The 144,179-nt window shown below is 46.8% G+C and overlaps 2 protein-coding genes across 2 annotated transcripts; one reads left to right on the top strand and one right to left on the bottom strand.

Annotated features, from left to right (window-relative positions):
- Window positions 1-19,477: 19,477 nt before the first annotated feature.
- On the top strand, window positions 19,478-53,125 carry TNFRSF13B (TNF receptor superfamily member 13B). Its single transcript, XM_035724686.1, has 6 exons — window positions 19,478-19,667; window positions 39,658-39,794; window positions 42,179-42,424; window positions 51,089-51,265; window positions 51,832-52,092; window positions 52,359-53,125. Exons 2-5 carry the CDS (start codon window positions 39,680-39,682, stop codon window positions 52,080-52,082), a joined length of 789 nt encoding a protein of 262 aa, XP_035580579.1. The 5' UTR covers window positions 19,478-19,667; window positions 39,658-39,679; the 3' UTR covers window positions 52,083-52,092; window positions 52,359-53,125.
- A 12,680-nt stretch (window positions 53,126-65,805) lies between these two features.
- Window positions 65,806-109,044, bottom strand: USP22 (ubiquitin specific peptidase 22). Its single transcript, XM_027624800.2, is given in 14 exon segments — window positions 65,806-68,955; window positions 69,733-69,882; window positions 70,508-70,570; window positions 71,276-71,367; window positions 72,198-72,324; window positions 76,472-76,521; window positions 76,523-76,631; window positions 78,174-78,279; window positions 81,355-81,502; window positions 82,426-82,595; window positions 82,887-82,988; window positions 85,350-85,463; window positions 91,235-91,367; window positions 108,626-109,044. Coding segments are annotated over 14 exon segments (1,578 nt in total). The 5' UTR covers window positions 108,797-109,044; the 3' UTR covers window positions 65,806-68,912.
- Window positions 109,045-144,179: the final 35,135 nt, after the last annotated feature.

Consider the following 144,179-nt stretch of genomic DNA (forward strand, 5'->3'; position numbering starts at 1 on the left):
TAGGGCAAGGAATCCCGGGTCCAGCTCAGGCCCCTGCCTCGTGAGCTGTGACTTTGTACCTGTCTTTTCATCCGCCAGGGTCAGTGGCCGCTCAGTTGGAGCCCCGCTTTGCCAAGCCCGCAGAGAGAACTGGTGGGCGGTGGGGGCCGGGTCGGCGCTGGGCCCTGGGGTGTGGTTGGCAGTTCTTTTCTGCACAAAGAACAAAAGTGCCCGCCTTTCTCTCACTTCCTTTTTGGGGCCTGGGAGGGTTGGCGTATGAGTGGCTAGCTGCTATTTATGGGCCTTGGCTGTTCTGTGTGAAACCCCAGTCCCTCCCGAGAGGAAAGAGTGCAGGAAGGAGGGGGTGCCAGGTGACCTTGCCCTTGGTCTGCGGTGTGATAGGCCCAGGTGTGGCGGTTAGAGTCTCGAGTAGAACCTACCCCAGGAGGTCAGGATGGTTCTGGCGTGGCAGGTTTCCTAGCAGATAAGCACTATCCCGCTGTATTTATAGAAGCTCAGAATAGAGTGGGCTGCATGTTGGAGGATGGCATCCACTCTCCCTGCTTTTGACAGAGGGGAAACTGAGGCCCAGGATGTTGAGTGCCAAGTCTGGGGTCCCCACTGAGCTTGGGACATCAGCAGGACTAGAACCCAGTGTCTGGACTCCGTCCTCACGAAGCGGCTGGATTGCCTATTTGGAGCAGAAATGAGATGAGATTTGAGGGCCGCGGAGCGTCTTCCCCTGCCCCAGCCCCTCCTGGGGGCCTGGGCCTCCTCGTATTGTCCAGAGTCCGGGGTGGCTGGGCAAGGCTGAGGTGGGGGGAGGGAAAGCAGAGAGAATCCTCTACACACCTGGGGTCTCCACACCTGCATCCCTCCCTCTCCTACCCCCGTTCGTGATTCATGTCGGCCTTCTATAATCTTTCTTTCTGCACCGTTGGGTTGCTCTTTGGCATTCACTGTAACCCGATTTCACTGGAATGACAATGGCTGTGTGGTATTCCTTCCCTCATTCCTTCTCCCTCCCTTTCTTCCCTGCTTCCCTCCTTCCCTCTCTCCTTCTCTTTCTTGTACTTGTTGAGCATGTACTATGTCCTGGATACCCTTCCTGACATGGCCAGGGCTGTCCTCATTGACAGGGCAAGATTTGAGCATAGATTAATAGGAAGTGATGGGCTACCCTAGCAGCAATCTGGGCAAAGAACGTTCCAGGCAGAGGGAACAGCAAGTGCAAAGGCCCTGCGGCAGGACCGTGACTGACATGCTTGAAGCCCAGAGGAGAAGTCCCCTGTATGAGGTGGTATAGTAGGGGGAGAGCGGCAGACAGCTCAGAGAGAGAGAGCAAGGGCCGGGTTCAGTGACTGAGTCTGTTGTAAAGATTCCGGCTGGCACTCAGAGTAAGCTGGGAGCCGGCAGAGCTCTAAGCTCCTCTTGGGCATAACAGGTCCCACGGGTCCTGGATGGGGATCACGCTGAGGAGGGCCATGGGCAGAAGGAGGGAGGCCAGGGAAGAGGCCGCCTGGCCAGCCCAGGGAGTGACAAAGTAGGGAGCAGGGAGGCGGTGAGAAGCGGTCGCCTGAGACTCTTTCTGAAGGCGTCGCCTGCATGATGTGCTGGTGGCCTGGATGGGAATGGGGTGTGTGGGGAAACGTGGCGTCCAAGCCCACGACCCTGTGCCGTGCAGGGGCCCAGACTGAGCGGGCTTCGGTGTGGGCTCTGCCGGCAGCCAGCCGTGTGACTGCCCTGGTCGGGCCCCCCGCCCACATTTCCGCCCCACCCCCATCCCCCGTGCTCCAGGGCAACCGCGGCAGGGTCCGCTCAGCCACCAGCTCGCTGCGGTGCTCAGGAAGCACCAGCCCTGGTGCTGACGGTCCCGGGACGAGCCACACGCCACCACCTCCCCCACATCTCCCCGCAGCTGCCGCTAGTCTTCTTTGCGACGCGCAAGCAGCCTCTGGACGACCATTTATGGGGCTCCTAGTCCCCCGTACCTGGGACACATCGGTGAACTGACCATGTCGCTGCCCTGGTGCTGCGTTCGCCCGAGGAGACGGACAGTTGCACCTCAGTGGCGGACACGTGCGGTCATTGTAAGCTGCGACGAAGACCAGCGAAGCCTGGGAGGTGGGGGTGAGTGAGCACAGTGCACTCTACCAATGGTGGCCGGAGAGGCCTCACCAGGGGGGACGCTAGAACTGAGGCATAAAGGCCCAGAGAGCATCGGGCAGCTGGAGGATGGCAGGGAAGAGTTTTTCCAGCAGAAGGAACAGCATGTGCAAGGACTCTGAGCCGGGATAAGGTGTGGTATGTGTGAGGAAGGAAAAGAAGGGTGTTCGTTACTGTTGGATAAAGGCACCCAAAGGAGTGTGGGTAGGCAGACAGGTGCTGCCTGGCGGGGGGGCCGGTGCGTGTGGCACAGGCATGGGAGTGTGACATGGGTGTGAGTGCTGGTGGGCACACGGGTGTGGGAGGTGGTGGGCACACGGGTGTGGGAGGTGTAGGTGGTGGTGGTAATAAAGCCTGAGTAGTGGTGGGGACACAGGTGTGAGTGGTGGTGGGGACACGGGTGTGGGAAGTGGTGGGGACACAGGTGTGGGAGGTGGTGCTGACACAGGTGTGGGAGGTGGTGGTAACACAGGTGAGTTGGTGGGGGTGGACACAGTGGTCCCTGCTTCTGGGGAAGCCCTCATCGTAGGGGAGGAGCTTGAGCTCTGGGGAATTTAGAGCCATCTTGATCCCAGAGGTGCGTTGTTTCTGGAAGCAAAGATCCGGGGCTTATCCTCCAGGGGCAGATAAGAACTGGCACCTCATGTCCCTCTCAAGGCCTTCCCACTGGGCCAGGAAGGCGTCTTCCCGTTAATTCTGAGGACGGGAGAATCGTGTCCCTCACAGTCACGCGCACTGGGTGAAGAGCCTAACGTGCTTCATCCCGCCCAGTCCTCGCCACAGTCCGCTGCGGTAAGGAGCGCCATCATTCCCTTTCACAGCTGAGAATACTGAGGCTCGGAGAAGGTTTGTGGTTTGCCCACAGTGTCATAGCTCCTGGCTGGCAGAGTGGGACTTGAGCTGGGTCTGCGACACGGCCTGAGCTGCCGTTGGACTCTCACGCACAGCTGGTGGGAGGCTGAGGGGTACCAGCACTTTGGAAAGTGGCGACACGACTCGGCAGAACTCGCTAAACGACACGTCCCGCCTCCCGTGGGCCAGCCGTCTCACTCCGGGGGGCTGCAGGATCCCCGGCAATCTTCACAGCAGCCCGAGAAGTCGGTGCCCTCAGGGATCCCGTTTTACAGACGGGAAAACCAGAACTCGTGCTCTGGGGACCCCGGCGGGCAGGTGCCAGGGCCTAGCTGCTCTGTCTCAAGCCAGACTTTAAAGAGATTCGTGAAAATGTACAACAGTGCTGCTCTTGTCACCAATTTCCTTCCAATACATAGTGACTTTCTCGTAACCCTATGCCACTTATCTTAACGGGTCATGGATGGAGCTAGAGAGAATCATGCTAAGCGAAATAAGTCAGAGAAAGACAAATGCCATATGATTTCCCTCATATGTAGAATTTAAGCAACACAACAAACAAGCAAAGGGAAAAAAATACCAGAGTGAGGGGACAACGCAAGAAACGGACTGTTAATTATAGAGAACAATCCAATGGTGACCAGAGGGGAGAGGGTGGGGGGATGGGGATTAAGGCGTGTACTTGTGAGGAGCACAGGGTGATGTGTGCAGGTGTCAAGTCACTATATTATGCACCTGAAACTAATATAACACTGTACTGGAACTAAAAACTTAAATTAAAAAAAAGAAATCAATAGAGAGGTCTTTAACTTCTCAGTTTTAATTTTCAGTGCAGTCACTATTGATAGGTGTGCCCACAAAGCCCAGCTCTCTGGGCTCCTGCACTGCAGTCAGGACCAGGCAGGGGTCCCCGGGGATGCCGCAAGTGCTGGGAGGCTGGTGGGGGTGCACCCAGCTGGGGGGGCCAGGGGCAGGGCCGTGCAGCCATACCCTTTGTTGGGGTGTGCCCAGCCAGGCTCCGAGACCCTTCCTGCCGGTATCATCCGTGGTGCTCCTCGTGAGAAACAAGGGAAGATGGAAGCTGTCGTGGGCTGGAGGAGACGGAGGAGGCAGTACGCGGCATGTGGGGGGGCCAGACGGGACCCCGGAGCCCATACAGGACGGGAGGGATCAAAGGGAGAACTCGAACCAGGGTGGCAGCTTGTGTTATCATTATTGTTCTGTGAATAACACTAGTTAATAGCCACCTGGATTATTAGCTAATAGCACTGCACCAGTGTTGATGTCTTAGTCCTGACCAGGGGTCATGGTTCTGCGAAGTGTTAATATTAGGGAAGGCTGGATGGAGAGTATTCAGGAATGTTGTAGGACGTTTTCAATTTTTCTGTAACTCTAAAATCATTCTGAAACGGAGGCACTTCCTTTTCCATTTATGTCCCGTCCAGCACCAGGCAGGCCTAAGGTTTGGAAGTCAGAACAGTGGTCGTCCTAGGGGAGGGCAGAGCCCGGGAGGGGCTGGGCACGGTCTGTTCCTTGATCTGGGGGCTGGGGTCTGTGACAGTCTTTCATGCTGCCCACTTACAACGTCTATATCATACCGTATTGGATTTTCACAATTTTCAGTAACAACAACTCTAGGGCAGGGGTAGTTTGTTTGGGCTATGGGGCCTCAGAGCTTGATCCAGGTGAGCCTTGGCCTGGAGCTGCCCATGGCTCTCCTGGGGTCCCAGTAGCAGAGGGACGTGACCTGACAGTGTTCACAGCACGCCTCCCTCCCAGCTTCCAGGCTGGGAGCAGCTATGCATTGGGGGTAGGAAGTAGCGAGCGGGGAAACCAGGACTTGGGTAGGAATTCAATTGGCATGATCTAGGGGAGAGATGCGTGCTTTGAGGCAGGCATGAGCCGATAAGATGACGTCGGATGATTCTGGTCATATTGTGAAGGCAAAACCAACAGGGTTGGCCGCTGGGTTGGTTGCAGGGAGTGAGACATAGAGAAAGAGAAAGAAGGTTGGAACTACCAGCTACCAGGACAGGGATGACAAGGTGGGACAGGGCGCGGAGGTAGGGTCGGAGCTCCCTGTGGCTGCCATAAGTCTGAGATGACTATTCAGAAGCCAGGTGTGGGACCAGAGGCCAACGGGGACCCGAGTCTGGAGTCTGGAGGAGAAGCTTGGCTGCAGATGTGGATCTGTGTGCAGTCACTACTATTACACACCTAGCACAGGCCAAGTGTATTAGTCAGAGTTCCCCCAGAAGAAGAGAACGGATACATAGATTGATTTTAAGGAATTAGCGCATGCAGTTGTGGGGGCTGGCAAGTCTCAGATCTGCAGGACAGGCTGACAGGCTAGAGACCTAGTGAAGCTAGATGTTCCAGTTTCAAGTCTGAAGGCAGTCCAGAGGCAGAATTCCTTCTCCCGGGAAACTCAGTCTTTCACTTTTAAGGCCTTCAACTGATTGGGTGAGGCCCACCCACACTGTGCTTTACTCAAAGTCTACAGATTTCACTGTAGTCTCATCAAGAAATACCTTCACAGCGATATCTGGTATTTGACCAAATACCCGGGTACTGTGGCTCAGCTGAGTTGACACGTAAAATTAACCATCACAACAGGGAGATGGCGGGGCAGAGATGTTGGAGATCCCAGTATGGTCCTTAGGAACAGCCCCGTCTTTCTTTTGGTTTCTTCCTAGGCTTGTCAGGGTCTCAATAGGGGGTTCAGGTGCCCTGAAACCTAACAAGGGCCTCTCACACAATAAGGTCCTGAACAGTGGACCAAGCAGAGCCCTTGGAAACACAGCACTGTAAGATTACACAGAGAAATAAATGGGTTTACCCCCTCCTGCCTCAGACACCCCAGTGTGAGCTCCCCCAACCAGGAGCTGAATTTAATCCTTGGCCCTTGCGTTGTTGTACTTAAGCCTTTATACAACTCTATGCAGAGTGATGTCTTGTCCTCTCCACCAGGCACTGGACACTCGGAGGACCGAGACCACAATTTCCTCTACAGTAGCAGTGACAGGGAGCTCACTACTCAGCAGAGGCAGCCTTTGAATAGTGCTGACGGAAGGAGTTCTCCTCAAAGTTGCACTGAGCTCTGTCTTCCCTGGTCCTTCTCACCCCATGGAGTCTACACAGGATGACCCCCAGGATGGAACCCAGGGTGTGTGAGGACTGTCACGGAGTCTTGTCTTCATGGGATACACAGTCTTGCTCCCCATGAGGGACAGGCTCCAGGCTGCTGGCTACCCTCCTCTGATTATATTCCTGTTCTGGAAAGCCCCTTCCCGTCCTCCATGAGGCCTGGCCTACGGCAGACTCTCAAAAATTGTCTTTAATAACATAGTGATCCCATTCAAAGAGCAACGTCCTAATCTCGGCACATAGTTCTAAAAGTTCACTTATTAAATAAATATTGATTGATTTCCTACCATGTGGCAGGCCCCATGATAGGGGCTGGGAATAAAATGGTGCCCCAAACAAACATGATCCTATCAGGGCCCCGGTGCCCACCATGGTAGCTGGCATAATAACATCCTTTATTGGCTGCTTTTCCTTCCTTGTACAACTTCCTGAACAACTTGTACTTAATCTACTTCTCAGGGTCTGCTCATGAGGAGTGCAAACCAAGACAGCCCCGGCCCTCGTGGGACTTCCAGCCAGTGGGAAGATGGATAATAAACAAGTAATAACCAATCAATATATGATTCAAAATTATGATAACGAGTGTGAAAGGGAAGAACAGAGTATACATGAGAGGCTAGGTAGTGAGGAGTGCGAAGGTACAGCTTGACTGTGTTCGAATGAAAGGTCAGGAAAGACCTCTCAGAGGAAGTGACGTTTAAGCAGAGACCTGGAGGATGAGGTAAAGGAAATAACATTCTAGACAGAGGAGAGCATGTGCAAAGCTCCTGGGGCACAAAGGAGTTTGGCATAGTTGGGTTACCAGAAAAAGCCCAACATCTCACTACAGTGTAGTGAGCAAGCGAGAGAGTGGTATGACAGGAAATCGGAGGGCTAGACTATCTAAATCATGTGTTGCCTGGTGGGCAAAACAAGAAGTTTTTACTTTTCTCTCAAGATAATGGAGGAGCTTACAGCAATGGAAAACCAGATTATTTCAGACCATTCCCTCTGCTGAGAATACTAGAAAAGGGGGACAAAATTAAAAAGGAAAACACATCTATTTGAAGGTGCCAGATAACTCTCAAGGTGGTGAGAAATTATGGGAATTACAGGGCCAAGATCTGGGACAGCACAGATGCCCAGAGAATGAGGCTGGCAGTGGATTCCACTTTTCCCCTCAAGGGGATTACTGACTTGAAAGCAACATCTGAGAGGCTGAGAAGATGAGCAGAGTGTTTTTCAGACTCATGGAGTTTAGGAGTTTAGACCCTGTCAAGGAGGAGACATGTATTAAACATCCAAAGCGTTGGGTTGGGATCCTTAAGGGCTGCATGTTAAGAATAAAGGTGAAAAAAAAAAAAATAGACAAGCCCTCATAGGAATTGAATCCCAACTTTAAGGCATACCAATTCCTCTCTTGACTAAGGTGATCTGGGACTGCCCAGCTAAGGTGATCTCAGCTGAGCTTCCTGCCCAAAGCAAAACTAAGGAGGAAGATGACATCAAGTTATTTCTATAATTTTTCATACTCAATGTCCAGGCTGACAATAGTACAAGACTTGCCCCCCAGATAGAGGAACACACACACACACACACACACACACACACACACACACACACACACAAACAAATAATAAAAAGTGACCCAAGAGGAGCCAGATATTGGAGTTACAGCATGGACTTTGAAACAACTACAATTAAGTGTTCAGTGAATTATAAGACAAGATGAGAATTCTGGCAGTGAATGGGACTCTATCAAAGAGGATCATAAAACAAAACATACCCTTACCATATGATCCAGCCATTGCAATCTTTGGTATTTACCCAAATGAACTGGAAACTTATATGAACATTAAAAACCTCCACATGGATGTTTATGGCAACTTTATTCATAATGGCCAAACTTGGAAGCAACCTTCAGAGGTGAATGGATAAATAAACTGCAGTATATCCAGACAATGGAATACTATTCAGCACTAAAAAGAAATAAGTTATTTTGCCACAAAAAGATATGGAGGAACCTTAAATGCATATTTATAACTAGAGGAAGCCAATCTGAAAACGCTATGTACTGTAGGATACAACTATATGACATTCTGGGAAAGGCAAAACTATGGAGACAGTACAAAGATCAGTGGTTGCCAGGAGTTTGCGGTGGGGGGGCGGGGGGAGGCATGAATAGGCAGAGCACAGAGGATTTTCAGGCAGTGAAACTATTCTGTGTGATACTATAGTGGATACATGCCATTATACATTTTTCAAATCCCATAGACTATACATCATCAAGAGTGAACCCTAATGTAAACTATGGACTTTGGGTGATAATGATGTTTCAATGTAAGTTTGTGATTGTAACAAATGTCCCACTTCGATGTGGGATGTTGATGGTGGGGGAGACTATGTGTGCATGGGAGGTGGAGTAAGGGCATATGTGAACCTTCTGTGCTTTCTGCTCAATTTTGTTGTGAACCTAAATGTGGCTCTAAAACATAAAATGTATTATTTTTAAAAGACTGGAAGAAAATCAACCAAAGGGAAGGAAGGAAGGAAGGAAGGAAGGAAGGAAGGAAGGAAGGAAAGGAAAGGAAAGGAAAAGAATCAAAGGGAAATTGTGGACCTGAAAAATTCAGTCACTGAAATTAAGAACTCAAAAGATAAGTTCAGTAGCTGATTAAATACAGCTGAAGAGAAATATAAGGAATTGGAAGGTAGGTCACAGGAAAATATCCAGATTGAAGAAACAAAACAGCCTAAGAGAAATATGGGACATGGTATAAAAGACCTAACATACATGTAATTGGAGTTACAGAAGAAGAGGAGAGAGGGGTGCCTGGGTGGCTCAGTTGCTTAAGTGTCTGACTCTTGATTTCAGCTTAGATCATGATCTCAGGGTTGTGAGAGTGAGCCCTATATCGGGCTCCACACTCGGCACGGAGTCTGCTTGGGATTCTCTCTCTCCCTCTACCCCTCCCCCTGCTTGTGCTCTAAATCAATCAATCAATAATAAATAAATAAATAAATAAATAAATAAATAAATAAATAAATAAATAAGTAAATAAAAAGAGGAGAAAGAAAGTACTAGACAGCGGTAGTAGTTTACGACATAATGACTAAGAGTATTTTTAGACAAATGAAAAGACATTGAGCCATGGATTTGAAAAGGACTATGAACCCTTAGGAGGATAAATACAAAGAAAACCACACTTAGGTACAGCACAATAACGTTACCAGGAATCTAAGACAAGAAGAAAAATCTTCGGAGTAGACAGAAGAAAAAAGTTAGAGAGTCTTCAGTGAGGGACTGATATGACATCTGGTGTATGTTTTGATTTTTGTTTCTTTGTTTAGTAAGCTCTACGCCTTGGGTGGAGCTTGAATTCACAACCCTGAGATCAAGAATTGTGTGCCCTACTGACTGACGCCCCTGATTTATGTTTTGAAAAGTTCATTTGCAAGTGCTGGAGGTGAATGGGTGGTAGATCAGTTAGTGGCTCAGCAGAAAGGTGATGTGGGTACAGTGAGAGTGGTGGTGGTGGGGAGGGGAGGGAAATGGCCACACTGAGGATGTTCTGTATTGCGGAGATGGAATAGACCACTTGGTGATGGATAAGAGATGGGAGCGAGGGAAGGAAAGGATCGAGGGTCATCCCCAGATTTCTGGTTTGAGTCATTCAGTACACAGTGGTATCATTTACTGAAATGGGCAAGAGCGGCGGAGGGAGTGCTTTGGCTATGTTAGGTTTAGTGGGTGATTTGCTGTCTTTGAGCTTCATTATCCTCATCTCCAAAGTGGGGTCAGACCTGTACCTACCTCAAAGCATTATTAGCTACGGGGCGCCTGGGTGGCTCAGTTGGTTAAGCAACTGCCTTCGGCTCAGGTCATGATCCTGGAGTCCCCGGATCGAGTCCCACGTCGGGCTCCCTGCTCAGCAGGGAGTCTGCTTCTCCCTCTGACCCAACCCCCTCTCGTGTGCTCTCTCTCTCTCATTCTCGCTCTCTCAAATAAATAAATAAAATCTTTAACAAAAAAAAAAAAAAGCATTATTAGCTACTATTATGACAGTCCAAGGTGAAATGTCAGGGCGACAGTTCAAGGCAGGCAGCTGGAAGCAGGGTCTCACCATTTTTACCCTGGGGTCCCTATGTCCTTAGCCACTTTAGATCCAGAGCTGCAACAAGTAGGCCAGCCCAGCCGTGTGGCTGAGGGGCCCCAGACCTGGTGTAGCCAACCTGTACCAGAGCCAACTTACCAGGAAAAAGGAGAAAAATCCATTAGCCTTCAATAGTAGCAGGAGATTAAACTCAAATCCTGCAAGACAAAGGGTCTTAAGATTTTTTTTTCCTCCTTTACCCAAAACTTTTAAATTCTGCTTCTGCAACCTCATGGTTGCTAATCTGCCTTCTATCATCGGTGTGTATTGTCTTGGTTTGCTAACCACTGGGAGATTGATACTCACCCTCATTCTTTCTGGAGGGAATTTTCCTGTGAGGTGGGCTCCACCAGAAACTGGTTTCTTGTTTTGTTCCAAGCGTTGATCTGATTCAGTTCAATTCAGTTCAACTGAATTCCGATATTTCTGGGGGACCTTCTCCGTGCCAGGTGCTGCGGGAGCTCACGTTATTTCGATCTTTCCTTCGTTTGCTAAACATCTTTCTCTTTTCTTTCTCACATCCACCCCCACAGGCCTTTTTCTCTATTACACTCATATGCCAAGTTCACTCACTCATAACTGTACCAATTGTCTGAACTGCCCTTCACCTAGACCTTTGCAAGCTGCCTATCCACTGTTCTGGGTAGCCCTGTCCTGCCACCTCTCCCCCCGCCAACACACACAGACCCTGGGCGCTCCAGAGCCTCCCGCTCCCCTGTACCCTAGCACCCCCTGTACACCAGCTTCTGAGTTCCTGTCATCTCCTTATGTTGGCATCTCTCCACCTCCGTCGCCTGAGCTCCATGGGAATTTGATTTATACACTGCCATGTCCGGAGCACCCCTGCACACAGTAGGTGCTCCGTTAATGCTTGTGGCCTCAGTCAGTAAACCACTCTGCTTCTGGTCCCGCATGTCCTCCCTGAGAGGGTCAGGGATCCCAGGGCAGAAGAATATCAGGGTCTGGCAGGAGCTCGGGCTCCTATTTGGAGCTTTATGACAATTTATAACAACCCCAGCTGTTCCAGCACCCACTGGGAAGATCGTGGGCCCTGGGGTCAGATACTGGTGGGAGAAAATCTTGGCTCTACCACATCCTTGGCTATGACAAAATGCTCCGTCTCTCTCGGCCTCAACTCCCTTACCTATAAAATGGGGGGCTTGGTGGCATCCGCCTTTTTGTGAGGGTGAAACAATTTAAAATAAAGCTTGTGCCTGGCACTTAGTAGTAGTAGTTCAACTAACTGCGGTCACTTATTATTCCCCTAATGTCCCCTGACCCCCCACGCCCCACCACACACACCATCACCTTCACTGTGGGGCCCAAATCCCTTTTCCAGCTTGTCTCCTACTATTTACAGATAAGGGATACCAGAAACCTCAGTCCAGAAGTCAGTAGCTCGCCCTGTTTGCTTTCTCAGTCATGCAGCTTCTGTCTTTTGGGTGCCTTTCACGTGCCAGGCACAGCTCTGGGGACCTGCTGGTGTCAAGATAGACCAGCAGGACCGGCTGATGTCAAGATGGAGCTCTGGCCTGCTGGAGCTTACATTCTAGAGGGGGAGCAGATGAGCTGCCAGTAAGCCCACCAACAAGCTAGCTCATTCTAAGCAGGTGTCAGTGCTCAGAAGGAAATCAACCAGATCCAAGTGGTGGGGTTGAGAAGTCTGGCTAGGGTGGTCAGGAGTGCCCCTCTGAGGAGCTGAGGCTCAGTCCCATGAAGAGCCACGGCTGAGCGTTCCAGAAGGGAGAACTGGCAGGGGCAAAGGCCCCTCAGGTGCGAATGAATGGGTCTGGTGGGGCTCTTGGCGGGAGCGGGGAGAGAGGTGGGAAAGGAGAGGAGGGAGGTGGTGGAGCGAGGTAGCATGGGGCCTTGTGCAGATTCTGTTCCTGGCCTTGTACTTGCAGCCTCAGTCCCAGGTCTGTGAATCAGTGGGCTGTGAACGTGAGTGCTAGCTGAGTCACCACCACCTCCCCGCAGGGCCTGGCCTCGTCTTCTCACGAAGGACCTGGTTCACCGATTTTCCTTCCTTAAATTGGTCACCGCCCAGCAAAACCCAAAGGAACCAAAATCTTGTTTGTTTTGAATTTCCAACCTTCTCGTTCATTCGTGTATTCACTCAACAGATATTTGTGAAAGGTATATTGTAGGCTGAATACTTCGCTGGGCTCTGAGGACAAGTCACATACCTTGGCGCCCTCAAGCTGCCCAGAGCCTAGAGATTTCACTGCCTCGGCTTTCGCATCTATAAAATGGGCAGCTGGAACTGGTGTCTCTTCTAGAGTCCGGATGACAGTGGAGAAGTCTGTAAATATCTCTGCCCAACATCGCATGTACAACAGAGGGCTTGGAGAGAGAGATTCTTTTTGCTCCCAAAATTAAGATATAAAAGTTCTCCCATTGTTGAGCCTCGTAGCTCCATTCCCCACCCACCCTGACTCCAACCAATCCAAAAGTGATAAAAAAACGAAGAGACCACTGACTCACCTCTCCTTCCTAAGCTGCAGTGAGAAAAAAGTACTTTAAGCTGCCTTCTCTGTCTCCTGATCCAGAACCTGGGTCAGTGGGCTGGGAGCTATTTGCAAGGCTGCACTTTTTGGCGAACAAAAAATTTCTCTGTTCACAGCCAAGGGGAGGGGCAGGGCAACCAGAACCCTTCTTCTCTCAGTAAGAAGTCATCTTTTATTCTCTCTGGGAGCTATCTGGGCATGTGGGAGGAGTATGGGGAGGCTCCTGGGCTTAGGGTGAGCTTCAGGGGCATGAGACATCTCTAGGAGAGTGAGTGTTTGCTAGCAGCTCAGAGGCTCAGAGCAATGCACGGCCTTCCCCGCCACGCCTCTCATTGTCATGTCCTTCCCAGTGAGTGACTGCAAGCCTTCAGGTAGGTTGCAGCTCCTTTTCCGGGGGGCCAGTAAGCATCTGTGCGCAGCCTCACAAGTAATCAGGAAATGCAAATTAAAGCAACAAGACACCAACTCTCACCTATTAGGTTGCCAAAATATCTGATACTAGATGAAACAGTCTGATACTCCCCTGTGTAGATAAAGAGATGGGGGCCTGGGGATAGTCATCCGCTGCCAGAGGAAATGATTCTTAGTGTGGCCAGTTTGGTGATATCTACTAAAGTTGGGAAAGTGCACACCCCACAGTTCAGAGGTCCTGTTTGAGAACAACACCCCTAGAGAGACTTTCACGTTTACACAAAGAAGCATGCACACGTCTGCCCGGGACGGCCCTGCTCCTAACAGCAAGGAGTCAGAAACAACCTAAATATTCCTCAACACAGGAGGGACAGAAGTGGAATGTGGACTACCAGACAGCCGTTAAAAGGGATGAACTAGCTATGTACAAATTAATATGAGTCGATCTCAACAACGTTGGGTGAAATGCGTCATGATAGATACAGAATACCATGTATATAAAACAGTTTTAAATCACTCACACAAAATAGTGATACATACTGCGTTGTTCGTAGATAAACGCATCCTTACAAAGGTATAAAGATAAGCCTGGAAGATGGATCCATACTCATGATGGTGGTTCCAACCATCTGGTGAGGGTTGAAGTAGGGGCGAGGGGGCGGTGCGGGGGCGGTCAGAGCTGTCATGCTTTCTTTCTTAAAAGAAAAATTTGAGGGTGAATATGCCAACCTGTTAACGCGGTGAAAATATGGTGGTGAAAATATGGGTTTTGTTATCTCATGCACAGTTATATTCTGTATATTTTTTAACAAGGGAAATAAAAAGAGAATCCATCAGAGAAAACACTGACTAAGAAATTAGAGGGAATGATAGGGTTAGAAAGTCACCATTTTCCAAGTGTTACAGTTATTTCAGACAAGGACTGTCAGTGAATGGTGGCCGGGGAGCAGGATGTGCAAGGCGCCAAGCAGCACCCGCAGGTGACACTCGTGAGGGCGCAGGGCACCTTTACGTGGAGACATCTGGTGTCACCACCCGAACAGGCGATCCAACTGGGCATCACCTTGTGGAGGATAGTTGACACCAGGCACCCCTTGAGGGGAATCAATAGGAAGTACAGCCCATCACCTGGGATGTCTTCTCCACCAAGATGGGGAACCCAAATCCAAGCGAGTGTGCAGACCTACCGTGCCCCTCCCAGGAACTCATGCGGGATAGAAGAACATGCTGAAGCACAGAGGAGGAAACCATCAGAGAAAAATGAGTACCTACCATTTGCATTGACGTGGATGGAACTGGAGGGGATTATGCTAAGTGAAATAAGTCAAGCAGAGAAAGGCAATTATCATATGGTTTCACTCATATGTGGAACATATGAAATAGCACAGAGAATCACAGGGGATGGGAGGGAAAACTGAGTGGGAAGAAATCAGATTGGGAGACGAACCATGAGACACTCTTGACTCCGAGGAAACAAACTGAGGGTTGCTGGAGGGGAGGTGGGTGGGGGGATGGGGTAACTGGGTGATGGGCATCAGGAGGGTATGTGATGTGATGAGCACTGGGTGTTTATAAGCACCTAATGAATCAATGAACACTACATCAAAAACTAATGATGTACTATATGTTGGCTAATTGAATTTAAATAAAAAAAGAGAGAGAGAGAGAGAAGAGCGAAAGGGAGGGGACAATTAGAGACGAAAAAAAAAATGACTAGAGAGACATAACAACCACAAGCCACATGTGACCCTCGGCTGGGTTCTTTTTTTTTTTTTTAAGATACTTACTTATTTGACAGAGAGAGCGAGAGAGCACAAGGAGGGGGAGCAGCAGAGGGAGAGGGAGAAGCAGACTCCCCGCTGAGCATAGGCTCCATCCCAGGACCCCAGGATCATGACTTGAGGGCATAGGCTTAACCGACTGAGCTACCCAGGCGCCCCCCTCCGCTGGGTTCTGATCGAAAAGAGGCAGCCAAGAAAACCTTCAGACAACAGCTGGGGAAGGAAATCTGAATATGGACTAGATATTAGATGGTGTTTCTAATTCTTATTGATTTTCTTAGGTGTGGAAATGCTAAATCTATGGAAAAGAATGTCCGTGTCGTAGGAGATGTCCGCTGGAGGGCTGAGGAGTGAATGTCAGTCTGCAAACGGCTTTCAGGCATCTCAGTGGGAAAGTAGATGGTAGACAGACACCAATCTGAACACTTGTGAAACCTCGCTGGAGGGTCCTTGGGTATTCATTCTATGCTACTTTTAACCTTTCTCTGAATTTTGAATTTTTCATAATAAAAGTTTTGAGGGGAAAATTTTTTTAAATGGAAAGAGAAACTAGGTCTTCCCACAAAAGTTTGCGGCTCTTGCTATGGAAATTGCTGTTTGCTTCTTTGAAACAGGTTCTGCTAAAAGTATTTAGCATTTCTGAAAAATTAGCACAAATCGAGGGACCAGGTACATTAGCAACATAGGAAATTCACATCTGAGTCGTATATGTAAATTGCAATCATGAAAATCAGAGCTTTCACTGCATTTCTAAGAAATGTCCTTTTTTGGATACTCTTGCTTTTGTCTTACCTCTAGGACTCTCTCAGAGAAGGTTCCACAGCATGGCCTCATAGGGACTGGGGGAGGGGGGGCTGGCAGATGGCAAGGCTTGGTTGAGAAATATACCCACTGCCTCACAGAGAGACCATGACACCCAGCTTGGGCAGAGGTTCTCAGGGCCAAAATATCACCACCGCGCTTGTGTAGAGTGGAACAGTCTCATTGGAAAATATTGATCAACGTGACAATGTTTCCTCTGACCAAGTAATCCACTTAGGGAATTCAAGCCATTTGATGAGACACAGAGATAAAATATATATGAAGTGAACATATAAGGGGTTTAGAATAGTGTCTGGAACATGGTAAGTGCTACATAAATGCTTACTATTGTTATTATCTCTAATGAGCATTTAAAGAACTTTAAAGAGGCAAGGCTTGACTGATAGGATATATTGAGTGAAGAAAGGTCGTATGTTTATAGTGCGTTGAATCCGTATAAACAAGCAATTTCGTAAAAAAAAATATGTATGGGGTGGCAGGGGGTAGAGGCAAAAATCTATCCTCTGTTGACATGTACAGGCATGTAAATGCTAGGGTTTTGCTTGGAAGCGTGTGTGAACCAGATCTGGCCACAGTTGCCGCCTTTGAGCAGGGAAAGGGGCCGTTGAGAGTATCTAGATGGGAGGGAAATTTCTTTTTTGCTATATTCCCTTTCACACTGTTTGAATTTTTCTTTACCATGTGCTCATTTTAACTGTTTAGGTACGCATATTTGAATGCATCAGCTCCAAAACCTGGAGGTATACAAGGTATCTGTACTCTAGATTCCAGACTCTTCTGTCCCCTTTAAGTGTAGGGCTTAAAATTAGAATCCTGAGTCCCCCACTTCCCCCGGGGAGACAGCTCCGAGAGAGGGCTGGTTTCAGAATGAGGTTCAGAAACCTCCAGCACCTGTTCTGAGGGAGCCCAAGGAGGAAGGGATTCTATTTGCATGGGTCATGAAATTCGAGTTTAGTAACAGTAATAATAAAATTCCTTGTAATCGTGCAGCCCTGGTGAGCTTCACGCTCATCCATTTGATCAGGAGAAAAGGAGGCCCACAGAGGTTAAACAACTCCCCCCAGTAATGTCCCACAGCTTTGCTCTGTCTGGTTTAATAAAATCTAATATCAGCAGAAAGAAGCCAGAAGAAAGAAGTGGATGATCTCATCTGTATGTTCCTATTTATACAGTCAGGAACAAGAGAAATGAATCCATGGGGATAGAGGTCACGTTGGTGGCAATTCTGGGGTGGTGGGGGTGCCTGGAAGGGGCAGGGAGGGAGCCGCCTGGGGGGGGGGGGGTCCAAATGTTCTAAGTCTTGATCTGGGTGGCGTTACCTGGGTATGGACATACGTGAACTATTCATTGATCTGCACACTTAAAACTCGTGCATTTCACTGCATGTAAATTACACTTGTAATTAAAGAAAATAGAAAGCAAATAAAATCCATTATCTGCAAAGGGTGTTTGAGCAAAAGCATTAACAAGCTGTGATCAGCAGTGAGACATTAGGAAACACTACCATCCCATTCTTGACCACCCCAAAAGTCAGATTGGATCTTGTTGGACTTCCATTTCACGCCTAACTTATGCTGGCTTTAAAACTCCAAAGTGGGATCTCATTGAGCAGGGCAATGTGTGTGGCTTCAGAGAGCCGCAATCAGTCCAGCAGGTCTGTTTCTGGAAGGCACGGTCCGCTCAATAGACAGAGACAGCTTTCTAACGGTCAGAACTAACCCCCTGGGAGCTAGCTGCTCTGTGAGGTGGGGAGAGCCCCAGCCCTGGGTAGGAAGGTAAGCAGGAGGTGTACTGGGGGCACCCGACAGTGACTCTGGGCTTGCCCCGATTCAACAGGCAGGAAGTTCCTGAGGACACAATCGACGACCACCTCTGGCTCACAAATCTAGCCCCCCACCAGCCTACTACTTTTCATTGGCACAAGTAATACATAAGTATCTTCTCTGTGTAAACATGAAAACCTTACAAATAGGGCTAAAGTCCCCTTTGGACCATCACCCCAAACCTGGTCCCCTCTTGTCGTACCCAGAGGCAACCATCATTACCACATATATCCCACAAGACTTGTCTGCATCCCATTCATATGCATGGGGCCACGGAGAAGGGCCATTTGTGATTTTGTTTTACTACAGGGTGTCTTACTGTAGGCATCATGATTTGTCTGGACAATCGTCTAGCTCCTTCCGTGTAACCTTTGCATAACGTTCCTGGTTATGACCTGTGCATCTCATTCAGCCATCCTCCATTGGATGGACATGTATGTGGTTTCCAGATGCCCCCTAGTATTAACTATGCCTCTGCGAACATCCTCGTGCACCTGCGACATGTGGAGAATTATGTCCAGGTTGTGGACATAGGCGTATGTTGTACAGTTTAATGGACCCTGGCAGGTTGCCCTCCAAAATGGTGGTACCAACTCCCTCCCTCCAGCAGGGCGCAAGATCGCATTTCCCTGGGTCACTTCCAGCCCTCCTATTATCGACCTTGAGGATTTTGCCATGCTGGTGGGTGAAAATTAGTTTTTCATTGCTTAAGTTGTGTTTCTCTGATCACTGAGATTGAGCAGTTCTTAAGTTGACCAACCCTGATTCCTCTCCTGTTGTGGCTGTTGTCATTCAAGTCAGCCTTTTGTTTTCCTCCCTCCCGCCACTCTCCTGCCTTAATCCTACTTCCCTTCCACCTGCCCAATTCCTCCCCATCCCTCAGAGTTTCCTTCCTAAGTGCCGTGGGCTTCTAAATCTGTCTCAATCCCGTCTTTTTTTTTTTTAATTTTTTATTGTTATGTCAATCACCATACATTACATCATTAGTTTTTGATGTAGCGATCCACGATTCATTGTTTGTGCATAACACCCAGTGCTCCACGCAGAACGTGCCCTCTTTAATACCCATCACCGGGCTAACCCATCCCCCCACCCCCCTGTCTCAATCCAGTCTTAATCCCATGGAGGTTTCAGGGGAGTTTCAAAGGCGTGGACAACGAGTTACAAGAGTGTGATGGGGGCTATGGTGCTAATCCTCCATATCATTTATTGAGAACTTACTAGGTGCCAAGAACTTGCCCTAAGACTTTAACTGTGGCAACTCCTTTCATTCTCCTAACAAGCTATGAGCTGGGTACGGTTATCAAACCCACTCACGAGAAGAGAAAATGGAGGCACAGAGAAGTTAAGTGAATTGCCCCAAAAGCTTCCTGCTGGTAAGTGGCCAAGCTGAGATTCAAAGCCAGGCCGTCAGCCTCTTGAGTGCTTTGATAGGGCTTAGGAAGCACCGAGAATGGGCATTTAACCAGGCCTGGGACACTCAGGGATGGCTTCCCGGAGGAGTTGGCCCCTCAGTTGAGCCTGAAGGCAGAACAAGAAGAGACCACCGAGCAATGAAATAGGAAATGGGTGTCAGGGAAGAGGGAAGGGGCTGAGCAATGTTTGGAGGCTGGAGAGCGGGTTCACCCTGGCTGCAGCCAGGAACGTGTGCCATGGGGCAGGAAACCAGGCCCAAGTGGTGGGTCAGCGCCGGCTTGCGGTCATACCAGTTCGTACCTCACCCCAAGGCGAGGCCAGTCCTGCCCTTCCCCTGCCCTGTGGGCGCTGGCGGACAGGGTGCAGGGGAGCTCCACAGACGGCACTGGTGGGGGACTCCGGAGTAGTCCCAGGCCACCCACCTCAGCTCCTAACACGCAGGTGCAGGGCGGGAGGGGGTGCCGCTGATTTACATCCTACAGGTTGGGGGGGGGAAAACCCAGGAAGTGCAGCTCAGGCACTAATCAAATCTCAGGCTAATAATAAACCTCCTGAGTAATGAGCGGCTTGGGCCGGAGCAGGCGAGGTGGCTGGAGCGGGCGGCCCAGGGAGAGTGGCGTGAGTAGCCAGGTAGGCGGCCGGATTGGGGGGAAGTGGGGGTGAGGAGGGCTTGGCCAGGGGCACCCCGCATGGGTTCGGAGGGATTTGGTGGGCACAGCACCCACAGCAGACGGGCAAGCTCGGGTAGTCTGGGGGGTCGGCCCATGCCTCTGCACGTGGAGAGCCCCAATTTTGGGGGCTTTGCGGGTCCGCACCTTGCATTCCAGGAGAGGAGCCGGGAGGTTGGCGGGTCAGCACATAGGCAGGAATTCCGTCTGAGACACCTCCGAACCCAAGCTGGCCAGGGCACCTGAGCCAGGTTGGCCAGGACGTTTAAAAAGTATTTTATTTGAAGCCAAAGTGGAGAGGAGAGTTTAAGGCACTTTCAGCATACATCCGCAGCTTTGACAATTAGCCAATATGGCCCACCTTACATCCTCCGTGCCTGCCATGTTCCCCCACCAGCCCCACTGGATCATTTTAAAGCTAATAGCAAATAGCAAACATTGTATTGTTTGATTTGTGGATACCTCAGCACTGATCTCTAAAAGCCTCTTTAAAAACCAAAAACCGAAAAATTAACCATCATGCCCTGACCAACTCAAAAATGAATGACACCCCTCCCCCGCCCAGGGGCAGCCTGGGTGGCTCAATCGGTTAAGCGTCTGCCTTCGGCTCAGGTCATGATCCCAAGCTCCCGGGACTGAGCCCCACATCGGGCTCCGCCTGCTTCTCCCTCTCCCCCTGCCTGCTGCTCTACTTACCTGTGATCCTTCTCTCCCTCTCTCTGTCAAACAAATAAATAAAATCTTAAAAAAAAAAAAAAAGAAGAAGAATGACCCCCCGCCCCCGCCAGTATTACTAAATAGCCTGTCAGTGTTGAGATTTTCCAACTGTCTTATCAACGTCTTTTCCAGTTGATTTGTTCAAATCAGGATCTGACATGGCCCATGTTATGCCTTTGATTACATGTTTTAATCTAGAACAGTTCCCATCTGGTCTCCTTCCCCCCGCCCCCCTGCTATTTATTTATTGAAGAAGCTGGATAGCTTACCCTGTAGAATTTTTATCAGGGTTTTAAAGGTTCGTTCGAAGGCACAAACCAGGAAGCATACGTTGCTGGAGCAGATGGGTCCAAGTCCGTCACTGTGCAGAGGGGACCCCAAGGCTGGATTTGAGGGGCTGTCAGGGCCTTGGGTGGCCCGGCCTGGGTTCACGCACGGCTGGCTACCGCTCTGTCCGGCTCACATCAGTCAGGGAGTATATCTTTTCTCTGATTCCTTTTTAAATCCAGTGACTATGTCCCCAGACATGTCCCCAGCTTAGGGCTCAAACGTATAAAATTTCTGAGAGACTCGGACCAGGCAAGGACCAGAGGCCACGTTGATTCTGGGTGAAACTGCCCGGGCCGCCAGGATCACGGGCTGGCGACCGGTCAGAACTGTGACGGGGCGCCGAGTGTGGCTGCCTGGTGCAGCCGAATCCGCCCTGGCCTGGAGTCAGGGGTTCTCACTCCAGGTGTTCACGGACTCACTGTGTGACCTTGGATGAGCCCTTCCCCTCTCCAGGCTCTGTTTCTTCAGCTGTACCATGAAGAAGGGTCTCTGCCCCACCAGATGTCCCTCGAAACTTCAAAAGGTCTTTGAACTTGCCAGAACCCCTCTTGAGGAGTCCCAAGCAAAGACTCGGAGAAGGGCTGCAGCTAAAAAAGCTTTGCCTTTCTTTAATCTGGCATTTTTCAAACTAATTTGACCACAGAGGTCTTTCTTGGTACGGCACCTCTTAAGCCAAGCACACGAGGAACCACAGGCAGAGGGCTCCAACCATCAGCCCTCCTGGTGCTCTCAGGTCTCAGGGTGCAGGAGGCTGGGGGTGTGAGCCTGGTCCACAAAACCAGGCGTGCAAGAGGAGTTCTTCCCGCCTTCCCTCTATGTCAACAGAACTTTCTCAAGCTTCTATTCTGCCTGGCCAGTGTCAATCTTGGGGTTTTCCCAGTCCCTCTTTGGGGCTAGATGATGGTTCTGGGATTTTATGTAGGTCCAGATGGTGGTGGAGGAGTGGGGAGCAGGTGGCCAGCTAGGTCCTACGTCCCCATCAGGTCCCACAGCTTGGTGGCCTCCAGACCATGAATATGTCTTGGAAGCTCTCTAGGGCTGCCCTGTCCAATCTAACCCACGGGCCACCCTGCCATCACTTCACAGGGGGCTGGGGTGGGTGGCAGCACCCTCTCTCTCCTCTCCCCAAGTGAGGGAAGGGTCAGAGTTCTCTTTAATTTTGTCTGATCCTTTTGTATTTTCAATTTGTTTTTTGAGTAGATAGTGGTCACACATTGGAAGCACAGAAAGTATAAAAAGGTATACAATATGAAGTCTTCCTTCCAACTCCGTCCTTCATCTATCCAGTCCCTGCTTCCCCTGGAAGAAACAGCTTTCCTGACATATCATTTACATGTCATAAAGTTTACCCTGTTAAAGTGTACGAGCCAATGTTATTTAGTGTACTTGCAGAGTGGCGCAATCATCACTATAATCTAATTTTAGATCATTTTCATCACCCCACAATCTCCATTCTTCCCCACCCCAGGCCTTAGGTTACCACTAATCTGCTTTCCGTATCTACAGATCTCTGCCTGTTTTATTTTTATTTTTATTTTTTAAAGATTTTATTTATTTATTTGACAAAGAGAGACACAGAATGAGAGGGAACACAAGCAGGGGGAGTGGGAGAGGCGAAGCAGGCTTCCTGCCGAGCAGGAAGCCTGATGTGGGGCTCGATCCAGGACCCTGGGACCATGACCCGAGCCGAAGGCAGATGCTTAACGACTGAGCCACCCAGGCGCCCCTTGCCCTGGTTTTTTTTTTTTTTTTAAGATTTATTTATTTATTTGAGGGGGGAGGGGCAGAGGAAGAGGGAGAGTGAGAATCTCAAGCAGACTCCCCACTAAGCACGGAGTCAGATGCAGGGCTCGATCCCATGACCCTGAGACCACCGCCTGAGCTGAAATCAAAAGTCGGCCGCTTGACCAACTGAGCCACCCAGGAGCCCCTAGTTGCCTGTTTTGAACAATTTTATAAAAATTGAATGTGGTGTTTAGCAAACTGCCTTCTTCCTCTTAGCATGATGTTTTAAGGTTCATTCATGTTGTAGAATGTATCAACACTTTGTTCTTTTTATGGCCCAATAATATTCCATTTAATGGATATACCACATTTTATTTACCCATTCATTGGCTGATGGACATTTGGGTTGTTTCTACTTTTTGACTATTATGAATAATGCTGCCATGAACATCTGTGTTCAAGTATTTGGGTGGACATGTTTTCATTTCTCTTGGGAGTGGAATTGCTGGGTCTTGTGGTAATTCTATGCTTAACATTTTGAGGAACCACCAAACTGTTTTGCACAGTAGCTGTACCATTTGATAATCTTGCTTCATGTATGAGGGGTTCCAATTTCTCCACATCCTCATGAACACTTGTCATTATCCCTTTTTTCATTATAGCCATTTTAAGTAGGTATGTCAGTGTGGTTTTGATTTGCATTTCCCTAATGACAAATGATGTTGAACATCTTTCATGTGCTTATTAGCCATTCACATATCTTTTGGAGAAATGTCTAACTCCTTAACCTATTTTTAAGTTGGGTTGTTTTTCATTATTCAGTTATAAGCATTCTTTATATATTCTGATCCCTTAACATATATATGGCTTGCAAATATTTCCTCCCAGTCTGTGGATTGTCCTTTTATTTTCTTGATAGTATTCTGTGAAACACAAACGTGTTTAATTTTGATGAAATCCAATCTCTCAATCTTCTCTTTAGTCATTTATGCATTGGTGTCATTGCCTAACCCCAAGTCATGAAGATTCACTCTTGTTTTCTTCTAAATTTGTCATTTTAGCTCTTTCATTTAGATCTATGATAACTGTGAGTTAATTTTTTATTTGCGTATGGTGTGAGGTAGGAGTCCAAAATTTTTTTTTTTTTTTTTTTTTTTTTACACATGGCTATCCTGTTGTCTCAGCACTATTTGTTGAAAAGACTCTCCTTCTCCCATTGAGTTGTCTTGGTACCCTTATGGAATATCAATTGACCATAAAGGTTAGACTTTATTTGTGGACCCTCATTTCTATTCCATTGGTCTATGGTTATCTTTATGCTAGTACCACACTATCTTATTTATATTGCTTTGTAGTAAGTTTTGAAGTTGAAAAAGTGTGCGTCTTCCAACTATGTTTTTCTTTTTTGAGATTGTTTCGGCCCTTCTGGGTCTCTTGCATTTCCATATGACTTTAGATCAGCTTGTCAAATTCTGCAGAAAAGCCAGCTAGGATTTTTTCATTAGGATTGCATTAATTCCATAGAAGAATTTGGGGAATATTGCCATCTTAACAATATTAAGTCTTTCAATCCATGAACATGGGATGTCTCTCCATTTATTTAGGTCTTTTTAAGACTTCTGTCAACAATGTTTTGTAGTTTTTCCATGTACATGTTTTGCACTCTTTTGTTAAATTTATTCCTAAGATTTTTACTTAAAACACCATTTTTTGTTTCTTAAGTTTCTTTATAGTGTTTCTTTGTGTATTTGCCAACACTTATAGATTTGAACTTTCCCCCTTTTGCAAAAGGAAGAAAGGTTGGAAGGAAGGAAAGAAGGGAGGGAGGGAGGGAGGGAGGGAGGGAAGGGAGGGAAGGAGGAAGGGAGGAACCCTATGAGCTATGCTGTTATGTACCCTGTTTATTTTTATTTTTGTTTTCCACAAATATATCTTGGAGTTCTTTCCATAGCAATATATAAACAGCTTCCTAATTCTTTTTTTAGAGATGCACAATAGTCCTGTATATAAGCATGCTGTAATTTACTCATTCAGTCCTCTACTGATGGGCATTTGGGTTTTTCCAATCTTTGCTGATACAAACATTGCTACAATGAATTTATTATTTCACACTCTGGGATAAACCCCAGAGTTTAATCACTATATGACTGTATACGCATCAGTAATTTTGAAAAATGTTGCCAAATTACCCTCCACGGGGGTTATCCCTATCCCCCTGCCTTCCATAGTGAATAAGAGTGCCAGTTTCCTCCTCAGGACTTAGCCAAATCCAGATGCTTCTGGATTTAGAGGGAAGTCTATTAGAGGGAAGATAGTATCAGCATAGTTTGGATTCACCTATCACTTAGGAATGAGACCAGACATGTTTATGATGTTTTTCCCTTCTGTGAACTGTCTGTTCACCGTGTTGCCCAATTTTCCATTGGGTAGCTGGCCTTTCCTCTTCTGTTTATAGATTTGAACTGCAATGATTTGTTTCCATTTTTCATTTGCCTTTAGAGTTTTCTAAAGATATTTTTGGCCATGTTTGGGTTTTTTGTTGTTGTTGTTGTTGTTTTTTGTTTTGTCTCCTTGTTCTGTGTAGTCTATTTTATCAGGACTTTTTTTTTTTTTTTTTTTTACAGATTTTGGATAGGGGTCATAGTTAGAAAGGCCTTTCCTACTCCAAGGTTACAAAGAAATATTAGATCATTTTTTCTCCAGAACTTTTTGTAATTTTATTCTTTTTCACACTAAATCTTTGGCTGGGCATCTGTTTTTTTCTTGTTGTTGTTTTGGTTTTTTGCTTTGTTTTGTTTTGTTTTGATATAGGGGAAATTATTTTCTGTGCTGGTTTCTGGCCCGGTGTTACTTTGTCTCTGCCAAGAATCCCTCTCCCCTAAGTTTTAAAATCAAAAGCCTAGATTTCTGCTTTCCCCTGTCTCCACACCAGGACATCTCTGTCCTGAGTCTTACTTGAATGGAGGAAATGCAGGCAGGGAGAGAGGACAGAGGTAAAACCTAAATATTGTCCCAGTCCAGCTATCTGTAACACAGTGCAAAAATGGAGACTGCTTTTCATTCCACAAGTCTTTACTGAGGACAATGATGTCCAAGGTCATTTATAAGCATTTATCAAGGACCTACTATTCCTGGTGTTATGGGAAGCACCGGATTCAGAGAGGAATGAGACAGTGTAAGGAGGCAGAATGGCTACACCCTCAAATGTAAATTACAAAACAAGAACTATCACCAGGTGGACATGCTCAGGCCACATGGTCATCCAGGAAGACACATGTGAGACAGCTCAGAGGAGAAGCAAGGGGACAAGGCAGCTATGGGGACAAGTGTTTTTAGAAAATTATTTTTGCTTAAGCCTTAAGTTGAGATTGTGGGAGTCAGTTCCCAGGCCTGGAGGACTAATTAGATGATACTATCGTAATTATTAATAATAATATTCTATCATTATAAATGATTCTATGGTTTTATATTACCATAAAATGATTATAATTGTGACTATAATTAATCCATTATATTTTATAACCACGTATATCAGACAAGTAACTACCACTTGGCAGCTGTGTCTCAGGCATGTCACGTACACGTCCTTGAGAGAAGTGTACCTTCCATTTTGCAAATAAGGTGCCCTTTTGCAAGGTGATTCAGTGGGGACCCAGAGCTGTGCTTTCCCACCACACGCAATTTAGTTCTCTCACACTTGTTCTGCCACTGAAGTGTGGCAAATCATTTTCAAAAAGAGCTAACAGGAGGCAAAAATTATAATGGGTAGAAATGGTCATCCCCTTCTTATAAACCAAAACTGAGAAAGTGACTTGACTAGGATTCCCAGGACCTAGTTTAGTTCTGACTTAGATCCTGCATGGGGATGGTGGGCTCACCACCCTGAGAATCTCTGAAAGGTAGTGTGGGGTGGGGGCTGGCAGGGGTCAGCCTCTGACTTGTGTTCAGTATTTCAGAAGAGCCTGGTAGGAAATCACACACAGTTAACTGAAATGAAAAACCACCTTCTCATTTCCTTCTTTGTCTCCTCCCCTCCCCTTGTCCTTTTACTTCTCCCACCACCCACCCCAACCCCTCTACCTCCTCTTCCTCCTTCTTTATGTGAATAAAAGCAAGGTCGTAAGTGGTCATTGCCAGTTTTCCTGTGGGTGCCCCAGGTGTCCGGCTCTGACCTCCTCCAGGGCACACACCCCGTCTCTTCACGTTGGAATCGCCTCCTGACCCCACCCCACCAGTGACAGCTTAGCTCAAAGCGCCCCCCCGCCGCCCAGTTCATGCTGTGTTTACTCAAAGATTGGACGAGAAATTCCTCCTGTCTTGAAGCCTTTATTGTCCTTTCTTTTCAAGTCACACTGACAGATTTTCTTGGCAAAATTGTAAAGAGTAAGAAGGAGGAGCTGAGATCTACACCCATCCTGCTCCTTTCTCATGAGGACGGGACCCTCTCCCCACCATGGAGAGAGATACGGAGTTGTCTTAGGCCCTTGGGGCAGGAATTGGCCCTTTTAGTCTTCCCTTGACCCAGGTCCAGGCCTTGGCCAGTACAGTACTCAATATTGCAAGGAATGGCAGTGTTAAGGAGGGCAATAGCTCAGAGGGTTAACCTTTTACTAATAGCGTAGTACCATGCCAGGCAAAGCACTTGCGATGAATGTAATACTCACAATGGCTTATGAAGTAAGCAATAACACCCTTATTTTACAGATGAGGATACTGGGTTTCCAGGAGGTGAAGTTCTGCCCAAGGTCACACAGCTAGGAAAACGCTGGGCCTAGGACATACAGGCAGTGGTTCCCAGCCATTGCTACCTCATAGCTTCACTGGGCTCACTCTTGAATAGTCTCAGAATATAATAGGCATACACAGCTAGTTGTTGACTTTTCAATTTTATACATTATGGATTAACTTCCTACTTTCTAAGATAAGAACTCAACTCTTACATCACCCTCTGTGTACACACAACCTCTCCCTCCACCCAATCTCCCAGAGCGCTGTGTTTAGTTAGTGGAGACTGTGAGCAAGTCTGGTACAGACAGTGGGGCTGACCCCATGGTGGATAAGGCAGGACCAGCAGTGTACTCAGACGGTCTGGCACATTTGCCCACTCTGATGCCCTCAGGGTTTCCAGAGAATCCATCAACAATGGCAATTCTTTTGGATCCCTTTAGCCAACCCAGGTGTTCAAGGATAGACTGCCCTCTTGGCTGCCAGCTAATCAGTTTGCCCCCAAATGTAAAACCCTCTACAGTTTTGTTCTTCCTTTTCTTCGTCCTCTCTTATAAGTTCTGGTATTGCCTTTGTTCATTGACAGTGGTCTGATGGCTGTCTCCACTCACGCAAATGAGTAAACTATTTTATAGCAGACATAATTCAAAGTCTCCGAGTTATTCATTGACAGTTGCTCACACATTTATGATGATGTGGATTTTGTTCACAGCTGAGCCATACATGTACTATGATTTCCCTGGGCTTGAGAGTGCCTCAGTTTTCTCTGCACGTATCAGTAATTTATCCTCAGCTCTGTGACAAACTCAGCCTGTCAGTTTGCCAAACATACTCACTTGTCTATTGTTGCAATGTTTTCATTGGAGACCTTCCTTTCCTCTTTTCTCTTATTTTAGCCTGGATAGGATTCCCTCTAGGCCTACAGGCAGCTGTCCCCAGAGACCCCCTTCACCAACATTCTGAGAATTTCTACCTTCACCTCTCAGCTGAGATGCATCCTGTGTTTCTCCCCCACTCCCCACTGGTTTGTTTACTCCTTGCCTTTGATGGAGCATATCTCCCAGTTACTTACCAAGAAATGGTGCATGATGGAAGATAAAAGTTTTGAGACTTTGTATGTCTCATAACATCTTTATTTGACCCCACACTTAATTAATAACATGTGGTGTTTTAGACTGAAAACATTTCTATCATAAATTTGGGGCATTATGCCACTATCTTATTCCTTCTGGTTTGTAAAATATACAGAATAAAGTTAACCATTTTAGTCATTTTTAAGTGTGCAATTCAGTGGCATTAAGTACATGCACAGTGTTTTGCAACCATCACCACTATCTATACCCAAAACTTTCATCCTCCCAGTTTCCCCTTCCCCTAGTGCCTGGTAACCTCTAGTCTGCTTTCTGCCTCTATGAACTTGCCTATTCTGGGTATCTCATGCAAGTGGAATCATACAATGTTTGTCCTTTTGTGGCTGGCTTATTTCACTTAGAATAAGGTCTAGAAAGTTATTCCATGTTGCCGCACGTGTCAGTAATTCACCCATTTTATTTTATTTTTTTTAAAAGATTTTATTTATTTATTCATGAGAGAGAGAGAGGCAGAGGCAGAGGGAGAAGCAGGCTCCCCGCCCAGCAGGGAGCCCGATGCGGGACTCGATCCCAGGACCCTGGGATCATGACCTGAGCCGAAGGCAGACGCTTAACTGACTGAGCCAACCAGGCGTCCCAGTAATTCACTCATTTTAATAACTGGATAATATTCCAGTATAGATAGCACTTTTTACTTATCCTTTCGTCTAGTGATGAACAATTGGGTTTTCCACCTTTTGGCTATTGTGAATAATGCTGCTGTGAACGTTGGTGTACAAGGATCTGTTTGAATCTCTGCTTTCAGTTCCTTTGGATATATTCCTAGGAGTGGAATTGCTGCACCAAATGGTAGCTCTGTATTTAACTTTTTGAGGAACTGCCAAATTGTTTTCTATAGTGGTCGCAGCCTTTTGCATTCCTATAATCAATACATGAGAGCTCCAATTTCTTCACGTTCTTGCCAACACTTGTTATTTTTCCCTTTTTTGAAAATAGCCATTCTAATGAGCATGAGGTGGTATCTCATTGTAGTTTTGATTTGAATTTCTCTAATGACTAATGATGGTGACTGTTTTTATATGCTTATAGGCCATTTGGATGTCTTCTTTGGGGGAAATGTCAATTCAAGTCTTTTGTCCAGTTTTGACTTGATTGGTTTCATTTTTGGTTCTTAAGTCTTAGTACTTCTTTATATCTTCTGCATATTAATTTGTTATCAGAAATCTTTGCTCCCATACTGTGAGCTCCCCTTTTTCACTCTTTTGATGCACAGAAGTTTTAAATTTTGATGCAATCCAATTTATTTAGGTGTTGTATCAAAAGTGTCATTGCCAGATTCAACGCATGAAGACTTCCCATGTTTTCTTCTAAAAGTTTTATAGTTGTAGCCTTAAGTGTAAGTTTTGATGCATTTTAAGTTAATTTTTGTATATATTGTAAGGTAAGGGTTCAACTTCATTCTTTCACATGTGGCTATCCAGTTTTCTCAGCACCATTTATTGAAGATTGTCCTTTCCCCATGGAAATATTTTGGACCCCTGTTGAAAATCAATTGACTATTTATGTGCGAATTTATTTCTGGTCCATTTCTGGACCATTCCACTGGTCTGTGTGTCTCTCTTTATTCCGGTATTACCCTACTTAACTGTTTACTTTAGCTTTGGCTTTGCAATAAGTTTTGAAATCAGGAAGTGTTGGTCCTCCAACTGTTCTTATTCTTCAAAGTTGTTTTGGCTTATTCAGGGTCCCTTGCAATTCCATATGAAGTTCTAGGATGAATTTTTGTATTTGTGTAAAAAAGTTATTGGGATTTTGTCAGGATTACATTGAATCTGTAGATCACTTGGGGTAGTGTTGCCATCTTAAGTCTTCCAGTCCATGAACATACGATGCCCTTTATTTAGGTCTTTAATTTCAACAATGTTTTGTAGTTTTTCAGTGTATACTTTTTGCCATCTTGGTTAAGTTTATTCCTAAGCATTTTATCCTTTTTTTATGGCTTTGTAGATGGAATTGTTTTCTTAATTTCCTTTTAGAATTGTTTGTTGCAAATACATATACTTGTGTTTCGATTTTGTATCCTACAACTTAACATTAGTTCCAATGTGTGTGTGTGTGTGTGTGTGTGTGTGTGTGTGTGTGTGTGTAACTTTTAGGGACTTTACATATAAGATCATGTCATCTGTGAACAGAGATAATTTTACTTCCTTCTTTCCAATTTGCATGTCTTATTTCTTTTCCTTGTCTGATTGCTCTAGCTAGAACTTTCAGTACTATGTTCAATTGATGCAGTAAAAGTGGGCATTCTTGTCTTGTTGCTGATCTTAGGAAAGAAGCTTTCAGTCTTTCACCATTGAGTGGGTCAGCTGTGAGTTTTTCGTATATGGTTTTTATCATATTGAGGGAATTTTCTTCTATTATTACTTTACTGTTTTCTTTTTTTAATCATGGAAAGGTGTTGAATTTTGTCAAATCCTTTTTCAGCACCAATTGCAATGAATGTATAGTTTTTCTTTTCACTCTTTTAATATGGTATATTACACTGATTGATTTTTGTGTAATGGATCATAGTTGCATTCCAGGAAACGAAAATCCCACTTTTTTGTGGTGTAGAACCCTTTTAATAAAGCTGTTGGAATTTATTTGCTAATATCTTGTTGAGAATTTTTACATCTATATTCATAAGGCATATTGGTTTGTAATTTTCTTTTCCTTTTTTTTTTAAAGATTTTATTTATTTATTTGAGAGAGAGAGAATGAGAGATAGAGAGCACGAGAGGGAAGAGGGTCAGAGGGGGAAGCAGACTCCCTGCTGAGCAGGGAGCCCCATGCGGGACTTGATCCTGGGACCCCAGGATCATGACCTGAGCCGAAGGCAGTTGCTTAACCAACTGAGCCACCCAGGCGCCCTGTAATTTTCTTTTCTTATGTTGTCTTCATTAGGCTTTGGTATCAGTGTAATGCTGACCTCACAGAAAGAGTTAGGAGGTATTCCCTCCTCTTCAATTTTTTGGAAGAGTCTGAGAAGTATTAGTGTTAATTCTTCTTTAAATGTTTGGTTGAACTCACCAGTGACACCATCTGGTCATGGGCTTTTCACTGAGAGGTTTCTGGTTACTGATTCAATCTCCTCACTTGTTATATATGACCTGTTCAGATATTCCTTCTTCATGTGTCAGTTTTTGTAGATTGTACATTTCTAGGAATTTGTCTATTTATCTAGGTTACCCAATTTGTTTGATGTATAATTGTTCATAGTATTCTACTCTGTAAAATCTGTAGTAATGTCCCTACTTTCATTTTTTTAAATCTTTTTTTTTCCATTTTATTTTATTTTCATCATGATAAGTGTACCCTTTAATCCCCATCACCTATTTCACCCATCCCCCACCCACCTCCCCTCTGGTGACCATCAGTTTGTTTTCCATAGTTAAGTCTGTTTCTTGGTTTACCTCTCTCTCTATTTTCCCCCTTTGCTCATTTGTTTTGTTTCTTAAATTCCATATATGAGTGAAATCATGAGGTATTTGTCTTTCTTTGACTGATTTATCTTCTCATAATACTCTCTAGCTCCATCCATGTCTTTGCAAATGGCAAGATTTCCTTCTTTTTTATGGCTGAGTCATATTGCATTGTAGATATATACCAAATATCTATTTGTCTATCCTTGGACACTTGGGCTGCTTCCATAGTTTGGCTATTGTAAATAATGCTGCAACAAACATAGGGGTGCATGTATCCCTTTGCATTAGTGTTTTTGTGTGTGTGTATATATATATATATATATATATATATATATATATATATATATATATTTGTAAATACCCAGTAGGGCAATTCTTGGATCATAAGGTAGTTCTATTTTTAATTTTTTTAAGATTTTATTTATTTATTTATTTGACAGAGAGAGACACAAGGAGAGAGGGAACACAGCAGGGGGAGTGGGAGAAGGAGAAGCAGGTTTCCTGCTGAGCAGGGAGCCCGATGATGTGGGGCTTGATCCCAGGACCCCGGGATCATGACTTAAGCCGGAGGCAAACGCTTAACGTCACCCACGAGCCTCTATTTTTAATTTTTTAAGGAAACTCCATATTGTTTTCCACAGTGGCTGCACCAATTTTCCTTCCCATCAATAATGCAAGAGGGTTCCTTTTTCTCCACATCCTCACCTACAGTTGCTGTTTCTTGTATTTTTTATTTTATCCATTCTGACAGGTGTAAGGTGATATTTCGTTGTAGTTTTGATTTGCATTTCCCTGATGATGGGTGATGTTGAACATCTTTTCATGTCCCACTTTCATTTCTGACTTTAGTAATTTGAGTCTTCTGTTTTTCTTAGTCAATCTGGCTAAAGGTCTGTCAATTTTGTTAATCTATTCAAAGAACCAACTTTTGGCTTTGTTGATTCTCTCTAGTACAGTTTTTCTGTTCCCTATTTTATTGATCTCCACTCTAATCATTATTATTTCTTTCCCTCCACCATCTTTGGTTTAGTTCACTCTTCTTTTTTCCAGTTCTTCATGGTGTACAGTTAGGTTATGATTTGAGAATTTCTTCTTTTTTAGTGTATGTGTTTACAGCTGTAAATTTCCCCTTTAGCATTACTTTTGCTGTATCCCATACCTTTTGGTAAGTTGTGTTTTCATTTTCATTTATCTCAATATTTTTCTAATTTTCCTTGTGATTTCTGCTTTGATACAGCAGTTGTTTAAGAGTATGTTGTTCAATTTCCACATATCTGTGAATTTTCCAGTTTTCCTTCTGTTATTGATTGTTAGTTTCATTCCATTTTGATCAGAAAAGATACTTTGAATGGTTTCAGATTTTTTAAAACCTGTTAAAATTTGTTCTGTGACCTAATATATGGTCTGTTTTTTTGTTTTGTTTTGTTTAGGGAAAGTGATGGGGGGAAGAGGCAGAGGGGCAGAGGGAGAGAGAGAACCTTAAGCAGGCTGCACACCCAGTGTGGAGCCCGATGTGGGGCTTGATCTCACCACCCCAAGATCATGACCTGAACCAAAATCAAGAGTTGGACATTTAACCAACTGAGCCACCCAGGTGCCCCTATGATCTAATATATGGTCTATCATAGAGAGTATTCCAGGTACACTTGAGAAGAAAGTGTATTTTGCTGTTGTTGAGTGTAACACCCTGTGTTATGTCCATTACACGTCATTGGTTTATAGTGTTGTTATTTGTAATTGGTTTGTAGTGTTGTTCAAGTCCTCTATTTCATTATTAATCTTTTGCGTGGTTCTTCTATCCATTACTGAAAGTATCCAAATATTTTTGTAGGACTATCTTTTTCTCCCTTCAATTCTGTCAATTTTTGTTTCATATATTGTTATTAGGTGTATGTATGTTTATAAACTTCTTGCTGTATCAAACTTTTTATTGATATATTTTGTCCTTCTTTGTTTCTTCTAACCTCTTTTGCTTAAAAGACTATTTTGTGTGACAATTAATATAAACACTTCAGCTCTCTTTTGGCTATTATGTGCATGGAATATATTTATTCATTGTTTTACTTACAATCTCTTTGTGTCCTTTTTATTTAAAGGAAGTCTCTTGTAGACAGCATATAGATGGATACTGTTTTCTTTTTTAATACAATATGCCAATTTCTGCCTTTTTCTAAATTTTTTTTTAGAGATTTTATTTATTTATTTGACAGAGAGAGACAGTGAGAGCAGGAACACAAGCAGGGGGAGTGGGAAAGGGAGAAGCAGGCTTCCCGCCGAGCAGGGAGCCCGATGTGGGACTCAATCCCAGGACCCTGGGATCACGACCTGAGCCAAAGGCAGACGCTTAACGACTGAGCCACCCAGGTGCCCCAATTTCTGCCTTTTAATAGGGGAATTTAGTCCATTTACTTTGATGAGATTACTGATAAAAAAGGATTTATTTCTGTCATTTATCTGTTTTCTGTATGGCTTATATGTTCTTTGTTCCTCAATTCCTCCATTACTACCCTCTTATGTATCTAGTTGTTTACTTGTGTGTAACATTTTATTTGCTTTTTCTTTCCTTTTTTGTATTTTTTAAAGTTATTTTCTTAGTGGTTATCTTGGGGATTACAATTAACATCTTAAACCTATAACAACCTAATTTGAAGACTAACTTAGGTTCAATAATATACAAACATTCTCTTCCTATATCTCTGTCCCTTCCCATTTACATTGTTATTGTCACAGATAACCTCTCTACACATTTTATGCCCATTAACATAGGTTCATAGTCATAGTCATTGTTTCATGCATTGGTTCATTAAGTCATATAGAAAAAAAAGGAGTCACAAGTCACATAAAAAGTACAGTAAAACTGGTTTTTATATTTACCTATGTAGTTACCTTTACCAATGTCCCTTATCTGTTATTATGACTGTGTTTATGTCTAGGGTACTTTCATTTCAGCAAAAAGACTCCCTTTAGCATACCTTGTAGGGCAGGTCTAATGAACTGGTAATGAATTCCCTTGGCTTCTGTTTATCTGGAAATGTCTTAATTTCCCCTTCATTCTTGAAGGATAGCTTTGCTGGCTATATAATTCTTGGTTGGCAAATTTTTCCTTTCAGGACTTTACATGTATCATCCTACTGACTCCTGGCCTCCATGGTTTCTGAAGAAAAATTAGCTGTTAATTTTATTGAAGATCACCTGTATGTGACAAGTTGTTCCTCTGTTGCAGGTTTTACAATTTTCTCTTTGTCTTTGGGTTTCCACATTTCCACAATGTGTCTCAGTGTGGGCTCTTTGGATTTATCTTATTGAGAGTTCATTGAGATTTTTGAACGTCTGTATTCATGTCTCTCCTAAGATTTGAGAAATTTTTAGCCATTATTTCTTCAAATATGGTTTATGTCCCTTTCTCCCTCTCTCCTTCTAGAACTCCTATAAATTTATGATGGCATGTTTGATGAGGCCCCCAAGTCCCTCAGATTCTGTTCACTTGCCCTCATTTTTAAAAATTTCTGCTTCTCAGACTAAATAATTTAATTGTTTTATCTTCAGGTTCACTGATCCTTTCTTCTGCCTTCTCCAAATCTGTTGTTGAACCCCTTTAGTGAGTTTTTTTTTTTTTCATTTCAGTTATTGGACTTTTCAATCCCATAATTTCTGTTCGTTTCTATTGTTTAATAGATTTTTTTAGAGCAGTTTTGTGTTCACAGAAAAATTGAGTAGAAAGTACAGAGAGTTCCCATATGCCTCATACTCCCAAACATGCACAGCCTCCTATACTACCAGCATCCTGCAAAAAAGTGGTACATTTGTTACAATTGATGAATCTACATTAATACATCATTATCACCCAAAGTCCATAAGCTTACACTAATATTTACTTTTGGTGTTATACATTCTATGGGATTTCACAAATATGTATAAGGACACGTATCCACCATGATAGTATCAAACAGAATAGTTTCAGTGCCCTATAAAATCCTCTGCGTCCCACCTTTATCTCTCCCTCCCCAGGCCCCTGACAACCACGCATCTTTCTACTGTTTCTATAGTCCTGTCTTTTCTAGAATGTCATATAGCTGGATTCACACAGTAGACTTTTCAGTTTGGCTTCTTTCAGTTACTAATATGCATTTAAGATTCCTCCATGTGTTTTCATGGCTAATAACTCATTTCTTTTTAGTGTTGAATAAATTCCATTGTTTAGATGTACCATAGTTTATTTATCCATGTACCTACTGAAGGAAACCTTGTTTGCTTCCAAGTTTTGGTTCCTTCTTTAACCACTTCTATCTCTTTATTCATATTCTCATACATCATTCATGCATTGTTTGACTTCCCTCAGGTCTTTGTCCATGGTTTTCTTTAACATTCATTTAACATATTTAAGACAGTTGATTTAGCATCTTTGACTAATATTTCCAATGTCTAGACTTCTTCATGGATAATTTCTGTCAAATTCTTTTTTTTCTGTGAATGTGCCATATTTTCCTATTTCTTTGTATGTTTTGTAAGTTTTTTTGAGAACTGGACATTTTGAGTATTATGTTGTGGTAATTCTAGTTCTCTCATTCCTCAGGGACTGCTGTATCTTGCTTGTTGATGGCTGGAGTCCATGTGTGGCTTTTTCAAACTATTTTCGAAAGTTTGTATTTATTGCGTGTCACTGAAGTTTCTGTTCCTTTATCTCTGCAGTCAGCCAGTGACCTGACAAAGATTTCCTTAAAAGTCTGGTTCCCAAAAGTGGTGGAGAGCACTGTCTCTTTAAATCTTCCTGAAATGCTTGGGGCGCCTGGGTGGCTCAGTCAGTTAAGTGTCTGCCTTGGGCTCAGGTCATGATCTCAGGGTCTTGGGATCGAGCCCTACATCAGGCTCCCTGTTCAGTGGGGAGTCTGCTTCTCCCTCTCCCTCTGCTCCCCCACACCTGCTCATGCTCTCCCTCTCTCTCTCTCTCTCAAATAAATAAAGAAATAATCTTTAAAAAAATAAATAAATCCTCATGGAAGCCACTTCAGCTGATGGGGGTTGAAACAATAGCCACCAAATTGTGTGCTAGCCTCTCACTGATCAAAAACAGCAAACAGCACTCAGAGCCTACAATCCCAATATTTGGAAGACAAGGTCCTTACTGCCCATCTAGGTTCCAGCAAGTTGCACCAGCAATATGAGCAGCTGCTCCCACTGCTGCATAGGTGGGGCTGGAGACAGGAATGGTAGCCACCAGCATGAAATGGGTCGAAATGCACCAAAATTCCAAAAACTTACCAGTCTCTTCATCTAGCTTTTTCCTGGGTAAGTCTGGAGTTTCAAAACAGTGCCTTCAGATGGTTGCTGCCATCAACAACTGTTAGGTGAAAAGGCAGATTCCTGGAGTTTCTACTCTACCATCTTCCCAGACATTGTTCTCACATCCCAGTTTTGATTTGAGATGTCCACTGGCTTCCCAAAAGAACTCTGTGGGTGACCTGCTTATTCTCAAGAAGGTTTTAGAATCTGCTCTTAATCTCTGGTCCTCCTAAACTTTATGATGGTGGGTCATGGCTGGTGAGAATTTATTGTGCCAGATGCCGGACTGGCTCTTTGAATCTGGAAGCTATATATCCTAGAAATCTGTTTTCTCTGGAGCTCCCATTAGTCAACCTTTGGACCTCCCGAAATAATTCCTTAATTTTCATATCTTTTTTCTCCTTATTTTCTGGGACATTTCTTCAACTACATCTTGCAACCCTCCTACCAATGTTTTTATTCTGGCTATTATATTTTTAATTTCTAATAATTCTTATGTATTATATGCATATTCTTTTTAAAAGACAGGGCACCATTCCTTTTCATAAATGTAAAAATTCTCCAATCCTTCTGAGGATATCAATTGTTGTTGGTGTCACCTTTTAGTTTTCTTCTCTTCTCTGCATTGTCTCTCTTGGCTCCCAGCATGTTCTTTCTGCTTGCTTTGTTTGAATTCTCTTTCATGTAGGGGGGGGTGCTCCAATATCAGGTGACCCGTGGTTCTTGGTTCACAACTTAGACTGAGGCAGAAACAGCTGATTGGAAGTTCTGAGTAAACAAATGGGGTTGTTAATGTAGAAGCTTGGCTCTCAGATGGTCAAGCAGCAAACTTGGTCATTTTCTTGAGAGAATCTCCCAGTCAGTGTCTTTAGGTCATCTCCTTTGGATCAGTTTTCCCAGATTCTGCTGATTTCCTGCCAGCTACAGGATGGGGAAGGACACATTTTTTAAAACCTGGCCACAGCACTCCCTAGGTTGTGTTTTGGAGAGAGTGGACTTTATAGCTACCCTCAACTATGCCTGAGAAGGCCCCTAATCTTTTGCTTGGGTTGTCAAGAGGCCGTTACCTGCCTGGGGATGGGCTTTGGCCGGGGTCAAGCCCTCTTTCATCGTTTTGCCTTCCCATCCCCCACTGTCAGAGATACTTGGTGCGTCCAATTCCGGAGACTTCCTAGGGTTCTGTGGCTCAAATCAGCTTCCTTCTCCCTGTGGGCATCGAAAGAGAGAGAGATCTTTAACTGAAATCAGTCCCAGTTCACATGCCTTCCATATCCCAAAATGTTGCTCACATCTGTCCCCTGCGGCAGTAACTTTTTTCCATTCTCTTTCTCTCTGAGGACAAATATCTTTTTCTTGTCCTTTTAGTAGAGTTTCAAGAGGGAAGGAAGATAAGCCCATGTGTTTAAGCTGCCGCATTAAACCAGAAGCCACTGGTCTTTTCTCAGCTTACTTTCATCAAAGAGTAAACAAACGGCCTTGAAAAATGTTTAAAAGGAGATGTTTTTGGTGAAGCTAATTTCATGAAATCAGGCAGAAAACTGTAGAAAAGGTGATGCATTCATATAATGGAAGACTCAGCGATACAAAACAAATGACTGATAGAGCTTCGACAGAGATGTGTCTCAGATATCTCATGGAGCCGACAAAACCAGACACGAAAGTTCAAGAATGGGCAATATTAACAAGCTACAGTGATAAAAATCAGAGTAGAAATTACCTCTGGAAGTAAGTATCAGATGGGAGGAGATCCAAGGGAGTCTCCAGGGTGCAAGAAATATTTATACCTTGTACCTTGATGTGGGTTGTAGTGACACAAGTGTATACATATGGAAAAATTCATCAAGCTGTACACTTCAGATTTGTGCACTTTACACACATCGTGTGTGTCTCATATCTCAGTAAAAAAGAAAACGGGAAGGAAATAGACATTTATTGAATGCTGCTGTATGCTAGGCACTGGCTAGATCTGCCTTTTTTTTTTTTTTTTTTTAATTATTCACTTAATGAGCACCAACTCTGTCCCGGGCACTTTCTAGGTTCTGAGGACCCAGAGTGAAGAAAAAAGTTAAGAGTTCTTGCCTGCAGGATGCTCACAGTTAATGGGGGAGACAGTATCTAATAGTCACACTTATAAAAGTGAAGTGAAAACAGTGACAAGTGAAGGGCACACCACTGCTCAGAAAAAAGGGCATGTTGTAATCTGAGGAGAGAATCAGGATTTTCTGAGGAAATGAAATTGAAACAGTGGTCTAAAGGATCAGGAGAAAATACCAGTGGAGGAGCAGGGAAGAAGAGCATTTTATGCAAAAGGAACAGCATTTTGTGCAAAGGTACTGTGGTAGAATGAGGCACATTAAAGAGGGCAAAGAACAGGACTGAGAAGGGCACAGATGTGAGAGGGGGAGCCTCAGAACAGCCATTTCACAAATGGAGAAACTGAGGCTCAAGGAAGTGAGATGGCTGTTGCAGGTCACCCAGCATGTGCAGCTGGGTTGGAAGCTAGCTTTGTCTGGTTCCCCTCTGTTTGCTGAGACAGAGGGTAGGAATGTGAGTGGGAGTGACTGTCTGGCTTCTGACCTACAGCAGGGTGCCAGCTACCCTCATGCTCCCTGCCTCTCAGCTCCACAGGGCCCGTGAAGGGGATGGCCATGGAGCCCTGCCCTGAAGAACAGTACTGGGATCCCCTGCTGAACGTCTGCCTCTCCTGCAAACCCATTTGCAGCCATCAGATTCCACGCACCTGCGCAGCATTCTGCAGTGAGTTCTGGGCCCTGAGCCCCATGGGCTGGATCACCCCTTCTTTCTCCTCAGAGGTCCCTCAGTCCCCATTGCACTTGGGTGGTTGAGAAGGAGGTGGTTAAAGGAGATGTACAATGTGGCACACTTTCACCCTTCAGTCTTTCTGTTCTGGCCATGCTGGCCTCCTTGCAGTTTCTTGAACATGCTGTTTTTTCCTGCCTCAGGGTGTTTGCACATGTTCTACCTTATGGTTGGAATGCAGATCCCTGTTATAGTTCCCTCAGCTCCCTCCTACTCAACCTTCAGGTCTGAAGCCAAATGTCAAGAGGTCCTATCTGACTACCCAATAGAAACGAGGACCTTCTTTGTCCTTCTCTGTTCTAATTTTCTTTTGAAACTTTTTATTATAGGAATTATCACAGAGAGGATAAAACAATAAATTCCTATCTACCCATCATTAGCATTAAAAATTGTGCCTTTTTATTCCCCAGGCATTTTTTTGCTTGTGTATTTTATTTTATTTTATTTTAAAGATTGTATTTCTTTGAGAGAGGGCAAGAGAGCACAGAGGGAGTCGGAGAGGGAGAAGCAGACCCCCTGCTGAGCAGAGAGCATGATGCAGGTGGGGCTCGATCCCAGGACCCCAGGATCATGACCTGAGCCGAAGGCAGACACTTAACTGACTGAGAGTGTCTCCACTATCCATTAATGAAGTAGAATATTCATTGTATCACTCCACAAATATTCATGGAACTCTCCAGCTCCTTGAAAATAGGAAATTGACATGATCCTTCAAGGGGGTTATCATCTAATGGGAGAAATAACTACCTTTCAAGGCAGAAAGTTAAAGTACCATAAAATGCTACTGTTGGGAGAGACCACCTTTGGCTGATGGGTTGGGGAGTAGGGAGGTATTCCTGGAGTAAATGCCACCTGAGATAAATTGTTAAGAGTTTGTAGATGTGGCGGCGGGGGCAGGGAGGGCACTCCTGGAAGAAGGACCAGTGTGGGCAAAGTCATGGAGGTGAAAAAAACACAACAGGAAATATCAAGGTCCAGAAGGGAAGTTTATGAGGTTGGGCAGGGAGGGTTGGTGGTCTGGGAAGCTCAGACACCACCTGCAGCAGCCACATTGGGGGCCTGAGGAGGGGAGGAGGTCACACATAAAATGGTAGGAACACCATTGTCATCCCATCAACTCCTTCTTATGAGTGGCAGTGGCAGGGGTCTTACGTGGCTTAGTGGAACTCCAGGGCAGTGCCAGGGCAAGAAGAGGTCACTGATCCCATCTGAGTCTTCTCTGAGTTCCCAGTTCCACCATCTTCCTGGTCTTTTCCTTTACTCTTTCAAGGACGTAAGAGTTGGGTGTGTGTGTGTGTGTGTGTGTGTGTGTGTGTGTGTGTTGCAAAGAGGCACAAATGAATATTCTACTTAAACCTTCTATTAATCCAGCATTTATTTAGTATGTGTCAGACACTGTGCCAGGAACTTCAAATCCTCATAGCAAATTTAAGAAGTCAACATTATTGTTACCTTTGTCTTGGAAATGTGGGAACTGAGGCATGGAGAGGCTAAGACCCCACAACCTGCAAGTGGTAGACTAGGGAGGCTCTCAAATCTCTTTGGCCTTGAAGTCTGTGTTCTTACCCTCTATCTTGCACAGCCTCTGAGATGTGCCCTTAAAATAACCCTGTGTGAGTCACATTTTCATATAAATAGAATCTTGTTTTAAAGACAAGGGAAGCCCTGTGAAAGTATAGATTTCTGTTATGCACTCAAAATTGCTCTCTTAAAGCAAGTGTGATTGGGCTTTAGTTTACTTGATTTCTGTTCCTTGGAACCGATGCCTGTTTAAGCTCTTATAATTCTCATTAAGACAGAAGAAACACTATTAGCTTGAGCTTTCCCATCTTCCTTCCAACGCCCTCCCTCAACCTGCCAACATGGTTGCTGGCTTCCTCCTCCAATCCTTATGTTAATATGAAATATGTTTTTCCTTTATGAATTTTGAAAAATACAAGTGAAGAACTTATGTGATGATGTAACAACCTAGATTTCGATTTTAAAAGATAACTAGAAAACTCTTATATGTTTAGAAACTAAGAAATGCACTTTCAAATAATCTATAGGTCAAAGAAGAAGTAATAATGAAAAGTGAAAAACATTGTAAAGTAGATATAGGAAAAATACTACATATCAAAGTATATATTGCAGCTAAAACAGTACTTAGAGGACAATGTATAGCCTTCCATTTACCTATTGGGAAAGGACTTGCATTACTCTGCAATTGCTTTGGGGGAATTGAATTGTGATTTTTTTAAACTGTGATGCCCTTGAAGACCAGCTTCACAGGGCCTGCAGGTCTCTGTCACCCAGTAACATCACTCATTTCTGTCTCCCAGAGGCACTCAGTTGCCGCAAAGAGCAAGGCAGGTACTATGATCAGCTCCTGAGGGATTGCATCAGCTGTGCCTCCATCTGTGGACGTCACCCCAAGCAATGCACATACTTCTGTGAGAACAAGTTCAGGAGCCATGTGAACCTCCCACCAGAGCTCAAGAGACAGCGGGCTGGGGACGCTGAAACCAGGTCAGACGACTTGGGAAGGTACCAGGGAACAGAGCACAGAGGCTCGGAGACAGGTCCAGGTAAGTCCTCTGAGGTTGGCCTGATGGTGTCTGAGGGCCACAGTGGGCAGAGGGCCAGGTGCCAGGACTAGATAAGGGGGGTCTACAAAGCAGGAAGTCCAGAGTCCGGGCAAATGGCCAGAAGACAGGGGAGGGTTTTCACAGGATAGAACGAAATTTTAGGCAAAATATTTAGAAGTCTGTGGGTGAGAAGGACGCAGGAGGAAAAGAAGAAAAAAGAAAATCTGATCATTGAGAGCCTTATAATGGAGGCTAAATGAGTTCTTAAAACACAGAGCAGCAGGTAACCAGCAGAGCTGACCATGTGAGCAAGATCTCTGATTCCATTTAGAGACAATGGGGACTTCCAAAGAATGAGAAGGAAAAAAGTATTACAAAACAACTGATGGTGGGGGTTGGCCACCTGGGACATGGTGAGAAGGCTCCCTGGAACTGGTCATCTACTAAGTGCCAACCATTGAAAGTGTCTAATTATCCTCCCAGAAAACACCTCGTGGCTTACCTACCCTGCTCTGCAGTGTCAGAAAGGATGGAGTGGAGGAGAAATGCCATGCGGACCCGTAAACACTTGAGATAGTTACACTGCTCTTGGTCTGTCAGTGGAGAGACAATAGGCCTGAAGCTCCTGGAGGACTGACTGGTTTCTGTCCTCTGTTGTGACTTTCCTCACAATGACATCATTTCCATGGCGCCAGATCCTAGTGCCAAGAAACCAAAGGGCAGGCATTGTGTGCCCTGATACTGGAGGTTGCCCAGCCCCAAGTTCTACTTGGTTAGACTGTTGTCTTTTACTCTTTTCTGTCCTCTTGTCAGTGAGCTGTTGCTGTGTAACAAATAGTCCCAAAACTCAGTGGCTTATTATTCTTACATCTTTGGGTTTTGCCTGGGGTTAGCTGTGTTCTGCTGGCTCAGCTAGAGGTGGCTCCACTCCATGTGTCTCTCCTCCTCTTCCCGGGACCAGGCATGTCCTTCTCATGATGATGGCAGGAGTGTAAGAGGTAGAAGTACACAAGGCCTCGTGTTGCCAGGCTGGGGACATGCACTACATCTGCACTGGTGCGTGCTATTCCTCAAGTTGCAAAGCCAGTCAGATTCAAGGCTGGGGAAACAGATGCGGGAGGAGAGACAAAGAATTCGTAGTGTTGGTGAGTCTGTGGCCGATTGTAATCCAGCACAGTCTCTCTCTCATGAGAAATACTGATTCACATGCAGAGGGGCATGGATACAGAGGGAGGGAGGCACAGAACCATGACGTGGGGATGGGCGGGGCACACCTGCTCCTCCAGCGTCTAGTGACCCGTATGTCCAACCTGCAGTTGGCGATGTATTTGCGTTCTTCTAGCCAAACCCAGAACTTTCTCACCTTTGATGCAATAGGGTCCCCTTCAGATCAATACTACCCATTTTATGGATCTAGAAACTGAGTCTCAAAATTTAGAGTGAGTTTCTGAGACTTGTGCAATGAGTGCATGAGCAATGCTGAGCTGGGATTCAGGCCAAGTCTCTGGGTCCCAAAGTTTATCCATTCTGCAAGAGCAAAACTCCCAGAGTGGCATTCACGGGATTGTTGTCACTTCCTGAGGGTAACCTGCTGCCCGTGGGACAAGATTAGCTATTCCTGCTTATGACTCCCAGCCAAGCCTCAGCCCTGGAGGGCACTGGGTGGAATCTGGGAGCCTCATGTTGGCTCCAGGAACATATCCCTCAGAATGTGTGGATGCAAGTGTGTAAGGACATGCTGGGGAGTCAGTGGGGTCCATGTGCAGGTCATGCCTGACCCTGTAGCATCAGCTGTGCCACTAGCCGGGGACACCACACACTCTCCCAGGAATTCAGTGGCTTAATGACTATCTTGCTGTGGCCTGAGACTCCCCAGAGGTCTGGGGTTTCGGTCCATTCTGCTCTCTCGTCTGACACCTGGGTGTGCTGATGGGGCAGGAGCTGTGCTTGGTGTGGATTATAAGCAGGAAGTACCAGGGCTACACGCCGGGAGGGCCAGGGGTGGACCTGTTTGAGAGCATGGACTGGAGGACGCCATGGGACCAGGCTGTCTCCAGCTGCGGCCAGTGGTGGAGCTGATGGGATCCGTTCCCCTTGTGGCTCCCCAGATCCTGCCATCCCCCTACGAAGTCCGCATCCCTGCCAGACCCCCACCTCAACCCTACTCCAGCTCTTCTTGCAGTCCTTCCAGACTGTCATTCCTTCACTGACACGTAACCGTGAGGGCTTGCTGTGCGTGGGCGAGGTGGCAAGACCAGGCAAATCCTGTCCCTGACCCCACAGAAGTCACAGTCTAATGGGAGAGACAGGCAATGCACAAGACTCAAGCAAATGACAAATCAGTCTCCGGGCATGGTGGCAACGTAATGCAGCCAGGGGTGCGATGGGGGGCAAGGCAGTCTTCTCGGAGGAGGGGCCTTTGAGGCAGACTGGAGTAATGGTGCAGGCTGTGGAGCCAGACCCTGGTTCCATCCCTCACTAACTGTGTGAGCTTGAGCAAGTTACTTAACCTCTCTGAGCCTTGGTCCTGTCCTGGGTTGGCCGTGTTAGCTTCCTGCAGCTGCTGTAACACCATGCCACACACTGGGGAGCCTAAAACCACACAAATGTCCTCGCTCACCACTCTGGAGCCCGGAAGGATGATATCCAGGTGTCCAGAGCTCTGGGGAGCATCTCACTGGGGAACCTGGATTTCGTGGGCCTACGGGGTGGCAGTTGTGTTTCCAAGAATGAAAAAGATGCCCCAGGGACCCAGGACGTGTGTGCAGAAAAGGATGGAGAGGGAAGTTCTACGGGGTAGGGAGCAGGGGACTCTGCCTCTGAGGGGTCATAGAGGGTCCCCCAGAAACACTGGAAAGGAGCCGTCGGCGAGATCAGAGCAGAACCCAGAGGACTGTGTGTCCACAAAGGCAAACAAGGAGGAACATTCTGGAAGGAGTAGGTCACAGCGCAGAGAAGGTTGCAGATGCAAAGAGGCCAGAGGACCCTCTGAAGGGCAGTTTTCAGGTGTCGGTAGGTGGAGGCATCCCTGACCTGAGGAAATGCCGGGGGGCAAGGCAGGGAGCCCCTCTCTCACTCTTCCTGAGGCCAAGAAGCCAGGCCTCTCGCTCTCCGTCTCCCGCTTAGCCTCATCCTTTATCAGGCCTTTAGCATCCCCTAGTCCGGTTTAACCTAATTGCACCAGATGGGGAGGCACAGAGGCAGAGTGGGGGGCCCGGAAGCACAGACTGCCCTCCAGGGCCCCCCGTGTTCACTGAACAGTGTAGGGTGTTGGGGCCAGGGGCGCAGAGTCCCACCATGAAGATCACAGGCAGGGGGGCTGAAGGCCTAGCAGGTGAGGGCGTGGAGGGGGTGGCTGGCAGCAGCGTCCTACGTGGTGGGGGAGCTCCGAGCTGTGGGGTACACGCACCCAGGGAAAAAAGCACCGGCTTGGCAAATGGGAAGCATGACAGGCCTTTAAGGAAGAGAAACCCAGTGGCCGAGATTAATCAATCTGCAGGTCATGTGTGCAGGGTGGGAAACGGCCTTGTTCTCACTGGGGTCACGTCCATGGAAGCCGGCCGTCAGCATTTCGGGGCTGGGGGCGGACACCACGTCTGTCTTGGGAGTTGCTCAAGGCTTCCTTGTGTGCGGGAACTGAACCGAGACAGGGCGGCCCGGGCGTTGGTCTTCAAAACCAGGCTGACAAGGGAGGGGAGGGACGGGCCGGGGCTGGAGGGGGCCCCGGGGTGAAGGGGGCTTCCGTCGTTAACCGGAGCCACTTGAGCAAAGGGAAAGGCCAGGGGGTCTGATCCGGGGCCAGGGAGAGGGGCCGAACGGGAGCAGGGGTGAGGCTGTGCAGGAGTCATCCCCCCTGCCGTCCTGCCCTCCCACCAGCAGGATGGAGGTTTGCTCTCAGAAGTGGTGGCACCCGACAGAACGGGACACTGGGATCCCAGGCCCTGATGGGGGTGGAGCAGGGGGAGCGAATTCTACCGGCTAGACCTGGCAGCGACTGTTCACGGCTGGTCCCCAAAGAGCCGCCTCCACGCAGCCTGCGCCTCACGTTAGGGCTGGGCCGGGCCTCCCCGACACCAGTAGGAGGCAGCAGAAGGCCTGGGAGCCCTTGCTTCTGCTCTGCGGGGCGCCCCGGGGCCACTGCGTGAGAAGACCAGCTGCACCCCCATCCTTTCCCAAACTCGTCTCCCAAAACGGCAGCCACGTGTCACACCCACAAGCACACACGGACCCCGTGGGGGCGGGAAAGGCCCACAGATACGGACATGTGCAGGCCCCCCAGGGAGCCGAGAGTGAGGCTCACACTCACTGCAGGAAACCCCTTCTCAAGGTGAACATTCGGCCAAGGGTCACCACACGTGCAGGGAAGGAGGGAAAACGCAGAGTCCCGGAGGCTGGCCAGGTGGTCCCCGTGGACGGGGCCCACCAGCCGTGCACCAGAGTCTTCCGAGAAAGAGGAGGAACAGAAATCCTCCAGAGTGTGGCGTCCTACAACGGCCACCCCAGCCTCCCTCCTTCCTACGGACAGACTCCCCGCAGGCTGAGCTGGGGAGGCGTGGGGACACTTGGGGACCTGCGGCATCAGTGTCCCCCCACCCCCACCCCCGGGCCTACCTGCCTCGCATCCATTTACATGCACTACCTCGCAGATGCCAAACAATGCTGACAGGCATCTCATTCCCCATTTTACAGATGAGGAGACTGAGGGCTGAGGAAGCTGAGTACAATGTCCAAAGCCTCCTTCAACCCAAGCAGTGTGGCTGCAGGGCCCCCAGATGAGCGGTGCCATCTGGATTCCTGGCCCGCAAAGGCCCCCTTTCTCTGCCCCTAAGTGACGAGTCATAACCCTGAGCACCTGGCCAGCCTGGGCCTGATCCGGGGACCGCAGCAGTCTGGGGAAATTCTATTTTTAGATGTGAGATGGCTTTGAAGACAGTAAAACAAAACAAAAACAAAAACCAGCCTGGAAACAAACCGTCCCCCGTGGCTGGGGCCAGTCTCGCTCCCAAGCCGCCGGAAGCCTTGTGCGGTGCCCTCTGGTAGTGGTTCTTGGGAACTGCACCTGCACGGGGTTCTTCCCAGGACTTCATCTTCAGACAAGCACAGAGAACGCATCCCTTTTTCTCACAAGACTTTGTGACTGTGCCCCTTTGCTCCCGGGTCAGCAGACAGAGAAGTACGGGGCAAGGCCTCTCCGATCTGCGGGGGCTGGGTCACCGAGGGCCCACAGAAGGCGACTTCTGAGGTCGTGACCCAAGAGACCTTCGTGATCCACCAAAGGAGAGCTGAGAAGGGCAGATACCCTCCACCCCCAGGAGAGTCTTGGCGCTCACTGCCGCCAGACTCGTGCAGGGCCCATTCGGGTGGTGCAGAAAGCCGCGGGGGACGGCTGTCCCGTTAGTGGGCGCGCCAGCTGCTGGGGCTCAATGACCCCTCCGCCCCCCCCCGCCGCCGCCCCCGGTCCTTCTGGTGGGCCTTTTAGGAGGCTCTTTGGACGTGTGCGTCGTCGTGAGCAGAGCAGCTTCAAGCTGTTTTCCTGTTTTGAATAGATGACACAGACAGATCATTTAAAAAACAAAAAGAAGAGGGGCGCCTGGGTGGTTCAGTCGGTTGAGCGTCCGACACTTGGTCACAGCTCAGGTGTTGATCTCAGGGTCGTGAGATCGAGCCCCGCGTTGGGCTCCGCGCCGGGTGTAGAACCTACTTTCCCACCTTTCCTTATCTAAGGCACATCTACAGCTCCTTATGTGGTTCACACCACGGCTGTCATCCAGAGTGCGCACCCCCCGCTTTCGCTGCCTACCTCCTGGGGTTTGGTCCGTCGTGGGCCGACCCAGCTTCTGCTGCTCTGAACAAGGCTCCAGTGAGCGCCTGTGTCTGTGTGGGTGGGACATGGCCTGGACGGGAAGTCAGCGAATCCACGGACATCAGGAAAGTGTGGTTTTCATCTTGGTAGCTGGTTCCAAATGGCCCTGAAACTATTCTCCCCACACCCCAGCCCAAACGAGGTACTCTCGTGAGACAGGTGGGAGAGGACCCTGTACTTTAATCTGCACTCCCCTTCCTGGTTCCAGGGGCTCTGTAAAGCAGGTACCAGGGGCAGGTCACCAGCACGAGCTACTTCCATTGCCCACAGGAAACGTCAGGTCACTGGTCCGGGCAGAGGGGCAAAGAGCAGCTGGGACAAGCCCCTCACCCCCTCAGGAGTGCAGTCTGGTTGTTTACTGTAGCTTCCAAAAGCCACCGAAAACTTAGTGGCCTACAAATAACCCCTTTGTTATCTTGCTTGGTTCTCTGGGTTGCTGGGCTCCGCTCGCAGGTCTGGTGTCTGCTTGGGGTCTCTGCACAGCATCAGGCAGATGGTGTGGGGGGATGGGGTCACTTGGAGGTTTGGCTCTGATTCCGGGATGGCTGGGCCCCGCTCCTCCCTCAGTCTCAGGGCCCACCCCTCTCCACGTGGCCTCTCAGCTGGCCTTCTCACGCGGTGGCCCCGGGGCGCCCCGGAGAGCAGAAGCAAGGGCTCCCAGGCCTTCTGCTGCCTCCTACGGGTGTCGGGGAGGCCCGGCCCAGCCCTAACGTGAGGCGCAGGCTGCGTGGAGGCGGCTCTTTGGGGACCAGCCGTGAACAGTCGCTGCCAGGTCTAGCCGGTAGAATTCGCGCCGAGAACATCTGAAATATGTAGATGGTTAGACTCTCTCCTTGAATCTACACGGCAGTTCATTTGTACTTAGCAATCTGGCGGCCGGGCATTCCATCCCTGATGTGAATGAAGGCCGCCGGCCCCTCCCCTGTGGATCCAGCCGTACCTTGTCATTTTATTCCAGAGGCAGGGAGGAGTAGGTAGGCAGATGGAAAGGCCTGGCAATTGGGAAATGGGAAGAGTTGCCCAGCTCGGCCCTATGCCCTGCTGCTCTTCCCTCTGAGGGCCTCAGTCTTCAGATCTGTAGCACCAGCGTATGGTGCCCACTGAGGGTTCTTTGCTTCCCTCTTCTCTGGGCCTCCCTGAGCTCCGGGCCAGGGCCACGAAGGACAGCACCGCCCAGAGCACCCGGTCTCCCTCTGTAAACGTCAGGGTGGCACCTGCCAGCTCGGTCACTTTATAAAACTCATGACTCTGAGGAGCGTGTCGGGGGCGGCGTCCCTCTCATTGCCTCTGTGAGGCCAGCCCTGAGCACTGGCCCGGAGTCCATCACACCTGCTCCCCGCAACAGTTGCGACTGGGAACAGGGTGACTTGGAATCTGTTTTGTCACCTGCAAAATGGAGTGTCCAATGGTGCAGCCCCCGTGGAAAACAGTCTGGAGGTTTCTCAAAAAGTGACACAGACCATTACCATCTGACCCAGAGATTCCACTCCTAGGCTTCAGCAGAAAACCGAAAACATGTGTCCACACGAAACCTTGTCCGCAAATGGTCACGGCAGCCTTATGCACAACAGCAAAGCGTGGCAACAGCCCAAATGTCCATGGGCAGATGAACAGAGGAGCATGGGTTATGACCCTACAATGGAACATTAGCCGGCCACAGAAACGAGCAAAGTCCTGACCCGCAGGACAGTGTGGATCAACCTTGAAATCACGCTCAGCGAAAGAAGCCAGACACAAAGCGCCACATACTGTATGATTGCATTCATAGGGAAGGTCCGCAATAGGCAGACCCACAGAGACAGAGCGGGGGATCGGTGGAGTGGTGCCAGGGCTGGGCAAGGGACATGCAGAGTGACTGCTAGTGAGTACACGGGTGAGGGAAATGTCTTCCAATCAGATGGCAGTGACGTTTGCACAACCTTGTGAATATACGCAAACCCACTGAGTTTCACACTTTAGAATGAGGAATGTGACAGCATATGAGTTCTACCTCAATATCTAAAGGCGGGGTAGTCAATCCGCCTTCACAGGAGCAGGGGAATTATGGGAGACGCTCCCCAAAGTGCGTGCATGTATAAAGGCTCCGTGGGTGGTCCACATCATCAGTATATTGCATGTGCCCCTCTGTTCTTCCACCTGGGGCCTCGGGGGTGCCCCGACTCTAGGGGCAGGAAAAACGTCAAGGGGAGGGCTTTGGCTCAGGGCTGAGTCTTCCTCTCGCATCCAAACCAGAGGTTCGAGGCCCTGACAAGTGGAGTGACCAGCACCCCCGTTCCCCAGGGCCCTCCTGCTTTGCTCTCCCAGACTCAGTAGCAACTGGACCTGTGTCACTCTCCAAGTATGCTTCCCCAGGAAGGACCCCTCTTGGAGGAAGGTCCAGGTCAGAACAGAGACAGCTTCCCAGGATTTCTGTCTGTTCATTTATCCATCCACCTCTGGTACTGTCCCAACCTACATCCTATGGCAAGAGCAGACGGCAACAAGGGCCAGCTCCAGAGGTGTCCAGTGCTGAGCTCTTGGAGACATTGCTACCCGCCTGGGGTAAAGGGGCTGATTTCCCCCAAAGTCCAGAGAAGTGTCCACACCAGCCAAGCCTCAGGGTGAGGAAGGGAACCATCTTGGCTCGACAGCCCGCTGGGACTGGGGGCTCCGCCCTCCCAGGGAGCATGGGAATGGCCACGCGGCTTGCTTGGGCCCAATGAGGGAAAAGAAGGAGGAGGGGACACTTCAGAGGAGGGCCCTGGACAGTGAAGGGCCCCTCCGGATCTCAGGGCCTCACGTCTGTTTTGGGGCGCCCCCAGGGCTGAAGCTGAGCGCGGACCAGTTGGCCCTGGTCTACAGCACGCTGGGGCTGTGCCTCTGCGCAATAATCTGCTGCTTCCTCCTGGCCGTCGCCTGCTTCCTCAAGAGGAGAGGGGACCCATTCTCCTGCCAGCCCTCCGCAGCACCATGTCGGACCCAGGCCAAGTCTTCCAAGGGTGAGCGAGAAACGGGCCCTCATACTCCCATGGCTTGCGGGACAAGCTGTGGGCCATCCCCCTGTCCTGGCACTGGTCCTGCTGCCAAAGGGAAAGAGCATGTTGCCAGCCCTATCTGAGAAGGGGCGGGGCGGGGGGGGCGCACATCCCTTCAGTACTGTTTATGTCTTGGTGAAATGAGGTTCAACATCAAGACAAGAGGTGGAGCACCTGACGAGGGTGGGTGTAGGGTGATGGCCAGGGGGTTGGCAGGGACGCAGGGCTTCCAGGGCTGAAACCTGGAGGAGGCGGTCCCCTTGGGGGCTGCGGCGGGGGGGGGGGGTTGTGGGCGGGGGGGGGGGTGCGGGCGGGGGGGTGTCAGCCAAGGTGTGAAAGCCTGCTCCTGGACAGGCTCCGTAGCACAAGAGAGGCGCCAGGAGGGGGCGCTGCCCTTGGGGGCGCGGGCAGGCAGGGCAGTTTACCGTCTGCAGGAACCCGACAACCTGGCCGCCTGTCCCCTCGGTGCCGGGCAGTTGAGGAGGGGTCGGGGCCAAGGCCAACGCCGTCGCCCTCTCCCCTTCCCGCAGATCACTGTATGGAAGCTGGAAGCGCCGCGGGCACGCCACCAGAGCCGGTGGAGACGTGCAGCTTCTGCTTCCCAGAGCGCAGGCAGCCCACCCAGGAGAGCGCGGGCGCGCCCGGGACCCCCGACGCCGCGCCTTCGGGGAGGTGGGGACGCCTCGGCCTGACGGCGACCGCACAGGCCTGCGCCCGCGCCCCCGACGGCGGCCTTGAGGTCCTGTGCGCGCCCGCCGAGGAGGGAGGCCCCGCCGCGTGACCTGGGAAGGGGGGGGGGGGGGGGGGGGGGGGGGGGAGGAACAGATGGGGGGGGGGGGGGGTGAGTCGGGGAGAGGGATAGGGGTGGAGAGGTGGAGAGGGAGGGAGACAGATGGGGAGGGAAGTGGGGAGGGTGGGAGAGAGGTGAGGAGGGGGGAGAGAGGTGGGGAGGGAGGGAGAGAAGTGGGGAGGAGGGAAGAGAAAGGGGGAGAGCTGGAGGGAGAGACGTGCCGGGGAAGGAGGCCGGTCACGTCTTTCTGCCACGTCTCCACTGCAGGTCACCATCACCTACACACCTGCAGTGACGTCATCACGCCTGCTGGACACAGCCCCCAAGAGCCCTTCTTTAGAAATAAAACCTTCCCCGGCTGCCCACTCCTCCCTATCCCTGGTTTTGGTCGCGTCTCCCCTGTGATGCCTCTGGACGTCCCACCTCTCCCGCTGCCTCCCTGGGCTCAAGGCTCCACCAGGAGGCAGCTGCCTGGTTTCTGAGGACCTGCAAGTTGACCGCCCCACCAGGCTCCGGACCCACGGAGCTTGTTGACCTGTGCCGGGTGGGAAGCAGCGGTACACAGTGGGGCCCCGCAGCCCGCTTTCATTTAAGACGGAAAGCCAGAGTTGGGGGACGCCGGTGGGGGTCCTACAGGAGGGCTGGGCTCACCTGCATTTGTTTTACAAAACAATTTCTCCACCGAGCCTCCTTAGGCATGGTGCAGCACGGGGAAGCACAGTGCAACTGCGTGTGTGCATGTGTGTGCTCATGTGTGGGGGGGGGGCATGGGGTGCACAGGAAGGGGCAGGCTGAGCCCAGGGCACCCAGCCGTTCTGAAAGCCCGAGGCTCTTTGCCTGGCCCCCAGCAGGAGTGGTCTCCTTTGCACACACCTTTGGCCCTGTCTAGCCACCAACCTGCACTGTTAGTGGCTTAAGATTCTTCTATTAAGCCCCTTTTTCTTCTAAGCCCTACTCTAACCACATGCTAAATTTTAAGAGTGATAACACTAAGCAGTAATATCTGAGCATCCACACATTTGATATTTCTATTTTTAGTGGCATCGAAATCCATATTTTTATTTATTTATTTATTTATTTATTTATTTTAAAGATTTTATTTGTTTATTTGAGACAGAGAGAATGAGAGAGAGAGAGAGAGCACGAGAGGGAAGAGGGTCAGACGGAGAAGCAGACTCCCCGCTTCAGCAGGGAGCCCGATGCGGGACTCGATCCCGTGACTCCAGGATCATGACCTGAGCTGAAGGCAGTCGCCCCACCAACTGAGCCGCCCAGGCGCCCGAAATCCATATTTTAGTCGCACTTAAAATGCATAATGATTCTTAGAAGCATTTACACAGTAGGGTAAATCCATGAGTAAGGGAAATAAAATGATTTCATCCTGTGCCACTCAAGATTACCTTGCACAGCTACACATTTCAGAGGTTCACGTAACACACTTTGGGAGGTGTAGACGGGATGCCTGATGTGTCATCTGTCCACCCTCGGCCGGCTAACAGGCTGTCTCGGTTTCCTGGGGTTGCTGTAACAAAGGGTGGTTTAAAGGACAGAAAGTCACTGTCCCCTGCTTCTCAAGGTGTGCCATCTGAAGTCAAGGTGCGAGCAGCTGCCTCCTTCTGAGGGCCGTGAGGAACGATCTGCTCCAGGCCGCTCCGCTCAGCCTGCGTCTTCTCTCCCTCTGAGTCTGGGGCCTATTTATGTCCTTTACATAAGGACACCAGTCCTATTGGATCAGGGCCGCCCCCCCCCCCCCCGTGCCTCATTTAACTCAAATCACCTCTGTAAAGACTCGGTGTCCAAATAAGGTCACAGTCCGGGGAGCTGAGGCTTAGGGTTTAACACGGGAATTTGGGGCTTCTAAAGTGTGTCTGCCGAAGACTCATGTCCGATCTGTCACTCAGTCGGCCCCACATGGCAAATGGCAACACCCTGGCAGCAGTGTTCCCTGCCACCAAGCCCACGCGAGTAGCTTATCCGATGACAGGATTGACATTAAAGGCCTGTAACTGGGGTAGATGTGCCACACGCTGACAAGGTAATGGCACATTTGGGAGCCGCCCGGGTGCCGCGTAGACGGGAAGGCTCGCCTGGAAGGTGTGCGGGTTTTCTATTTCTTCTGCAGTGTTCCAGCTCTGCCCATCCGAACCCGGGGAACTCTGGGAGGAAGTTTCTGGTAGTGCTAGGGGAGTCAGGGCTGCGGAAAATGCAGGGTGCTGAGCGCCTGACCCTGGCAGCCATCAGACAAAAATCATCTCGGTTTTTGTCAGGTTTTCAATTGTTCTTTGTTATGTGTGTGTGTTTTAAGACGCGGATCCCTTTGGTAGATCGTAAATCAGAAACTCTAAATACTGTCCATTTTATCCGTGCTCTGGGTAAAATTCTGTTGGTTGTGTCTCCAACATATATTCTGATTCCTGTCACTTGTCACAGCCTCGGAGCCAGGCTCCTGCCAGGGCTCCCGCGGGTGAGTGCACCAGCGCCCCTGGCCGATCTGTCGCCACCCTGTCCCCTAGCCCAGGGCTCAGCCAGCTCTGCTGGAAAGGATCAGAGAGTCAGTATCTTGGGCTTTGTGGACCATTTTGGCAGGGCAGTTACCCGGCCCCCACCACAGTAGCAAGCAGGGAAGGGAAGGTTGTGCTCCATAAAACGACTTCCAGAAACAAGTAGCGGGCCAGATTTGAACCGTGGGCCGTACCTTGCCAACCCAGCCCTTTCCCTATTCATGGCAACACTGATCTTTTTTTTCTTTGCAGCTCTATTGAGATATAGTTGACATATAACACTGTGTGAGTGTACGATGTAGAATGTGATGATTTGATATATTTACATATTGCAAAACAATGACCTCATAGCATTAGTGAACCCTTCCATCCCATCACAGAATTACCGTGCCTTTTTGGTGGTGAGAACATCTAAGATCTACTCTCTTAGCAACTTTCAAGTAGATAATACACTATTATTGCCCTGTTCGCCATGTGGTACATTAGATCCTGGGAACTTGTTTATCTTACAACAGGAAGTTTGTGCCCTTTGACCACAAACTGTGCCTCTCCCCCCCCACCCCCGCTAACCACCATTCTACTCTCTGTTTCTCTGAACCCTGATCTTTTCATTTATGCCTCTTAAATTTTTTTAAAGATTGTATTTATTTATTTGAGAGAGATTGAGAGAACGAGTGGGGAGGGTCAGAGGCAGAGGGAGAAACAGACTCCCTGCAGAGCAGGGAGCCCGATGTGGGGCTCAATCCCAGGACCCCGGGATCACGACCTGAGCCGAAGGCAGACGCTCAACCGACTGAGCCACCCAGGAGCCCTATGCCTCTTAAGATCTTTTTAATGGTATGTCTTTAGTTCATCACAGTCAACCCTGCAATAATAATATACCACTTTGCATAGAGCATAAGACTCTTACAACAGTATAGTCTCAATGCCCCCCCAGCTTCTGTGCTGCTGTTCTCATGCATTTTCCTTACATGTTCTATCAACTCTGTATACATCACTACTATTTTTGCTTTAGAAGTTAAGTACCTTTCAGAGCAATTAAAAATAAGAAAAACAATGCCTTTTATATTTACCCTCATTTCTGGAAATCCTCACTGTCTGGTGTAGAGCCAAGTGTCTGGGAACATGTTCCTTCTGTCTGAAGAACTTCCATTATTCCTTGTCTTTATTTGTTTGGAAAAGTCTTTATTTCTCTTGCGTTTTTGAAAGATGTTCTTGTTCCTGGGTAGAGACTGGGGTTGCCAGGTCTTTTCTTTCAGCATTTTAAAGACATTATTCTGTGATCCGTGGTTTGCCTAGTTTCTGACAAGACATCTGCTCTGATTCCTCTTTGTTCCTTTATAATCTGTGCCCTCATTTCCTTCTCCTTTTCTTACCTTTTTATTTATTCTAAAGATTTTATTTATTTATTTGACAGAGAGAGAGAGCCCAAGCAGGGGGAGCCCGATGTGGGACTTGATCCCAGGAGCCCGGGATCATGACCTGAGCCAAAGGCAGTCGCTTAACCAACTGAGCCACCCAGGCGCCCTTCTTATCGTTTTAGCAGTTAGAATATGTTCTCTCTAGGAGTTTTGGTTTGGGTTAGGGTTTTTTGTTTGTTTTTTTGAGAGAGAGAGCGAGATAGAGAGCACACGTGAGCAGGGGAGGAGGGGCAGAGGAAAAGGAAGAGAGAGCACCCTAAGCAGGCTCCACGCCCAGCATGGAGCCTGTCACGGGGCTCAATGTCACGACCCTGAGATCATGACATGAGCCAAAAACAAGAGCTGGACATTTAACCAACCGAGCCACCGGGTGCCCTGGGTTAGGTTTGTTTTTTACTTAGCCTGCTTGGGGTTCTCCGAGATTTTTTTGATCTGTAGCTTGCTGTCTTTCATTATTTTATATATATGTATATATGTATATATGGCATATATACATGCCATTCATTATCTCTTCCAACTGTTTGCTATCATCCCACAGCTCGGGTGCCCTATTATTTTGTTGGGGTTTTTTCCCCCCCATCCTTTTTTTCTCTTTGTGGCTCAGTCTGGGTAATTTCTATTGAACTTCAAGTTCACTGCTTCATTCCTCAGCTGTGCTGAGCTTACTGATGGGCCTTCATCTCAATTACATGGGTTTTTCTTCCAGAGTTTCCATTTGACTCCCATAGTTTCCAACTCTCTGCTGAGGACCCCCCCTTCTATTCAGGCATGTATCCCACAGTTTCCATGAGAGAATTCAACATCTGAATCTTAATCATTTAAAAAGTCCTGCCTAATAGTTTCAACACCCAGATCACCTCTGACTCTGGCTCTGTGGAGTGATTTGTCTCTTGGCAATGGGTTGTTTTCACTTGCTCGCTTGTGTGTCTGGCAATCTTTTTAACGAACGCCAGAGCCATGTGGGACATTAGGCAGGCGGAAGGAAGGAGGGTGTAGGGGGGCAGGCACGCCTGCTCCCCTGCCAGGCAGTCAGTGTGAGGGGTCGAGCCGACCAAGCTGTGAGCGGAGCTGAGTTTCCGTCTAGTTGTAAGCCCACCTCTCGTGCCTTGCTGGCTTCAAATGCCCCTGGTGTTACCATGTTCTTGGTGGCAGGGGGTGGCAGGGTTTGTAATATTCCCGCCATGCCCTCCGCTTTATACCGTCCCTGCGTGCCTCTGCCTAAAGAGGGTCTTTCTCCATTCTTTGCCTTCCGTCCGTGGTAGGCGATGTTACTTGGTGCTTGCCAACCTGAGGGGTGGGGGGAGCTGTCTGCCATCCTGTGTCAGTGTCAGGCAGGCCATGTTCCTGGGCGGAGGGAGTAAGCCTTTTCCAGTGATTCTTCCCTCCCGCTAGGAACAGAACCTCTCTTACGGATCAGGCCCAGGATGGTGTCCTGCCCCCAGATGGACTGGAAGGTATTTTCCTGGGGTTTATCACCTGAATTCTGTTTGCTGCCCTTTGCCCAGCTTTGGTCTGTTAGGGAAGAAGAGTCTGGGTGGGGCTGTGAATACTTCCAGCAGCCGGGGCCCCACGCCTGCCCCTCTGAGGCTTCCTGTGGTCTCTGCTCTGTGCCTGACATGTTTTAGAAGATCTAGTGGAAGTCTGTGGAGAAGAACCTGCACACCTGACACCCACCCGGGTGGGTGTCAACTCCCCTTGTTCGACGTTCCCAGAAGTTCTGTGCTCTTGTGCTAACCCACACTCAGCCTTCAGCAATCCTTTAAAGCATGGGAGGACCTCTTGCCCATGTCCATGGTGGCTCTGCCTTCTTCCCTGCGCTTGGCCACAGGTGGCCCTGCTCATGTCCCCTCTCTCCTTGGGGGCACCTGCCTTCCTTAGACTTCAGGCCAGTTGGTTGCCCTGCAACTTCAGCTCACAGATAGGCTCAGGGAGGGTACAGTTTTGTGGATTATCCAGCTTTCTGATCACTTGGGAAGGAGTGGTCTTCTCTCTGGCTTTCTCCTTCCTAGGCGGCCCCGGAAGCCAAGATGATCTTATAAAAATGTCAACTACATCATGTCTTTTCACTGTTTAAAACCCTCCAGTGGGTTCTCAACACAGAATAAAATCACAACCTCTTCCAAGTGTCTCTGAGCCTCCTCCCAAAGTCAACCCATATCACACTCCAGGGCACCCACCACCCTCCAGCCCCTCTCACCGGCATCCTCCTGCCTTAAGGCCTTTGCCATTGCTGTTCTCTCTACCAGGAATGCTCTTCCCCCCACCTTCCCCCTGGGTTCGAGGGGGTGCTCCTATTGTGCAAACCTCGGCTCAAATGCCACCTTCCCAGAAGCCCTTCCCTCCCACAATTTCCCTTCTCCCTGATTTCCTAAAATTTCAAAAATCTCACAGATATGATTTTGGAAACTTCCCCAAATTATTTTTTGGAACAAAGGAGAGATTCTCTCCAGCTGTGCTTCTCTGGCTCTTTACTCGGCCTATATGCCTTAGCTGTTCCCAGCCGTAGCTGAACACGAAAATCCCTGCGGGAAAAATCTGTAAAAAAAAAAAAAAGATCCCAATGCCTGTGTCACACCTCAGACCAATTAAATCAGATTCTCAAGATGGGGGAGGGCCCAGCATCAGGAGGCTTTCTAGGCTCCCAGGTGGTCCCAGGTGGAGAACCAACTGGTCTGGTCCTATAACGGAGCATGTCACCCAGCCTGACATTCGGTCTCTTTCCAACAGGCCAGGGACAGGTCCCACAATTGCTTAGCAAAATACCTGGTTTCTTCTTCCTAATTTTTGTTCACTCTCTCATTTATAGACTAATCAAAGGAAAACCCCCAGACATATCCTAGGACATGGACATATAGGCTTTGCGTCAGAAGACACACCACAGATCCCAGAGAGCCCCAAGCTTGGCTCTCAGATTTGGGGTTTTAAAAAAATATTTAGATAATTCTTACTCCATGCCAAGCATTTTCCTAAGCACTTTCCATATATTAACTCATTTTTTCCCCCACATAATCATCCTATGAGAGGATACTATTAGTGTCCACATTTTATACAGGAGGCTAAGGAGTTTAAGTAACTTCCCCAGGGGTGCCCAGAACCAGGATTCATGCTCAGGCAGTCCAGCTCACTATCCTGTCTCTTAATCACTGGACTATACCACAGAGAAGGTTAAACTTACAATTTAAAATACTAGACAAGCTGGAACTGCCATTTTAGCATGCGGTGTCATGCACCTGACAGGGCAGAGAAACCACATAAACCTGTTGGTGTGGAAAGCACAAAAAATTCTGGCTGCAGACCAGGAGGAATTTTTCCACTGGTTCCTCGGGAGAAGCAGGCCACGGCATAAGTCAGAGATGCACCGGTCACACAACGTCCCTCCTGCAGGCCTTCGAGACTCAGCTTTTGTTTTTTTGTTTTGTTTTGTTTTGTTTTTTTGATGTAGTGTTCCATGATTCATTGTTTGTGCATAACACCCAGTGCTCCACGCAGAACGTGCCCTCCTTAATACCCATCACCGGGCTAACCCATCCCCCCACCCGCCTCCCCTCTAGAACCCTCCCTTTGTTTCTCAGAGTCCATCATCTCTCATGGTCCGTCTCCCCCTCCAATTTCCCCCCCTTCATTTTTCCCTTCCTGCTTTTTTTTTTTTTTTAACATATAATGTATTCTTTGTTTCAGAGGTCCAGGTCTGTGATTCATCAGTCTTACACAATTCACAGCGCTCACCATAGCACATACCCTCCCCAGTGTCTATCACCCAGCCACCCCATCCCTCCCACCCCCCGCCACTCTAGCAACCCTCAGTTTGTTTCCTGAGATTAAGAATTCCTCATATCGGGTGCCTGGGTGGCTCAGTTGGTTAAGCGACTGCCTTCGGCTCAGGTCATGATCCTGGAGTCCCGGGATCGAGTCCCACATCGGGCTCCCTGCTCAGCGAGGAGCCTGCTTCTCCCTCTAACCCTCCCCCCTCTCATGTACTCTCTCTCTCTCTCTCATTCTCCCTCTCTCAAAATAAATAAATCTTTAAAAAAAAAATTCCTCATATCAGTGAGGTCATATGATACATGTCTTTCTCTGATTGACTTATTTTGCTCAGCATAACACCCTCCAGTTCCGTCCACGTCGTTGCAATGGCAAGATTTTGGGGTTTTTTGATGGCTGCATAATATTCCATTGTGTGTGTATATATATATATATATACATATATATATACACCACATCTTCTTTATCCATTCATCTGTTGATGGACATCTTGGCTCTTTCCATAGTTTGGCTCTTGTGGACATTGCTGCTATAAATATTGGGGTGCATGTACCCCTTTGGATCACTACATTTGTATCTTTGGGGTAAATACCCAGCAAGACTCGGCTTTTTGAATCGATGGGAAACAACCAGCGTGGGCTGGACCCAACAGCAGACCAAAGGGAGCTCGCTAAGGTGTCCCTCTGAGCCTCAATTTCCCCATCTTCAAGGACACGCTGTTCCTTTTACCTGGAATGTTCTACCTCTGGTAGCCTGTGCTCAGTGTCTTACTTCATTCAGGTCTCTGCTTGGAGGTAGTCTCACTGGAGAGCCATTTGACCACCTGGGTGAACAGCACGGCCCCTGCTGTCACGCTCTGGCCACCAGCCTCTCTTGGCTACATAGTGCTTACCACAATCTGACATATATAGGTGTCCCCTCCGTGAGAACAGGTCTCTCGCTCCCTTGTGCCCAGAACAGTACAAGTCCTGCACGATTCAGGGTGTCAAATAGTTGCCAAATGAATAATTCAGGAGCCCAATGGGACCACTGCTAAAGTCTTTTCTAGTTTGGACATTCGACAAAAATGCAACGTATTTACATTTCGTCTTCCCCTCCTAGTGGCTGGCAGTGACATCCCTTCATGACTGATTGCTATCACCATCAGGAGAAGCAGGGAGAAAAAAATCTTTAGACTTAGCAAACATCAGGGTTGGGATGGAGTTTCCCGACTTTTAAGCTCTGTCTCTTCTCATCTTAGAGACAAGGGGCCAGGGGTGCTCAAGAGAATCACCAGTCCCAGGAGCACCACCAGGGAGCACAGAGCCCCAACTAGAATGCTTTTTTTTTTTTTTTAAGATTTTATTTATTTATTTGAGAGAGAGAATGAGAGCACGAGAGGGGGGAGGGTCAGAGGGAGAAGCAGACTCCCTGCTGAGCAGGGAGCCCGATGCGGGACTCGATCCCGGGACTCCAGGATCATGACCTGAGCCGAAGGCAGTCGCCCCACCAACTGAGCCACCCAGGCGCCCCTAGAATGCTCATCTCTTGTCCCTTGAAAAGAGATTTTCCTGCTCCATGGAACTGCTCTCTGCCAGAGCAGGCCAATCCACCAACCGAGACAGAATGGAGGGGGGTTCATGGAGCTCTTGATTGGTCCGTTATTAGTCTTCACAAATTTGTTGCAGTAAGAGTGTCTCAAACGTACATGAGCTCCCACGTTGGGATAAAGTGCATTGAGATTTCAGGTGGATACATTTCTCCCCAGGAAAAAGGTGGCGTATGCCTCCCTCCCTGGCAGAGTTGTGGGTGCAGACAGGGAGCTGGGGACCTGGGGAAGGCCCAGGAGATTGGTCCAGGTTGGGGCTTCAGGTTTGCTCTGAATTACACTGTCATGGTGTCCGTTGCAGGTTGGGACTTTGAGCCGGTACTAATGCATGAATCTGAGAGTCCCAGGTGTCAGAGATGTCACTGTGTGGTGGATGCTGTGGCGTGCGCCCCAGGCCCCCCAGGCCTGAAGCGCTATCCTCTAATCAACAGGGCCACCCCACCCACACCACCATGGCCCGTCTCGCTAAATGTCACTTCCTCAGGCCCCCAACTGCCCTGTAAGATTGCCAGAGCACTCTACCCATGTTTGTCCACATTTCTCAGATACTATGTCAGTGCTTCTTTCCCTTCCTGCTCACCATCACATTCTGCCGGAGAGCTTTTGTTATCGAAGTCACACACTGAGGAGTCATTTATTCAATGAATATTGTGGACCAGGCACTATGTTCAGTGCTGTGGATATGAGAAGACTAGATCCGGCCCACCCGCATTTTTAGATATCATTCTTTTGTTGATGCAGCCCGAGACAATAGCTTTTCTTTAACAACAACAAATTATTTCTTGCTCACATGTGTATCCAGTCACCTATAGGTTCTCCTCCATGTGACCCTCTACCCAGGATATTCTGGCTGATGGAGACTCACTGAACACTGCCAGGTGTTGTGGCTGAGGGGGAAAGCCCCGGACACCATGAACCAGCTCTCAGAGTCTGCCCGGAACTCAGAGTCCGCCCAGAACATGTACGTACGATTTCTTATTTTGTTAACGGAAGTATGTCGGATCCATTCTGTGGTTATTCCCTCAGTTCCTAAGTATATATAGTGGGCCTAACTGGCACTTAGCAGGATCCCCACATTGACTTTCTATCCACTAGGTGAGGGCTACTGTGGTTGGGAGGACCATGTGGAAATTCCTAGAACTTCATCTCCCTTACCATGACAGTACACCAGAAGGAAAAGGTGTTCCTGGAGGGATTATTTTATCATCTTCTTCTTCCTCACCCTCCTCCTTCCTCCTCTCCTCTTTTCTCCTTCCTTCCCCCCCCCCTTTTTTAAAATTTTAATTTATTTCAGAGAGAGTACGAGCAGGGGGGAGGAGCAGAAGAAGCAAACTCCCTGCTGAGCAAAGAGCCCCACGCAGGACTCGATCCCAGGACCCTGGGATCCTGACCTGAGCTCAACCCACTGAGCCACCCAGGCTCCCCTCCTGGGGGATTTCAAAGAGTAAGACCTCCATCAAAGAATTAAAAGACACAGCAGTGATACTTACTATCACAGCCCCTTGTAATTCACCTGTCCAGCGTGTGCAGATGTGCGGGAATGACGGCAGACTTTATAAAGCTGACCAGGGGCTGTCCGATCTCAGCTGCTACCACAGACGCAGCGCCGTTACTGGAACAAGTCCCCATGGCTCCGGGCACGAAGTATGCAGCCAGTGACCGGACTAGTGCATTTTTTCCCCATACCAATTTGTAAGGACCACCAAGGCACTTTGCCTGTGCTTGATGGGGCCCACAGTATACCTTCCTGGAATAGACCCGGGGCTACATTAATTCTGCTTTCTGCTATAATAAGCCTATATACATACTGACTACTTTGATATTCCATCATTCATCACTCTGGTCCACTATATTGATAGCATTTTGCTGACTCGATCTGATAAGCAGGTGGCAGTAAATTCTACAGAGGCTTTAATAAGACAAGTGAACCAAAGCATGAGAAATAAAGTCCCCGAAACTCAGGCCCCCAGCTCAATGAAGTTTCTGGGGGCTCAGGGATCTGAAGCTTGTCAAGATATCCTCTTCAAGGTGAAGGACAAACGCTGCAAGTCACACCACCTACTATGTAAAAAGAGGCACAATACCTGAGAGGTCTTGTTGGGTTTGGGAGGTAGCATACACCACATCGGAGTGTGTTAATTCGACCCATCTCCAGAGGCACCATACGGCTCCCGGTTGCAAGGAGGACCTAAGCTCGGGCTGTCACACACGCTGCGCTACCACTCAAATCCTATGATCCAAAGTGTCCCTGGCAAACAAGGATGTTTAACAGAGACTCTAGCAAGGGCCAATAGGAGACACACAGCACAGACCTCCAGGATTTCAGAGCAACTCCAAACTATGTCCTCCTCCACAGATGTGTATTCTCCTTTCTAGACACAGCTCCTACTTGTTGCTTGGACTTAGCGGATTGAACGTGTATCACAGGATGAGCTGACCATGCAGCCTGAGCGTCCCACAACAAAGTGAGTGGTCTGACCCGCTTGGCCTTAAGGTTGGGCGTGTGCAGCCGCTGTAGATCATTTAGGGGCAACGGCATGTGGAAGAGCGAGTGCACGCACGTGCAGAAGGTAAACTGCGTGAACAGGTGGCTCTTTCAACGGACACCTGCTGTACGGCATCAAGTGTTTTTTGTGACCAGGTGACTGAGGACACCTACATACAGTGACGGAGGAAAAGCGTGAGTGGAACTTTGAGCTGTACCTCTGGTTACCCACTTGTCTGGAATGAGGTAGGGCCGGAAGTACTGATCTACGTTGATCTGTGGTGAGTTGCCAACAGTTTGGTTGGGTGGTCGAACATCTGGAACAGGATTCAAGGATTAGTGACAAGGTCTGGCTGGGGACAGACCTCTCAAAATGGGCACCGACTATGAAGATATCTGTATCCATGGGTGCCCGCCAGAGAATCCCTATGGGGATGCTCTTAATGATCAGGGAGACAAAATGGCATGCCTTGTATTTGTAGTCAGCTTCCTTCCCCAGCCACCATGCTTGCTTGGTGGACCCATGAACCAAAGGGCCATCAAGACAGGGGTGGGGGCTAGAACAGGCTCAACTCTTAGACCTGCCCTGGCCAAGGCTCACCAAGCTAACTATCACTGAGTGCCTAACCAGCTAACAGACACTAACACCGAGTCCCCAGGACGGCATTTCCTAAGAGGACCAGCTAGCCACCCAGTGGCAGGTGGACTACACTGGGCCTCTTGCATCATGGAGAGGGCAGAGATTGGTCTTCACTCAGTAAACTCATATTCCAGTGATGGACACACCCACCATGCCTGTCAGCACCACCATCCACGGTCACATTCCGCAAATAGCTGTTGATCACAGAACCCAAATCACAGCAAAGGACATTCACGAGCAATGGGCTTGTGTCCATGGGAGTTAACTGTTCTTACTACATCGCCCCCCACCAGGAAGCAGCTGGGCATCCTGAGGACTCAGCTATGGGGAAGGAATGGGGTTCTGTCTTCCACGATGACTTTTATGCCGTTAGCCAGAGGCCGTTACGTGGTGCTGACCGCCCCCCCCCCCCCCAGCCAGAATACACGGGTCTGAGGATCGAGGCGAGGGAGTGGGGGCTGGCACGCCCCAGTATTGCACTTAACCACCCAACCACAGAATCTTTTTATTCCAGGCCTGGAAAATTAGGGCTTCGTTGGTTTGATGGTCTTGGACCCTAAGGGGGGGGTAAGCTCCCCCTGAGGGACACAACATGGATTCTAGGTAATCTGAAGAGAATGCTACTCAGCGGGGACAGAGGACTCCTAGGATCCAGAGGGATTCTCTGGTGTCTCTCAGTGTTTCCACGGAAGGGAAGTAAAGCACCTTGCAACAAAGGTTTCTAAAAAAGGACACTTCGGCAATGAAGCTTTGGGTCCAGCAGGTAAAAACCAGTTAAGGGAGGGTCTGGGGACAAGGGGAGTGTGAGGGAGGTGGGGAGGATGTCACAAATGTCAACTACAGTCCTGTGACCAATTGCAGGATCAAGGGCAGTACTAACTGTGCACATTTTCTGATTCATATATGCTCACTGCTCACTTGAAGAGCTTACTACACATGCGTGTTGTTACACCACACCCCTGGTCTCGTCACCAAATGCTGGCAAGGATTCCTACACTGCAGATGACTGATGGTGACAAACTCTGAGAGGGCATGGTTGTGCTGAATCCTGGATGTGTCACCCTGCTGCCCACAAGAGGAGGGAAAGAGGGTCCGAGAAGCAGTGAGCTCACCAGGGAAAGTGAGGAAATGCGGGGTGCGCGGACTTCCCGACACCCAGAGCCATCAGTGGACCGGCCCAAACACATCCGAGCTCTGGCCGCTGGGCCCGGTGGGGCTGCTGTGGCGCCGAGCCTTACCCTGACGGTCCTGTGGCGCCACCTCTCCTCCGCAGCGCCCTCTGGCTGCTGTCAGTAGTAAGGGGAGAGCCGGCCAGTGTTCCGAAGAAAATGTAGCTTTATTATGACATACGAAACACTACAAGCCATTAAGGGAGAAGAGTCAACAGTTCCTCAGAATGACAGGTAAGAGAGAAGTGTAAACATCTTGGCAATAAAATCCACAGCACGATCATTGGAATCTTTTTCTTACAATTTTTGTTTTCAAGGTTATAGTCAACGAAACAGTCACTTGAATTGTCAAAAGAAGGGCCATTTGACCCAGGGAAAGCATACACACCAAGCCAAAGGACAAGAGCACGGGGCTATGTGTTGTGGGGTCGGGGGCGTTGCCGCAGGAAGGAAGCCTCAGACGATCCTGCGCCCTGGAGGGGAGGTCCGGCTGCTCGGGCTGCCCGCCGGGCCCCCCGCTCTCCCAGCCGGACGCTGCTCGGAGCTCACTGCCCACCTCTGAAGACAGAAAGCCCGGTTTCCCCGTGATGCGCTCAAAGGACAGCCAACATCTCAGAAACACACGTTACTTTAAAACCACTGGTGGGAGTGTGGAGGCTGGTGGGGGTCACCTGATGATCCCGTTAAGTGTCAGACGCACTTGGTAATGACCTGAACACCTATACACGGGTTGTTAGGAGGAAACAAGAAAGCCATGTTCCTGAATTTTAACAGCTGGCCTGGGAGCGAAAAGAAACATTCCCAGGCCCCGGATGGAGTACTCTGTGGGTAACAGGGTGAATCCCAGCGACCATGTCGGCGGCAGGATGTCCTGCTGTGGCAACATTGCCCACGGTGCTTGTGGTCACAGGAGCTTCCCAGTGGCACAGAGACAGGCGACGACTTGCAACACCAGTGCCAACAGGGAATACCGACAATTATTTTGGATACAAAAAGTTAAAGTCGTGTCTACAAAAGAGAAACGTGGCCTGTCTGTCCCCAGACCTCATGCTCTTGGGAACAGGTGAGCTCTCCTGAACATGAGCAGACACACATGTGGGAAGCAAGACAGGCCAGACCACAGGGAACCTGCCAGAAAACCCGGGATGATCCAGTAAAGCCAGGTCACAAGGCAGCAAAGCTCACGGCTCAGAACTCTGCAGGCCTGCTTCAGTCAGCTCCTCGTTTGATTTGCTCCTTATTAAAAGGCAACGGCTCTCCCAAAAAGAAATCTTCACAACACGGTCTCACTCACTCACACACACACACACACACACACACCTCAGGCATGTGGGACCATTTCTGAAAATTTGCACCCACCCGTATTTCTGATGACTCCTGCGCATTCCCAAAATGCAGAAATACACTGAGCCTGAACTGAGCAAGTGCTTTAAAAGCTGCATCACTAAGGACTTTGTCGAGTATGATGCTGCTGCAGCATACTCTTGTTGTTTCGTGTATTCTAGCATGTTCCACACTGAGTAGTAACTACTCAACTTCTGCTGTTCCTACCCACTTCCAGATCTGGCCCACTGGCTGTGTTTACATGGCCTACCAGCTCAGAATAGTTTGCACATTTTTAAATAGAGAAAAAAAAATTCCATGACATTTCAGCATCCATAAGATGCTTTACTGGAACACAGCCATGCTCATCTGTTTCTGTATTCGCTACGGCAGACACCACGTGGCCCATGAAGCCTCAAATATTTACTACCTGGCTCTTTAGAAAAACAAAACAAAAAAAGAAAAAAAAGAGAGAGAGAAAAGAAAGGAAAGGAAAGGAAAAAAGAAAGAGTGCTGAACCTCAAACAGAGGGTTCTCTTCTGTGGGAACGAACATTCCACAGCTCCGATGCAGACCGGGCTCCCAGGACAAATGCTGCCTGTTTCGGGAACGACATTCAAGCAGCTTTTCCTCCCCCACAGAAACGGACAATTGAAGTTTGGGTTTGAACAGACAGATGCATGCAGGGTATCTTACAAGGAACAAGGCGAACTGTTCCACCTCCTCGCGCGGCTCCTCCCTCTTCCCAGCAGCTCCCGCGCAGAGCCACCTGCCCCTGCTCCGCATGAAACTACACGCGGCGGAGTGCGGAGGCAGCAGCGACCAAAGGCAGGCTCCAGCGGAAGCCGCTCCAGCATCCATCCGACCCACGAGCCGCCACGCAGCCACAGGGACAGCGAGCGGGCCGGGTGGCCAGGAAGCAAACAGGAGGAAGGGAACAATGAAGCCACTGAAACACTTCATTTACTCGAAAGGTTAATAGGACACAGACACTTATTAGCCTCGGCCTGACTCGTCTGCCGCCCCCGCCAGCCTTCACCAGGACCCGGACGCTTCGGAAGGGAAAGTGGGGGGGAGGGGGGGGCAAGCAACAAAACCAGCACCAATGAAAAAGCAAGATTCACTCTCCAGTATAAAGGAAAACGATCTAAATGTATAAATCCAATAATTCGTTCACATTACTACCATTACGTTTATGAAAGTCACCATTGTGGAAAAAGAGAAAAGGGGAGAGGGCTAAGAAAGTGCCTATTTCCAAAAAAAAAAAAAAAAAAAAGCAAGAGAGAACACAGGGCTGACGCTTCCACATGCAGCTGGATGCTAAGTGATCTGCGCAACAGACGTGCTGGGGAGCCCCCGTTAGTGTCCTCGGTCCCGCGGGCTGGGCGGAGGGGGTTCTTCTGTCTGCTGACGAGACGAGGCTAAGAGTCCCAGCTAGCTATTTGATACTAAACCCACAGCGACGCAGGTACTTGCGAAGTCCTCTGTCCTCACACGTCTCTGGCTCCTGTACTTCTCTGCTTTAACGGACCCACGATGGGACACCAGGCTGGCGCCTTGCTAAACCGAAGCCACAGGAGAGACTCCTCCCCACCCCCCACCCCCCCCCCCCACGTGGTCTTGAGGAGCACAGGAGACGCCCAGGGACACGTCCCCGGTGCCCCTCCCCATGCAGGGCCCAGCCCCCACGTCGCTGTGTCCGTCGCGCGGGTCTGGGAGCCTCGTTCGGAGCCCAGCGCCTGTCCACGCAGACACCGCGACCCTGGGCACCCGCCATGCCCGCGCCGCTGGGCCCAGGCTGCACAGGAATCTGATGCTCTCGGGGGCACTTCTGTTTGGGTGGTGGCTTCATGAAGTCGGGGAGGACGGGGATCGTTTTGTGAGGCTGGCCAACGCATCGCCCCCATTTCTGTGGACCAGCTGCAGGTAAGGCTACTCATATTCCAGGAACTGTTTGTGGTAGAACAGCAGGTACCTGGGGAGGCAGACAGGAAGCAGGCATACATTCTAATTCACCGAAGTTCACGCAACCCCAAGCTTCTGACACCGGGAACACCCATGCGGTGGTCTCGGCACCCACTGGCAGCCCGACGGCTTGCTTGCTAGGTGCTGGTTCTTAGTCCCCAAGGACAAGGTGCCTTGGCTGGGCAGCAGGGTGCCCAGAGCGAATGCCCGGCCCCCCACCTGTCCACCAGGATATCATGGGAGCCCGTCAGTCCCACCCCCCACACGGCTCCGGGAGCTTCTCAGGCGGCGGCTACTCTGGGGGAGACTCTTGCAACGGCTTCTGGTCCAAATCCGCCCCTTCTGGCGGCCTCCTCTGGCCTCCTCATTACCCACAAAACCGTCCTGTCTCACACCAATTCTTCTACACACACTCTCTCAAGGGGCGCCCCACCGCTTGGAGTAAATACAAAGTGCAGACGCCTCAGGAGCGCTCCGGTCGGCTCATCCCGGCCCACCCTGGAGCGGGGGATTCTACGGCCAGTCTCAAGACGAAGGAGGACTTAACAAGGCAAAAGGTGGATGACAGTGGGCCAGGGAGGGATGAAGCGGGTCAAGAAGGAGCTCCCCAAGCCCCCCTGTGGCCGCTCACGCAGTGGGGGACAGAAACCACCACCCTCACGCTCTGGGCATGAAGGTGCTCATCGAGAGTGACCCCGCCCATCCGGCTGCCCACCCAGGCTGGCATCCTGTCCGGAACATGCCTCACTACATCAGAGACTCAAGGTGAACATCCGGCCGGACGTACCCCTCACTGTCCAGCACGTCCTCAATGCTGGCCTTGGTGATGATGGCATCGTCACACTTGAACCACTGGTCCTTGTGCTGCCGGATGAAGCTGGTGTAGTGGCCACTCTCCAGGGTCCCTTGGTGGTTAACTACGGCAAACAAGGAGTACCTAGTTTGGGAGCGCGGGAGTGGGGAAAGAAGGGGCAGTCAAGTTAGTTTTATCACCATCAGAAGCCTGCAAAGTGCGTAGCCCCCAGACACCCCAAGAACGACAGCGGGAGCCTGGCAGGCAGGCAGGCAGGCAGGCCGGCCTAGCCCACTCAGCTCTCGAGCTCCTTTGCGGGAGCCCCATTTAGTGGAAGTGGGGACGGCCAGCCGCGCTGGGGATGCTGTAAGCACGCCGTCCTCTGTTCTTTCTCCCACAGCGACGGCAGCAGGTGGTGAAGGAAAGAACAGAGGCCTTACTACGGCGCGGGTGGATGCAGAGGCCAAGGGGCCCCGAATCCAGACACTGAGCCCTGGCACTAGCACGGCCGTGACCAGCGCACAGGAGCTGGGACAGAGGGGCGCAGGCTCCTCCATCAGGGAGCTTTACGGTGCACGTGTGAAAAGCCCTCTCCCAACAGCCTGCAGCATTTCCAACAAGGGTGGAGGAGCAGCAAGACAGGAGGCAGGCCAGCGGCCAGAGGAAGAGCCGTGCCATCGCGGGGCCCTCCCCGCGTGGCCCACCGGTGCTCCCACGCTCCCCGCTCACGCTGCAGACGCCCGGCGCCAACCCACGAGGCACCACTTACTTATTGTCATTGTTGAGGCTGTCCGTTGGCTGCTGGTACTGTCCGTTCATCCTGCTCTCTTTGCTGCAACCAACAACAGCACTTCCTCAGCATCATTTACAATAATCACCCAAGCAGATGCGTGGCTCGAATGACAGCAACCACTACCCCCTGGGGACGCGGCACTTGGTGCATTTTAGACACACTTTCTAATTTTTCCAGCCACTCTGCTTTCCAGGGGAAGACCAACCCCGAGTCAAGGTGGGGAAGCAGAGGCCGGGGCTGGAGAACCGAGCTGCGCAGAGCCACGAGGCGCAGATGGACCGGACTCCACCTCGCTGCTTCCAGCCAAGCTTGTGGTGCCGTGTTACGGGGGCCGAGGAGATTAACGCACGTCTGACGTATGAGCGAGTGTCACGGTGATTCGGAGGGTGCATTTTAAGTGGTCTGAGATATCAAGATGTGAATCTACAACTGCAACACCAACTGTGCTCAGCTGTACCCAAAGGCAGTTCCATCCGCCGCAGCGCTGCCTTCCGTGATCGCACCGTGACCGCTCACCACGTCTGGGAGCTGAGAAAGGACCGCTAGGGAAGAGCCGAAGCTGCGGCGGCCCAGCCGAGGAAACTCAACTGTGTCCTGGGTGAAGGCCAGGATGATGATTCTGTTTTGGCAGATGTACTTCTAGCAACCTCTACACCGGCTCATCAGGGAACCAGAGCCGATCACGGGCCCGACGGAGCCACAGCCCTCCCGGTCACTCATACAGCGTCCCACACCCTTTCATACCTGGACGCCATGAAGGGCGTCATGTCCAGTTCCAGGGGAAAGGACACGTACGTGGTGATCTTCCGCCTCAGTTTGGCCGAGTGTTCAAATCGCTGCAGAAATTGGGGAGAGAAGAGGATGAAGCCGTAGGGCTTTCTTCCGACGGTGCTCCTCTCGACACCCCCAAAAGGGGGCTTTTCTCTAGAGCTTACAGACTCAATAACACAATGTTAATCCACGCAAATCTAATTCATGGGGTTCAAAAATGGAGGTTTGAAATGATGCCACTGTTCCAAAGTGATCGAGGCCAAGTGTGCAAAAAAGTAATCTTATAACAAACCCAGCAAAGTGCAAGGTGGAAGGAAACAGAACAAACATCCATAAGCTCCGGGAGCAAAAATGGACGTACTGTTCCTTTTACCACAGACATTCCTTCGACTACACTGGGACCACCAAATCCAGCCAGCAAGCCAGGAATGGTGTGGGTTTTCTGTTGAAAGGGTCATAAAATAAAACAAAGACCATAAAACAAAGATTCTACGTGGCCATGATGCCTAAAATATTTACCAGCTGACCCTCTATAGAGAAAGCTGACCGACCCCCTGGACTAGATCATAAGGCTCGGGTCTTGTTTGCTTTTAAGTAAAAGAAAACCAGAGAACTCTGGTGTTGGGGGGAGCGTGGGGGACCTCGGGGGAAGGAGGAGGAAATTCTTAAACCCCGCCCCCAGAAGAGTAACTCACATCCTACTGTCATTATGAAGTCATCACTCTGGTTCACCACAAACCTCTCTGGGCAACAGAAGACAAGGGAGAGTCACAAGCTACTACTGAGTCACTGCTGTTACAAAATGTACTTCTGGACGCCAAACCGACAGGCTCTAAGTCGTACCAGGGATTAAAAATGCAGTCTGCCGCTGGAGTGTGCTTCCTAGAAAACTTACTTTGAGATGAAAACAGGCTACAATGGGCAGCTTCTTCATGGTGAGCTGCTTCGTGGACTCCTGGTAGCTATGGCAGCCACTGCACTTGATCTTGGCACTGCTTCCTAAGTGCTCCGGTCGGGTAAATCTTCCAGACATTTCAACAATACAGTTTTAGTAAAAAACAAACAAACAAACAAACAAACAAAAAAGATGGCAGAAGTAAGAAAGGAAAAACAGTAATTATCACTTTCAATGGGTTAATTTCCCTACTGAAAACAAGCATACAGTTAGGGGTGTTTATAATCTCACAATGGGGAAAAAAAATTTCTTCCTTCACCTCTTCCCCTTATCACTTTAAAAGCGATTTTGTTTTTATTTATTTTTTTAAATTAAAAGTCTGGTGAAATAGTAATGATTTTCTAATGACCATAAGACTCAGCAATTCAAATTTCAGAAAAACAACAACTCATGATCATGCAAACGACTATACATTAACTGTTTTTTAGCAGCTGTGTTTGTTAACAGTCAAAACACCTGGCAGCAATCAGTGCTGTTCAATGTGCAGATGGTTAAAGAAAATGCTACATGGCCCCGTGGAATACTCATCGGCAACAAACAGGAACAAACTATGGACACACACAACCTGGATGAATCTCCGGAGACTTGTGGTGGGGAGCCTGGGGGAGGAGATCCAAAAGGTTCCATGTTCTATGATTCCATTTACGTAACATTCTCGGAACGCTGAATTTGTAGCTGCCATGGGTTACGAAGCAGTGGTCGGGGGAGGGACATGGAAGGCTGGAAATGCCCTGCATCCTGACTGCATCGATGTGAATATCCTGATCATTACATTGTACTGTAATTTAACAAGATGTTACCACTGGGGAAACTCAGTAGAGGATACCCAGTCATTATAAATGCATGTGAATCTGTATCCCAAAATAAAAGTTAAATTTTAAAAATGGGGGAATGATCATTCTCAAATGATGAAGACAGACCTCAGTCGTAGCAAGGCTGCACTAAGTCCGAAAGCATTTCTGGCACAGGTGGCGGCTACCCATAAAACAGAGGTTTCAATATGGTTTATGCCAAATTTTTTAAGTTTAAAGCTGAAAAGCAAATAAAGTTCATCTTTTCACGAGGAAATCTTTGTTAATCCTTTGGAAATTCCGTGATCTCACCGGGGCAAGACGATGCCTCCTCCTGACCACAGCTGACCCCGCCTGCCCCAGGAGGTGCCCCTGAAGTGGGAAGCCGAGGGAAGCCAAGGAGAGCAGTTAGATCTCATGCGGAAGAACATGGTACAAGGCATCTGAGCGTGTTTGCCCCAACCTGCAAGGACTAGCCCACAAATGTAATTGGCAAAGTCCACAGTGTGGGTAATTCTGTGAAGAACGATCTTGTCTTTTCCACATAGAAACGGCAAGGAAACCAAAAGGAGGGGGCTGAAGCCTATGGATTTGCAACCAAATGTAATGTGCACACCTAGTCTGGATCCTGAGTTGAACAAACTGTATGGAATAGTTTCTTATAAAATCAATCAGGGCAGTTTAAACACTCGGTACCTGACTGGAAGAGAAGAACGTGCCCATGTTTATAGTGAAGATTCCGGAAATACATGACTTGCCACACACTACCCCATAACCCAATTTTCCAACTCAAACCCATTTGGCCCCAGCCCAAACAAACTGCTCAGGACCGCACCAGGGGCCACAACCACTTCCCTGACGTCTAGACCAGCTCCTTCAGTCAGCACTAGAGACAGAAGGGACAAGTACTCAGAACGCGTGTCACTACCAGGTAGATCGAGCATGGTGCACTGAGGAAAAACACGGACTTTTACAACTGGAAGCCCAATGCCAGCCCACAGCAGAAATTAGGCAGAGGACTCTGCCCGTGCAGCAAGCATTCAGAAAGCAGGTGTCTGATGGTGCCCAAGGCAACAAACCTACCAAGCCAGGCTGCAAACACTTCCTTCCCCAGTGAAGGAAGCGCCTGAGGCTCGTGCTGCAGGAACTCTCGAATGTGACAGGGTCGAGCTTCCTAAGATGCAGCCTTGTGTGGCTTGTCAATTCAAGAGTGGGGGGTGTGAACACTGCACTTACCCTCAAATTTGGAAACACAAGTGTCAGCCAGTTTTAACCACTTTGCTAACTATTATCAATTAAGCAACTGATCAATAAGCACACTGCTTCTCCTGAGGATGCACATTTTAAAAACATGTACGCCAGTGCAGTATCAAATGCTGAGTCCAAAGTCATCTTTCGAGGTTTTCTCATTTTTTATTCTTCGGGAAGTTCGATGTTTTGTCATTCTTTCCGTGTGCGGTGCCCCCTAAGTGGAAATGCACTTAACTCAAATCTTCCTCCTCTCTGCCAAACGACACTAACATTCAGACACCAAATATGTCAACCAAACCTTCTTCGACACTAAGAAAATGTCCCACAACGTCAGATACGGAGAGGATTTGGCTTTGCATTCCGTAACTGTGAGTGAAGAATGGAAGGACAACAGAGCTCAACTCCCAGATCTTCTCAACTCCCTACCCATGCCACCCCTCCACCCATGTCTGGGGAATTGCCAAACCTGGGTGGGAGGCAGGGCCCATCTTTCTTCATGGACGTTTACCACAAAGGCCAGGTATTTGCTTTTCCCACCCACCAGCATTCTGGGCACCCGACCTAGGCTCGACCAGTCGGATACTCGTAATGAGGACTCTGCGGCTGGAAAAGTCATTCCCAAGAAGCATCTGGAGGAAGAACTGGTCTTGCCAGGAGCAGCAAGCTCCACGGCACCGGAGAGCCACAGGCCAGCAGCGGGCTGCATGTTTCTGGATACTGGTCCCCAAGCCTCGCATGGTGACCACGTGTTTGCTGAGCCAGGTCCTCTTCAGCCTTCCTGTGGATGCGGTCAACTACCCAGTCTCTACCCGCCTAAGCCAGCAGAGCCCATTTCTGCCCGCCTGCAAGCCTGCAAGCACTCCGACCTGCTAAGTGCAGGTGCGCCCTCCCACATGCCTGGCAGAAGACCATCACCACTTGAGGTGCGACACGGGTACAGGAAAGTAGTACGAGACAGTCTCCTCCCCGAAAGGCTCAAGGAGTACAGGGTGAGCATTCCCCCAGGCAGCTCCCGAGGGGTGATGGCCACCTCTCTGCCCCCGCACCGCTTACCCTCATGACACACTTGAGAACTCAGGAGGGTCTGGAGCTATGAAATTCCATCTACCTCAACTTCCTCCTGCCGGCTTCGCAATCTGCTCTCAACCTAACTCGGAAAGGGCCCCTTTGCTGTTAACACAAACTCGAGACGAACGTGCTCGCCTTTCCTTGGCCACTCGGCTACGCACCCAGCCCCCCGTGGCCCCTGACCAGACAGCTCGGTGGGCATCTCAGTGTGGAAAGTGTCGCTGCCCCCTCCATGCCCACTTGGTGGGCAAAGCTTCAGGTTTGCTGAAACATACAACTAAGTGCAACGGATTTGTAAACACTGCCTTCAAAAATGGTGGCCTTTTCAGTTCCGATGTTCTTCTTGGTTTCCAAAGTACAAGTTTGATGCCCCATTTACATCTGGACCTACCAGTGTGACGGAGTTGACGCGTTTAAAAATTCTTAACATGCACCTCTGAGCCTGCTGACTACACAGCAAGATAAAAACCAAGAAGCCTGCCCCTCTTCGTAAGGAACACCTCTGCCCAAGGACGCACCTGCGGTGACCTTTAAAGTGAGTAAAAGAAAATAAAGACTGTAAAACACTCAAGTCCAATAGAATGGTTTAGAAAGGGTCTCTAGTGTCTCTGCTATTGCATGTGAGCTACCCGAGCACGCTGATGGCAACCGGCCCTAAACCCTAGCACTCAACCCAGGTGGAGATGCGGAACACGGACGCGTGCACCACTACAAACGGGCCCATCGCCGGCAGGAAGGGCCCCGCCAGACGCTGGGGCAGCTTCTCACCCCGGACGGTGACGGAGCTTCAACCTCAGCTCTCTGGCTCTTGGGCACCTTACCCAGCGGGCGGTGGGGGGCCCACGCCGAGCTGGGTGAACAGAACAGTCCTCTTGCCAACACGTGACAGACTCTACGAGCCACTGGGCACCAGCTGCAGCCACCCGCAGGCTGTCCTGCCTTGTCTCATTTTCTATACCAGACACGTGAGAGAAAATTCTCCTGGGGCCCCGGGTGGCCCTGAATTTCTTCGGACTTTCCTCTGACCGACCACTACCTCGAAGAGCCTCGGGCAGGAGAGAAAAGCCCCTGCTTTGTCTCCAGAAGTGCCGGTGGCTTCCTTACCTCCGCAAGCAGTCCGTGAGCGTAGTGGTTCCTGCTACGTGGCTTTCCCCCGTTCACCACGCTGCCCTCACTCCCGGGGCTCAGGGGCCAGAACGGGGTGGAGGAGCCAGGCAGGTCTAAACTGATGTCCCAGAAGGGGTCTATGGTGGTAGAGACTCCACTAGAAGCGAGAGGAGAGACACATGCAGGTTAGAATGGACGGCCACACAGCCTCCGAGGCGCACCTGGCCCACAACATCCACATCGTCTCAGCTCTGCCCTTCCGTCCAGATGATATAGAAGGTTACAAAATGAGGGGCTGCTCCCACCCAATACGTCCTGGGCCCCCGAGGGGGCCCTGTGGAGGAAGAGCAGGTAAACCACTTCTGGCAGAGGCCACTCCGAAAGCTACAGTTTCAGAACCCAGAAAATCATTACGATCATTTGAGGTTTTTTGAAAACAGAGACAGACCCCTGGGCCCCCACGTCCAGAAGTTTTGAATTGATGGATCTAGCTCAGGCAGCATCTGAGCAACCGGTAACCGCGAGTCCAGGGAGCGATTTAGAGCTCCACGCACAACTGCCCGTGGAGAAGAACACACCGAGCCCAGCGCCGTGCCATGGGATGCTCTACCTAACAGGGCCGGTTCCCTCCCAGACACGGACTGTGAAGGACAGGCTGGAACTTCACTCCAGATACTCAAACAGGACATAAAACCCGAGACAACCTCCTGCTACCGGAATTCAGCAGCCCAGAGCCGACAAGGAGGACCTTTGTCTAAACACTGGAGCGATGCCCGTGACGGCGTCTACGTCACAGAAAACTGGGTGTGTGACCCAGGCAGAACTGCTCCCCTCCCGGTATCTCCTCTGTCCTCTACCAACTGCACGTGGGAATCCAGTAGAGGTTCCGAAATAACTTGAGTGGATCGTGACCAGGATTTTTTAAAACCCTGAAACTGAAAAACAGAGGAGTGTGCACGGAGGTTGAAAGGGAGGGTTCTTGCAAGGTCACTGACCCATGCATCCTCCTCCTGGAAATCAAAGCTCTGCACGCTGAGCAAAGCTGTGAACAATCAGGGACACTAGTCTGGAGAACATGGGAAAGGAAACCGGGACATGAAAAGCAACACATTTTGGAAGCACGGGGTGCCAAGGATCTGCAGGTGTGCACCAGTCCCTCCGGAAGGCAGGGCTCTTATTTAGCTCCTGGGAGAACAAGATGTGGCAGGGAGAAGCTTCAGGGCACACCCTCCCGGGTGTGCACGGGAACAAAGATGGCCCTGGGGACCTGCTCCAGACGACCTGCAGCACTCGGGGCGACCTGCTCCTCTGTGGGCCTCCTGTACTGGAGCTGATTTATCTCAACACATTTGATGGCTTGGCTGTTTAACCTCAGCTCATCCTGCTCCACGTTCGGTTGCTGCAAAGGCTCCTCTGTAAGAGCCACACCACCTACTCATCCACACATCACCGAAGAGCCAGAGCCGTGGGGGCATGGACTAAACTTCTGGCTCTAAGTGTTAAACTTCTAAAACCTGCTCAAAACACAGCAGTTTTGTGGGCTGAACATGTCCCATGATGTTCCAAAAGCAGCACCTAGAACCAAGTCGGTCTCACGGGCAGGACCTGGGGTCCCACATCACGGTCTGCTCAGCACAGCCCAGGCGGCCTCTCGTGTTCCAGAACACCGGGTGTTGTGCGGGAAGCCTCGCACACTTACTGGCAGACTTGGCAGGTGACGTCCGACTGCAGCCCGCCCGTGAAGATCTGGTCTATGATGCAGTTGCAGTGGTTGGGGTTGTTGGCCTTCTTCCCATTATCGTCACCTGCGGAAAGATCACAGCTGTGTGATTTGCATCTGGGCCCCTGAGTCCGCAAGCTTCCTAAGAGCCACCGGCCCAAGGTGCGAGGCCATTCACCTGCAGAGGCTGATGAAGCCAAAGTGCCGATATCTTCACAAGGGCACAGGAGGACCCTTATTCGAACCGGGAGACTTGGAGGAGAAAGAGGAAACAACCCAGCTAGCTTATTTTCAATTTGCTTCTTTTTCTCCATTCCCTAAGATCCGCTTGGCTTCTATCTAGATGCCCTGATGTAGCTAACTCCCAGTCACTGGGGAGAGTCACAGATTCCCCTTTCCCCCCACAGAACAACTGAGCGGCCCTGCCATGGTGGGGCGCCCCACGCTGCCAGGGAATGCCTGCTCCCCCGCTGTGCAGCACAGACACGGCGCCCCGACTTCAGAAAACATCTCTGCAGGACTCCAGTCGGTCTGTTTTCCCCATCAGCTCCCGCACCCTGCAACTTCACGAACAGCTCTGCTTTCTAAGCATTTGCACCTAGATAAGTACCACTCCTATCCGCTCTAGTTCAACACGGGTTTTATTTATACATTCGGGGGCAGATATACAAATACAAAGCTTACATGCTGGAACACAATACATACTAATATATGTCGTAAATACATACTATAGAACTTTCATTCAACCAGAGAAGATAGACTGTGTTTATCTGTATATATGTTTCTTCTCAAACAAGTGAAATTACTACCTAGGAATAAAGGATGCCCACTAGGTCTTTTGACAGCAAATTGCCTAGAGAGATTAGGGAGAAAATGCTACCCAGAAAGATTTCAAGTTCATGGGACAAAATGTCAGGATACAGGAAAATACATATAGGAAACCACAAAGGAAAATAAGCCAAAAGATACCCGATGCTCGCAACCACATAAAAACACGACCCAGCCACAAGTGAACTAGCGCGGCTGAAGGAGAAATTGGAACACCTGCTTTTTTTTTTTTTTTTAAGATTTTATTTGTCAGAAAGAGAGAGAGAGGGAACACAAGCAGGGGGAGTGGGAGAGGGAGAAGCAGAGCCCCCCGCTGCGCAGGGAGCCCGATGCGGGACTTGATCGCAGGACCTTGGGATCATGACCTGAGCCGAAGGCAGACACTTAACCGACTGAGCCACCCAGGCATCCTGGAACACACTGCCTCTGATGAGACATTTCTTGTGACGTGTGAAACAGAATTACGTCAGAGAAGTGGATCATGATCATTGCATCATGTTTCTGTCAGATGAATGTTTTCCCAGCAATGCATTTGAAGTGGCTGATTTTTAGGACTAATGCTGGTTACAGAAGCCTCATGATTATCCTCAAGTGCTCAGAATGATAATGTAATGGTCTTACACAGCGGCTCTTTTCGGTTTGTATGTTATACTTCATACTAGGAAACCAAACCCCACCTAAGCTATTCAGGACTATTTATTTGGCTCCTCGGGTGAGCACTGAAAAGATGTATAGGTTTTTCAAGAGAAAAGCACTTAAGTACACAAAATAGCCAGAACCCAAAGCCCTGACAGCTGATGAGAACAAGCACCGTATTCGGAGTTTGGCTGGCCTCGAACTTGTGCTCTCAGACCTCACAGGGCATTTGGGAGAGCAGCCCCGTGACTCCCTAAGCAGGAGGCCTGGGGAACAGAACTGTGGTCTAACAGAATCACCTACAACCCACCGGTCCAGCCCAGAGGCCACAGGTAAGCAGGTACCTTCGTCACCCCAACCCACGTCAGCTATACCTGAGTGCGCTCCCTGAACTGGCATCACCGGGGACCCAGTAGGAGACTGCTGACCACACTCCACACCCACTGAACAGAAGCAGCAAGGAGCCCTCCAGGGGACTGTGACCCATCACGGTCGAGAATGGCCCTCAGCTGACCCTGCGTCAGCACACTTGGGTGGGCGTAGGGCCTTCAGACGGGGAGCCCCGCCACAGGGAGGGCCAGAGGAGGGAGCTGCGGTGGCTTGTTATTCAGTCCTAACCTCCTGCCCCGAGCCCGAAGAGCTGCCTCCCCCATTCCCTTCCCCAGACTATCCAAACCCACCCACGTCTGAGACCCCTGAGGGGGCTGCCTCCCTCTGGGAGCCCAACTGTGGGACAGAAGCGAAGACCCAGTGAAGTCCTGAGAGAGACTTGAGAAAGCCCTTGGCTGGACCCCAAAATGAGCGTGACTTAGGGTCAGGGAAGCACTGGAGAGCATGCAGGCCCAGTTTTGTATTTTCAGCTCTTTCTGGCGACTTTAGCGCCATGATCGGTCTTTCTGGAGACCCCACCAGGGGAGGGAGCCACTGTTGATGGTTCAGCTGCATTTGGAGCATATATGGAATTTTCTGGCGTGTCAGGGGCCATGGTAACCCGGAGGAGCCGCAGACCCGCTCCCTCACAATCAGGCCGAGAGGAAGCCGGCAGCAGAGGACTCCAGGCCCATCAAGTACGGAGAGTTCTGTTCATGCTACGGGTTTTACAGGACCAACCGCCATGCTCTTCCCCTCCCAGCAAGGTCGGAAGACGACACCCCAAACCATTTCCTCCTCTTAAACTATGAAGAACCTCTCTGGGGTATGAATGAGGAAAAACAATACAATTAGAACACAAGTGCCAGGAGACCCCCCGTGGTGGTGTTTGAGAGCGCCCCCTACCCCAGGCGGGGGGAATGGCGGAACCGGGGTGCAGAGCAGTACCTCTGCAGTGCCGGTACAGGGCGTCCGGGCACCAACCCCATCGCGCCCCCCCCCCTCCGCGGAACGGGGGCGGAGCCGCACCTTTGCAGTGCCGGTGCAGGACGTCCAGCAGCGCCCCCCGCCGACCGCGCCCCCATGCCCCCCACTGTGCCTTCCCCCAGAACCGGGGCAGAGCCGCACCTTTGCAGTGCCGGTGCAGGACGTCCAGCAGCACCCACCCCCGACCGCGCCCCCATGCCCCCCACTGTGCGCCCCCCCCAGAACCGGGGCGGAGCCGCAGCTTTGCAGCGCTGGTGCAGGACGTCCGGCAGCGCCCCCCCCGCCCGCGGCCCCCATGCCCCCCACGGTGCCTCCCCCCAGAACCGGGGCGGAGCCGCACCTTTGCAGTGCCGGTGCAGGACGTCCAGAGCGGCGATGAGGAACTCGTGCGCATCCTGCTGCTCGTACCCCGCCAGGTGCCGCGCGTGAGTCCACACCAGGTGCAGCAACTTGTAGGGGATGTGGGGGGAACGGTGCCCCGAGTAGAACTGCTCACAGACAGGGAGAGGAGGAAAACTGTCAGGAGTAAGTACCACACTCTGAACACAAAGCACACACGATAAAAAAATCCGTAACCACCGCCTAGAATTTCTTGCGGTTACTCGGACAAAAGGATTTACTCCCTCCCCTTTTATTTTTTTTTCCAAAATGTATTTTCATGTGGACTCCCTGGACTTTTTGAATCATTTTGTCCCTTCCCACTGTCGGTTTTCTACAGAGAAGCCAAAATGAGGAAAGGGGAGTGCCCCATGCGGACACAAGGTGGGCGGCCGGCACCAGGCTGCGCTCAGAGGTACTGAAGAATCAGCAGACGAGGCGGAACCCACCGGCTCCTCTGCTAGGCCCCTGAAGCACATGTGGGTGCACTCAGCAGCCAGGGGCAGGCGATGGCCCCGATCTGTAGTTGGGCAGCCTCTTCGGTCACTAGGTGTGGGGGATCCCGCCCAGGGACGCCTGAGCCCAGGCCTGAGCTCTGTCCCGCTGTGAGTGCAGCCTAGGCCCCAAGCAGAACAGAACCTGATGTGCGGGGCGGAGGGCCACCAAGACAGGTGTTCTGGTGGAGCACACACAGACCTGGCAAGAGAAGACAAGGGCCACTCTCCTTGAGAACAGGACGACAGACAATGAGGAGGATGAAACGACCACGGCATTTACAGACAAATGTCTCGCACCGCTTGCGCCCCCTCCGAAGGGCCCTTTCTCATCCTCCAAGTCGGCACCATGCCTCCAAGTGATGCCAATAGTCCCTAGCAATTCCCTTTGGAAAAAATGTTTCATAAGAAATGCATGTATTATTCCCTGTGCAAGATTCCAGAAACCTGCCTTCCTTTATTATGTGAGCTTGATTTTTATAAAGGTAAAGTACAAGCGGTCACAGAAATGGTACTCTCCCCACGCCAGCAGCACTCACCTCCTGAAACAGCGACGACATCTCGCAGACCAGACACGAGCTGGGGGTCTGCATCTCACACCTGTGCCTGTCGGAGAGGAAGAAGTCTCGCAGGAGCGGCGTGTGGGTGAGCGCCTGGACGATGCAGTTCATGAAGCAGGTGTTGCCAAGGTTGATCAGCCCCCGCAAACCTGGGCAGAATAAACTTGAGTCTTCTTACAGGACAGACCATCAGAGCCCCAGGGCAGGGACCATTTCCGTCCATCACCATGAGGCCCCCTAAGCCTACCCACCCCAGCTCCCCCCTCCCTTGGAGAACAGGTGCTCCAGAAGTTGGGGGGGGAGGAATGATGAACGACTTATACAAAGGCTTAAGGAGAACTGTGCTATGAAATCCACCTGTTTACATCGACTTTTAAACCCACAGAAGCCAGCCTTCCTGGCAGAACAAACCACCGCTACGGGCGCTGTCGCCCACCTACCTATGGTGCAGTTGGAGGTGATCTTTCGCCTTTTCGGGTTGTGTTTCAGCAGTTCAAGCTCCCGTTTGGTGGGCTCCCAAGTTGAAAACTTCTCCCCAACGCCTAAGCAGATGGAAGACAGTTCCCATTGCCATGAGCTCACTTTTCATCAAGTGTGTTTGTAAATAAAAGTGATGGTGATAGAATACTTATCAGCTTGTATTTCAAAGAGGGGCAGCCACAACACGAGGTCTTTGTTGAACCGTATTATACTGCAACGGGCTAAAAAGAATACTTAGGAGGAGTTTCTTTTAGAAAATGTGTGGTGACGAAGGGGTACATGTACCCCAATGTTTATAGCAGCAATGTCCACCATAGCCAAACTGTGGAAAGAGCCAAGATGCCCATCGACAGATGAATGGATAAAGAAGATGTGGTATATATACACAATGGAATATTATGCAGCCATCAAAAGGAATGAGATCTTGCCATTTGCAACGACGTGGATGGAACTGGAGGGTGTTATGCTGAGTGAAATAAGTCAATCAGAGAAAGACATGTATCACATGACCTCACTGATATGAGGAATTCTTAATCTCAGGAAAGAAACTGAGTGTTACTGGAGTGGTTGGGGGTGGGAGGGATGGGGTGGCTGGATGACAGATATTGGGGAGGGTATGTGCTACGGTGAGCGCTGTGAATTGTGCAAGACTGTTGAATCACAGATCTGTACTTCTGAAACAAATAATGCAACATATTTTAAGAAAAAAGAAAAAGAAGAAGATAACAGGAGAGGAAGAAAAGGGGAGTATGTCAGAGGGGGAGACGAACCATGAGAGATGATGGACTCTGAAAAACAAACTGAGGGTTCTAGAGGGGAGGGGGGTAGGGGGATGGGTTAGCCTGGTGATGGGTATTGAGGAGGGCACGTTCTGCATGGAGCACTGGGTGTTATGAACAAACAATGAATCATGGAACACTGCACCAAAAACTAATGATGTAATATATGGTGATTAACATAACAATAAAAAATTAAAAAAAAAAAAAAGAAAGAAAATGTGTGGTGAATAAGCGGTTTCCTGTGAGAAAGGCAACATCTCCAATTAACGCTACCATAACGCTAATGCCAAGATGGGGATTTTTTGCAAAGCCCTTAATCCCTGAGTAGCGAGACTGCACCAGCCCCAGTGGCAAATGCTACACTCGGCACTGAGATGAGGGGTCTCCCGTGAAAGAGTGAAAGCACAGGGAGAAAACGCACTCGCTGAAACACAGTTTGAAAATACATCGTGTTGAACAGCCGTACCCACAGAAGATTTAATCAATACCACAGACAATGGTGCAGATGCTAATTGTCACAATTCATCTAATACCTACTTGTTCCATGTGACTTAAAATTTCTGCAAAATTCAATGAACTTTAGACATACTATCTCACTGACACGCGGAGTTGTAGAATTATTTCAGAAGAGTTCTGTTTTATTCTGGGCCATGCATTTCTTAGCTCCTGTGGGTAAAATGTTCTTCCCAGAGAAATAATATATTCAGACTTAGTTGCAATGTTACTAAATTTTTGAGGGAGAAAAGAATAGGAAGTTGGTTAAAGAGACTGTTCTCCAGAAAAGATGTGTTACATACAAACAATTCCGATCACAGAGAGCACCTGTTTCTATTGTTCCATTCTCAAAAAAACAGGTACTTTGAAAGCAGAGCTATTAAGGCCAAAAAGTGTAAAGCAGATACCGGAATTCCATGTTCTCTCTATAAACAGTGGAAGTTCTGCTCACTGAGAGATGCTCACTAGTCAAGTGGGGTAAACTATACGTCCTACTGTTGTAAAACCCTTTTACTGTTACAGCAACTGCCGAAAATGAAAACTAAAGAAAAAATCAAGGAAACAAAAAAGAAAGAATAGGGAAAACAGCCACATGTTGTTGTGTGTACCCCCGACTACGCATCCGATGAAGAACGCACGTGTGAGCACAGGGAACTGACAGCACCAGAGAACCCCAGGCTGGGACCAGAAAACACATACTGGTCCCTGCCCCGAAGCTCCTCAAACCCTTATGATTTCCTAAGTGCTAAGAGCACTAGGAGCATCTTTATTCTAATGAGGTGACTCCCAGTGGGCTCGTGGAGGCGGCCGGTTGCCAGAGAGACCACACCATGAGGAAAAGCTTGGCATTTTCAGCCCTCTTCCCCTGGCCCCCTGCACAGGGCGCCTGCCCACCTGTCTGGCCAGTCACCTCACCTGCTTCTCCGGGATCCTCAACTGGCGCCTACAGGGGGAAGCAAGCAGCTGTGAGGGTTCTTCCCACCAAATCAAGACCCAACCTGCAAAAACCCAGAGGCTATCCCCATCTCCCGACTCTGACCTTCTCCCTAGATATTGATCTTTCTCTTGATAAGCCCTGACCTTGACAGACATGAGGGAATGCACAAGTAGGAGCCAAAACAGGCAACGTAAATCTAGGCAAAACCAAACCTTGCATTTTCCAAGCTTTCCGTTGCTCCTCTTTGGCAATGATTTCCATGTCTTTGTCATATATGTAGTCCTGACACAAAAAGCAGTAGATGCCTCCATACATAAGCTCTATGGCTGAAAAGAGAAAGAGGGAAAGAGAGATCAAATTGAATAAAAAAAGGTAACACTTAATAAGGTCACAAATGAAACAGCTAAGTGTTTTAGACATTTTACTGTTTCCACCATTCCCCTACTCTCAAACCATAGAAACCTCTTTTTATAAAAGGATTTTACCTCCCACTTCAGACCTTTATCCTAAGCAGGTGAGGTATGTGTATTTTCCCTGGAAGCTCAGGACTTCCGAGGCTGAGGAATGTGAGAATGAGAGGCGTCACATCCATATTTTATAAAGGACCTCAAGTATCAGGACGCTCCATCTATTCTCTGAAACAGTGGTATTTAAAACAAGGAAGGGGCAGCCAGTTAAGCGGCTGCCTTGGGCTCAGGCCCCGCCCACACCCCCACCCCCCGAGCTTGTGCTCATCTTCTCTCTCAAATAAAAAATTTAAAAAAAAAGGAAAAACTTTCATAGAGTATGATCAGCTCATAAGGATTTGTAGCCACCTGACATGCATAACTGTGTTTTACTACATCTAGAATTCCTGATACGACTACAAAAAGGAATGCCACAGCGGTCTGCCTACTCTTACTATGACAGTGGTAAAATATCCTCTACCCAGACAATCTTCACTTCTTGACCCACAGAGCTGACTCCTGCCCACCTGTGAGTGGGTCTTATGCATTTTCTCAACTGCATCATCTATAAAAACTGGCTCTTAGTTACTTCCTAATAAAGTAAGATAAAGTCCTTTAATTTAAGCACCTGGAAGGAAGGTGCCTCAATTCAACAGTTAAAAAGAATTTTTTCTGGCTTGGATTCAGCAAGCAACAGAAGATGTCTGAGAGGCAATGCAGCACAAAGAGCACAGATTTAGAATAACCGGGATTAATCCCAGCTCTGTACTTACTAGTTACGCACCTCTGATAAATTACTCCACTTCCCCGAGCCTCAGCTTCCCCTTTGGTGTAGTGGTGACGGTAACAGCACTAAGAGCTCATAGGTTTGTATGGTGATTTTGTAACTTTCCAGTACACCTAGCGCGCAGTCATGTCTTCATACGACACAGCTTGTATCATAGTCCGTGTCTTCAGTTGCCAGGACACATCAGTAATATTGTGGGGGATCTTTAAAGTCCTCTAAAGCAGATGTAGTAAAGCCCAATTTAAGAGTCCCATACCTACCCCTTGCCTCTCACCCAAAACTGACAAAATTCCCACAAATTCTTTGAAAGTTGCCATCAAAGCTGCTGCAGAGCGCTTGGCTGCCCCTTGGCACTGTGCATTCCTTGAATGGGATAGTTCCTGGCATGGGATACCAAAGCCCGAGACAGACTACAATGAGGATGACAGAAATTTTCAGGAAAGCAGAGACATTCAATAAAAAATATGCCAAGCAAGTTACACAGCAGGCTCTGCGCTCAGTGGGGAGTTGGCTTGAGATCCTTTCTTTCCCTCTCCATCTGCCCCTTGCCCCTTGCCCCCTTCTCTCTAATAAATAAATAAATCTAAAAAAAAAAAAGCCATATATATATATATATATATATATATATGCCAAGCATACAGCCAACAGCACAACTACCAGCCTGAGAAAGGCATATAAATATTTCAATGTGTGTTCAAGTCCTCCTAAACAAGCTCTTCTTCAAGGCACCTTTCCACACCCAACAATTCACTCACCGTGTAAAACGAATGATGCCAATTATGGTGCCAAGAGCACTCAGTGGGGGAACACCAACCTTCCCAACAAAAGGTGGCATGACCAGAAAACCACCAACAAAAGAATGAAGCTCAATCCTGACCTTCCCATCATATACAAAAATGAACTCAGAATGCATCAGCAACCTCAATAAAGCACTAGAAGTATACAACTATTAGAAGAAAATCTAGGGGGGGTTAAATCTTCATGACCTCAGATTTGGCGATGGACTCAGATTTGACACCAAAAACATGAGCAACTAAAGAAAAAACTTGATAAATTGGGCTTCATCAAAACTAGACTTTGTGCCTCAAAGAACATTATTAAAGAAGTGAAAAGACAACCCACAGAATGGGAGACAGTATCTGCAAAGCATATATCTGGTAAGGGTTCATTATCCAGGAGAGAGATATATATCTCCAAGAGGGGTGTGTGTGTGTGAATATATATATATATATATCCAAAATAAAAAAAAATATGTATCTCATAAAGTACAACAAAAAGACAACCCAACCCAATTAAAAACATGAACAGGTGACTTGAACAGACATATCTCCAAAGAAGATATATGAAGGACCAAGAAGCACATGAAAAAAAAAAACATTTAACATCCCTGGTCATTGAGAAAATGCACATCAAAGCCACAATAAGACACCACTTCACACCCATCATAATGGCCAGAGTTACTAAAAAAAAGAAAGTAAATGTTGACCAGCATGTGGAGAAACTGGAACCCTCATACAAGGCTGGTGGGAACAGAAAACAGTGCAGCCACTGTGGGAAAGTCTGGTGGCCCCACAAAAAATCCAACACAGAGTTGCCATATGACCCTGCTGTTTCGCTCCTAGGAATAGATCTAAAATAAATGAAAACATTTGTGCACACAGAAACTCATACACAAGTGTTTAATGCAGAATGACTCGTAAGAGCCAAAAGGTGGAAACAACCCAAATGTCCACTAATGGACGAAAAGATTAACAAAATATGGAAGATCCACACAATGTGCGATCACTTAAACATACAAAGGAATGAATTACTGATGCACGCTACAGCATGGATGAACCCTGAAAACATGCTAAGAGAAAGAAGCTAGACACAAAGGGTCATCTACTGTACCACTCCTTTTAAAGATTTTATTTTATTTATTTGAGAGAGAGAGTGAGAGAGAAAGCACAAGACAGGGAAGGTCAGAGGGAGGAGCAGACTCCCCGCTGAGCAGCAAGCCCGATGTGGGACTCGATCCCGGGACTCCGGGATCATGACCTGAGCCGAAGGCAGTCGCCTAACCAACTGAGCCACCCAGGCGCCCTGTACCATTCCTTTTATAAAATATTCAGAATAGGCAAATCCAGAGAGACAACAAGCAGATTAGCGATTTCAGGTGGTGGGGGAGGGGTTGGGGGAGGGAGAATTCATTCCTGGAGGTGGGGTTTTCTTCTGAGATGAAAAAGTTCTGAGGTAGAGAGATGGTGTTTGCACAATGTGGTGAGTAAATGCCACTCAATCGTACGCTTTAAACTGTTTAATTGTACGTTCTGTGAATTTCACCTCAATATAAAATATAAAAGCAACACCTACAATCAAGGTAGTTCCCTTGGAAAATCATTTCACAGTCGAGATGGGGGTACACTGGGAGTTCGCAAAGCCACAGCTGACACAGGCACCATGCCTGCCCGCATCATGCATGGTCCTTTCCCTTTCGGTCACAGGGTGACCTAGAGAACGGAGGGAGACCACCACCAGGTGCTAGGTGAGAGCTGATATCCCGCCCCCACCATCACGTGCTCTTTCAGGAGCAATGAAAGTAACTCTTCTAAGACACATGGAACGAGGCTAAAGGCATTACTTTTACACCTTTGTGGCTCATGGTGGCAAAATCTAAGTACTTTGAGACTTAGTGTAAGAAGCCAGAAGGTATGAAATCCAACAGCTCCCCGTTTGTCACCTACACTCCCGCAACAGGTCCCACAGTCAACTGGAAGTACGCCAGCCCATCGGAGGGAACACCCCGAATGAGAGTAAGCTCTCTCTCCTCAAGGGTGTATTTATTCATCACGTTGCATTAAGGCAACTTTATAGGGCAGGATGGACCAAGACGTAGAACCTTCCTCCATCAGACTCTCCTTGTCCTGTGCCTTCCTCATCTGTCCCTCCACAAGACCTTCGACAATGACCTTATTGCTACTAATACTCTATCTTTAAGTGCATCATCCACAATATTCAGACAAGACTCAGTTCAGGCCTCTTATACTACTCCAACTAAAAACCAGATGCGCTGAGAATTTTCCCAATACTCTACTTCCAGTCCCAACATTATACTACTGAATATCCCCTGGGAGGTGGAGCAACTTGACCAAAGTTGCGTTAATGCAACGTGATGAAAACTGAGGTTCCTCAGTCCCCACACCACTGCTCAATTACTTTGCCCTTGGACATCCTGCAAAATACTCCGTGTAAAAACCTCTACGTCGACAGCCTAGAAGCTGCTCTGGAGATGGCAGGTGGGAGCGGTAGTGAGATGCACAGGGTGCAGGGTGGGCAGGCGCTCTCAACAAGTCGGGAAAGACGGAGTCCAAAGGGCGAGGTGGGAGTCAGGCTGCCCCGGGTCACTCTCACTCTTCAGCTTCCCCCTCCTGGGCCCGCCGCCCTCCTCCCCACCCGGACACAGAAATCTAATTTCTAGCTTGGTTAAACACATATGCAAACAATACGCATATTGTTTAAATAAATTAAGGGACTCTAACACAGCAAAGAACCGATCTTTCTCCCATTTCAAGGTTTTGTTTCTGAAAGCGAACTTTCTAAAACTTATGCTTTCTAGCAAAAGCAGACACAGAGTTTCAGTCAGGTGGACGAAATGAATAAATTTCTGAAGTGATTTTTATAGATGACTCTGGATAATAGTAAGATTCTTCAGAGAGCTTTTTTAAGTGCAAACGGAGTTCCAATTTTCCATAACCCTTTAAGCCCATGAAGTCACAGCCCAGGAAAAAGAGCAGAGCGGCCTACGCGGGTCTGGTCTGAGATACAGACATGGCAGGAATACTCTTCATTTATATTGTGAAAGCACGTATCTACATTAAGTAAATGGTACGTAATTTTGTCACACCCATACTGTCCCGAGCAGTGTCTTTTCCGTCTGGTTAGTCAATGTAAGAGATCACGGATGATCTCATTCCTCCGTGGGACATAATTCATGAGAGCACCACAGGCACCATAAGCTCTCTTTCCAAAAAGGCCAATCAGCTCACCATCACAATTTGAGTCCCCTTGTTCCAAGCGGTTTTTTACGAGCGCTTGCTGTGAGTTCTTAGTTACGAGTGTGGCAGTCCAAGAGGGATGACTCAGTTAGTACATTCCATTTCTACTATTTCTACTATCGAAAAAGGCCTAAAAAGATCTTTAACTGGAATCACCGAGCCCCCATGAAGTTTCTTTGGCCTGGACCTTTCGAAAGTGATTTTCTTAAGGACAGCCTAAGAACCTCACCATCACTGAAAACATTATTCTGAAGGAGAGAAACATTTAAGGAGCACAGTTAGAAATAAAGCCAAGGACAAAACTTGTGCTTTATGTAACTTCCAGAACGTGTGACAGTTGGAACTTGTTAAGTATAAGAAATATAAATTTATCTTGACGCCACAGTGCTGTTAGCCTTTTCATGACTCTGTGTTATCGAGAACAGTGAAAATCCATTATAGAAAGCGACAGAAACCACCCAGCTGGGCTGTCAGCCATGCTGACATCAATAACCCAACACTGCATCTAAGATCTTTCTTTGCGAATTCTTGCCTCATCGAATACCTAACCATGCTTTTCAGAGGGAAAGAAGGCTCTGAGGCTGCATTAAAGAAAAGAGCTGAACAGTGAGCCTTTGTAATTGATCATTTCAAGTTACATAAAATACTAACTTCAACTCCAATGCCTAAAGGCAGGCTAGGTGCATAATCCCTTTGAGTCCTGGGTATTTCACCGCCCCTGGACTTCCACAAGGATTTCGGACTGGCCCCTGGGATGAGGGGTGCTGGGAACCACAGGTCAGGGAACAGGGGGCTGCTGTGCCAGGGAGATGCATCGGAGGGCGCCTTACCCAGGTTGTGCCGCTTGGACTTGGCATGTTCGTGGATATGTTTCTTTGTGAAGCAGCCGAAGAAGACACAGTGCAGGCAGGAGTGAAGCCTGTTCAGGTGGACTCCACAAACGTGACAGACGCACGACTTCGCCTGAAATTGAGAGCAGAGAATTAGAAACCAGGCGTTCTAGGGCAGAAAGTGGTCAAGCGAAGTGATCCACAACCAACAAGGCAGTGGGAGGAAAGGACATCACAGGGTATCACCAGTCTCACTCAACAAGAGATCTCTTTGTTAATCCTTTCAACGGCTCCAAAAGGTACTCTTGGCTCATTTAGCTCAAAACTAGCTCCATGTAAGAAAGCTCAAGCCCACAATCTCAACTACCAAAACCCCGTAAGCGGCTCAGATGTTTACCACATGAAGCCTTAGGAGCCATCAGTCTCCTCCCCGGTCCCGACGGGGTGCTGCCCACCCTCTAGTCTCCTTCCCCATTTCACACCAGCGACTCTCAGCCTAGCCACCCTTCCCGTGGACATCACTGTACGTTTGCGATCCCAGGTCTCAAGGCCACAGCCAATTTACAAGCCATCGTCAACCAGCAGAGAGGGACATGAGTCAAAGTGATACAGAAGAACAAGAAAAAGAAAGTTTGTTGCCAAGAGTCAGACCACAGAAACCTAAAATTTTAATCTCAGCCATTGCGAGCAGTGGTAATTCTTACACACCCAAACCACCCAAGACCACCACTGTTTAGTAACTATAAACTCCCTGCAGATCATCAAACTGGATTTCCAGCCTCTGAGAGGACACCATGGTGTCGGATTTTCTTCTGCGGTGATGGGTGGGCAGGAAGCAGGGGGATGAAGGCCAGGAGGAAATACACAGGGTACGGGGAAGGGAAGGTTAAGACAGAAAGCGCTGCCAACACAAACATTACACACTCCCCGCTGCATGCGCTCTTGACGCTGGTGCCGCGGGCCTTCAGATGATGTACCTCATTCAATGCTCACAACCACCCGCTGGGGAAGGTTTGCGCTCTTCTGACATCTGAAGAGTTACTTAAGTGTATATATGCTTGTGACCTGTGTGTGCGTGACACAGTTAAAATGGAGACTAGGACGTGCCTAACCCCAGGAGGCCCCTCAGCCTGGAAGCAGCCCCTCCTAAGCTTCGCTCCGCACACACAAGATCAAATCAAGTGCCAAGCCCAGGGGTGACAGGGCATTCACCTAGAGCGGGGGGCATGGAGGAAGGAGAGGCTCTGGGGACCGGGCTCAAATCATATTCACATAAAACACAAATCAGTTTTCACCTAGATAGTAACTGCCTAAAGGGAAGCCGTGTAGGGACACTGATAACTCTGTCAGCCTCCAAGAGGAGGGAGAACTGGTGCAGAGGAGTTGGCCAGGGAGGGTGCGGGGGGCATATGCTCCTCAAAGACGAGAGAGCCCTGCAGCCACAGCCCGTAAGACAAAACAGACAAGCTCCTCTCTCTGGCCCACCCCCACCTCGTGCACGCTCATGCTCTCACTCTCTCTCTCTCAAATAAGTAAATCTTTAAAACAAAAACAAAAATAAACATCACAGTAGTATAAATAGTTGTTATCATCTATTGATCCTTCTAGCGATAAATCAAAGAAATTAAGTAACCATAATTGCTTTTAGGAATACAGAGGACATGTCTAAATTACATGCACAGTTATATTTGATGTAAGCCAATGATACTTTCAGGTTATCACGGAAAATTTCCCTTTGGCTATAAATATTGTAGGCAACAGATTCCTGAAGATTCGTAGTTACAACCACAAGCTAGACTCCATTTACTGTTCACTACAATTACAGATACAAAGAATGGGAAAGATTAAGAGGTGTCCTTTATTTTTATCACTCAGGATATTTTTTCATCTTTTTTTAAGATTTTATTTATTTATATTCCAGAGAGAAAGAGAGTGTGCGCACAAGCAGGCAGAGGGAGAGGGAGAAGCAGGTTCCCTACTGAGCAAGGACCCTGGGATCATGACCTGAGCCAAAGGCGGTCGCTTAACCAACTGAGCCATCCAGGCGCCCCAGTCAGGATATTTTAGAGGCATTATAATGATTTCTTTTAAAAAATTCCTCTATGAACTTTAAAACAGTAAATCCAATTCTATTTATATAACAAAAAAATTCAAGAGTAGCATTACCTTGAAAATATAAGCTTATCTGGATCATTACATAACTAATTTTCCCTTAAAACACACAAAAACTTTTTAAAAAAGATTTATTTACTTTAGAAAGAGAGACTTTAGAGAGAGAGACTCGGGGCTCTAGAGAGAGAGAGATTGAGACTTGGGGCTCAATCTCATGACCTGAGCTGAAATCAAGAGGCGACACCCAACCAATGAGCTAGCCAGGCACCCCAAAACACACAAAAGGTTTTTTAAAAAGATAAAAATTAAGCCCTGAACTTCAAATGTAAAGCTCTATCACCTGTTCTTTTGCAGAATTTCATGAAACAGGAATCTGCCTGAGGAAAAAGATCCTCAAGAATCTTAGCTGCACAAAAAAACTATAGCTAAACACACAGAAACTGATCATGTCCTGATGCTACCAGCTCAGGGAAAGAAAGCCTCAAATATAAATAAATGCACACACATATCCAGGATTCTAAATCCTTTTCATTTAAATAAAGCCCATGCTTGAGGCGCCTGGGTGGCTCAGTCGGTTAAGTGTCTGACTCTAGATTTCAGCTCAGGTCATGATCTCAGGGTTGTGAGATCAAGCCCCATGTTGAGCACTGCACTTGGGTGTGGAATCTGCTTGCGATTCTCTCTCTCCCTCTCCCCATGCACGCATGCACACTCTCTCAAATAAATAAATAAATAAAATCGTTTTAAAAATTAAAATAAATAGGGGCGCCTGGGTGGCTCAGATGGTTAAGCATCTGCCTTCAGCTCAGGTCATGATCCCAGTGTCCTGGGATCGAGCCCCGCATCGGGCTCCCTGCTCAGCAGGGAGCCTGCTTCTCCCTCTCCCTCTACTCTTCCCCCTGCTTGTGCTCTCTCGCTCTGTCAAATAAGTAAATAAAATCTTTAAAAATAAACAAATAAAGCCCATGCTCTATATTCATTTTAAAGCACATATCAAATAAATAAATAAAATCTTAAAAAAAAATTCATCAAGGAGTATGCTTTAACAGGAGGGATAAAAAGCCATAATACAAAATAATAAACACACTGATAAAAGATGTGGTTATATTGAGAGACAAACCAAACGCTATGGAATTTAAAAGGAGCAACAACCACACCTGACTGAGGACGACTGGAGAAATCAGAAAAGTCTGTATACAATTTCTGTTCAAATTCTATGGAATTCTATAGAATAAATGTTTCTAACAAGGGGTATGACTTCAGTTCATATGGAGAAAAGAAAATTAACTCAAAGTGGGAAGACCTGCTCTTGGGAAGAACAAGAAGGAAAGCATGTAAGTGAGGACCTAACTTCCTCGTCTGGGCAACCTCACTGAAGTGTGTTAACACCTAGACGCTACCTGGAGGCGGTGTAGCGCCCACCACTGAAGGCGTTACTGGGTGGATGGATCCAACAGCTGGGAGACCAGTTCCCTAACAGTAACGAAGCAGCCAGCGATGGGCAAGAGTACACTAAGCACAGAAGCAGAAATCTGTCTCTGATGGTGTCTTTTGTAATTTCTATCAGCACTATCCAACAGAAGGTTCTATGATGCTACAAGTGTTTTGGGTCTGCACTGTCCGTTACAGCAGTCATTACCGAGAAGTGACTCTGGCAGCCAAGAAACTGGGTTTTTTATTCTATTTCACAGTAATTACAAACAGCACATGTGGCTAGTGAATGGAGTGCTGGACAGCACAGTTCTAGATCCTAAATGGAGCAACGGCTGACTTACATGAGTTCTGTCTCCTGAGTGCATTTACCCCTGAAAGCTGAAGCACAGAAACTAGAGCAGCTCGAAATAACCCTGGACGCCCCAAGAAGCAGTACACGTAATAAAGACATTTGTAGGTTTGACACCAAATCTCAGGATGTTAAAACAAAGGCAAGTGATTACTACTACCAAGTACTAGTGAAAAGAATTAGATGTCCATTACTTATCAAAGCCAGCTGCTGACTTCCAGTTAATTCTTTAAGGATCTTGCATCCAGTTGTAGGCAATCCCGTGACCCCCTCAGCATCTGTTACAGGGCACAGGAGCGGGTCCAATTCCAGTTTCCACCACTCTCGCTGTGGGATCAAACAGGTTACACGGTTCTCTCTGCCTCGGTTTCCTGACTTTTAAATGTGGACACGTTTCTACCTCATATGGCTACTACGAGGATTAAATGGCTGTTTTTTAATGTACTGAGGCCAGTGCCTGTACGTATCAGGATTTATAGTGGGCTGACAGTTGCTTCCCAAAAGATGCGTCCCTGTCTTAATCTCCAGAACCTGAGACTGTTACCTTAGGTGGAAAATTTTGCATTATGTAGTTAAGTTCAGGGTGTAGAGATGAGATTACACTTGATTATCTGGGTGGGCCCTAAATGCCATCCTGAGTGTCCTTGGGAGGGTCACAAAGACCTTGGACAAGGGAATGAAGGCCAGGTGAAGGAGGCAGAAACTGGAGGGTGGGGGCCTAGAGCGGGAACAGGCCAGAACCGTTTCTCCCTTCGAGCCTCTGGAGGGCGGTGGTCCTGCCAACACCAGACTGTGGGGTTTTGGCCTCCAGAACTTGTTCTAAACCCCCCAGTGTGTGGTCACCTGTGAAAGCAGCCGCAGGAAAGAATACATAGTTCACATCAGCTATTACTATCCTAACCCCCTCCCACTGACATGGGAAAGGGTAAGACATCCTTGCACCACCCACTACTGGTCTGAGTGGGCCAGGGAGAGGCACAGGGGTGGCTGCTTTCTGGAGTGGCTGGTCGCGGCAGGGACGGCAAGGTTCCTCCCTCAGCTCATCCCGCTGGGGAGGCAACACTGGCAACCTTCCTGGATGGGCAGAGCCAGCGGAATTCTGGAGGCTGGCGGGGGTTCCAGGAAACTCAACCCAGAGTCTACTGCTCCTGGAGCCCTTGTAATGATTTCTGTATTAAATCCCTTTCTCCCGTAAATTAATTCAAGTAGATTTGGTAGGCTGCAAGGAAATCCTGAAACACAGCTAGGATTTTTTATCGATAGGAAAAGCAGACAGGGGTCAATAACTTAACAGTTCTGTTTGCATCCACCTGGATGAAGCTAGAGAGGATTATGCTAAGTGAAATAAGTCAGTCAAAAAAAGACAAATACCCTATGATTTCATTCATGTGTGGAATTTTAAGAAACAAAACGAATGAGCAAAGGGCAGGGTGGGGGCAGGAGGCAAACCAAGAAACAGACGCTCAAGTATAGAGAACAAAGTGGTGGTCACCAGAGGGACGGTGGGTGGGGGGATGGGGATGAGGGGAGCACTTGTGAAAAGCATGGGAGTTGCATGAAGTGTTGCCTCTCTCTATATACACCTGAAACTAGTATTATGCTGTATGTTAACTATCTGGAATTTAAATAAAAACGTAAAAATAAACAGTTCTGATTTTACATAATTCAAGAAATGCACAGAAAGTCCATTCATTTGAGGCCCCAATACTAACAATATTTCCTTGGATACCCTAATCTCTATGATCTTCTTTCTCACACCCTCCTCCCCATACCAAGAAGGATGGGGCAGGGGCAGAAGGGGCACATGAGTCAGGGATGACTCAGTTGTATGGGGAATTTTGAGTCTAGCTTAAAGCAAGCGACAACCATGAGACAGCACCTTGAGAGCTAATGCACGACTTCCCACCACCACTGATCTATTAACATCTGACAATTGTAAGAAGGTAAATTTAATTGTTTTTCATTCTCTTTGATGATTTTTTCAAGGGTTCAAAATACTTTTTTACCATCAGGGACTCTGATATAAGCAAAGGGACAGGAATAAACATTCCATTTTCTACATGAACTGAGGCACCAAAAGGCAAAGACTTAACTGAAATCAAACAATCTCCTCAGATTTCCCAGCCTCAGAAAGCCACACTCAGGTCTTTGACTCTCTCAGCTCAAATAGATCTATTTAGCCCAACTCCCTCGAGGTACAGAAGTGAGAGTGACATTAAGTGTGATAGAAGAAATACATATTTTGGTCTTCCCAATTCCAAGCACAAAGCCCTTAAAACCCTTGAATTTCGAAGTGATCTGATTGATAAAGGTATCTTTTGTTATTCACAAGTTCCTTTCAACCATGTCTAAATTTATGTTAATGAGATGATTTCTGAAAAGCTTCTGGATATCCTCAGGATGGGGTTGGGGTGCCAGGGAACCAACCATGTGATCAGAGGGTTGGAACTCTCAGCCCCATCCCAACCTCCACCAATTGCCAATGATTTAATCAATCATGCCTCTGTAATGTCTAATCAGTGCCTGTTTAATCAATCATAACTATGTAATGAAGCCCTAATGAAAAATGCTGAAAGACAGGGTTCAGAGGGCTTCTGGGTTGGTTAATGCATCCATGTGATGTGGAAAACAAAGGCAGAAGAAAAATTATTAAATTTCCTTACTTGTTACAGCCCACTGACAAGTCCTTGAAACAGCGTGACATTTCTCTAGGAACTTAAGCGCCTCGATGTTAATACTTTGCTAAGGGTAAAAGGCAATCTTAGCCCGACCCCCAGGAGCCTGTAAGTCTACTTTAACATATAAAAATTCCTCTGGAGGCGCCTGGGTGGCTCGTCAGTTAAGCAGCTGCCTTCAAGCTCAGGTCATGATCTCAGGGTCCTGGGGTCAGACCCCCTGTTGCGCTCCCTGCTCAGTGGGGGTCTGCTTCTCCCTTTCCTTCTGACCCTCCCCTTCCCTCTGCTCAAGTGCGCTCTCTCTCAAATAAATAAATAAATAAATAATCTTTTAAAAAATTCCTTTGGAAACTTCCTTTATCCCTGCTCCCCCAAATATATGTTGGCAATCATCCCCCAAGCATATGACCCACAGATGTACATCTGAAGGCTCTCATGACTAAGGTTTTATTAGGCCGTAATAAATAACCTTTTCCTAACAATAGCTAGCCCCCTCAAGGTCCTGGAAACCTTGCTTCCAAAATTCCTTAGAGACTTAGGCCGTGCCTAACTCCGTCCCCCAACTTGAAAGTATATCATGGGCCACTCCTCACGACCCTGGTGCAGCTCTTTCTGCCCATGGTCCTGTCCCCGAGCTTTAATAACATCACCTTTCTGCACCAAAGATGTCTCAAGAATTCTTTCTTGGCCATCGGCTTCAAACCCGAACATCTTTCCTCCATCATACGCACTGCGAGTGTGGTGCACCCTGACTCCCCTGGGACAAAGCTCCTGTGCCCAGGGCCCCCCCCAGACCCCATCCTATGTACCTCTTCACCTGACTGTTCACCTGTACGCTTATAATAAATTGGTAAATATAAGTAAACGTTTCCCTGAGTTTTGTGAACCATTTTAACGAATTACCGAACCTGAAGAAGGGGTCCTAATCAGCTGCAAGCACAGGTGCCGATCTGGACTCGTGACTGGTGTCTAAAGTAGGAGCAGTGCTCTTGGACTGAATCCTTAACCTATACAATCTTACACTCTCTCCAGGAAGGGTCCAAATTGAGTCTAATTTGTATGACATATGGCCACTGTCTGCCGAGTTTAGAGAATTACTTGGTGGTGATGTAAAACAGTCCAGAATAACTTAGTGGGAGCACAAACTTCAGACTCAAAGTAACCTAATTTCAAGGCCCAGACTTGGTGTTCACAGTAAGTGCACTTGGGTAGGTTAGGCGACTTACCTGCCACGCCTACCTAAAACATGTATTACGAGTACCAAAATCAAGTGAAATTATGTACGAAAAATGCTTTATAAAATATAAAACACTATGTAAATTAAACAGTATTATCATAAATGAGAAATGAGTGACACTCAAGAGAGACTGGGGGACCTGTGCAGGTCACACTTTCGGGCAGAAGCAAAGGCAAAATCCCCATGGTACTGCCTGCCTTGGGCTACCCTTTTTTTCCCCCTTTGGGCTATTCTCAACTTAAATTCTGTATCACCTCCCAACTGTCAGTTGTCAATGTCTATAGGGAGTGATCAGATTCTCCTAAACCTCATTTTAACCTGCTCTTTCCACCTTATTCCTCAAAGCCTTTTACCAGAGCTGCTAACAATAATAAAAGCTACTGAATCTGGTTTAATTTTACTATCTGCTGGAGGTACCGGTCAACATAAGATGAGAGGAAAGAAACAAACCTCAAAGATCTGTTAAGGTAGGTCATTTCAGTCCCTGAAAACTGAGTTTACGTACTTCCTACTTAATCTTCTTAACTTTCACAGCACAAAGGGCAAACCATAATACATGCCAACCTGTAAATAACTGGTTAGGCAGCCAGAGGATGCCAGGATGCAGCGCAGACCAGGACAAAAGAATCTGACTGTATTACAAATAAATATATGCGATAATGCCCAAGTACGCAGAGGGTATGGGACAACTTGCCGGAGTAACTTGGAAACGAGTGGAGGGTGTAAAACAAAAGGCAAAAGGAGCCAGAGGAGAGCCAGGTGATAACACTGCTTCCCCGAGGAGGGGCAGAGTAACAGTTCTGAAACCGCTGTTGAAGGGGAAAATTTTTCCTCTACCCTTCAAGATTCTTCCAGCTAGTCTAAGATTTAAATCGACATGAGACAGAATAACCAAAGAAAAAGAACCAAAGTTTAATTATGTGCACATGGAGACCAATACTGACATTAAGACCCAAAGAAATGACAAAAGCTGGCAAAGAGACAATAAATCACAGAGGAATTGACAGGACAAAAACTTATGTTCAGGAACTTCAATTATTAAGGAATTAAACACAGATTTGGGGCTGGGCCGTAAATTGGTAAAAAAAAGTAATAAAAATTATACAGCTTTCTCGGTTCTAAATTCCCTATCTCCGCCAGAGTGTTCTTTCACGGGCCGTTTTTAAGGAACTTTTAATTCAGAATAGACAATATGCCAAAGTGTCACATTTGGGGGCAAGACTATCCTTGGTGCCTATACCACTATACAAGCAAACTGAAATTAAACAGTTAAGTACATAGATGGTGGGTAAGTTTCTTTTTTTTCTTTAATTTTTTATTGTTATGTTAATCACCATACATTACATCATTAGTTTTTGATGTAGCGTTCCATGATTCATTGTTTGTGCATAACACCCAGCGCTCCATGCAGAATGTGCCCTCTTTAATACCCATCACCTGGCTAACCCATCCCCCCACCCCCCTCCCCTCTAGAACCCTCAGTTTGTTTTTCAGAGTCCATCATCTCTCATGGTTCGTCTCCCCCTCCGACTTACTCCCCTTCGTTCTTCCCCTCCTGCTATCTTCTTCTTCTTCTTTTTTTTCTTAACATATATTGCATTATTTGTTTCAGAAGTACAGATCTGTGATTCAACAGTCTTGCACAATTCACAGCACTCACCATAGCACATACCCTCCCCAATGTCTATCACCCAGCCACCCCATCCCTCCCACCCCCCACCACTCCAGCAAGGTGGGTAAGTTTCTATCTGTGGGACAGAGAAGTTACAGACAAGCAAGAAAAGGCTAGAATGACCCACGCTGTATCGGATTAGAGTTGGAGACATCACTATGAACTCAGGTATAGTTTAATAAGGGTAGAGATGAACCACCATAGACTTGTGTGTACATGAATTGGCACATACACGTCTGTTTCTTAGCTCTGTCCCCTGAGGGCTGAGAAGCCACATCACTGGTATTAACAAGCACAGCCACTGCCCAAACCGTATTTTCTAACTCTATTCTCCAATAAAAGGACAAGGGCCCCTCGGAGAAATGGTAGAGTCTAGGACCGGGGCAGAAAATACACAATATAAGCCTAGAAACTCACAGTACCAGAAAGTAAGGAAGTCCTCAAAAACAATAAGCCAAACAAAAATTGCTAAGGGTATGCCAAAGTGACAGGGAAGACAACCAGAAGAGCTCCCACTGGCTAAAGCTGGAAGAGTCTGAGCAACATAACAGAATACTGGATTATAACCCATAGTATAAAATATCTGTAAATCCATACTGATACAAAAGATTGAATAAATACTAAATGAGTGAGAAAGGACAAATATTGCCTATAGAAAAATTCCAAATAATCTGGATACTCTGGCCTCAAGGACGCACAGCGTAACTGCCCTCTCCTTGCATGTGACCTGTGCAGAGTGACAGTCCTCATAGTATGGAAAGGAGGGAAAAGGAGCCACTTTATTGTAGAGCAGCCTCACAGCCATGCCATCAAGCTTACCACCAACAGTCCTAAGTCGTGTTGACCCCATCACCCTTGACAGGGCTTGGTAAGGGCACTTCACCTCTCTGGTCTTCCCAAAAGCCATAACCACAACTATGAGCCATGAGAAGAACATCAGACAAGCCCAAATTGAGGGGCGTTCTATAAAATACCTGAGCAATTTGCCTCAAAACTGCTAAGGTCATCAAAAAGAAGGAAGCTCTGAGAAAATGTCACAATCCGGAGGAGCCTGCAGAGACATGACAGCTACACGTAATGTGGAATCCTGGATGGGGTCGTGACAAAGGAAAAGGAGGTTAGGGAAAAACGAATGGGATCTGAATGAAGTATGACTTTCAGTTAATAACAATGTATCAAGTTTTGTCACTGGTTGTGACAAAAGGTACCACAGTAACAGTGAAAGGTTAACAATCAGGGAGCCGGGGTGGGGTGGTCTGAAGAAAATGGCTGGACTGTATCAAAGATGGACTGTATCAATGCTGACATCCTGGTTTTTAATATTTTATTACAGTTTGCAAGATGGCGGAAACTGCTAAAGGGTACAGAGATGTCTATGTATCATTTTTTACAACAGCATGTCAATCTACGATTATCTCAAAAGAAAAATTTTTTCCATTCCGGACCTTTTACTTGGAATGACCTGTCCCCTGCTTAGTATGAATGGTATGATGTTTTGTTGTAAGGATTTGAGATTCAAGGCATCGATAAATAAAGCAAAAGTTAATTCCTCAAGAGAATACAGTTTGAAAAGAAAAAAGGTTACTTAAAAAAAAAAAAAGACATATCCAAAAAATGAACTGAACTTAAAAAAACAAAAACACAAAACCCAGAGTGGGCCCAGCAGCATTCTCAACGTCATGGGGTAAGCGCCGGGCTGAGCCAATGACCTGTCTCAAAGGTGAAGCCAGCAACACAGGCAAAGCTCATGGCTCTCGGTTTATGATCTACCAGTGTGTCCTGTTGCTCCACGTATTCTGTCTAAAGCCAGTAACAGAAGTGTCTTCTCCCAATGATGATTTCTACTAAAAAGTTCAAATGAATCAAAGAGATTCATTCAGATCTCAAGGCACGGATCTCAGACTCCAGAACTAAAGTAGCACTTATAAAGAGATGACCAGTGCACAGCCCTAGACTAGTACATCTTTTCTAAAACACATGGCAAAGTAACCACTGACTTAAGACCATTTTCCTCCTGTAATGACTTCCCTTTCCACACGACAACCAAACACCTGAGCCACACTTCCACAACCTTGACTGTAAGAGCTACTCTCATCTGAGGCAAATGTCCAGAGGCTAACAATCTATATTTGTTGCTTTGTAAAGATTCAAAATGAAAGGGCTTTATGCTTGTACTCCACGAAATTATACTACCTTAAACTTTCATGAGTCATATTTAGTCTTTGTATTTGTCTCCTTTTGGCTACCTCCCTCCCCATGGTTTTCCATAAATAAAAGTGCACTTTTTAAAGGCATCTCAGGTTTGATGTCAAGTAGACAAATCACATTTCAATCCCTCAGTAAATGAAAACATATATTAAAATGACTTGCCTACGATTATTCCTTCTTTAAACTACCACGCTTAAGTTGTATAAGTTCTTAGTAAATCCTACATATCGAAAGCTTGAAGAAAGGGGAAAATAGACAACACTCCTTGCATCCAATTGAATATTAACTGCACAGCTCAACAGATCTATATGCATGGGCAACAAGTGAAAAATGGAAACAAGACGGGGCGCCTGGGTGGCTCAGTTGGTTGGGCGACTGCCTTCGGCTCAGGTCATGATCCTGGAGTCCCGGGATCGAGTCCCACGTTGGGCTTCCTGCTCGGCGGGGAGTCTGCTTCTCCCTCTGACCCTCTTCCCTCTCGTGCTTTCTATCTCTCATTCTCTCTCTCTCAAATAAATAAATAAAATCTTTTAAAACAATGGAAACAAGATACACAGCATGTATGTTTACATAAATAAAAACATGTAACTGTTTTATGTGCAGATGTATTTATAATTTTTTTAAGCTTTTATTTATTTCAGAGAGCGCGCCAGCGGCAGGCAGAGGGAAAGGGAAAAGTAGGCTCCAATGTGGGGCTCGATCCCAGGACCCTGGGATCGTGACCTGAGCTGAAGGCAGACATTTAACCGACTAAACCACCCAGGTGCCCCTATAATTTTTTAAAAATCTGGAAGACCCAGGCAGCAAACATATCTTGATAGTGGTTGTGTGGGGCCAGAAATGACTCACCGTTCAATAAGCCTATTCGATAACGTGTTTTATTTTGAGTATGTTTAGGACGGGCGCCTGGGTGGCTCAGATGGTTGAGCATCTGCCTTCGGCTCATGTTGTGATCCCAGGGTCTTGGGATCAAGTCCCGCATGGGGTTCCCTGCTCAGCGGGGAGCCTGCTTCTCCCTCTGCCTCTCTGTCTCTTATGAATAAATAAATAAAAATCTTTAAAAAAAAATATGTTCAGAGCACCTGGGTGGTTCAGTCAGTTAAGTGACCAACTCTTGGTTTCGGCTCAGGTCACGATCTCCTGGTTGTGGGATCAAGCCCCATGTTAGGCTCCATGCTCAGTGCAGAGTCTGCTTGAGATTCTCTCTCCCCCTCTCCTTCTGCCCCTCCCTCTGCTCTCATGAGTGCTCTCTCTAAATAAATAAAATCTTTAAAAAAATGCAAAAAAAGAGAGTATGTTCCTATTGTCACTTCCGTAACTGTTTTTTTTTTAAATATACAGATTCACGCATTTTTATCTTCCTCAGTAAAACTGACGGACAATTAAGCACCTAGAATTATTTACGCCTTCCTTTATGTACGTTCAGGCTCCAATTAGCCTATGTGTGAGAATTACCACTGGGCATCTACAAGTACTCTAAATTTTAAGGCAGATATTTGTAATCCGGCTCTGTGACACCTACTATTTAATGGCATTTTAACAATTAAGATTTCAATTCCTCAAGAGAGAAACCCAGGGTTCAGAGTTGACTGGACTGAAGAGAGAATGAGAGTCCTAAAAAACAGGGAATCATTCCACATTTAAATGGCAGTGTGAAGACCACAAACATCAAACAGAACACATTGTTCAACAAAGGTATGACTACTGGATCTTCGAGTCCTCCTGCCTCTTATCTATCATTTCCCAGGTAAGTTTCCTTCTCTCTAGGCCCTTTCTCAAAGGAAGTATTTCTCTAAGAATTTCTACCCAAAGGCTTGCTTTAGGCCCCAAATTTTGTGCCTCGGACGGACAGAAACCTTCAAAAGCAGTTTACTGTCCTCCAGATTACTGACCAAACTAAACCAGAACCCATAATACCAAAATTACAGTATGTTTGACAACTCTTCTTCACTTGAGGCAAGGTATAGTTGGTAAAACTATTTACTACATCTATAAAGAAGGCCGTGTTTTGCTTTTTTTAAAGATTTTTATTTGTCAGAGAGAGAGAGAGTGTGCATGTGCACAAGCAGGGGGAGGGGCAGGCAGAGGGAGAAGCAGGCTCCCCACTGAGCAAGGAGCCCCATATGAACTCAATCCCATTCTGGGATCATGACCTGAGCTGAAGGCTGACGCTTCACTGACTGAGCCACCCAAGGCTTCCCAAAAGGGCTGTGTTTTGAGGACAAGTTGCTGCAAAATTTTAGAGTCACAGAAACAGTTCAAAAAGAGGGGAGTGCGGGGCGCCTGGGTGGCTCAGTCGTTAAGCGTCTGCCTTCAGCTCAGGTCATGATCCCAGGGTCCTGAGGGGATCGAGCCCTGCAGCAGGCTCCCTGCTCCGTGGGAGGCCTGCTTCTCCCTCTCCCACTCCCCCTGCTTGTGTTCCCTCTCTCGCTGTGTCTCTCTGTCAAATAAATAAATTAAATCTTTAAAAAAAAAGAGGAGTGATTATTTAAACAATATTCCCCATCCTCCCAAGGTCTATATATTCAAAATACAATGTAGACTTTGTTATGTCATAATAACCAGGAGCACTTAAAATCTTGATGTTTTCATTGTCAGTTTTTCACACACAAACCCTAAAATGGTAAGATATTTGCTATATTCAACACATGCCAGAAAAGCAGAGTCCCCTGTGGCAGCACTGAGTCCTAACTCACAGGAACATGGGAACATTTTTACATTCAGTAGTACACGGGTATTACTGCAATTCAAGCCTATATTGGACAGAAAGTTAGCAAAACCGATCATGTTCTTCTTACTCTGTGCCTACCAAAAGAAGTGTCAAAGGTGGATACAAAAACCATAACCCTTTTCTACTTAGAGAAAGCTCACCTGTTTATCCAGGGCTTTATTGAGACACCACCTCACACCAGTCAGGGCTTTATTTCTATGGTTACATTGTTGCTGAGACTTCGACCTCAAAAAGGCACCTTTGTTTATTTACGAAGATTATAACTTAAGTTGAAATATTTTTTTTAAAGATTTTATTTACTTATTTGACACAGAGAGACAGCGAGAGAGGGAACACAAGCAGGCGGAGAGAGGAGAAGCAGGCTTCCCACTGAGCAGGGAGCCCAACTCGGGGCTCTAGTCCAGGACCCTGGGATCATGACCTGAGCCGAAGGCAGATGTTTAACCACCTAGGCGCCCCGTTAAGGTGAAATATTTTTATAGCAAACTTCATATTGTTAAAACCAAAAATATACCAAGCCTACATACAGATCCACTGAGAATCCTACTCACTGTGAAACATGCATTGTTCACTGTTAACCATGAGGATTAAACCATTTGTCAAACCAACTCTTCCTTGGCTGGGCCACTAGAGAGTGCTAGACATACAGTTAGACAGGACCCAAATGATACAAAAATGACCCCCCCTCCCCGCCCCCAACAAAATCTGGAGCAGAAAAGACGAAGGACATTAGGATTCCTGGCTGGTATACTACAAAACAGTGACAGATCTGAAATTTGAGATAAGTATTTATCACCACCTCTTGTCTGTCAATAGCTCAAGTTCTTACAAGTGAGTAACAGAGATGTGCTTCCACAGCTCCCAAACTAAGCAACTGGCATTAAAGGATTAATCCAAGACATATAGCAAAAGAAAAAGTGGTTCCTTCCTTTAGGAAAGAAGACAAAGTTAATGATGTGTTAAACTTGACTCCTTCAGCTTTGTTAATTTACAGGGGAAGGGGAGACAGAAGAAAAAAGCAGGGGATTCCTTAAGTAAGGAATCCAATGGGGACAGGAATCTTACACACGCCATATAAATCTCAACCAATAAACTAATGACATGGAGCAGTAACAAGATTATCACCTGAAGACCACCGGTTTCAACCAGGATATTTTTTTAGGAGCACACAATTCCATCAGCAAGAATCTCACTCTGATCCTAATAGAAATCATCTCTGACTTCAGTTCATTCTAAGAGATAATGCTTCCCAACACCATCACTAATGAAAACTGGTGCTAAACCCCTACAATCTCAGTGGATGTTAGTTTAAAAAATTAAAAAAAAAAAAAACTACAAAGGTGGAAAGAACCTCACACCTCCCAATCTCACTGCACTGCAAAATCGCGTTACACTGTAACAAGATTTATTCACCTAATACCATATTTTCTGATTTCCATATAATTAATAAGCCTAATGGGGCATTTATCTGAAAAAGATAACACTAAATGTAATTTCCTCAACGTCTCACGGAGGTGATCAGTTTCTTATTAAAGCCTCTTTACGCAGAAGGCACGCCACTGTCCCACCTCCCCATCAAACCGATCTTCTTTTAAATCCACTCCTCCGTAGCTACAAGTGATTCCCCAAAACACATCGTGCTGATAACGAAATGGCTTTCCCAGATATAGGTGTAACAGGGGCTTGACTTGCTCCCTTTCCAACTGCTCGTCCCCTCCACCCACGTCCATATCTGAAACGAGGCGGGACGATGCCATCTCCCTGCATTCCTTCCTGCAGACCCTGGAGCCGGTGTGTGTTCTGCCCAAGCACCACACAGTTGTAGCTTCATACTGACAACTCCCGGTCGAGACACACGGCTCAGTTTCCCTGACCAAGGTAAGTAAGCCTTAACTCACGCTCCAGATTCATGGGAGCTCAGTATGGTGGCAGGGGACGGACCCACAGCAGATCGCCCAACAGTCCCCGGAGTCTTTGTCCCTTTTTAGTTTTCTGTCCTACGTCTTCTCATTGCCCCCAACCCCGCCCCCGAACCCTCCCCTGCCCCGGAGGGTTCCTCGGTGAAGCCTAGCGCTGGAACCTGGGACACCTTCCTACGTACCAGGCTTCCACCGTTACCCCGGAGGAGAAAACCGCCCCCTTCCCAGATCTGCACTCGCCCACCTCCGGAACTGGACACGCCCCAAGCCCCACCCCTGCTCCGCCCCCACTCCCGCAGCGGAGGGGGAGGAAGACGGGGGAGGGGAAGAGGGGCGGGAGGACCCAGGCGGAGGGGAAAGGGAGGGGGGAGGGGGGAGGAGGGAGGAGGGAGGAGGGGAAGGGGAGGAGGGGAAGGGGAGGAGGGAAGGGGAGGAGGGGAGGGGAAGGGGAGGAGGGGAGGGGAAGAGAGGGGGCGGAGGACCCAGGCGGAGGGGAAGGGGAGGAGAGAGGAGGGGGGAGGGGAAGAGAGGAGGGGGGAGGGGAGGGGAAGGGGGGAGGGGAGGGAGGTGGGGAGGGAGGGGGAAAGAGGGGAGGGAGGGGAAAGAGGGGAGGGAGGGGGAAAGAGGGGAGGGAGGGGGAAAGAGGGGAGGGAGGGGGAAAGAGGGGAGGGAGGGGAAAGAGGGGAGGGAGGGGAAAGAGGGGAGGGAGGGGGAAAGAGGGGAGGGAGGGGGAAAGAGGGGAGGGAGGGGGAAAGAGGGGAGGGAGGGAGGGAGGGGGAAAGAGGGGAGGCAGGAGAGAGGGGGCAGGGGAAGAGGGGGCAGGGAATAAGAAAGGAGAAGAGGCCTCTCGGGCCCCCCCCGCCCCGCCCCGCCGGCGAGCGCAGCCCGGGAGGGGTCCGCAGGAGGCTAACAAGCCCTTCCTTCCTTCTCCTCGCCCCCCAACAGGGCCCAGAAGCCCCGCCAGCACCCACTTGCTGGGCAACGGTGCAAAAAGAAGGGTCTCCCCCGGCTCCCTGCTCAGCCCGCAGTTTTCCGGGGGAGAGGGGACTCGCACCTTGCGCTTGCGGGCCTCCGCCGTGCCGCTCCACACAAAGCACTGGTAGATGGCCCGCAGGTTCTGCTTCCAGTTGTCCACCTTGAAGCTGCTCAGGTGCGAGCAGCCCGGCGGCGTCACCACCAGCTCCGCGTCCATGGCCTCGCTCTCCGGCTCGGGCCGGGACACCATGGGGGGCAAGGCCCGGCCGCGCGCGGGGGGCGGCGAAGGGGACGAGGACGACGCCAGCGCGGCGCAGGGGCGGGGGGGGGGGCTGCTCGGCGGCGCGCCCCGGCCGGCCGGAGAACTGGCGCCGGGAACAAAGCGCGGGCAGCCGCGGGGCTGGCGGACAAAGACCCGGCTGCGCGGACGCCAAGGGGGAGGCGGCGGCCAGGCAGGCGCCGCCCGCGCTGCGCTCGCCGGGTTTGCGGAGCGCGGCGCGGGGCGGGGCGCGGAGGCCGCAGGCGGAGGTTACGTCATCCCCGGCCGGCCGCGGGCGCCGCACTGCGCAGGCTCCGGCCGCTCCCGGGCCCGCCCCGCCACCCCACCGCCCCCCGCCGCCCGCAGGCTCCGGGGCGATCCGCGGACTGAGTGCACGGCGGGGGCGTGGAGCCGACCAGGGCCCGCCCCCGCGCTTACGCCAGCGGTCGCCGGTCGGCCGGCGGCGCCCGCGGCGGTTGTCGCTAGCTGTCAGTACAGGCCGCCTGGTTCAGAGCTGCCTCCCGGGAAGCTGGCCACTTGCCATTCCCGGTCTCCCACGGAGAGCTGCGGAGGTGGGGGCCAGCCGAGGCTTGGGTGACGCGGAACGGCCTTCGGGGCACTGAGCCGGTTTGCACCGACCTGAGCTCTGCCGCAAAGAGGCGGAGCAACGGGCTGGACCTTGCAAATCCGTGCTGTCTCCCTTGGCCGCCGATCCGTTGCTGACCCCCCAGCCTGGGCTTTCCCACCCTAGGCGGTGCCTCCCTGGTTCGCTGTCAGTGTTGTTGGCAATGGGAGTCCCTCATCTGGGACTCTGCAGGCCTCTCTCATCTTTGTGGCCTGTCTGGAAGTTGCTGGGCATTGAAATGATTAAGACCACGTCCTACTTTGAGAAGCTCAGGATGGATGCCATGTGATTTCACTCACGCAGAATTGAGGAAACAAAAGAAATGAACAAAGGAAAAAAACCAAAACCCCAGACTCAAAAAAACAGAACAAACTGGTGGCTGTCCGAGGGAAGGTGGGTGGGTGCATGGGTGAAATAAAGGGGATTAAGAATGCACTTAAATTGATGAGCACCGAGAAATGTATAGAATTGTTGAATAATTGTACATGTGAGACTAATATAACATTTTATATTAATTGTACTTCAATAAGAAAAAAATCCCAGAGTGAAATGTCAATTGATGCAGCCACTGTGGAGGTTCCTCAAACATTAACATTACCAATATCCCATGAGCCAGTAATCGCACTACTGGGTATTTACCCAAAGAAAATAATACTGATTCAAGGCTGTATGCACCCCTCTGCTTATTGTAGCATTATTTATGATAGGCAAGATATGGAAGCAACCTAAGTGTCAGTCAATACATGAATGGATAAAGATGTGGTATATATACACGGTAGAATATTACGGCCATAAAAAAGGAATGAGAGCTTGCCATTTGTGACTGCATGGATGGACCTAGAAGGTATTACGCCAAGTGAAGTAAGTCAAACAGAGAAAGACAAACACTATATGATTTCACTCCTGTGTGAAATCTAAAAAACAAAATGAGCAAACAAAAAGGCAGAAACGGATCCATAAATACAGAGAAAAATCTGGTGGTTGCCAGAGGGGAGTGGGGGATGGGAGGGGATGTGCAAAAATGGGTGAAAGGGAGTGGGAGGTCCAGGCTTCCAGTTATGGGGTGAATAAGCCATGGGGAGGAAAGGTACAGCATGGCTGTAATAATAGGGCAGGAGAGTGACCGAGGGCGGCTACACTTGTGGTATGCACAGCATAATGCACGGAGTTGTGGAATCACTATGCTGTGTGCCGGAAACTAATGGAACATTGTGTGTCAAGTATACTTGAATTTAAAAAAAAAGAGAATCCCACGGGGCACCTGGGTGGCTCAGTCGTTAAGCGTCTGCCTTCGGCTCAGGTCATGATCCCGGGGTCCTGGGATCGAGCCCCACATCGGGCTCCCTGCTCCGCGGGAAGCCTGCTTCTCCCTCTCCCACTACCTCTGCCTCTGTTCCCTCTCTCACTGTTTCTCTCTCTGTCAAATCAATAAATAGAATCTTAAAAAAAAAACAATCCCACAATGTAGTGGGATAAATAGCAACATCAGCAGGCAATTACAGTAATATGAAATTGCAGAGATAAAGGAAAGTCCAGGTAACATGAAAACATTGCAAGACACCTTTTACCCTAACCCTGCCCAGCAGTCATAGTGGGGGAGGGGGGGATCCAGAAATGTTTAGTATGCCTGACAGAAGCATAGAACGATGAGTAAGAGTTGGCCAGTTTTTTAAAAATAAGTCACATGGTGAGGGATTTGTCTTAAAAAGTATTTCCCACCATCCATGAGACTAACATGGTCTAAAATTTATTTTCTATACGTTTTTTTAATTTTTGTTTTCCAACTTAAAGAAATTTAAAACACCTGTGGAATTGTGCTTCCACAATTGGAAGGTGTTGACTGTAGGTCAAGCAATATCCTACACTAATCCTCCGTCTGATAACAACTGTGATCTCTGGACAGAATACAAAAACAAACACCTGAAAGCATTGGAGAGTGACCCAAAGCAAGCAGATTCAGGAGGGAGCAGACCGGTGGAAGATGGGACTTGCCCAAAGGAAGTAACCTGTTTTTTATGGCTTATAGACTGAGGACAGGCTACACTTGGAGGAACCCAGACAGAGAAGCTGAAACTCTGACAAAAGACCCCCACCTCCTTCTGGACTGAGGAATCACAGGAAGAATACCGAACAAACCACTGAAAAGTGAGGAGAAAGAGAAGGGGAGCCCCAGAGTCTATGCATGAACTATGTCTTGACCACTTAGCCACTCATTGCTAATTCCAAGCAGCCCATGTAGAAGAAAAAGAAGTGAGTAGAGATTAAACCTGCTGCCCAAGAAATAGTTAAAATTTAAGTTGGTGCCTTTAAGAAAAACTTTATCAACTCTCTTTGGAGGTGTATAACAAAATCCATACTTAAAAAATATAACATTTCTAGGATGCCTGGGTGGCTCAGTCGTGGGGCGTCTGCCTTTGGCTCAGGTCACGATCCCGGGGTCCTGGGATCGAGCCCCGCATTGGGCACCCTGCTCCACGGGGGGCCTGCTTCTCCCTCTCCCACTCCCCCAGCTTGTGTTCCCTCTCTTGCTGTCTCTCTCTCTGTCAAATAAATAAAAAAATAAAAATCTTAAAAAATATATAACATTTCTAACATTCAAGATACAATCCAAAATTATTTGACATATGAAGAAAAATATGGAAATATGATTCATTTTCAAGAGATAAGACAGTCAGAGGTGAACACCCCTAAGAAGTATGAGATGTTAAAATTAGCATGTGAGGACTTCAGAGTGGCTATGATAACTGTGCTTGGTGAAGTAAAGGACAATATCCTTGAAATGAATGAAAAGATAGGAAATAGCAGCAGTGAAATATGAACTGCATATAAGAACCAAATAGAAGAACTGGAACTGAAGTATACAGTATCTCCAATAAAAAGGTCACCTTAAGACCAGAATAGAGGGCGCCTGGGTGGCTCAGTCGTTAAGCGTCTGCCTTCGGCTCAGGTCATGATCCCAGGTTCCTGGGATCGAGTCCCCTGTCGGGCTCCCTACTCAGAGAGGAGTCTGCTTCTCCCTCTGCTTCCGCCCCTCCTCCCTGCTCATGCTCTCTCATGCTCTCTCGCTCTCTCTCTCAAATTAATAAATAAAATCTTTTTTAAAAATAGCTGGGAGGGCGCCTGGGTGGCTCAGTTGGTTAAGCGACTGCCTTCGGCTCAGGTCATGATCCCGGAGTCCTGGGATCGAGTCCCGCATCGGGCTCCCGGCTCAGCGGGGAGTCTGCTTCTCCCTCTGACCCTATCCCCTCTCATGCTGTTCCCCCCCCTCCTCAAATAAATAAATAAATAAAATCTTTAAAAAATTAAAAAAAAATAAAAATAGCTGGGAGTATACATCTCTAAAAGGGGCAAAATATGACAGTCTGTGTCAGTAATTACAACAGCCTATTCAGAACTTGATGAATATTGTATCTCCTTAATGAGAAGTACTTTTTGACCGCCGTGTTCTGTCACTCACCAGCCTGCTAAGGACTCCAAAAAGCAAATTGTAGCCCCTGGCTGGTCTCCAGGCTCTGGTGATGGGACCACCCATGCTGTGTCATGACCTGCCTCTGCACAGGACTGTGACCCGTTAGCAGTCTTAACACGCAGCACACGGGGCTGGATGCCCCGCAGCCTAGCAACGGTGTTCTTGTCCTTTACGAAGGGATGGCAGAGGGACAATGGCTCCTCCTTTACAAGGCTGCCAAGCCCTCCTATTTCTCACTCTCTCTCTCTCCTCTCTGCCTTTCTCTCTTCTATTTTGTACTCCTGTCCCCATGTCATCTCTGTGGTCTGTCACGAGTTGTTTCTTCCTGTCTTTGGCACGCAGGGAAGAGCTGGGATTTTGAAAACTGATGAAGCATTGCAGCCAGGGAGGGAAGGGACAGCTCAGCAAGCTGGGCGGGCCAAGTCTTCTTCCCTAAGAGCCTAAGGCTCCCCTGCCCCCTTCCCAGAAAGGAGATATGTGTCTGAGTCTGTGTGCACACCAAGGCACATTTACAGGTCACTGAGTGCTTGAGCCAGAAAATCCTTGTTTGCTTTTACTGTCCCTATTGCGTTGCTGCCTACCTTCTGGGCCTTCACCTGACCCTTTTTCTGTCCCCACTTCCCATTCTATCCTGAGCAGAGGCGGTGGAGCATAAAGGCTGAGAGCATAGGTCTGGGGCCAGACCACCTGGGTTCAACCCCGTCTCCGGTGCTTATGGGTGTGTGACTTCCAGCAGATTAATCGTGCCTCAGTTTCCTCATTTGTAACATGGGAGTGACAAAGGCATCCACCTTAAAGGCCTGCTGTGAGGGTTAAATAAATGAGTTACACCTAGTGAAGAATTTAGGACCACGCCCAGCATTGTGGTAAGCTCGAATCATGCAACTGGCTCAACCATCCTACTGTGCGATTTGGAAGTACAGAGGCCCAAACCAGATGGGACCATACAGAAGTAAACGACATCATTGCTACTGACTCATTGGTTACATACCTACTGTGTGCCGGGCATCATCCTGGTCATGTGAGAGCCAGCGTCCTGCAGGGAGGTACACTTAACCCCTCTTTAGAGATGAGGGGACTGGGACTAGACAAGTTTGATCACCTGCCCGAGGTCACATGCCATCCAGTCCCCAAGGCGAAAGTCTTCTGTCATTGGACACTGAAATAAAGTTCACAGACAGCAATCTGAGCAGCTGTGCAGGGCTGCCTCTGCAAGGGAGAGCGGCTGAATCCTGCACATAGCTTTTATTGTGTTTTTTTTTTTTTTTTTTATCGGAAAAGCAAGGACAGATGCCTCCAAACGTGGGAAAGGAGTACAAAGGGATGGCAAACATCTTGAAGCAGGCTTTCATTCTCCGCTACGTGCAGGCACCTAGTGAGTCGGTCATGGGACAAGGGAGGAGCGGGATGTTTGGGCGAGCGATCACCAGGTGCAGAAAGGGGAGACTGAGGGTTACATTCTTTCATAGCTCCTAACTTATGCCCTGCCCCTGGGGATCGTGGGAGCCCGCTCCTACTGGGCCATTGTGTTGTGGCCCCCCCCGTTAAGCAGTCTATACCATGCTTGTGGTTTGGGAAGGGGTTCCTTGACCCAAAAACGCTTTGAATGAGCCGAATTAAAATGTTTATCTAGTTGTGAGTGATTAATAGTAAACAGTGCCTCCATTATTCTCATTCTGGGGGCCTCACTTCCCATTGGGCCCTGCTGCTCTGTCCATGTAGTGGACCAGAAGTGGAGGTTCCCTCTGATTTTCATACTTCCTGTGAATTCCGTTATTGTCCCACAATAAAACAAATATAGGGGGCACCTGGGTGGCTCCGTCGTTAAGCGTCTGCCTTCGGCTCAGGTCATGATCCCGGGGTCCTGGGATCGAGTCCCACATCGGGCTCCCTGCTCAGCGGGAAGCCTGCTTCTCCTTGTGTTCCTGCTCTCGCTGTGTCTCTCTGTCAAATAGATAAATAAAATTAAAAATAAATAAATAACTAAATAAATATAGATTGTCTTAAGCAAGCTAACCCTATCAGCTTCTGGCAAAGTCACGGGAGGAGGAAGGAGGGGCTGCCTCCCCAACCCAGAAGTGGGGAGGGCTAAGAATAGAGGAAGAATGTGTCTGTCAAGGCCAAATTCAGCAAACCTCACTTCGGCTGGGAGCCACAAAGGTGGGGCCCACATGGGGTGCCTGCCCTTCTGACATCAAGCCGCCTGAGGCCCAGGGATGGTAAGAGCCGAGACGAATGGATGGCCAGTGCAAGCCCTGGGGTGGCTGTGATGGATGCTTCCAGGGTCATCTCAGGGCAGGTGGCACTGGGGAGCTGCTAAGACTTGGCAGTGCGCGGGAGGAGGAGGGACGCCCCGTGGCCACCCCTTACGGCTCAGGTCAGGTGATTCAGCTGGCCCTGGGATGGGCGCTGGAGCCCGTGGCTCTTATTTCTCTCCTCCACAGGGGCTTTTCAGCCCACCGAGTTTCCTTGCTTGGATGATAAGGGGCTCTATTTTCCATTTGTCCTCCATGGCTCCTATTGTTCGAAGAAGACCTCTCCTCCACACCCACGTGGCATTCTGGCGTGGTAGAGACCTGGTAGGACAGCGAGCAAAGCCGGCCCCTGAAGGAGGCCTCACAGAGAGTGTGACAGGGCTTGTCTGCAGGGCGGGCAGGCCTCCATTCTCCTGCCCTTCGTGGCTTCCAGAAGGCTGAGGGAGGGCCAGCATCCCCGCGGCTAGCACTCTGGGCCAACCCACCACCATCCCTTCCCTGGACGATTGCTCTAAACGCCGACAGGTGTCCCTCCCTGTCTGCTCTCCTGCCTCGGTCAGAGAGATCCTGTCAGAACAGACACCGGGTCCTGTCCTCTGCTCAGAGCAACGGCCAACACCTCACTCAGAATCAAAGCTGAGTCCTTCAAACAACCGGAAGTCCATCAACAGAGGAATGGTCCGGTCAAAAAACTGTGGTACGTCTATCCGAGGGCCTGTTGCTCAGCTATAAAAAGACCTAAAGTTGTGACCCATGCTAAAGAGTTCATGAAGCCTGAAGTTTTATGCTAAGGGACAAAGGCCGGACACAAAAGACCACATATCGTATGATTCCATTTCTGTGAAATGTGCAGAATAGGAAAGCCCATACACATAGAAAGTAGATTAGTGTTTGCCAGGGGCTGCAAGGAGGGAAGATCAGGGCATGACTGCTTACTCGGGCTTGGGGAATGGGGTTTCCATTTGGCAGGATGAAAACGTTCTGGAACTAGACAGAGGTGGGGGTTGCACGACAGTATGAATGCACTTCACGTTGCCGAATTGTACACTTTAAAATGGTTAATTTTATGTTACACGAATTTCATCTCAATAAAAAATATTTTTAGGGGCACCTGGGTGGCTCAGTCGGTTAAGCGTCTGCCTTCAGCTCAGGTCATGATCCCAGGGTCCTGGGATCGAGCCCCACATTGGGCTCCTTGCTCAGCGGGGAGGCTGCTTCTCCCTCTCCCTCTGCCTGCCGCTCCCCCTGCTTCTGCTCTCTCTTTCTCACTCTCTCCCTCTGTGTCAAATAAATAAAATCTTTAAAAAAGAAAAGAAAACTAGTCGTTTCCATGCATCATCCCTCCACAGCTCTTTCCTCCTGCTGTCTTCTTGCTCTTCCAATCCAGCCACCCTCAATTCCTTCCAGGCCCTCTAACATACCAGCAACACTTCTGCCTCTGGACCTTTGCACCTGCTGTTTGAGGCCTGGATAACTCTTCCCCAGATATGGTTTGCTCTCTCAGGAAGTCTTGATCAGTGAGCAGTTCCTGACCATTATACTTAAAATTACAAACATCTCTTCACTCAGCATTTCAGATGCCTCTTAGTCTGTTTTATATTTTTGCATATCACATTATTTTTTTGTCATGTTGATTTTCTCTCTCCCTGTACCAGAATGTAAGCTCCTTGCAGGTAAGATTTTTTTAAATTGATGTGTACCTAGGGCCTAACCCATGCCCAACATTCAGTAAATACTTGTGCGTGGATCAGTACACTCCTCCAGCGACCCGCCCGCCCACCCCTCCCTCTCCACCCCCTCTCCCAGTCCTGCGGCTCCTCACCCTCAGGGCCCCTGCCCTGCTTTTCTGTCTGCCTGAGGAGCCCACCCTGCGCCTTCATGGGCTTCTTCCTCTTTCCCTATCACTAAGCCCTTCTCACTCTTCCCTCAAAGAAAATCTGTTTTCTTCCCTTCCACATCCATCACCCAGTCCTGAGTCCTCCCCTGCCAGCGACCCAGCCTCATTTCTTGGTCCTATTACCCCAGAGCGATCTTGGATAAGTACAAATCAGATCACATCTCTCCATTAGTTTCCGTTGCCCTTGGAATACAATCCAAACTCCTTGCCACGCCCTATGGGGGTCCTTGGTGACCCCTGCCCGCCTCACTCCCGCCTCAAAAGAGCTGCACTAGCTCTTCTCTCGCCCCCTGATTTTTACTGTCGCTCAGATGCGCACTCAGCAGTCAGACCTCATGTGGCTCTCCTTGACCTCCCTCAGAAGGCTCCCTTCACCCAGCAGGCATGCAGCATGGTGTCCCGCTTCATTTTGTTCCTAGCACCAAATCTTCTCTCAGGTCTGTGTCCCCTCCTGTGCGGAGAGTAGAGCACGGAGTCGGTATCCTGGTGCAGACCAGCCGTCCGCAGCCCCCGCTGCTCTTCAAGATCACCAGGGAATTTTTAATGAAGGACTCATGTCCACATCCCATGCCCTTCAAACTCCTTTTAATGAATCTGGAACAAGAAAGAGGCATCAATATATTTTTTAAGCTCCTCAAATCATTGTAAGGTGTCACTGTGGTTCATTCAAAAGCACCTATTCCTGCTATTTCATAGACATTGGATAATGTTTGTTGAATGAATGCGTGAGTGTTTTTCTTTCTTTTTAAAACTTTTGGGAAATTTTTTTGATTATTTTCAGTTTTTTGAGGGTACACTGTTTATTTTTTTATTAAGTTTTTTATTTCAATTCTGGTATAGTTAACATACAGTATTATTTGAGTTTCAGGTGTACGATATAGTGATTCAGCAATTCTGTACATTACTCCGTGCTCATCATGCTAAGCGTCCCCTGAAACCCTATCACCTATTTCACCCATTCCCCCACCCACTTCCCTCTGATAACCATCAGTTTGTTCTCTGTAGTTGAGTCTGTTCCTTGGTTGTCTCTCTCTCTCTCTTTTTTTTCCCTTTGCTCATTTGTTTTGTTTCTTAAATTCCACATATGAGTGAAATCAAATATGGTATTTGTCGTTCTCTGACATTTCACTTAGCAGTCTACTCTCTAGCTCCATCCATGTTTTTGCAAATGGCAAGATTTCATTCTTTTTTATGGCTCAATAATATTCCATTGTGTACATATATATATACCACATCTTCTTTACCCATTCACCAGGGCTGCTTCCATAATTTGGCTATTGTAAATAATGCAATAAATGTGGGGGTACATGTATTCCTTTGATTTAGTGTTTTGGTTTTTTTTAAGGTTTTATTTATTTGTCAGAGAGAGAGAGCACAAGCACGGGGAGCGGCAGGCAGAGGGAGAAGCAGACTCCCCACTGAGCAAGGAGCCTGATGTGGGACTTGATCCAAGGACCCTGGGATCATGACCTGAGCCAAAGGCAGATGCTTAACCGACTGAGCCACCCAGGCATCTCTAGGGTTTTTGATTTGTTTGGGTAAATACCCAGTAGTGTGATTACTGGATCATAAGGTAGCTCTATTTTCAACTTTTTGAGGAAGCTCTATACTGTTTTCCACAGTGGCTGCACCAGTTTGCATTCCCATCAACAATGCAAGAGGGTTCCTTTTTCTCCACATCCTCGCCAACACCTGTGGTTTCTTGTGTTTATTTTAGCCATTCTGACAAGTGTGAGGTGATATCTCATTGCGGTTTGGATTTGCATTTCCCTGATGATGAGTGATGTTGAGCATCTTTTCATGTGTCTCTTGGCCATCCATATGTTTTCTTTGGAGAAATGTCTGTTCATGTCTTCTGCCCATTTTAATTGGATTATTTGGGGCTTTTGGTGTTGTTTAAGTTCTTTATATATTTTGGATGCTAGCCCCTTATTGGGTGTGTCCTTTGCAAATATCTTCTCCCATTCAATAGGTTGTCTTTTAGGATTGTTGATTATTTCCTTTGCTGCAGAGAAGCTTTTTATTTTGATGTAGTCCCAACAGTTTATTTTTGCTTTTATTTTCCTTGCCTCAGGAGACATATCTAGAAAAATGTTGCTACTGCCAATATCAGAGAAATTACTACCTGTGCTCTCTTCTAGGGTTTTTATGGTTTCAGGTCTCACATTTAGGTCCTTAAATTTTGAGTTTATTTTTGTGTATGCTGTAAGAAAGTGGTCCAGTTTCATTCTTCTGCATGTTGCTGTCCAGTTTTTCCAACACCATTTGTTGAAGAGACTCTCTTTTTCCCCCTTGGATATTCTTTCACCCTTTGCCGAAGTTTAACTAACCATCTAATTGTGGGTGTATTTCTGGGTTTTCTATTCTGTTCTATTGATCTGTGTGTCTATTTTTGCACCAGTACCACATAATATATTGATTACTGCAGCTTTTTAAAATAAGTTAAAGTCTAGAATTGTGATGCCTTCAGTTTCATTTTTCTTTTTCAAGATTGCTTTGGCTATTTGGGGTGTTTTGTGGTTCCATACAAATTTTAGGATTGTTTGTTCTAGTTCTGTGAAAAAATGCTGTTGGTATTTTGATAGGGATTGCGTTAAATGCGTAGATTGCTTTGGGTAGTATAGACATTTTTACAATATTTGTTCTTCCAGTCCATGAGCATGGAATGTCTTTCCATTTCTTTGTGTCATCTTCAATTTCCTTCAACAGTGTTTTATGGTTTACAGAGTACATGTCTTCTACCTCTTTGGTTAGGTTTATTCCTAGGTATCTTATTATTTTTGGTTTATTCCCATGTATCTTATTATTTTTGATGCAATTATAAATGGGAGTGTTTTCTTAATTTCTCTTTCTGTTGCTTCATTATTGGTGTATAGAAGTGCAACAGATTTCTGTACATTGATTTTGTAACCTGTGACTTTACTGAATTCATTTATCAGTTCTAGTAGTTTTTTGGTGGAGTCCTTAGGGCTTCCTATATATAGTATCATGTCACCTGCAAACAGTGAAGGTTTACCTCTTCCTTACCAATTTGGATGCCTTTTATTCCTTTTTCTTGTCTGATTGCTGTGGCTAGGACTTCCAGTACCATGTTGAATAAAAGTGTTGAGAGTGGATATCTTGTCTTCTTCCTGACCTTAGGGGACAATATCTCAGTTTTTCACCATTGAGTATGATGTTGGCTGTGGGCTTTTCATACCAGGCCTTTATTATGTCAAGGCACATTCCATCTAGAACTACTTTGTTGAGAGTTTTTATCATGGATGTTGTACTTTGTCGGGTGCTTTTTCTGCATCTGTTGAAATGATCATATGGTTTTTATCCTTTCTCTTATTGATGAGATGTATCATGTTGATCAATTTGCAAATGTTGAACTTGCATCCCAGGAATAAATCCCACTTGATCATGGTGAATGATTTCTTTAATGTATTGTTGGATTCAGTTTGCTAGTATTTTGTTGAGGATTTTTGCGTCTGTGTTCATCAAAGATATTGGCCTGTAGTTCTCTTTTTTGTGGTGTCTTTATCTAGTTTAGCTATCAGGGTAATGCTGGCCTCATAGAATGATTTTGGAAGTTTTCCTTCCTCTTCTATTTTTGGAATAGTTTAAGAAGAATAGGTATTAACTCTTCTTTAAATGTTTGCTAGAATTCACCTGTGAAGCAGTCTGGTCCTGGACTTCTTTTTGTTAGGAGTTTTTTGTTTTGTTTTGTTTTGTTTTTAAAGATTTTTTAAATTTATTTATTTGAGAGAGAGAGAGAATGAGAGAGAGCATGAGAAGGGGGAGGGTCAGAGGGAGAAGCAGGCTCCCCGCTAAGCCGGAGCCTGATGTGGGACTCGATCCCAGGACTCCAGGATCATGACCCGAGCTGAAGGCAGTCGCTTAACCAACTAAGCCACCCAGGCGCCCCTGTTAGGAGTTTTTTGATGACTGATTTCACTTCATTGCTGATAATCAGTCTGTTCAAATTTTCTATTTCTTCCTGATTTAGTTTTGGGAGGTTACCCGTTTCTAGGAATTTATCCATTCCTACTAGGTTGTCCAAGTTGTTGGCATATAATTTTTCATACTATTCTCTTACAATTTTTTGGGGGGGGTATTTCTGTGGTGTTCATTGTTATTTCTCCTCTTTTGTTTGGGATTTTGTTTATTTGAGTCCTCTGTTTTGTTTTGTTTTGTTTTTTTGAGTCTGACTACAGGTTTATCAATTTTGTTGATCTTTTCAAAGAACCAGCTCCTGGTTTCATTGATCTTTTCTATTGTTTTTGTTTGTTTGTTTGTTTGTTTGTTTGTTTCTATATCATTTATTTCTGCTCTAATCTTTGTTATTTCCTTCCTTCTACTGGTTTTGGGTTTTGTTTGTTCTTCTTTTTCTAGCTTCTTTAGGTGTAAGGTTAGGTTGTTTATTTGATATTTTTCTTACTTCTTGAGGTAGGCTTTATTGCTATTAACTTTCCTCTTAGACTGCTTTTGCTGCTTCCCAAAGATTTTGGATTGTTATGTTTTCATTTCATTTGTTTCCATGTAATTTTTTATTTCTTCATTGACACATTCATTATTGGTAGCATGTGATTTAACCTCCATGTATTTGTCTTCTTTCCAGATTTTTCCTGTGGTTGATTTCTAGTTTCATAGCATTGTGGTCAGAGAAGATGCATGGTATGACTTTGATCTTTTTAAATTGTTGAAATTTGTTTCATGGCCAATATGTGATCTGTTCTGAAGATCTGTTCCTTGTGCATTTGAAAAGAATGTGTATTCTGCTGTTTTAGGATGGAATGTTCTGAATATGTCCGTTAACTCCATCTGGTCCAGAGTGTCATTTAAAGCCCCTGTTTCCTTATTGACTCTCTGTTCTGTTCTTTCTGTTCTGACGATTTGTCCATTGATGTTATTTGGGGTGTTAAAGCCCCCTACTATTATTGTTCTACTATTGATTAGTTCCTTTATGTTTGTTATTAACTGTTTTATGTATTTGGGTGCTCCCATGTTAGGTATATAAATATTTGCAATTGTTTCATCTTCTTGTTAGATTGTCCCCTTTACTATTATATAGTGTTCTTCTTTGTCTTTTGTTGCAGTCTTTGTTTTGAAGTCTGTTTTGTCTAATTAAGTATTGCTACTCTGCTTTCTTTTGACATCTACTTGCATAATAAATGCTTCTCCATTCCTTCACTTTCAATCTGCCAGTGTCTTTAGGTCTGAGATGAGTCTCTTATATGCAGCGTATAGATGGGTCTTATTTTTTTATCCGCTCTGTCACCCTATGTCTTTTGATTGGAGTGTTTAGTCCACTTATATTCAAAGTAATTATTGATAGATGGGTTGCAGCAAAAGGGAATATAAGCCTTCCAATCCCAAACCCAATTTATGGTTTTCATTACACATATCTTATATTTTCAATCTCTAGGAGGAAAATGCTTATTCCTTATCAGTTTCTGGTCCAATGGATAGTAATAATAATTAATGACCACTTTGACTAATGACAATAATGAGGAGGAAGTGGAAGATAAGTCCACCATGTGCCAAATACTATGCTAGGTGCTTTACAGATGTTCTCTCATTTAATCCTCACAGTAATTAATACCATAAGGCAGATACTCTGATTATCCCATAACACAGATGAGGACATTGAGGCCCGGAGCATTCCAATATGCAACAACCAATAAGAGCAGAGCTGTGATTTGAACACGGGAGCACATATTCTTACTAATGTAAATGCACTGACTCTTTCACAAGGGCTACACCACTTTTGGGGAAGTCAAGCATTTGGTTTCATTGCATACCAGATCTACAGTAAAGAACATGTTTTCTTAGCAACACAACACACACACACACACACACACGGATATAATAACCAAAATAACTATTTCAAAAAATAGCATTTCATCCTCCTCTTTGGTCTATTATCCATTTTATTAAGATTTGTCTGTAAATCATTTCCTGCCTATCATTTGGTCCTGACATGCAGGGTTTTTTTTTTTTTTTAAGATTTTATTTATTTATTTGTCAGAGAGAGAAAGAGAGGACGAGCAGGGCGAGCGGCAGGCAGAGGGAGAAGCAGGCTCCCTGCTGAGCAGGGAGCCCGATGCTGGGTTCAGTCCCAGGACCCCGGGATCACCCTACCTGCTTCCAGATTCAGGCTGAGCTGTCCCCTTTCTCTCCACCCCTGCCACTGCTATCCTCATTGATTTCATTCCCCAATTCTTGATTTCGTTCCCCAATTCTAGGTCTACGTTAGATATATTATATAGATAATATATGTTAGAATGTAATTTTGGCTCATGTAACAGAAACAAATAACAGAAGCTTGAACAAAATGAAGTTAATTTCAAAATAATCTGGGTGTAAGAACCGTAAGGTTGGTTTGGCCGCTCCAATAGCCAGAAATCCAAGTTCCTCCCATTCTGTTGTTCGACCATCCCTTGGGCATTCCCAGGTCTGCACAGTACAAGATGGCAGACTGCCATCTCCAACTGCAGCCGCTGGGAAGAAGAAAGGGGAAAAGGGGAGGAAAAAGCATAGCCCTGCCCCTTAAAGGGCACTAATACATGTTATCTGTACTCTAACCCCACTTGCCAGAGCTTAGTCACATGGCAACATCTACTTAGAAGAGAGACTAGGAGATAATCTGTTTTCTGAGTGGTCATGTGCCTAGCTAAAGATTGAGGGTTCTATTGCTGCAGAAGTGCAGGTGGATGGCTACTGGAGGCAAGTCATAATCTCTCCATTTCCACAATCCATTTTCATCCTTGTGTGCAGGTAGCCCAGTGGGTAATGCTTCTGGCACCCCCGGACCAAGGCTCTTTAAGACTAAGGATTTTGTCTTGCTCCTAGGAGTTCTCATCGAAGGGACCAGTCTCCCATGCTTTATGCTGGGCCCTATCTGGAGTCTGCTGACAACCGTTTTCATGTTGACACCTGCAGGGGTTTCTTGGGGCTGCCATAACAAATTACCACCAACTAGGTAGCTTAAAGCAACAGGACTTCAACATATCTTTTGGGGGTGGGGGACACATTTCTACCCATGACAGTCTGCCCTCTAGCTCCCCCAAATTCATGCCCTTCTCGTGTGCAAAGTATATTCACCCTATCCTAACATCCCACAGAGCCTCAACACATTCCAGTATCAACTCTAATTACAAAATATCATCTAAATATCATCCACTCAAAAAGTCCAAAATCTCATCTTCTCAATCATCTAAACCAGGTATGGATGAATCTCGGGAGCAAATTCCTCTCCATCCACAGGTCTGTGAAAATAGGTTGTTTCCTAGTTGAAATTAGAGCTACCATTCGATCCAGCAATTGCACTACTGGGTATTTACCCCAAAGATACAAATGTAGGCACCCGAAGGGGTACGTGTACCCCAATGTTTATAGCAGCAATGTCCACAATAGCCAAACTGTGGAAAGAGCCAAGATGTCCATCGACAGATGAATGGATAAAGAAGATGTGGTATATATACACAATGGAATATTATGCAGCCATCAAAAGGAATGAGATCTTGCCATTTGCAACAACGTGGATGGAACTGGAGGGTGTTATGCTGAGTGAAATAAGTCAATCAGAGAAAGACATGTATCATATGACCTCACTGATAGGAGGAATTCTTAATCTCAGGAACAAACTGAGGGTTGCTGGAGTGGTCGGGGGTGGGAGGGATGGGGTGGCTGGGTGATGGACACTGGGGAAGATATGTGCTACGGTGAGCGCTGTGAATTGTGTAAGACTGTTGAATCACAGATCTGTACTTCTGAAACAAATAACGCAACATATTTTAAGAAAAAAAAAGAAGAAGATAGCAGGAGAGGAAGAATGAAGGGGAGTAAGTCAGAGGGGGAGACGAACCAGGAGAGATGATGGACTCTGAAAAACAAACTGAGGGTTCTAGAGGGGAGGAGGGTGGGGGGATGGGTTAGCCTGGTGATGGGTATTGAGGAGGGCACGTTCTGCATGGAGCACTGGGTGTTATGAACAAACAATGAATCATGGAACAGTACACCAAAACAAATTATGTAATATATGGTGATTAACATAACAATAAAAAAATAAAAAAAAATAGGTTGTTTCCTTCTAGAATACAAAGGTGGGACAGGCATAGCATCAACATTTCCATTCCCAGAGGGATAAATTGGAAGAGATAAAAGGACCCTGGGTTCCAAGCAAGCCAAAACCTAGCAGGGCAAAATCACTTAGTTTTTAAGGCCTGAGAATAATCTTCCAGGGCCTGATGCTTCACCCTCTGGACCTGCAGTAGCCCCACTGATTCCCACTTCTGGGCTCACAGAGGCAGATGCCCCATCAGTCTCCCTGACCGCCAGGCCACCACTGGAGTTATTCTTCCCTTTTCTTGAAGGATAATGCATATTTACAGCTGAGTAGTTCTCTCAGACAGTTACCTACCTATAGAATTCCACAAGTCTAACAGCCTTCCTTCAGGTCATCCTGTCACTGTCCTCTTCAGTCAAAGCTGGCAGTCTTTTGGATTCTATATTAGTCTCAAAATTATTGTGGGTCTCCTGTGTACATCAAGGGGATCCACATCATTAAACATGAGGATTTGCCATAGATTGTTCCTGGATAATCCCATCTCTTTTTCTGGCTCCTGCTGAGATGCTTGATGGGATCCATGAGTCACATGCTTAATCTGATCAGCAGGTTGTCCAACCACACCCTCGGTACTCTCTCCAGAGCATGCCTTAGCATCTTTTGTGATATGGATACCCTGAGAATCTCTCCAATCATCAAGTCCTGGTTCCCTTTTTTGCTTAATGATTCATTCTTCCATTTGTCTCTTTCCTCTCACCTTTTACTATAAGCAGGAAAGAGAAACCAGGCTGCACCTTCCACACTTTGCTTGGAAATCTCTTCACCTAAATACCCAAGGTCCACCCAATGGCAGAACACAATTCAATCAACTTCCTGCCGCTTCTACCAAGGCTCATCTTTCCTCCCATGACCAATAACATGCTCATCCTTTCCTTCTAAGGCTTTACCACATGTACCTTTGACACTCACACACCAGGCTGTTGTACAAAGGGCTGTTCACAATGATACATATATTCTCTAGGATCATGGAGGCTTTCTCTACAGCTCTCCTCACTTTCTTCTGAGCTCTCACTAGAATCTCTAACATGCATATTTCTATCATCAGTCTCTTCAAGGCCATCTAGGCTTTTTCTACCATGCACCTCAAAATTACAACATAAATGTATTTTCTCACAGTTCTGCAGCTAGAAGTCTGAAATAAAGGTGTCAGCAGTGTTATTCCCACTGGAGGCTCTGAAGGAGAATCTCTTCCATGGTCCTTCCTAGCTTCTGGTGATTGCCATGATCCTTGGTGTCCCTCAGTTTATAGATGCATTGCTCCAATCTCTGCCTCCGTCTTCAGATGGCCTTCTCCCTCTGTGCACCTGTGTCTTTGCTTTCTTTTCTTAGAAGGACACTAGTCACTGGATTAGGGCCCACTCTAATCCAGTTTAACTTCATCTTACCTTTATTACATCTGCAAAGACCCTATTTCCAAATAAGGTCACACTCACAGATATCAGGGATTAAGACTTGTACATATCATTTTGGGGGCTACAACTAACAGAAGAGGCTGCAACTGGGCCGGGAAATAGTGGCTCTCTAAACAGCCTGTGAGAGCCAGGCTGTGGAGAGAAGGTGCTTTCCTTCTGACTCAAGTCTTCTTCTTGTTTGTTTGTTTGTTTCGTGTGTGTGTGAGTGTGAGTAAAGAGATAGATGTTTATTAAGTGAACATAAAGAAAAAGCTCTCAGGAGTGAGAGGGGTCCCAACAGTGTTGCCCCTGACTCAAGTCTTCTAAACGCCCTTCAGTGAGGTTGCTGAGCTCAGTTTTTCTCTTAGAAATGAACAGCTGGGGGCTATATCCCAGACTTGGTCAGCAAATTAGCCTCTCAACTTCATCCCAACTCAAATGATTGCTGCCATGACTAATCATGGGAATGTACACTAGCCCCTGCCAAGTTTAGAAAAGCCCAAATGAAGAGAGAGAGAGGAAGCCATGGAGATATGTGGGAGAGGAGCATTTCTGGCAGAGAAACAGCAAGGATGGAGGCCCTCAAGCTGAAATAAGTCTGGCATGTCTGAGAAATAACATAGCAAAGAACACACAGGGAAAGCTGCAAGAGTGAATCCAAGAGGTATGAAGAAGCGCAATTTTGTTTCTCAAATTCACCAGTCAGACAATTGGTCTGCCTCCCTTAAGGTGATGAAGGATAGTTGGAAGGCAGGCAGGTAGGGACCCGCTAAGAGGAAACCACTCTTAAAAGGATTTTACACCACCCTGGAAGGAGCCCTCCACCCTTTCCCATGTGATAGATAGGTGACAAAAACCTGATTGAATGACAGGCACAGGGAGGGTTAATCAGATTAAAACAGCCCCCCCCCCAATAAGCCCATAAAAAACCCTAGATTTAGAAACTTTGGTGGCAACCCTCTAGGGTCCCCTCCCTCCTTGGGAGCTTTGTACTATCACTTTGCTATCACTCTATAAACCTTGCTTTGCTGCCCACCACGCTGTCTGGTCTACCTCTTCATTCTTCAAAAGTGGCGTGACCAAGAAGCACGGGCACCGACGGAGAGAAAAATCCTGTAACAAAAGGATGTATCTTTTCTACAAATGTCCCTTCTCAGAAGTGCAGCTGAAATTCCCTCTTTTTAGAAAACCTAGAGTGTCAAGGAGTAAGTGTGGGCAAAATAAAGGGTTAACTTAGCAGGCTTGGGTTACTCAGATTCTGCACATTCCGAAGGAAGGACTGGCCCTTAAGAGCTCCTGAGTCCTTGGAATCTCCTGCTTGATTAGACTGTCATTGGGTAACTAAAATCTTGGCCATGCCAGTAGGTTCTGTTGACAAATGTGATTTATGGTAAATGCCTGTTTTCATTTGCTGGGAGCCCTGGGCCACACCATACCAGTTTGACCTCTGAATGAGTTGGGGCTGGAGTATGAGGAGCTAAGTTTAGTGTGTGGACCCTCCATGCCTATGTGACTTGACAGCCAATAAAAACCCAAGATTCAGATGAGCTCTCCCGGTTGACAATACTTTGTATCCATTGTCACATATCCTGGTGGGAGAATTAAGGACTATCCATACAACTCTACTAGGAGAGGACAACTGGAAGCTCACCCCTGGTTTCTCCTGTACTCGACCCTATTGTACCTTTTTCCTTTGTTAGTTTTAATCTGTATCTTCTCATTATGATAAACTATAACCATGAGTATTACAAACTTTTCTGAGTTCTGCGAGTGTTTCTAAAGAATCACCAAACCTGAGAGTGGTAGGGAGACCCTGACACAAAGTTGACTTTATTCCATCTATTTTTCCATCATCCAGGGGTCTGAGGGTGTGTGTATGTGTGTCAAAGGCCCAGCAGGAAGATTCTGATTGGCTTAACTTGACTCACCTGACCCCCCCGCCCCCCCATGGCTAGGGGAATACAGGGCACCTTGACATAATCCCAGTAAGGCTGCACTGAGTGAGAAGTAAGAGTCCCCAAATTGCTGGTACCAAAAAAAGGGAGTCAGGATGCTGTTCAGGACAAACAGCTAATTTGGCACCAGACGGAGATGGGAGCCTAGGCTAGCAGGAAAAGCCTGGAGTCCTGAAGAGAGTTTCCAACAGGCAATGTGATATCCAGGTTTGTGTCCACCCAGCTGTTGGCATCAGGAAGTCACACCACCAGAAATGAAGGTCTCAGCTGCAGGATAAAGACAAAACATGTCAAAGATTTAGAGAGTTTTATTGTGTGTTGAATTGTGTTCCCCCCACCCTAAAGATGTTTTAGAGTCCTAACCTGTGCATGCGACCTTATTTAGAAATAAGGTCTTTACAGATATGATTAAGTTAAGATGAGGTCATATTAAATTAAGATGAGCCCTAAATCTAATGACCAGTGTCCCTGTAAGGACAGAGGGAGGTTGGAGACACACAGACACACAGGAAGAACACCATATGAAAACAGAGGCAAAGGTTGGAGTGGTGTAGCTAGCTATAAGCCAAGGAATGCCAAGGGTGGCTGGCAACCACCAGAAAATAGGAAGAAGCAAGGAAAGATGCCCCCCCTAGAACCTTCAGAGAGAACACAGCCCTGCCAACACCTTGACTTCAGACTTCTGGCCCCCAGAACTGTGGGAGAATACATTTCTGTTGTTAAGTGGTAATTTGTTATGGCAGCCCTAGGAAACTAATACCGATTTTGGTACCTGTAAGTGGGGTTCGCTGTAACAAATACCCAAAAATGTAGAAGGAGCTTTGGAATTGGGTTATGGGTAGAGGCTAGAAGAATTTTGCGACCCTTGGTAGAAAAAGGCTAAGTTGCCTTGCAGAGACTGCTGATAGAAATATATATGTGAAAGGTAATTCTGCTGAAAGATCCTGGAAGAAGGGAGGAGAGCTGGAGAGAAGACTTCTGTTGTCTTAGAGAATACACACGTCATCATGAGCAGAATGTTGGCATGGCAGCCTGGGATATGATTGTTAAATTTTCCTGGTAAGTTTTCAAAGGAAATAAGCAGGTCATTGGACACTGGAGAAAAAGTGATGCCTGTTATAAAGTGGCAGAAACTTGGCTGAATTGTGTTCTGCTGTCAAGTGGAAAGTAGAACTTGCAAGGGATGAACTTGGCAATTTGGGTGAGGAAATGTCCAAGCAAAATATGGAAGGTGCAGCCTCGCTTCTCCTTCCTACTAATAGGAAAATGCAGGAGGAAAGCGATAAATGGAAGAAGGAATTGTTAAGCATGAAAAAGGAACCAGAACTCAAAGATTTGGGGAATTCTTATCATATCTAAAAGATGAGAAAGTGTGAGAGAATACCGGGGTGTGCCTGGACAATCCTTTGCTGAAGAGATTAGGTGTGCGAGTTGCGGATCTAATAAAATATCTTCACAGAAGTGCTGCCAACTTCTGTACTGGCAGAAAAACAAAGATACTGAGGCACACAGACACAGGGGAGAAAGCTCTGTGAAGTTGGAGAAAGAGACTGCCGTGAAGAATCTGCAAGCCAAGGAATGCCAAGGATTTCCGACAACTTCCAGAAGCTCGGAGAGAAGCATGAAGCAGTTTCTCCAACCCTGTCAACACCTTGATTTCAGACTTCTAGCTCCAGAAGTGTGAGAGAAAGGATTTTTGTTATTTGAAAACATCCAGTTTGCGTTAATTTGTTAAGGAAACTAATGCACACATTTAAAAAATTAACTACATAGCATACACCTTTGGGAAGGCAGGCATCCTAGGATGGTAAACTAGAATAAGCTTAGAGGGCAATATCTATAAAAATATAAAGACATGTACCATCTGACTAAGCAAAACTACAACATATATGGTTACATATTTGCACAAAGGAAGATGGTCCAAGACAACAAATTGCCACATTGTTTGAAACAACAATCAGGAGTCTGGATGAATACATTATGGACTATCCTTTCAATGCAATACCTCACAAAACGAATACACCAGTGTCAGGAACATTTTATTTCCTCAAAAATAGTAAGAGAGACCTGAGGAAATAAAGTGAAATTTTTTTTAGAATAAAATTACGTGATGGTGGTGCAATAGCAAAATACACAATGGGGAGTACATTCACAGGACAAACTATTCCATTTCTGAAGCAAATTACAAGGAAGGCAAAACAGAAATGAGATCTATAGCTGAAAAGAGATTTAAGTGGTTTCTGTTTCTGGTGTGGCAGAGCAAGCTCCTAATGGAACTGATCTGTCTGCAGAGAACTAGAAACAACAACAACAAAAGAAACAAAACAAAGCAAAAGCACTGACCACAAGGTATCAGAGAGAGAAACAAAAGCAGGCAGTTTCTTTTTGTTTGTTTGTTTGTTTGTTTTAAAGATTTTATTTATTTGACAGAGAGAGACACAGCGAGAGACGGAACACAAGCAGGGGGAGTGGGAGAGGAAGAAGCGGGCTTCCCACCAAGCAGGGAGCCCGATGCGGGGCTCAATCCCAGGACCCTGGGATCATGACCTGAGCCGAAGGCAGACGCTTAATGACTGAGCCACCCAGGCGCCCCAAGCAGGCAGTTTCTGAAGGGTGGTCAACATCTGGGAGAAGAACCAACTTGCAATGAATTTCCCGTTTTTATACTTTTAGCTTAAGGGTAGGCAGTTGTCTATATTGCATGGGGTGGCTAAAACTTCAATAGTAAACCTACAGTTGCTCTGACCTGAAAATCCAGAGTTCAGACAAACCGTAGATGCTAGCAAGTACAAGAGGAAATCTGGAAAAAAGAGGAGCCAGAGAAAACAAGCCCTAAATTCTGTATATTAACCAATCCCAGTCTCTGGCTTATCCCCAAAGTAGCTCAGCAAAAAAAATAAAGAAGCAAACTGAGATTTGAGCTGCCATTCAAAGAGAGAGCATTTAAAGTTAGGACAATTAAAAAACAAAACAAAAAAAAACACTCTTTAGAGGATTGAAATGGAGTTTAGAATCTCCACAATATAACATTCACAATGTCTATATTAAAAAAAAAAGTTACTCCACTATGAAAAACCAGGAAGGAGTGACCAATTCTCAAGAAAGGAGACTATGCTTAAAGACTAATCCTAAAATGACTCAGATACTGTATAGCAGACAAGAATTTTAAATCAGTTGTAACTATGCTCAATAATGTAAAGCACAAGTCACCAAACTTTTTCTGTAAAAGGTCAGATAGCAAGTATTTTTGGTTTTGTGGCCCACATAGGATCTCTGTTGTAACTGCTCAGCTCTGCAATTGTAGTATAAAAGCTATTATAAACAATATGTAAACAAAGGGAGTGGCTGTTTTGCAGTAAAAAAAAAAATTGTTTACAAAAATAGCCAAATTAGGTCCACACACTATCATTTGCTGACCCCTGACATAAAGGAAAATATTGTTACAATGAATGAAAAGATAGGAAATCTCAGCAGAGAAATAGAAACTACAGAAAGAACCAAGAGGAAACTCTACAACTGAAAAACATGATGCCTATCATAAAAAATTCACTGAATTGGGCTTAGCAGTGGAATGTAGATGACAATGAAATAGTAAGTGAATTTGAGGATAGATCAATAGAAATCATTCAATGTGAAGAACAGGGAAAATAAAAACCAAATAGTACGGGGCGCCTGGGTGGCTCAGTTGGATAAGCGACTGCCTTCGGCTCAGGTCATGATCCTGGAGTCCTGGGATCGAGTCCCACATCGGGCTCCCTGCAGGGAGTCTGCTTCTCCCTCTGACCCTGCTCACTCTCATGCTCTCTGTCTCTCATTCTCTCTCTCGCAAATAAATAAATAAAATCTTAAAACAAAACAAAACAAAACAAATAGTAACCCAGGGACCAATGGGATAATATCCAAAAGCCTAACATAAATGCAATTCAAGTTCCAGAAGGACAAGAGAGAGAATGAATTGAAGAATTAATAGCTGAGAACCCAACAATAAAAAAACAGACAACTCTGATTTTGAAATGGGCAACACACACACACACACACACACACACACACACACACAGCCCTTATCTGGCAGAGGAGACACCGTGGTTTTAAAGGTGGTTTTCCTAGAGCAAGGCTCATCCATTGCTAACGCCTGCAATTTCCCACATGCTAGTAGGGGACTGTGTTAACACTTCCTTGAGAAAAAAATGGGCAAAAGACCTAAATAGACACCTCACCAAAGAAGATATACAGATGACCAATGAGCCAAGTAATTCATGAATCAAAGAACTAATCACAAGAAAAATTAGAAAAGATTTTGAATTGAATAATAATAAAAATCAAAATTTCTGGGCTACAGCTAAGTTTAGAAGTTTAGAGGTTCAAATGCTTTTATCAGAAAAGAAATGTCTTGGGGCACCTGGGTGACTCAACCTTTGGCTCAGGTCATGATCCCAGGTCCTGGGATCGAGCCCCGCATCGGGCTCTTTGCTCCTCGGGAGGCCTGCTTCTCCCTCTCCCGCTCCCCCTGCTTGTGTTCCCTCTCTCACTGTGTCTCTCTGTCAAATAAATAAATAAAATAATAAAAAAAAAGAAATGTCTAAAGTCAATTAGCTAAGGATCTACCTTAAGAAGCTAGGAAATGAAGAGCAAAGTAACTTCAGAGTAAGTAGAAGAAAGGAAACTGTAAAATTAAGTCCAGAAATCAACAAAATGGAAAATAATTTTTAAACTAGTAAGGTCAAACAGTGCTTCTTTGGCAACATCAACAAAACTGATATGCCTTAGAGTAATTTAAAAAAATACAGAAATAAAACAAGTTAGTGATATTAGGGATGAAAGAGGGGCTTTGCAGTAGAACCTAACAATATTAAAAGAATATTAAGAGAATATTATGAACAATGTCATGCCTACAAATTCATGAACTTAAAAGAAAGGAATATATTCCTTGAAAAATACAATTTACCAAAACTGACGCAAGATGACAAAATAGGAAATAGAAATAGAATTGTGTCTATTAAAGAAATGGAATTTATTTAAAAAATCTTCCACAGGGGCGCCTGGGTGGCTCAGTTGGTTGGGCGACTGCCTTCGGCTCGGGTCATGGTCCTGGAGTCCCGGGATCGAGTCCCGCATCGGGCTCCCTGCTCGGCGGGGAGTCTGCTTCTCCCTCTGACCCTCTTCCCTCTCATGCTCTCTATCTCTCGTTCTCTCTCTCTCAAATAGATAAATAGAATCTTTAAAAAAAAATAAATAAAATAAAATAAAAAATAAAAAATCTTCCACAAAGAAACTAGGCCCAGATGATTTTACTAGTAAATTCTACCAAATATTTAAGAGATAAGTAACACCAATCTTACATAAATTCTTTTGAAAAACAGGAGGATGGAATACTTTCCAAATCATTTTATGAAGTCAGTAGAAATCTAATGCCAAATGCATTTTTTCTGGTGAAAAATACTTTTTAAAAATTATAGGCCAATAATTTCTATTAACATGGTTGGAAAATTTCATAAGAAAATAATAGAAAATTTAATCCAACAGTGGATAAAAAGGATAATACATCATGACCAAGTAACATTTATCCCAGTAAGGCAAAATGGGTTTAGCATTAGAAAATCAAATGTCATTCACTATATTAGGATAATAAAGGACAGCCATATTTTAATAAACTCAGGAAAAGCATTTGACAAAATGCTCAACACTCATTCATCATAAAAACTCTCAATAAACTAGGAATAATAAGGAAATCTGTCAATCTAACAAAAGACATCTATAAAAAAGAAACCCTACCCTTAATATCCTGTTTAATGGTGTTCCATATGATCGTGAACAAAGTAATACCAGATCTATTCAGCATTGTACTGGAGGTCCTAGCCACTACAATAAAGCAAGAAAAGAAGAAATAAAAGGTACAAAAATCTGAAAGGAAGAATTAAAAATGACTCTCTGATGATAAGATCATTTAGCTAGAAAATGCTATGGAATTTATAACTACTAGAACCTGAAAGTGAATTTAGCAATTCCACAAGATACAAAATTACTATACAACATTTAATTGTATTTTATATTCTAAGAACAAAGAATTGGAAATTAAATCTTAAAGCATGTCCATTTATAATAGTGTTCCTCAAACAATGAAATTACTAGGAATAAATTTAACAAAAGACATGCAAGACTTCTATATTGAAAACCACAAAACATTGCCAAGAGAAATTAAGGAATATTTAAATAAACAGCAAAATATCATACTCATGAACATGAAGACTCCTTATCCTTAGGATATCAATTTCCTTTCACATTGATCGATAGTAGAGATTGGCATATTTTTTCTTAAAGGGCTAGATATTTTAGGCTTGTGTGCCATATGGTCTCTGTTGCAACTTCTTATACCTCTGCACTGTAGAGTGAAAGCAGCCAGAGACAATAAATAAATGAACAGGCAGGGCTGTCCTCCAGTAAAATTTTATTTGCAAAATAGGTGGCTGGCTGCCAGAGGCCAGAGTTTGCCAACCTCAAATTTATAAATTGAACACAATCCCAATCATGATCCTAGCAGGATTTTGGTGGAAATTCACAGCTGGATTCTAATATTTTTTTGAGAAGTCAAAGACTCTAGAATATCCAAAGCAATCTTGAAAATGAATAATAAAGAGAACTTACATTGTCTTACTTTAATACCTAACATAAAACCACAGTAATCAGGACAGTGTGGTATTAGTAAAAGGACTGACAGATCAACAGAATACAATAGAAAGCCCAGAAATAGATCCATATTTGTGTAGTCAGTAGATTTTGAAAATGACACCAAAACAATCCAATGAAGAGTTTTCAACAAATAGATCTGGAATTACCATAAATTCTTATGGAAAAGAATAAACCTCAATCCCTACCTCATATCATACAAAATTCAAGATTATTTCAAGATGAGTCATAGACATAAAAGCTAAAACCCTAAAGCTTTAAGAAGAAATCAAAAGAATATCTTCAGGATTGGGTGGCGGGGGGTGGAGGGGTCGAGGGGGTGGGGGGTGGCTGGTAAACAGAAGTTTCTTAGGTCACTGAAGATAACAATAAAATAAAAATTGATAAATGAGACTGTATAGAATAAAAAAGTTCTGCACTTTGTGAGGCTCCATTAAGAAAATAAATAGGCAAGTCACACTAGGAGTAAATATTTACAAAACATGTATCTGTAAAAGGACTAGTACCTAGGATATATTATTACAAATATTACAATCGATAATGCGAAGACCAACAACTAAATTTTAAAATAGGCAAAAGTTTGGAACAGGTACTCCACCAAAGAAGATGTATGAATAGCCAATAAGCACATGAAAAACGCTGAACACTGTTAATCATCAGGGAAATGTAAATTAAAACTGTAGTATACATCCATTACATACCATTATGCATTTGTCAGAATGGCTAAAATTAAAATGAGTAATATTAAATATTTGTGATGATGTGGAGCAGCTGGAACTCTCACATTATTGGTGGGAATTTGAAATGTGGCGACCATCTACGACCATACCACCCTGAACGTGCCCGATCTCATCTGAAATGTGACGACCACTTTGGAAAAAGGTCTGGGAGTTTCTTGTAAAATTAAACACATACCTACCCTGTGATGCAGAGTTCCACTCTCTGATATGTACCAAGAGAAATGAAAATATACTTTCATGAAAAGACTTGCAAAGTAATGTAGCCACGTTATTCATAAGAGCCCCAGACTGGAAACAGCCCTCATAGCCATCAATAGGAGAATGGTTAAACTATGGTGAATTCATCCATCGGAATGCTATTCATCAATAAAAGGGAATGAATCACATCTAGCCACAACAAAGATGAATCTCAAAAACATTTTCCTGAGTGAAGAAAGCCTTACACAAAAGGAAGCATAGCATATGATTCCGTTTATATGAAGTTCTAGAAGAAGCAAAATAAATCTATGTACAAAAAACCCTCAGAATAGTGGCTGCCTGTGGGCGACTGTAGATGGACATAGAACAGAAAGGATGGAAATTCTGTAGCCATTAACCTGTAACTCCCCACCTCCTGGTAACTTTTAATCTACTCTATGTCTGTATGAATTTGACTGTTCTAGATGTCAGCTTAGCTGGGGGAGAGTGAGAGAGAGAGAGAAAGTGAGCTGAGCTGCCAGGTGTTAGAATAGATGATTCAAACAACAAGCCCAGAGTGAAAGAGTTAAGCTTTAATCACTTACTGAGATGACACAAGCAAGAATCTAAAACTAAGCAGGCATTGATCCCCCCTGTTCCATTTTCCCCTGTGAAATGGTGCACCTGCTGAGGGTCAGGTGGAGTAACACAGGTGTAGGGGTCATCTTACTGTGGAGGGAATCCCAACAAAGGGCAGTTTTATGAACTCTAAGGTCAGAGGAAAGGTGAGGGAGAGGGCTTAAAGTGGAAAAGTGCTGAGTATGGAGTCAGAGTGGAGAAAGTGCCCCATTGCCCCCGTAAAGAGGCCTCACAGAAGCACCTAGAGATCTCTGCCCCAGGCAACAATGAAGGCACCTGGGCAAGGAGAGCGGACAGCCAGGGGCCCGAGTCCCCGAGTGCAACTCTCCCTGGAGACTGAAGTGCATCTGCCAAGATCGGGCCCGAGCCCCGTGTGGGGGGGAAGGTTTTGACCCACCACCCCACCCCCACCCACGCCTGTGAGGTCTGACAGGGAAAGCCTTTGTGATGGCCTGTGGTCAGGCCTGAAAAGTCACACAAAGGTCTCTAAACAGGAGCTGGACTCCTCACTAGATACTTCAATTAAGTGCAATCATAACATTTGTCCTTTTGCGTCTGGCTTTTTTCACTCAACATAATGTTTTCATGGTTCATTCACATCGTAGCATGGATCAAAACTTCATTCCTTTTTGTGGCTGAATATTATTTCATTGTATGTGTACACATTTGGTTACCCATTCTTCTGCTGATGGACACTTGGTTGCTTCTACTGATTGTTTATTGTGAATAATGCTGCTGTGAATACTGGTGTGCAATTATCTGTTTGAATCATTGTTTTTGATTCTTTTGGATATATACCAAGGAGTGGAATTACTGGGTCATGTGCAAATTCTCTGTTTAACTTTGTGAGGAACTGACAAGCTTTTTCACAGCAGCTGAACCACTTTACATTCCCACAGCAGTGCATGAGCATTCCAGTTTCTCCACATCCTTACCAACATGTTATTTTCCTTTTTAAAAAAAATTATAGCCATCCTAATGGATGTAAAATGGTATCTCACTGTGGTTTTGATTTACATTTCCCTAATGACTAACGATGTTGCACATTATCTTGTGTGCTAATTGGTTATTTGCATGTCTACTCAAGTCCTTTGCCTGTTTTTAAATTGGATTGTCTCTTTGATGTCAAGTTGTAGGAGTTCTTTATATATTCTGGATATTAAACTCTTATGAGATACATGAGTTGCAAATATTTTCTCCCACTCTGCGAGTTGTCTTTTCACTTACTTTACAGAGTCCTTTGATGCACAAAAAATTTCACATTTTGAACAAGTTCAATTTATCTATTTTTTATTTTGTTGCCTTGGCTTTTGTTGTCATATTTAAGAACCCGCTCCCAAATGCAAGTTCATAAAGATTTTCCCTTATGTTCTCTCCAAGGCATTTTAGCCCTTAAATTTAAGTTTTTGATCCATTTTGAGTAAATTTTTGCACATGGAATAAAGTAAAAGTCCTATTTCATTCTGCACATGGGTATCTAGCTTCCCCAGCATTATTTGTTATAGAGAGTATTATTTCTCCATTGACTGGTATTGGCACCCTTGTTGAAAATCCACTGACTCTAGATAGGAGATTTAATTCCTGGGCCGTCTAGTCTATTCCATTGGTCTGTTATTTATCCCTATGCCAGTGCCACACCGTTTGATTATTGTAGCTTTGTAGTAATTTTTGAAATCGAGAAATGTGAGTCCTCCAATTGTTTTTTGGTTTTCGAGATTGTTTTGGGAGTGCCTGGGTGACTCAGTCGGTTAAGCCTCCGACTTGATTTCAGCTCAGTTCACGCTCTCAGGGTCATGGGACTGAGCCCCACGTCAGGTTCCACACTCTGTTTGGAGTCTGCTTGTCCCTCTCCTCTGCTCCTCCTCCTCTCTCTCTCTCTTTCAAATAAATAAGTAAAAGAGTAAGTAAGTAAATAAAATCTTTACAAAAAAAGAGGTTGTTTGGCTATTTGTGGTCCCTTGAGATTCCAGATGAATTTTAGGTTGGGTTTTCTATTCCTACAAGAAATGCCATTGGGATTTTAATAGGGATTTCATTGATTCTGTGGATTGCTTTGGGTAGAATTGACAATACTAATAATATTAAGTCTTCTATTTCATGAACACAGGACGTCTTTCCATTTATTTAGTTTTCTTTAATTTCTTTCAGCCGTGTTTTGTGGTTTTCAGAAGGATTTTCTTCTGCTAATTATCTATTTGTTTTCTGTATGTCAGAATGGCTAAAATTAACATGTCAGGAAACGACAGATGTTGGCAAGGATGTGGAGAAAGGGGAACCCTCCTACACTGTTGGTGGGAATGCAACCTGGTGCATCCACCCTGGAAAACGGTATGGCGTTTCCTCAAAAGGTTGAAAATAGGGGCACCTGGGTGGCTCAGATGGTTAAGCATCTGCCTTCAGCTCGGGTCATGATCCCGGGGTCCTGGGATTGAGCCCAGTGTCAGGCTCCTTGCTCAGCAGGAAGTCTGCTTCTCCCTCTCCCTCTGCCTCTCCCCTTCCTCATGCGCGCGCTCGCTCTCTCTCTGTATCTGTGTGTCTCAAATGAATAAATTTAAAAAAATCTTAAAAAAAAAAAGTTGAAAATAGAGCTACCCTATGACCCAGCAATTGCACTACTGGGTATTTACCCCAAAGATACAAATGTGGTGATTTGGGCACCTGCAGCCCAATGTTTATAGCAGCAATGTTCGCAATAGCCAAACTATGGAAAGAGCCCAGATGTCCATCAACAGATGAATGGATAAAGAAGGTGTGATATGTGTATGTGTCTGTGTGTGTGTGTGTGTGTGTGTGTGTGTGTGTGTAGTAATGGAATACTACTCAACCATCAAAAAAAATGAAATCTTGCCATTTTCAATGACATAGATGGAACTAGAGGGTATTATGCTAAGTGAAATAAGTCAATCAGAGAAAGACAATCATTATATGACATCACTCATATGTGGAATTTAGAAACAAAACAGAGCAGCATAGGGGAAGGGAGGGAAAAATAAAACAAGATGAAATCAGGGAGGGAGACAAACCATGAGAGACTCTTAATCATAGGAACCAAACAGGGTTGGGGGAGGGGTGGGGTGGGGGGGATGGGTAACTGGGTGATGGGCATTAAGGAGAGCACATGATGTAATGAGCACTTGGTGTTATATAAGACTAATGAATCACTGACCTCTACCTTTGAAACTAATAATACATTATATGTTAATTAATTGAATTTAAATAAAAAAATAAAAAAATAAAAATCCTCTGAATGCAAAAAAAATGGATTCTAAGTAATGATATGCATAGTAAACTATTTAGAAGAAAGTATATGATGGTCAAAATTTATTTTTAAAAACATACCAAAATATACTGGCTTAATGAGTGGATAGATGATAAATATGTGATAAAGCAAGTATATCATTCAGGGTTCAACTAGAGAAGCATAACACATATGAGATATATACTAAGAGATTTATTGCAAATAATTGGCTTACACAATAGTGGGGGCTGGCTGGGCAAGCGTTAAGTCCAGACGGCAGGCTGCTGGGAAGAGTAGGCCAGAAATCATGAGTGTGGGCTAAGGCTTCTTTCGGGGAACCCTCAGCCCTGGTTTTAAGTCCTTTCAGTAAATTCAATCAGGTCCACCAAGACTATTCTAATTTATTACCAGATTATTCTAGGTTTAGTCACATCTACAAAATGCCTTCATGGCAACATCAAGACTAATGTTTGATTGAGTATCTAGGAATTGATTCTAACCAAGTAGACTCATGAGAAAGATCATCGCAAGAAAATATTTTTTATTGAACTCGTATTCCTGATTTTTTTAGCTGCTATTGAAACTTTGAACATATTTTTAAAATTTTTTTAAAGAAAAAGAAAAAGACCATCACAATCCACCGCTAATCCCTCTAAAATACACATAACTTGTATATGTGTTAGATATCTCTAGACGAAATATAAGTAACAGGTAACCATGATTTCCTCTGGGGAGGAAGAGAGACAGGACAGAGGCTTATTATGTGCCTATTTTAGAGTGTTTGAATTTCTACCATGGGCCTGTATTATTCTCTTCAAAAATAATTGTTAAATATATAAATACAGCCACCTATTGTCTGGGGGCACTCCGTCTCACACCTGCTGTGCTGTGTCTTCTCTGTGCTTTCAGAAACGGAAGCCCCAAAACTACATTTCCCAGGCTCCTTTGTCAGATGCAGCCCAGTTAGCTTCCACCACTAGGAAGCCAATGGGTGAGATTTGCAGATGTGAGGGAAGATGAAGCTTTTCTGCTGCCAACAACTCCTTTATCAACAGCAGTGTTAAGTACAGGCTCATTTATTACAGAGGTTGGCATAGCTCATCTATCAGTAACACCATCTTCCCACTTTTGCTCCTCCAGGCTTTTCAACCACTTTAACTGATGTCTCGCAATGACTAGAAAGGAACTGGGGAGGGCATTTGGGTGAATTTGGATACATCTGAGAACCTTGAACTCATACATAGCCCAAGCCTTCCTTGCTTGAAGACCATGTAATGACCTCATCTGAGGCAGTTGCTTTGTAAGGAGTTAGTGATCTTCTTCCAGGGACTCCCGCCACCCAGGTCTCCTCATTGCCTTCAGACCCTAACTAAAGTCAGATCCCAGTGTGCCCCAAGAAGACAAGTACTATGTTGTCTACACACCAAAAGAACTACAAGATGATGAAGGAATTACAAGATTTTACTAACTTGTCTGCCAAAATCTGGGGAAATTCATGGAAATGGATTTTAAGGGCACTAGATCAAGGAGAAGAGAGTATTTTGTTTGATTAGACAGAATTTAAGGATATGGATTCGCTTACTAGGGCTTCAGGATTTGAGGAGCTTGAGTAGCTGGAAGTGGCTTTAATGGATTGTTTGATTGGCCGACCAAAACCTGAAATCCTCTCAGCCTATATTCAGTGAAGCTAACCAGTTTCTCCATGGTGTGGGCCTGTGCATGGAGAATCACTGATATAAAGGACAGAATCCAGGCTGAGTGAGGCAGACATGGTGGAGGAAATTTCTCACATGTGATTCTCCTGAACTCCCTGTACCCTGACAGTGTGCAGACAATGCCCCTTGGTAATTGAGAAATGCTTTGGTGTGGGAGCCTTAGCATCTTTGAAAAGCTATGGGGCTTTTCGAATGTGGGCAGGACCTATAGAAGACTTAATTTTTGTGGCAGCTGTGAGATGCCTGTAAGTTTGGAAGGCTCTCTTATAGGATGCAGCACATACTTAGAGCCAATGATCAACATGTAGGGTTGTTTTTCTCCCATAGCCAGAACCCTGGGGCTGGATATCAGAGGTGGAAATGGAAGTGGCTCTTTTCATTCTCTCTTTTCTTTATTATGGTAAAATACACATAACATAAAATTTACCATCTTAACTATTTTTAAGTGTATACTCCAGTGACATTGTATATTCGCGTTGTTGTGCAACCATCACCACCATCCATCTCCAGAACTCTTTTCATCTTGTAAAACTGAAACTCTGTCCCCATTAAACAATAACTCCCATCCCCCATTCCCCCCAAATCCCTGGCAACCACCCTCCTACTATCCATCTTTGTGATTTTAACTACTATATGTACCTCCTATAAGCAGAACCATACAGTATTTTCCTTTCGTGACTGGCTTATAAACTTAGCATAATGTCCTTAAGGTTCACCCATATTGTAGCATGTGTCAGAATTTCCTCCTTTTGGGGTGCCTGGGTGGCTCAGCCATTAAGCATCTGCCTTCAGCTCAGGTCCTGAGCTCGGGTCCTGATCTCAGGGTCCTGGGATCAAGCCCCTCATCGGGCTCCCTGCTTGGCGGGAAGCCTGCTTCTCCCTCTCCCAGTCCCCCTGCTTGTGTTCCCTCTCTCTCTCTCTCTCTCTCTCTTTCTCTGTTAAATAAATAAACAAAATCTTTAAAAAAAAAAAAAAGAATTTCCTCCTTTTAAAGGCTGAATAATACTTCACTGTATGGATGTACCACCTTTTGTTTATTCATTCATTCGTGTGTGGACACCTGGGTTGCTTCTATGTTTTTAGCTATTGTGAATAATGCTGCTATATACAAATATCTCTTTCAGACCTTGCTTTCAATTCTTTTGAGTAAATGCCCAGGAGTGGAATTGCTGGATCATAGGGTAATTCTATTTTTCATTTTTTGAGGAACCATCATACTATTTTCCATAGTACCTGTACCATTTTGCATTTCCATCAACAGTGAACAAATGTTCCAATTTCTCCACATCTTTGCAAACATTATTTTTTTTATGGTAGCCATCCTAATGGATGTGAGATGACCTTTTATTCTTACACAAAGATTCACGTGCAAAACTTTTCATTTTTCATGACCATTACATTGGGCTCAACCTGGGCAGAGGTCTTAGCTTCTAATGGAGGAAAGTTTCCACAGGGGACACAGCAATTACTCCATTTAACTGGACGTTGAGATGTCTCCTTGCTATTTTTAGCTCTTCCATTGAACCAACAGGCAATTAAGGGAATTATTATGCTGGCGTGGATGATTGATCCTGATTACCAGATAGGGTTGCTGTTGCAAAATGTGGGCAGGGAAGGCTGTATCTGGATCCTAAGGGATTTCAGAGTGGGGTGGGGCTCTCTTTCAGAGGGGACCCAGGGCTTCCAGATCCAGTAGCAAAAGTCAAAGGAAGATTATAGCAACATACTATAAATGACAATACGGGGGCTCAGATCTTTCTGGAAGTACAGAACCCTAAGAGCTGAGATGCTGGTGGAGGGTAGAGTTAACAGGAAATACACTGTGAAGGAAGGAGTTATAAACACCAATATGGCATTTGACCAGTTAGAGTAAACAGTCTAGGAGATATGGATACTTCTGTTTTTGCTTGTATTTGTGTATATTAATCACTTTCTGTTTTTCTGTTGCGCTTTTCCCCAGCTGTTTTAGATAAGGGAAGTGGTGGTGATTAACCTCATAGCATTTAGGTACGGACGAAACAGTCCAGGACTGTGGCTGCAATAGAAATTAACACCACACAGAATTCTACACAATGACTGGTGGGATTCTGTGTCTCCTCTTTCAGGGAAGAGGATGAGAATGAGAAGGAGACTTATATATGTTAAGCAGAAGCCCTATGCTGTTATTGTTCTTTGGAAAGTTAAATAAAGATGCCCACTAAAAGCTGCTAAGCAATTTTCTTGATGAATCTCAGTGTTCACAGTTCTCACTGAAACATCTCATACTTCTTATCTTCTTCCCCTCATACTTCTTTCCTCTCTCCTGCCTCTCTCTCTCTCTCTCTCTCTCACTCTCTCTCTGAAAAGTCCACAGCGGGATCCACTGAGTCCTTCCAATAAGGGAAAGTCCTGTTTAAATTTAGAAAATCCTGAAATGTGAACATTTTACCAAATCCTGTTAGGACTTTCCCACCAGAATTAAACGTTAACAAAGTAA

Source organism: Zalophus californianus, chromosome 16 (assembly GCF_009762305.2).
Source record: "Zalophus californianus isolate mZalCal1 chromosome 16, mZalCal1.pri.v2, whole genome shotgun sequence".
In the NCBI taxonomy this organism is placed as follows: domain Eukaryota; kingdom Metazoa; phylum Chordata; class Mammalia; order Carnivora; family Otariidae; genus Zalophus; species Zalophus californianus.

Excerpts from the sequence above, each read along its gene's own strand:
- TNFRSF13B (XM_035724686.1), top strand. The coding sequence starts at position 39,680 with ATGGCCATGGAGCCCTGCCCTGAAGAACAGTACTGGGATCCCCTGCTG. Across the intron at positions 39,795-42,178 it reads CACCTGCGCAGCATTCTGCA|AGGCACTCAGTTGCCGCAAA; the intron begins GTGAGTTCTGGG and ends TCTGTCTCCCAG. Across the intron at positions 51,266-51,831 it reads CCAGGCCAAGTCTTCCAAGG|ATCACTGTATGGAAGCTGGA; the intron begins GTGAGCGAGAAA and ends CCCTTCCCGCAG.